This window comes from Aotus nancymaae, unplaced genomic scaffold (genome assembly GCF_030222135.1).
Source record: "Aotus nancymaae isolate 86718 unplaced genomic scaffold, 86718_ANA_hifiasm-v0.15.2.pri h1tg000040l, whole genome shotgun sequence".
Taxonomy (NCBI): Eukaryota; Metazoa; Chordata; class Mammalia; order Primates; family Aotidae; genus Aotus; species Aotus nancymaae.
The window spans coordinates 77,279,819-77,383,364 of NW_026988454.1; the positions used below are offsets into that span (position 1 = coordinate 77,279,819).

The 103,546-nt window shown below is 44.0% G+C and overlaps 1 protein-coding gene across 1 annotated transcript; it reads left to right on the forward strand.

Annotated features, from left to right (window-relative positions):
- Positions 1–5,979: 5,979 nt before the first annotated feature.
- On the forward strand, positions 5,980–66,565 carry GABRR2 (gamma-aminobutyric acid type A receptor subunit rho2). The gene is made up of 9 exons (XM_064360849.1): positions 5,980–6,234; positions 20,616–20,722; positions 46,063–46,130; positions 48,549–48,772; positions 49,970–50,052; positions 50,247–50,387; positions 54,845–54,997; positions 55,947–56,143; positions 63,396–66,565. The coding sequence occupies exons 1-9, from the start codon at positions 6,047–6,049 to the stop codon at positions 63,705–63,707; spliced, it is 1,473 nt and encodes a 490-aa protein (XP_064216919.1). The 5' UTR covers positions 5,980–6,046; the 3' UTR covers positions 63,708–66,565.
- Positions 66,566–103,546: the final 36,981 nt, after the last annotated feature.

The window sequence follows — 103,546 nt, forward strand, 5'->3', positions numbered from 1 at the left end:
TACCCTAATTAGATATTAACTCCTCCAAATTGGTACAATAACCTCCTAACAGGTCTCTAGCCTCGCCCCATTCCTTACATTGCAGCCAGAGTCTTCAATATCCAGACCTGACCCCTTCTCTCCTATTGGCTCTTAGATAGGGCCAGACCCTTAACATAAAGCACAATGCTGTGTGTGACCAGAGTCCTGCCTAGGTTTCTGGCATAATCAGACCTTAGCAAATGCCTCTGGGGCCTTCCCACAGCTCTGACCTTGATCTACTGGGACTATACCCTGCCCTGAGAAAAATGAGCAAATAAAGCAATATTATCCACTACCTCACACCATATAGAAAGTTAATTCAAAATGGATCAAAGCTCTAAATGTAAGAGTTAAAACTCTAAGATTATTGGAAACATAGTAAATGTGATGATGGAATATGCAGTAGTTTCTTAAATATGACATCAAAAGCACAAGCAGGTCTGGCATGGTGGATCACACCTATAATCTCAGCATTTTGGGAGGTGAAGGTGGGAGGATCACTTGAGGCTGGGAGTTGGAAACCAGCTTGGGCAACATAACAAGACCCTGTCTCTACAAAAATTTGTTTTAAAAAATTAGCCTGTAGCCCTAGCCATGCAGGAGATTGAGGTGGGAGGATTGCCTGAACCCAGGAGTTCGAGGTTACAGCAAGCTATGATAGCCCCATTGCACTCCAGCACTCCAGCCTGGGCCACAGAGCAAGACCCTGTCTCTTCAAAACAAAGTAAAACAGAACAACCCACAAGCAACCAAAAGAAAAATTATATTTCATCAAAATAAAAAACTTGCATCTCAACACTATTAAGAAAGTGAAAAGACAACACAGAATGGGAGAAAATATTTGCAGATCACATATCTGATAAGGGACTTGCATCTGAAACATCTAAATCATTGCAATTCAATCATAAAAAGGAAATAACATGATTTTAAAATGGCAAACAATTTGAATAGACATTTCTACAAAGAAGATATACAAATGTCAACTAAGCAGGTGAAAAGCAGCTCAGCATCCTTAGTCACTAGGGAAATGCACATCAAAACCACTACACTCAAAAGGATGGTCAGAACAAAAAAGCCAGATAGAAGTGTTGGTGAGGATATGGAGACACTGGAACTCTCATATATTGCTAGCAGGAAGGTAAAATGGCAGAGCCACTTTGAAAAACAATTTGGCAGTTCCTCAAAAAGTTAAACATAAAGTTACCATATGACTCAGCAATTTCACTGCCACATAAAATGTCCAAAAGAAATGAAAACATATTTATATGCAAACTTGTAAACAAATATAGCAGCATTATTTTATATATATATATATATATATATATATTTATTGTACTTTAGGTTCTAAGGTACATGTGCAGAACATGCAGGATTGTTGCATAGGTACATACATGGCAATGTGGTTTGCTGCCTCCATCCCCCTGTCATCAATATCTGGCATTTCTCCCCATGCTATCCCTCCCCATTCTTCCTACCCAGCTGTCCCTCCCCTGTTTCCCCCCAACAGACCTCAGTGTGTGATGCTCCCCTCCCTGTGTCCATGTGTTCTTATTGTTCAACAACTGCCTATGAGTGAGAACATGCGGTGTTTTTCTGTTCTTGTGTCAGTTTGCTGGGAATGATGGTTTACAGCTTCATCCATGTCCCTATAAAGGACACGAACTCATCATTTTTTTATGGCTGCATAGTATTCCATGGTGCATATGTGCCACATTTTCCTTTTCCAGTCTATCGTCAATGGGCATTTGGGTTGGTTCCAGGTCTTTGCTATTGTAAACAGTGCCGTAATGAACATACATGTGCATGTCTTTATAATAGAACGATTTATAATCCTTTGGATATATACCCAGAAATGGGATTGCTGGGTCAAATGGAATTTCTACTTCTGGTCCTTGAGGAATCACCACACTGTCTTCCACAATGGATGAACTAATTTATGCTCCCACCAACAGTGTAAAAGTGTTCCTATTTCTCCACATCCTCTCCAGCATCTGTTGTCTCCATATTTTTTAATGATCGCCATTCTAACTAGCGTGAGATGGTATCTCAATATGGTTTTGATTTGCATTTCTCTAATGACCAGTGATAATGAACATTTCTTCATGTTTGTTGTTCTCATAACTGTCTTCTTTTGGAAAGTGTCTGTTCATGTCTTTCACCCACTTTTGAATGGGTTTGTTTTTTTCTTGTAAATCTGTTTTGTTCTTTGTAGATTCTGGATATTAGCCCTTTGTCAGATGGGTAGATTGCAAAAATTTTTTTCCATTCTGTTGGTTGCCAGTTCACTCTAATGATTGTTTCTTTTGCTGTACAGAAACTCTTCAGTTAAATTAGATCCCATTTGTCTTTTATCTTTATATATTTAGAGGGTACAAGTACAGATTTCTTACATGCCTATATATTGCATAGTGGTGATATCTGAGCCTTCAGTGTACTCATCACCCGATTAGTGAGCACTGTACCCAATAGGTAATTTTTGTTTTTGCTTTTTGTTTTTGAGACAGTCTTGCTCTTGTCACCCAGGCTGAAGTCAATGGCATGATCTTGGCTCACTGCAGCCTTCACCTCCCCGGCTCAAGGCATTCTCCTGTCAGCCTCCCGAGTAGCTGGGGTTATAGGCACCTGCCACATTGCCTGGCTAAGTTTTTGTATTTTTAATAGAGATTGGGTTTCACCATGTTGGCCAGGGTGGTCTCAAACTCCTGACCTCAGGTGATCCACCCTCCTCGGCCTCCCAAAGTGCTGGAATTACAGGTGTGAACCACCACACCTGGCCTCCAATAGGTAATTTTTCAACCCTCATCCCCCTTCCACCCTTCTACCTTTTGAAGTCTTCAATTTCTATTATTCTACTGGGTATGTCAATGTATACCCATTGCTTAGCTCCCACTTACACAACATGCAACATTTGACTTTCTAAGTTATTTCACTTAGGATCATGGCCTCTAGTTCCATCCATGTTGCTGCAAAAGATGTGATTCATTCTTTTTCATGGCTAAGTAGCATCCCATGGCATAAATATATACCACGTTTTCTTTATCCAATCCTTTGTTGATGGACACTTAGGCTGATTCTATATCTTTGCTATGGAAGTTGCCTCCTTAGTGCAGGAGGCAGTGCATCAGTTTCATATCTTTGCTCTTGTAAACAGTGTTGTGATAAACATATTGTAAGAGTTAAAGAAAAAGGAAAGAAACATGAAAAGTGGCTCAACAGTCAAAAACAGGTTTATTTTGAAGAATAAATCTGAGAAGGGCTTCTGGCTGATTTTGGTCAGGAGCGTTCTTTCTTATAGACTAAGGATATTTAGGAATTTAAGAAGGGAGCTTATCATAGGTTCGGAATGTTTCTATGTAAAAGAAAGGTTATTGTGGGGTTGGAATGTCTCTGGTTAGAGGGGAGGCTATCTCTGAGTTGGCATGTTTCTGGTCAGAGTGGAGTTTAGCTTAGGCTTGGAATGTTTCTGGTTATTCTGACATTAGCCATTAGGCTGATGTTTTGGGGCTGGATTTAGGCAGGTTTTTTTTTTTTAAATCAAGTGAAACTTAAAATGGTGGTGTTTGAAGCTCCTGCTCTGTGGTTACATATGAGTGCAGGTATCTTTTTGATACAATGCTTTTTTTTCTTTTGGTTATATACCCAGTAGTGGGATTGCTGAATTGAATAGTTGTTCTATTTTTAGTTCTTTGAGAGCTATCCATTGTTTTCCATAGAGGTTGTACTAATTCACATTCCCACTAACAGCGTATAAGTATTCCCTTTTCTCTGCATTCTTGTGAACATCTTTTGTTTTAGACTTTATAATAATAGCCATTCTGACTAGTGCAAAATGTACCTCACTGTGGTTTTAATTTGCATTTCTCTGATGGTTATATCGAGCATTTTATTTTATATGCTTGTTGGCTGCTGGTGTGTCTTCATTTGAAAAACGTTCTTGTCCTTTGCCCACTTTTTAATGGAGTTACTTGTTTTTGTCGTTGTTGTTGTCGTTTGAGTTCTTGGTAGATTCTGGATATTAGCCCTTTGATGCATAGTTTGCAAAGATTTTTCCTTACTCTGTGGGTTGTCTGTTTACTCTGTTGATTGTTTCTTTTGCTATGCAGGAAGCTGTACCTCAAAAGAATTGTCTACATCCTCCATCTCTTCCTTATGAAAAAGGGCATATAAACATCTATTTCATGCTGGGTAATTGGATAATCATGATGTGATTTTCCCCCATGTTAATAAATTTGTATGCCTTTTCTCCTATTACTTTTCTTTTTTGTCAGTTGATTTTTCAGTGATCCTTTATGGGGCAAAGGGAAAACCTTTGCTTGGTCTCTACAGCTCCATATCTACCATATCTATTTCTCTAGTCTAGACCTTTCTCCTGAGCCCCAGGCTCATGCTCTAACTTTTTTTTTTTTTAATGGAGATGGAGTCTTGCTCTGTCGCCCAGGCTGGAATGATCTTGGCTCACTGTAACCTCTCCCTCCCAGGTTCATTCTCCTGCCTCAGCCTCCTGAGTAGCTGGGATTATAGGCACATGCCACCACACCCGACTAATTTTTGTATTTTTAGTAGAGATGGGGTTTCATCATGTTGGCCAGGCTGGTCTTGAACTCCTGACCTCAGGTAATCCACCTGCCTTGGTCTCCCAAAGTGCTGGGATCAGGTGTGAGGCACTGCGCCCGGCCCATACTCTAGCTTCTTATTGGGCCTCAGAGGTCCCTCAGACTCAAATACCACAAGTCAAAATTGATCTTATCTCTCCATCAAACTTGTCCACTTCTAATAAATATCAGTTAATGGTGGTACCATCCACCAAACCCACCTCCACACTAGAATCCTTGATACTAATGACTTCTCTCTTGCTCTCTCTCTCTCTCTCTCACCTCCTACTGTCTGCACAAGCACCAAATGTATGCTACCTCTGAACTAACTTGAGTATCTCACTCTGTCTTCCTTTCTCTTCTCCCCTCTTCCCTTTCCTCAGAGCAGGACCTCATTCTCTTTTGTCATCATAAGTTCTCTGAACCAACTGATCTTAATTAGGAACTCTTTCAAAAATAAAGTGGATCATGCCATCTCACTTTGCTTAAAGGAATCAAAGAGCTTCTTTTGATTCTGTCTTTTATACATAGTAAAATCCCAATTCTGTTTCACTTACAGTTATCCCACCTTCTGATCTCCACCCTCATCTCCCTATGGTTCTACCACGAATTTTTCCATTGCCAGGAGATAGCAAGCAGTGAGTAGTTTTTAAACATATTCTATTTTGTTCAGTAGGTTAGGCATAACCACATGTATCTCTACAATTCTAATATGCTTAATTCCATATAGGAATTAAGGCTAATTTATGATGTTTGATTTGATACATTTTAGGGTTAAAGACCAAAGTTAATTTAATGCTCATTCTAGGAAAAAAAAAACATATAGTTATGAATTCTTTGATTTATGCCATCCTTCAAACTAAAAATGTGTTTTATGCTTTGATGTTTTTGCTGGAAAAAATTGATCTGTATTTGTGAGAAAGGAAGTACTCTTGCTCATAGGTAAAGCATATTCTCTTAGCTCCATAAATAAATCAACCCTAAGGAAACAGGTCATTCTTGTTTACTCAGCATTTCCTGAACACATTTATGTACCCATCTAAATGTCCACCAAGTCCTCTCTGCAAATCTACTTGGAATCCAAGCTGACACCCTAGTAGACGGAACAGACTGGTTTTATGCAGCCAGAAGATGGATCAATAATCTCAGCACAAGGCTGGCATGTTCAAAGGATTTAATTTTTTTATATAACAGCTTTAGCCAAAGCTATTCTAGGATTCAGCGGAAGCAGAATTTCATGAGAGGACAAACTTCTTGACTAATGGCCAATCACTAATCAGCAGGGAGGGCAAAGCCTGGTGTTTGTGTCACGGCCTGGAGTGGAGGGGGTGAGTGGGGCATCAGTATCAAATAGTAAATCGGGACAACCAGCCTGGCCAGTCTTGCCCTCACAGCCCCTCTGAGCAGCCTGTTAGGAGGCAGCAGACGGATCAATGGTCAAGCTGGGGGGGACTTACTCCGCCACAGGCTACTGGAAAGCAGCTTTTTGCCTCACAGACGTCCACAAAATGCCTTATTTTACAAGACTCATTTTATTCTTGTTTTGCCTGATGGTTCTCGTGGAGAGCAGAAAGACCAAGAGGAAGCGATGGACAGGGCAGGTGGAGACGCCCAAGCCAAGGTAAAGCCATGGGTGGGAGAGGAGGGAGGTTACCCTGCATGGTAGCAGCAGCAGTGGCACAGTGGAATGGCTCCCCAGGGGGGCTGCAGGTCCTATCGTGATGTCGCCCTATGAGAACACAACTACTTCGCTGAACTCAGCCTCTCACTGGGCACACAGACTCTACGTGTCACAAGCACTGAGGGCAGAACTGGACTGGGGTGAGACTTTCATTCGAATGCCTGTATTCAGCCAAAGCATTTTGATTTGAGGCAAATATAAACAGTTGGAGACTTAGTGGGTAAAATCATTCTTTGTACAAATCACATTGTGCTGCTTTGTTTCTCAAAGTTCACAACTGGTGACCTGCTAGATAATTACACTCAAGTATTTTGGGGAGAACTGTATATAGAAGCCTAGGCTGAACAATTAAGAAAAAAATGTATATGGGAGCTGTCTTCCTCAAATATTGTCTTCCTTAAATTTGCTAGAGAATAACTTTATAATGATATTGGGTTTCATTTAGCTGTTTTGAATCTTAGAAGAGGTGTTCAGAAATTTGCTTAATTATCAGAAATGTATGTGTGGACAACAGTGAATGCCATTTCACGATGTAATGGAGACATTCCCAAGAAATACTGGACCAGGATCTACATTCAAAATCATTATGTTACTAATCTAAGTTCCTTAGTAAGTTTATTTTGTATTGACATGTGAAGCATGATACTCCAGGCCTGAAGTAGACGTAAGGACTGTTAGACATGGAGATAAGAAAAGAACGAGCAGCTAAGATATAAACACCACGTGTGGCATGTCACACATTTATTTTCCATTCTACTAAGCATCAGATAAACCAGTAGTTTTGAATATAAATTAATATATTGAGGCACATTTTCTAGGTCAGTGATCTCCAAACATTTTTGATCATGCACTGCTGTCAATAATTTTTTGAAAGTGTACCTCTAATACATGCACATTTACTTACAAATTACATACATGTGCTGTTATAAATATGTATGTTAAATTAAAGTTTAATTGACTTCTTATTTTTAGGAAAAAAACTGAATATAATTAAGAGTTACAGCCCCTACTTCCACTATCCCAGTGGTGACTGCTGCTCTGGGAGAGATAATTACTCTCTCTTTTTTTGTTTGTTTTTGAGATGGATTCTCTCTCTGTCACCCAGGCTGGAGTACAGTGGCACAATCTTGGCTCACTGCAACCTTGGCCTCCTGGGTTCAAGCCATTCTCTTGCCTCAGCCTCCTGAGTAGCTGGGATTATAGGCGGGCACCACCATGCCTGGCTAATTTTTATATTTGTAGTAGAGATGGGGTTTCACCATGTTGGCCAGGCTGGTCTCAAACTCCTGACCTCAAGTGATCCACCCACCTTGCCCTCCCAAAGTGCTAGGATTACAGGCATGAGCCACTGTTCCCAGACTATAATTACTCTCTCTGGGGCCTAGTCCCATTCAGCGGAAGGCAAATAGATCAAAACCCTCCAGAAGGATGGGAAAGAGGTCCTGCTCTGGAAAACGCATCCCAGTTGTGTTGCCGGAACAACAGGATGTTAAACTGGAAGGAGGCTTAGAGGTCCTCTGGCCCAGCAAGTTCCCTGAGCTCTAATTTTTGGAAATGTGAATGGCTGTTGAGTGAAATGGGGTTCCAGGGTTACCAAAGCGTGGAAAACCCTGGTTTAGACCATTTCCAACAGATGTCTTTCTAGCAGAACTTCTAGAACCTTTGTTATGCACATAGGCACTGTGAATCTTGAAGAGAGGGATAAATTGTGCAGTGTTTCTCAGAAACAACTAAAAAATCCAGTGTTTTGGACTGTCTTGTGGGATTCCTACTCCACAGAGCACACACTGGGAAACTGCCCAAATCAACTCATTTGACAGATGCTGAAATGGCTCAGAGGCATGAGTAAGTCACATGGCCTGCCAGTGGCTTCCCAAGACTAGCATGTAGGTTCCTGATTTACTTAGACTGGAGGAAAATGTGCTCCAAACTGTCTGTTCCCTAAGAACGGGGGTTCAGCACAAGTCCCTCGGGGGCGCTCAGGGACCCCACTCGGCTAGGGTCTGTTGCAGCACCTCCGTCACTTTTCCTCAGAAGACCACAGTCTCATTCCCAGCCCCCTGCATGAGCCTGGGCACAGCTGGGCTCTGACTTTTAGTGGGAAGAAGATTTTGTTGAAATCCAGCCCATGAGGTGTTAAAGTGGGAAAAGATGAACACATACATTACAAGGAAGTAAAATATTTCTTGAGCTGAGGCTGGGGAAAAGGACAGGGAACGTGGTTCTGGGTCTTTCTCATCCACGAGGACACACATGGTCAGACGGTCAGTGGGGCGACACCTCCCTATGAACATTTCAGCCAAGGCTCTGACTTATTTTTCCAAATTACTTTCATTATTGACACGCAAGTGTCAAGCTATACGAACAAGAAAGAATAAAATGTCGTAACCCTTTCTGATTACAGTCTTAGGGTGCTTTTTCTCTTTAGGATAGCTCCTTTTCTTAGAAGTCCTGTTTACCCACAAACTCTCATACACGGTCACACTCACACATACCACACACCGCATGTGTGGCTTCACGGGCACACACAGTGCACAGGGTCACCCTCACGCACGCACACTGTGAAGACCTCTTCGAACCTGGAAGCCTTCCCTGCCTCACCCCGCCAAGGCATGCACACAGAACAATGATTCTGCCCAGCAGCTGCTTTTACAAAGACTGGTCCCTGTTTTCTGCTGCTTTTTGTCTCTATGTACTGAACGTCTGTGGAGCAAGTCTGTTTCCTCTTGGCTGTTGTTGGTTTCGTTCTGTTTTCCCAGCTCTCAGCCTCCCAACTTTATTCCTACTCCTCCTGGCCTGCTGCCTACGTCGGCCTCCTGACCACACGATTGCCATTCTTTCTTGCCAAGAGAGGCCCTTCTCCCTTGAGAGCTGAAGAGTAAACCAGACTCTGGGCTGTGGGAGTCTGAGCTGTGCCCTGGACAGCACCGTCAGGCCCCTGCGGGTCTCAATCTGGAGCCCCCTCTGTAGCTTCCTTCCCCATCTACTGCCTCCTCGGTACCCCTGCCTTGGCCCTCCCTCCTGGGTCTGCATCGCGGTTCTGTTTCACTGGATGCGGTAGCAGCTTTGCTTTCCAGCCATGCAGTGACCCTTATCCACTGCTCAGGGTCTTGGCAAAGGAAAAGGAGTTGGGAATTCAGGAAAATCAGATTCAGACCTGGTTCTGCCACCATCTATCAATGTTTCCTGGTCTCTCTGAACCTCAGTTTCTCCAGCTGAAGAGGGGGATGATGTGAGGATGGGGTGAGGTCTGCCTAACATCCACAGTTCGGGGCCTGCACAGGGAGGAGGGGCATCCACAAAGGCCTGGTTATCCTGGTTGCTGCTATTGCCAAAAAACCGTAATACGATGACACTAGCCCTGCTTGCAAAGGCAGAGTGGATCCATTTTTCTTCTTCCCTCACCCCTCACCCAAAGGCTGGGTTTGAGGTTCCATGAAGGTCCTGGCTGCCCTGCATGGGTGGGCGGGGGCTCAGGAGTCTAGGGTCTGAGGCCAAGGCTGTCCAGGCGGGGTGGTCATCTCCTGTGAAAGGATGAATGGAGAACATACGGCTCATGCAAATAACCCGAGGCTCAGGGTCTTAGTGGCTTGATCCCTTAAAAAAACTCTGGGCCCTCAATGGCAGCGGGATTTAAATCTCTCTCTTGTTGGGATGGTGGCATTCTGGGATTTCCATGCCTCTAAGCCTTTCCCTAAATGGATGTGGAAACTGTGCTGACCAGGAGGGATTTGCTCCCTGTGAGTCAGAGGGGCAGTGAGCCGGCTGCACTTATGGTTTAATGTCCATGATCTGCTAAGCCCTCGAGCTGAGTTCTTCATCTGCCTTCCTGGAGCATCTTTCCTGGGGTGTCTGGACACGGCCCCTCATACAGTCACTGCCCAGAGACCCGGGCCTGGCCCTACTTGACTCCCGGAGGCAAGGCTTGAGGAAGAGATCAGTGAGTGTGAAAGCTTCTTGGCAGCACCAACCATGACTACACATGCCTCAAGGGGGCTGGACGGAGGTCCTGTATTTCAGCCATAGGGGAGGAAGTTAAATTGGACTTTCCTGTGAAGCTACAGTGGGCTTGTCTAAAAGTGAATCTTATCATAACTTCCTCTTCCATCTGCCTGACACCCTTCATTGTCTTCCCATTGCCTTTGGATAAAGACAGAATTCTTAACATGACTGTCAGGGCTCTGCCTGGCCTGGCCTCTGCTTGTCCCTGCAGCTTCATTCTCTTCATTCATTCCCACCACACATTCCACCCCATCCCGCTTCTCATCTAATGCCCACTCATCCTTCATCCTATGCCACTACAAACTGAGAGTGGCCCAAAGCAAGCTATGCATGCATTGAGTTCAGATGCCTATAGGATACTCAATTAGGCAGTCAGATATAAAGGTTGAGAGGAGAGGGTAGGGATTTAAGAATATCAGTATGTTGATGGCAATTTAAACCACCAGCTTAGGTGAGTCTGCCAAGGAGAGGGTAGAGAGAGAAGATGGCTGGGACAGGGTCCTGGGGACACTGGCATTTCAGGGATGGTTCTGGGGATACCGGCATTTAAGGGAAGAGGAGGGGGAGGCTACCATGGAGAAGGGCCTGTCAGAGAGGTAGGAGGAAAACCAGAGTAGCTTGTCCTGAAAGACATGGTTTTTGGCAGAAGCATGGACCTTCCTGTCTGGAGCTGCAAAGAAGCCAGACCTCAGCAAGGGCACCTGTAGGACCTGGGGTTGGGCATAAGTAGGCAAAAGGGCTTGGAGTGAGACAGCGCCAGCAGCCCGTGGAACATGGCTATTTGGAAGAGTTAATTATTTACTTAGCGGGGGGAAGAAATTTTTTTTTAGGTGGAACGGTAAGGATTTTTAGGGCAATGAAACGATTCCATATGCCACCATAATGTTGTATATACATCATTGTACATTTGTCCAAACCCAGAGAATATCAACACTAGGCTGAAAGTGGTGGCTTATGCCTGTAATCCCAGCAGTTTGGGAGGCTGAGGCAAGAAGATCTCTTGAGGCCAAGAGTAACATAGTGAGACCCTGTCTATACAAAAAAAAAAAAAAAGAAGAAGAAGAAAAATTAGCCAGGCATGGTGGTGTGTGCCTGTTAATCCCAGCTGCTCAGGAGGCTGAGGTGGGAGGATCACATGAGCTCAGGAGTTTGAGGCTGCAGTGAGCTACAATTGCACCTCTGCATTCCAGCCTGGATGACAGAGCAAGACCCTGTCTCTAAAATAATGATAATAAACTGGGTGCTAATGCTAATGCTGTGTCAATGCAGGATTATCAGCTGTAACAAGTGCATCATCCTGGTGGGGGATGCTGGTGGCGGGGAGACCATGCATGTTTAGGTGCAAGGGGCGTATGGAAACTCTGTACCTTCTGCTCAATTATGCTGCAAACCTAAAATTGCTCTAAAAAATGAAAGTCTTCAACATTTTTAAAAAAGGAAATGTTTAAAGAATATAACCAACACATTTAAATTGCCATCACATTCAATGCATTTTGCATGAATTAAGAGCTAGAGGAGAAGGTGGGGTTTAGATGGGTTTTCTGCTTAGTTTTAATTCCAGGCAGGAGAGCCTTGAATCCAGTTTGAACACTGATGGGAAGGAGTCATGAAAGGGGCAGAAGCTGAGGAAGCTGTGGTGAGGGGGCATGAGGGCAGGGTTCAAGGGCTCTGTGAGAAGGGGCATCAGGCACTTCTGCTGAGCCTCAGTTACCTCACAACTGACATGTCTGGACGATATGCAAATAGGGCAGGGCAACGGGGAAGGCAACACAGGGTGGAAAGACTAGAGGGTGGGCAAGTTTGGAAAGCAGATGTGAGAGTGGCTGGGTAAGATGGCTGCCAGATGGGAGGCTGTCCTCACACAAGTCAGGCTCTCCTCAGGACGTCTGCTCTGCTGCTCTCTCTCAGAATCACTTCCTTCAGGTCCTCTCATGACTCTCTCCTCCCAGGACTCAGAGGAATCACCAATCACCTCACCTAAACAGCCCTCCACTCCAACCCATAACTCCCTATTCCTTACCCTGCTTTGTCACGTGATTTATCTGTCACCTGGTTTATCATCCACCTCCCCGTCTAGATCGGAAGCCCTGTGAGGACCGTGAACATATGCCCTCCCTGTGGCTCGAGCAGTGTCTGCACAGAGTAGGTGCTCTATGGAAACATGTCTGCACAGAGTAGGTGCTCTATGGAAACGTGTGTCTGCACAGAGTAGGTGCTCTATGGAAACGTGTGTCTGCACAGAGTAGGTGCTCTATGGAAACGTGTGTCTGCATAGAGTAGGTGCTCTATGGAAACATGTCTGCACAGAGTAGGTGCTCTATGGAAACATGTGTCTGCACAGAGTAGGTGCTCTATGGAAACGTGTGTCTGCACAGAGTAGGTGCTCTATGGAAACATGTCTGCACAGAGTAGGTGCTCTATGGAAACGTGTGTCTGCACAGAGTAGGTGCTCTATGAAAACGTGTGTCTGCACAGAGTAGGTGCTCTATGGAAACGTGTTGCGCAAATCAATCTGAATCTAGGAACTGGGAAACTGTGCAGCCCGGGTATGGGACGACTGTCTGTATGGATGTTGACATCTTCAAGGTTGATGGGAGGAACTAAATGGAGAGAAGGAGACGTGGGTAGTTCCTGAGCCCTCACAGGAGCGGGGAAATGACTGGGAGGTCTGCAACAATGAGAAGCTGGGCAAGGCAGTTTTAGAAGTAGGGCTATAAACTGGAAAACCCTGGGTTATAGGGGAATCTGTTTGGAGCAGGCAGGCCAACTTTTATACTAGTATGGAACAGTAAAACTTTTGGTGATTATGGAAATGTTATTTATTTTTTTATGATCACACTACACTGAGGTAATGAAACGGTTAATAGCTGTACTGTCCAGTACAGTAGCCACCAGCTGCATGGCTGTTGAACACATATGTGTGGCTAGTGTAACTGAAAAACCAAATATTCGTTTATTTCATCTTTGGCCTGTGAATCTACAATGGGCTTGTCTAAAAGCGAATCTTAGAACTTCCTCTTCCATCTGCCTGACACCATTCATTGTCTTCCCATTGCCTTTGGATAAAGACAGAATTCTTAACATGACTGTCAAGGCTCTGCCTGGCCTGGCCTCTGCTTGTCCCTGCAGCTTCATTCTCTTCATTCATTCCCACCACACATCCCACCCCATCCCGCTTCTCATCTAATGCCCACTCATCCTTCATCCTATGCCACTACAAACTGAGAGTGGCCCAAAGCAAGCTATGCATGCGTTGAGTTCAGATGCCTATAGGATACTCAATTAGGCAGTCAGATATCAAAGTTGAGAGTAGAGGGTAGGAATTTAAGAACATCAGCATGTCGATGGCAATTTAGGCCACCAGCTTAGTTTATTTAGCTTTCATTAATTGAAACAGCCATATGTGTCTAGTGGCCACTTTATTGATCAGTGTAGCTTTAGACTTCCCATTGAATTATGCCATCTGGGCAGAGCCCAGATGAAACTTAAGAAGGATTTCATAGGAGGAATGTCTCCAAGATCAGAACCTCAAGAGAGGAAACCATCACTTCCCTCTCACAGAGTTTAAACAGGAAACACACTTGTTGCTCTCAAAAGTGAATGAAGGCTCATGCCTGTAACTCCAGCACTTTGGGAGGCTGAGGTGGGTGGATCACCAGAGGTCAGGAGTTTGAGACCAGCCTGGCCAACATGGTGAAACCCTGTCTCTACTAAAATACAAAAATTAGCTGGGCATGGTGGCACGTGCCTGTAGTCCCAGCTACTCAGGAGGCTGAGGCAGGAGAATCACTTGAACCCAGGAGGCGGAGGTTGCGGTGAGCTGAGATCGCACCATTGAACTCCAGCCTGGCAACAGAGCAAGACTCCATCTCAAAAAAAAAAGAAAAAAAAGTGAATGAAGTGTGATAAGAATGGGGAGGAAAAAAAATAGAGGTATATGTAAATAAACAACAAACACACAAAACCAAATTTCCATTGATCTGAAAACCTTCAATATGCTGCACAAAATAAAGTCACAGGCCCGGAGGGCCCTAGTTTCTTCAGCGGGTGAGTTAGCAGTTCCTTACTTGCTGCTACTAAATGGTCAGCACCAACATGTGCCCTGGGTAGCTCTCAGGATGCCACCAGAGGCATTGGATTAAGGCTTATCCTAGTGGTTCTCAAATGTTGCTGTACCTTAGAATCACCCAGGAGCTTTAATAAATTTCTAGTGCTGAGACCTCCCTCCCAACCAGTCAAATTCAAATCTCTAGGAGTGTGATTTAGGCACCAGTGATTTTAAAATCTCCCCAGTTGATTACAATATGTAGCTAAGTTTGAGAATCATAGGTCTAGCCAACAAAACACAAAGCCAGATAGAGTTATTATTAAGGTATTGCAAGATCAAAAAACTCTAAGTTTAGAGTGACTGTGATTCTCAGCCTTGATTGCATGGGAATAGCTGGGGAATTTACCCCAGAGAGGTGAATTTGATTGGTCTGGGGTGCAGCTTGGGCATCAGGATTTTTAAAAGCCCCTCAAGATGATCCTAAAGTGCAGTTAAGGCTGAGAAGCATCTGGGTCACAGATGATGTTGAGCAAATGGACTAGAATGGAATTGGTTTAAATTTCTCTTAGTTGTTTGTGTGGTCATGCTGCCACCTTTTATTGGATGCCTGCTACATGCCAGGCATTGCACTAACTGCAATGGGCACAGAGATAAACCCTGGCCTAACGCTCTTAGAAGGCTAAGTGAGACATGCACACAAAGTAACTCAAGTGCCAGGCACAAACCAACAGCCTCGTAAAAGGAACGGGTAAGGTGCTGTGGATTAGCCTGGCTATGTGAAGTTTCCTTCCCTTCCTCCTTTTTCCTTCTTTTCTCTTTTCTTCTTTCCTTTTCTTTCTTTCTATGTTTGTTTAGTAATAACTGTCAGCAGACAATTGCTTTAGAACATTGTGGATCTGACTGCTTTAGTGTGCAGTTGTGGCAAAGAAAATGATCTGGATAGAGTGAGTGTGAAAGAGAAGAGAGAATCACTCCTTCACTGTCACCTGGTTTAGAGGAAGGACTGACGAGGGCTGTGTCCTGGGCTCCAGCTCTGGGTGCACCACCCAGCTGGGCGGTCAGAGCAACTCCCTCCACTGGCTGTGAATTTGTCTTTCTCAGCGTGGAGGGTTTGCCCCAGGAGGGGTTCTGCATACCTGGACTGAAGTAAGGAGCATCTGATTTGGCAAAGATAAAATCAGCATTTGAAATTTTTGACTATATTTGTCTTAGAAGTATATTTATCACAAAACCATTCTTATAACACCACGATAAGTTTTTTTTTTTTTGGAGAGGGCCTCACTCTCTTACTCAGGCTGGAATGCAATGGCACAATCATGGCTTACTGCAACCTCAACCTCCCAGGCTCAGGTAATCCTCCTATCTCAGCCTCTCAATGTGCTGGGACCAGAGGCATGTGCCACCATGCTCGGCTAATCACTTTTTTTTTTTTTTTTAAAGAGTTGGGGTCTTGCTGTGTTGCCCAGGCTGGTCTCAAACTCCTAAGCTCAAGCCATTCTCCTGCCTGGGCCTTCTGAAGTACTAGGATTACAGATGTGAGCCACTGTAGTTGGCCAAGAATGTTTTTAAAAATCATGATCTTCTACTACTAAACACAATCATTTTTTTTCTCATCACAAATGTATTTATTTATTTACTTATTCTGGGTGAGATTCTCATTTATTTTTAAAACTTCTATTTTGGGTTCAGGGGTATATACACAGACTCGTTATAGAAGTAAACTCATGTCACAGGGGTTTGTTGTACAGATTATTTTGACACCCAGGTACTAAGCCCAGTACTCAATAGTTATTTTTTCTGACCCTCTCCCTCCTCCCTCCCTCCACGTGCAAGTAGGCCCCAGTGTCTGTTGTTCCCCTCTTTGTGTTCATGTGTTCTCATCACTTAGCTCCCACTCAGAGGTGAGAATATATGTGGTATTTGATTTTCTGTTCCTGTGTTAGTTTGCTTAGAATAATGGTCTCCATCCAGTTCCATTCATGTTCTGGCTAAATGACATGATTTCATGTTTTTTTTCTGTGAGACAGGGTCTCATTTTGTTACCTAGGCTAGAGAACAGTAGCGTGATCATGGCTCACTACAGCCCTGACTTCCTGGGCTCAAGCCATTCATCCACCTCAGCCTCACAAGTGGGTAGATGTGGTGCCATGTTGCTCAGGCTGGTCTTGAACTCCTGGGCTCAAATGATCTGCCTGCCTTGGCCTCTCAAAGGGCTGGGATTACAGGTGTGAGCCACTGCCCCCAGCTGATGGAATTCTTTTTTATGGCTGCATAGTATTTCCTGGTGTATGTGTATTACATTTTCTTTCTTTTTTCTAATATATTTTTTTGGAGACAGAGTCTCACACTGTCACCCAGGCTGGAGTGTAATGGCACAATTTCAGCACACTGCAACCTCCATCTCTAGGATTCAAGCCTCAGCCTCCTGTGTAGCTGGGATTATAGACGCACACCACCATGTCCAACTAATTTCTGTATTTTTAGTAGAGATGGGGTTTTGCCATGTTGGCCAGAGAACTCCTGGTCTCATGTGATCCACCTGCGTTGGCCTCCCAAAGTGCTGGGATTACAGGCGTGAGCCACCACACCTGGCCATACCACACTGTCTTTATTCAATCTGTCGCTGATGAGCATTTAGGTTGATTCCATGTCTTTGCTATTGCGAATGGTTCTGTTTTCTACAATGGTTGAACTAATGGTAGTTCTGTTTTCCACAATGGTTGAACTAATTTATATTCCCACCAACAGTGTATAATTGTTTTGTTTTCTCTGCAACCTCACCAGAATCTGTTATTATTTGACTTTTTAATAATAGCTATTCTGACTGATGCGAGATGGTATCTCATTGTGGTTTTGATTTGCATTTCTCTAATGATCAGTGTTATTGAGCTTTTTTTCATATTTTTGTTGACCGAGTGTATGTCTTCTTTCGAAAAGCATCCGTTCATGTCCTTTGCCCACTTTTTTTTCTTCTCTTTTTTTTTTTGAGACACAGTCTCACTCTGTTACCCAGGCTGAAATGTAGTGGCGCAATCTTGGCTCACTGCAACCTCTGCCCCCTGGGTTCAAGTAATTCTCATGCCTCAGCTTTCCAAATAGCTGGAATTACAGGCACACACCACCACACCCAGCTAAGTTTTATTTAGTGTAGATGGGTTTCACCATGTTGGCCAGGCTGGTCTCGAACTCCTGACCTCAAGTGATCCACCTGCCTTGGTCTCTCAAAGTGCTGGGATTATAGGCAGGAGCCATTGTGCCCATTTATTGCCCACTTTTTAATGGGGTTTGTTTTTTCTTGTAAATTTGTTTAAATTTCTTATAGATGCTGGATGTTAGATCTTTGTCAGATGCATAGCTTGCAAATAGTTTCTCCCATTCTGTAGGGTGTCTATTTACTATGTTGATACTTTGTTTTGCTGTGAAGAAGCACTTAAGTTTAATAAGATCCCATTTGTCAATTTTTGCTTTTGCTGCAATTGCTTTTGGCGTTTTCATCATGAAATATTTCCCAGTTTCTATGTCCAGAATGGTATTATCTAGGTTGTCTTCCAGGGTTTTTATAGTTTTGAGTTTTATACTTCAGTATTTAATCCATCTTGTGTTGATTTTTGCACATGGTGCAAAAAAATGGGTCCAGGTTCAATCCTCTGCATATGGCTAGCCAGTTCACATAGCACCATGTATTGAATGAGGAGTCCTTGCCTTATTGCTTGTTTTTGTCAGTTTTGCATAAGATCAGATGGTTGTGGGTGTGCAGCCTTATTTCTGGGCTCTCTATTCTGTTTCATTGGTCTATGTACCTGTTTTTGTACCAGCACCATGCTGTTTTGGTTACCATAGCCTTGTAATATAGTTTGAAGTCAGGTAATGTGATGCCTCCACCTTCGTTTTGTTTTTGTTTTTTGCTTAAGATTGCTTTGGCTATTTGGGCTCTTTGGTTCCATATGAATTAAAAACTTTTTTTTTCTAGTTCTGTGAAGAATATCATTGGTAGTTTGATAGAAATAGCATTGAATCTATAAATTAATTATTTTGGGGAGTATGGCTGTTTCAATATTGATTCTTCCTATCCATGAGCATGAAATGTTTTTTCATTTCTTTATGTCATCTCAGATTTCTTTGAGTGGTGTTTTGTAATTCCCATTGCAGAGATCTTTCACCTCCCTGGTTAGCTGTATTTCTAGGTATTTTATTCTTTTTGTGGCAATCATGAATAAGATTTCATTCCTGATTTGGCTCTAGGCTTGACCGTTCTTGGTGTATAAGAATGCTAGCGATTTTTGCACATTGATTTTATATTCCAAAACTTTGCTGAAGTTGTTTATCAGCTGAAGGAGGTTTTGGGCCAAGACTATGGCATTTTCTAGATATAGAATCACATCATCTGCAAACAAGGATAGTTTGACTTCCTCTCTTCCTATTTGGATGCCCTTCATTTTGTTCTCTTTCCTGATTGCCCTGGCCAGGACTTACAATACTATGTTGAATAGGAGTGGTGAGAGAGGGCTTGTCTTGTGCTGTTTTTCAAGGGGAATGTTTCCAGCATTTGTCCATTTAGTATGATGTTGGCTATGGGTTTGTCATAGATGTCTTTTACTATTTTGAGGCATGTTCCTTCAATACCTAATATATTGAGAGTTTTTAATACGAAGGAGTGTTGATTTTTATCAAAAGCCTTTTGTGCATCCATTGAGATAATAATGTGGCTTTTGTCTTTAGTCTTGTTTATGTGATTAATCACATTTATTAATTTGCATATGTTAAACCAACCTTGCATCCTGGGGTTGAAGCCTACTTGATTGTGGTGGATTCACTTTTTGACGGGCTGCTGGATTCAGTTTGCAAACATTTTGTTGAGGACTACTTGCCTCAATGTTCATCATCAAGGATATTGGCCTGAAGTTTTCTTTTTGTGTTGTGTCTCTGCCAGGTTTTGGTATCAGGATGATGCCGGCCTCATAGAATGAACTGGGAGAGGAGTTCCACCTCCTAAATTTTTGGAATAGTTTCAGTAGGAATGATACCTTCTTTGTTTCAGTAGGAATGGTATAGCTCTTCTTTGTACATCTGGTAGAATTTGGCTGTGAATCCATCAGGTCCTGGGCATTTTTTTGGTTGGTAGGCTATTTATTATTGATTCAACTTCGGAGCTCATTACTGGTCTATTCAGGGAATCAATTTCTTCCTGGTTTAGTATTTGGTGGGGGGTATATATGTGTCCAGGAATTTATCCATCTCTCCTAGGTTTTTTCTTTTCTTTTTCTTTTTATTGAGATGGAGTTTCGCTCTGTCACCAGGCTGGAGTGCAGTGGCATGATCTCAGCTCACTGCAACCTCCGCCTCCTGGGTTCAAGTGATTCTCCTGCCTCAGCTTCCCAAGTAGCTGGGACTACAGGCGTGTGCCACCATGCCCAGTTAATTTTTGTATTTTTAGTAGAGATGGGGTTTCACCACGTTGGTCAGGATGGTCTCGATCTCTTGACCTTGTGATCTGCCTGCCATAGCCTCCCAAAGTGCTGGGATTACAGGTGTGAGCCACCACACCCAACCTCTCCTAGGTTTTCTAGTTTGCATACATAGAGTTGTTCATAGTAGTTTCTGATGATTATTTGTATTTCTGTGGGGTCAGTGGTAACATCCCCTTGGTCATTTTTTTGTGTGTGTCACAGAGTCTCTATCTACCAGGTGGCACAATCTCCACTCACTGCAATCTCTGCCTTCTTTGTTCAAGTGATTCTTGTGCCCTAGCCTCCTGAGTAGCTGGGACTACAGGTGCGTGCCATCATGCCCAGCTAATTTTTCTATTTTTAGTAGAGACAGGGTTTTATCATGTTGGCCAGGCTTGTCTCAAACTCTTGATCTCAAGCAGTCCACCCAGCTCAGCTTCCCAAATGCTGGATTACAGGTGTGGGCCACTGCTAATTGTGTTTATTTGGATCTTCTCTCTTTTCTTTATTAGTCTAGCTAGCAGCCAACTCAACCATTTTAATTCAATTATAGCCTTTGCCAAGGTAGAATGCTGTCCTGCCCAGGAGGACATCCACTTTCAGAAGTCTCTGGAAGAATCTGGTCCTCAGGTCAGTCTACCTGTAAGGATCTGGGGTGTGTGTGGAGGGTCCTCCAGCCCTCCCCCTCCCCTGGGCCAAGAAGGAGATGGCAGAATGGAGAAAAGGTACCTAACAGGTAGATCTTGCAGGGAGTAATCTCCCAAATCATCTCACTCAGTGCATTGATGAGCCCATGGAAAATGGTTTCTTGCTTGTCTTCGCAGCCACTTATATAAGAAGAATCTTGATGTGACCAAGATCTGGAAGGGAAAGCCTCAGCAGCTTCTCAGAGTGGACGAGCACGACTTCAGCATGAGGCCTGCCTTCGGAGGTACAATTGTCCTTCCCTGGTGCCAGGTGGGATGTTGGCCCCACGGATGCGAGGTGCTGCTCTCTCTGGCTTCCTCCGGCAAACCCTTCCTCAGGTGGTGCGATTTTCCCACTCAGTCAGAGAAACCCAGCTCCACTTCTGAGTCCTTAATTTTCCCAAGGAGAAAAGAGCAGGAAGGAAGTGGGAAAGAGGGCTGTTGACTGAAGAGGGCCCGCCAGTGACTAAGCCGTTTACATTCATAAAGGAGATGGGCCCAGTGGCTGCAAACTTTTTGTCCTACAAAAATACGAGCAGGCAAGGAGAATCAGGACAGAAAATAGCTCCCCTGTGATTTTTATAGAGGAAGAGGCCCACAAAGGCAGAAGTGACCAGAGTCCTCAAAAGTCCTCGTGTGGTCCTGCCTCTGCACTATTTTGGCACATGTGTGTGTGTGTCTGGCTGTGGGTGGAATTCTGAACAAGGCATTGTAACTTTGTTCCCATGGCTAGCTGGAGTTGACTGTGTTGAGGGAGTCACCCGCTTTCCGATGCAGCAACAACAACTTAACTCGTTACGAAGACTCCTTGCACGCCTGCCCCCAAAGGTGCTCTGCTACTTTCGGTTCAGGGAGGGGAGGCATGGCCAGCGGCTGTCCTTCCCAGGAACTAGAGAAATGCCATGGAGAAGGGGGCAAAGGCTTAGTCAGTTTCGGCTGTCATACAAAACACCATAGGCTGGGCGGCTTATAGACAATGGAAATGGATTTCTCATGGTTCCGGAGGCCGGAAGTAAGATCAAGGTGCTGGCAGGTTCCATGTGTGGTGAGGGCCCACTTTCTATTCATAGACAGTGCCTTCTCACTGTACCCTCACATAGTGGGTGGGGCAAGGCAGCTCTCTGGGGCGTCTTTTATAAGAGCACTAATCCCACTCATGAGACCCTAAGGATCTCATCGCCTTCCAAAGGCCTCACTTCCTAGTACCATCCCATTGCGGGTTAGGATTGCAACATATGCATTTGGCAGGGACGTAAACACTCAGGCCACAGCAGCTGGGAAAGGAGTCAGTCATCTGCTCTGACCAGGCAGGGAGCTGGGTAAGAAGACCAGAATGAATGAGATCCCTGGCCCAACTCTTTCTTCTCCTCTTGGGGTAACTGAGGCCCCAAGGATTTCAGCTGATTAACCTTGGCCAAGACAGACCAGGCAGGTTGGCTTCACTTCCTCCTTCATCTCTGCCCTTGATCCTCGTGGGTCCCATCATTCTGGGGTAGCAGAAAGGAGTAGAGATGACCTGCCTGGAGGTCACCAATCCTTTGAGCCTCCATTTGTTTGTTTATAAAATGGGGATAGTAATCCCCACCTAGGGGGTTGTTGTCCAGATTAAACGAGATAATGTATGTAAAGCCCCTGACATACATTTGTTCCTGTCCTCTCTGAAAAACCCAGCTGTCAGACCTTCCTCTTTTGTGACTGTTACGGGATTAAGAAATTAATTTATCCCGGAGGCCTTTGCATTTTAAAAGGCCCCAAAGCCTCCCACTAAATTCCCTGAGCTCTGACACCTGCTAAGCAGGAGAAAAGCAGAGGGCAGATTACAGGCCTGTGACTCATCTCCCTCCCACTCGAAACAGGACTGACGCCCACAGAAGGTCAAGAAGAGGCCACCATATTTCTGGCAGCTTGAGTTTCCTCCGGGGTTCGTTGTGAGCAATTCTGCCAAGGAATTTTATGAAAATAAAGTTATGCTGAATAAGCAGCTTTAAAATAGCTGCATCTGCTCCAGGAAGTCTAAGCAAGTCATCCCCAAAAGCGGGGACCTCCACTTTTCTTGCACAGCAACAGTTAAGAGTACAGAGGAGTATAGTGGCTAGGAATCGCAATAACCAACAATAACATGCACAACAACTACCATTTTGTTTTTTTTGAGATGAAGTTTCACTTTGTCACCTGGGCTGGAGTGCAGTGGCGCAATCTTGGCTCACTGCAATCTCTGCCTCTTGGGTTCAAGTGATTCTCCTGCCTCAGCCTCCCGAGTAGCTGGGATAACAGGTGTGTGCCACCTCACTTGGCTAATTTTTAGTAGAGACGGGGTTTTACTACGTTGGCCAGGCTGGTCTTGAACTCCTGACCTCAAGTAATCTGCCTGCCCCGGCCTCACCAAGTGCTGGGATTATAGCGTGTGTCACCACGCCCGGCCACAACTATCACTTTCATAGTGATTTTTTCTGGGCCAGGCACCAATCTAATCAAGGTATATATATATATGATCTTATTTTAATCCTCTCATCAATTCTATGAGGTAGATACTATTATTGCCCTCAGATGAGGAAACTGAGGCACAGAGAGGTGAAGTAAATGGCCCAAGTCAGCTGTGGTTTGACCCCCTCCCCTTCCCGTCTCCTAATTGCATGTCTCGACGCAGAGCTGGCATATCCATTAGGCGGCATAGGCACACTGCCTAGGGCCCACAACAAAATGTTTTGCTTTATCTTAAGAAAAACAAATTTGTAAGCAGAAGTTGTTTTGACATATACTATTAATATGTTCATCATTAAACCAACACAGTCATCAAATACACTTTTTAAAATTTTTATAGAGGAAGAGGCCCATGAAGTGTAAGTGCCCAGGGTCCTCAAAAGTCATAATGTGGCCCTGCCTCAGTGCAGTCTTTTGCAGGTGTGCATTGGGTGTGTGTGCTGTTCTGAACAACGTGTTGTACCTTTTTACCTAAGGCTGGTGTTGCTGTCAGGAACCTGGGCCATCACCTGGTCAGTACCTTCAGTATATACAAGAAGAGCCTGGGGTCCCAGGACTTAGGTGATGGCCACAACAGCCAGAGGCAGAACTTAGGTTTCTTTTGTGAAATCAGCTGCAAAACAGAAAGCCTTATGAAAATGTTCCCACCAGGAGCTAGCTCTCAGGAATGGCAGGTGAAATCCTGCCATGTTCCCAGAAAGCCTGACTCCAAGCAGAATGCTGCGATGCGCCACAGTCCCCAGTCAGGCTGCTCCTTCCTCAAGTCAGTTCCAGGAGCAAAGTGGACTTCTTGTGCTGTGACCATTGCATCTGCTGGACCCTTCTGCAGGGCCCTCCAGAGCACGGAGGGTCAGGACTGCTCCCTGCCCCTGTCTGGGTAAGCTTCTGACCCTGGGGAAGGCCCTGTCTTTGGAAGCGACTAAGGAAAGAGGCATCACCTGCCATAGATGTCAAGATCTCAGCCATCACAGCATAGGTGGGGGCTACTCCTCCTTCCTTCCAGCCTCTTCTCCATGGCAGCTGGTCCCCTGGGTACCCCTGATCTCCTGCAGGGCTTTCCTGGATGCCCAGATGTCACTTGGATGAAACGGGGGAGGAGAGCAATAGCGAGGTACCAGGGCTCCCTGCCTCCATGAGCCCATAAATAAGACCCAGAGTTCCAGTCAGCCAGGCAAGACGGGATGATCACAGGAGGGGGATTCCCACTGCTTGTGGCATCAATGATCTTTATCACCTGTACCCTCCAGGAGCATCTGAAGATGGCTTAGAGCCAAGAAGCCTTCCCTGCAGGTGCTCCTGGGTGTCCCCATTTCACCCAGCGCCTCTTGGGCAGGTCTCTGTGAGAAAGGAGGCTGTGTGACTCTGTGCAGGTAATGGAAGATACCTCATTCCCTGGAAGCAGCCCCTGACAGGCTTTTAGTTAGAAGTAGAGCCTGGGCCCAACTCACCCAAAGTGCAGGCCCAGCCTAACACCCCTTTCCAGTAGCGCCTACCACATGAAGCAGGTCATCTGAGCAAAGATGTCTCTCAATAGCCTCAATATTATGTGGACTATGGCCTTTATTCCCATCTTATTTCTCTAAGAGGGATTCCTGTGGAATGGTGTTTAAAAGTAGTTGAAAGAGGCTGGGCGCTGAGGTGGGTGGATCTCTTGAGGCTAGGAGTTTGAGACCAACCTGGCCAACATGGTGAAACCCCATCTCTATTAAAACTACAAAAATTAGCCTGGTGTGGTGGTGCACGCCTGTAGTTTCAGCTACTTGGGTGGCTGAGGCATGAGAATCACTTGAACTCAGGAGGTGCAAGGAGCTGAGATTGCACCACTGCACTCCAGCTTGGGCGACAGAGTGAGACTCTGATTCAACAACAACAACAAAAAATTATCATGCTCAGACAATACCCCAGACCAATTAAATTAGAATCTCTGGGGTGGGACCAAAACACTGTTTTTTTTTTTTAAACAAAGTATTTTTTAAAAATTAAAAGTAGTTGATAGAGAAGAATCTGCTTAGGACTAGATACCCTTTGGGTGACCTTTTTAGTCTAAAAAGAGAAAAGATTAAAAATCTGTCAGCTTCCTAATAATCCCATGGATCAGTTGAAACAAAAATACCTTGTCTAAGCAACCAGCTGTTTGATTAGGTAGTGTGCCCTGGTTAGAACCTCCAGAGGCACAGGGTTTCTCCTCCTTCTGTTAGGAGAAATGCTGCAATGCTGATTTTATTTTATTTATTTGAGACAGGGTCTTGCTCTGTTGCCCAGTCTGGAGTGCAGTGGCAGGATCAGAGCTCACTGCAGCCTCAACTGTTTGGGCTCAGGTGATCTTTCCACCTCAGCCTGCTGAGTAGCTGGGGCTACAGGTGTGCACCAACATGCCAGGCTAATTTCCTGTATTTTGTGTAGAGACAGATTTTTGCCCTGTTGCCCAGGCTGGTCCCGAACTCCTGGGCTCAAGCAATCTGCCCACCTTAGCCTCCCAAAGTGCTAGGCATGAGCGTAAGCCACTGTGCTCAGCCCTGATTTTCTTTTAAATTTCATCTTTAAAATTGTGGTGAAATATATAATATAAACTTGACCCTTTTGACCAATTTTGAGTGCACAGTTCAGTGGCATTAAGTATATTCACATTGTTAGACAGCTATTGCCACCATCCATCTCCAGAACTTTTTTCATCTTTCCAGACAGAAACTCTGTATTCATTAAACAAGAATTCCCTATTTCTCTCTCCCTGCATCAGCCCCTGGCAACCACCATTCAACTTTCTGTCTCCATAACTGACTAGTCTAACTACTTCATATAGGAATTATACTACTTTCAAGTGGCTTTTACGACGGGCTTATTTCATCGAGCATAATGTCTTCAAGATACATGTTGTAGCATGTGACAGAATTTCCTTTTTTTAAAGGCTGAATATTCCATTGTATGTGTATACCGCATTTTGTGTGTCCATTCATCTGTTGATTGACATTTGTGTTGTTTTTACTTTTTGGCTACTGTGAATAGTGCTGCTGTGAACAAGGATGCACAAATATCTGTTCAAGGCCCTACTTTTGATTCTCTTGGAAATATACCCAGAAGTGGGATCGCTAGATCCTGTAGCAATAGATGAGCATATCTTTTATTTTTTTGAGAATCCACCACGCTGCTTTCCACAGTGGCTGCACCATTTTACACTTCTACCAGCACAATGCTGATTTTTAATTCAAACTGCATAGATGGGAGGGACAGGAGGGATATAGTATCATCATGGAATCTTTTGAAATATATCCAAGGAGTTTGTCAGAATGGCCGGAAAAAAATGGAGACAAAAAAGTAGGTCAGGTTCTCCAACCAAAATGGTTTTGTTCCTAAGACAAATGTGTATTTTTTGAGCTGCTATGTGCTGGGCAGAGTCCTTGGTCCTAGGGACCCAGTGGGGAGCACGACAGACACACTCCTTGGAGTTTATGCTTTAGCTGGAAGCCACTTTAATGAAATCCTCATGTGGAGATGTCAAATTGTGAGGGCCACTGGGAAGGAAAGGCTGGGAAGCTGTTGGGGTGCGCAGCAGGGTCTGATCACGGGCACAAGGGAAGGGCTGCCCTGGGAAAGAGCCGCCCTCACCTGGGAAGCTCATACTGTTGGAGCTCTTTGTACATTAAATTACTTAGAATGAAATGAAATACTGTTCTGAAGAAGCTAATGGTCGACTGAGGCAAACAGATAAATGATTAAGTACAATCAAGTATGACAGAAGCGATGTAGGGTGTCTCTACTGATGGAGTAGGAGAAAGGAGGCAATGGTCAGTTCTGCCCAGAGAGGGGATCACAGAATCCTGCATCCAGGAGGGGACACTTTCAGTGAGTCTAGACGGATACCTGGAGGGTGAGCACCAGCAATGAGGAGAAGGCAGGAAGAAGGATACGCCCCAGAGCAGGAAGTGGTGAAGTGTCAGGGAGCAGGAGCAGCTCCATGTGGCTGGGTTATATCTATAGTGTGTGCATGTGTAGACAGGAGGGAGTGCAGGCCAGGGGCACGCTGAGAGAAGGCTGGAGTGATGGGCAGTGCTGCTCTGGGAGGGTTTTGCTGAGTTCAGACTCTTGGCAGCACAGCCGAAGCCAAAGAGCAACAAGATGCAGCTCGGGCTTTAGGAAGCTCTTTAGGGCCTGTGTAGAGGAGGCTGGAGGAGCTGAGGATGGATGGAAGGCATGGGATGGGCCCTTCAGGGATGCTCCAGACTACAGCTGATGAGAAGCTGAGCTAAGACCACAGAAAGAAGTGGAGGGACCTGAGAGATGCTACGGAGGGAAGAGAGCCAGGTCTTGGTATCCCACAGAATCAGAGGAACCTGGGGCACTTCCTGAGTGTGTGACCTGGGTGAGGCCATTCACTGAGATAGAGCACTGAGGAAAAGCAACAGGGAAAGGATGTGGCAACGGGAAGGAGCTGGCACGCTCCAAGGGGTCATTGAAGAGAGCCTAGTGAAGGTGCGTTTACAGAGGCATGGGCTGGGTCAAGGGAAACTAGCAGCTGTGGTGAAACCCCAGGGGCTGTGAAGAATGTGGAGCCATTGCCAGGCTGGGCTGGGCCAGAGGGTGAGAGGAGGAAGCAGTTACCTGAGCCTGGAAAAGAAGTGTAACTGTCGGAAAAAGCCGCCCGATGGGAGCTGTGGCCTTCAGAAGAGTGATGCAGGAGAAGCCATTCCCCTCACCCTCCTCCTGCCTTCCGCTACCAACTAGCACCTTCACTGGCAGAACCAAGCAGGAGGTGGAGGGCAAGGACCTGTTGTCAGTGGTGGCCTCAGACCCAGGCACAAGGGGCCCTGCTCAGGCCACATACCCGACTCAGGGTGTAAAGTCTGTGGGGCCCAGGGGAGATTGCCCACCTGCTGCTCCTGACCTTTCCAGCCACACTGGGGCACTGGACCCTAGAATCACTGTCGACACAGCCCCGAGCCTGCCTCCAGGGCCTGTGCATGCTTCTTTTCCAGGCAAGCCCCCAAGGGCACTGCCGCATTGCCTGTGCCAGCCCCTGGTCCTGAGAGGTGGCCGGGGGTGGCTGTTTCAACAGGGTGTGAATGACTCAGATGCATAGGCAGGGTGACCACATGCATGCACAGGGGCTCTTCCCTGTGCAGGGACCTGCTGTGGCAGGAAAAGAAGAAAGGCAGGTCATGCAATGGGCCCAGTGTCCCTGTGCTGCCACACATCAGCCTGGAACTCCATTTGAGGAGTCCGAGAATTCTGAAGCTGGACTGGGCCATTCTGGGCTGATAGGAAGGTGTATTTGTCAAAACAGCAGGATGGGGATATATGTCATTTTACAGTTTGTTTTTAGAGACACGGTCTCGAAAATGCTGATGGGCCTAATGGGAGGTGTTTGGGTCATGGAGCTCCACTTGGTACTGTTTGTTCTCTTGGTAGTGAGTGAGTTCTCACTCTCGAGACTGGCTGAGTTCTCCGAGGAATGAAAGAGTTCCCGTAAGAGCAGGTTGTTATAAAGCAAGGCTGTGCCTTGGTCCCTGCACACACCCACTTCCCCTTCTGCTTCTCTGCTATGTTGTGATGCAGCACGAGGCCCTCACCAGAAGCCAAGCAGATGTGGGTGCCATGCTCTTGGACTTTCTGGCCACCAGAATCATGAGTTAAATGTACTTCTTTTCTTTATAAATTACCCAGCCTCAGGCATTCTGTTATAGCAACACGAAATGAACTAAGACAAAGCCCTTGTTGATTTTACCCTCCTCCTCACCCTTCCCTTTCCAGATCAATCAACTTACATCAATCCATCCCTCAGACTGTAATTCAGATCTGTCCCTTATTCCCCTGCTCTGGCGTGGCCCCCATCCCTTACACACAATGTTCTCCATGTGACCTTGGAGGGTGAAGGAATCCTAGCTGTGCCTTCTCTAACAAAATCTTATTCCTTAGTATTTAATTTAAATCATAATTAATTAAAATTAAAATTAAATTATCTCTTTAGGGAGCGATGAAGTTGAAAATATTGCCATCCACCAACACCATGGTTTTACTCCTCCAGCATCACCTCCAGCTCTCCCGTATCTCCTAGGCAGGTTCACTTTCCAAACGGCCCTTCCTCAGCACTGCTCGCTCTGAAGCTTCAGGGCTTCCCCTATTCTACAAGATGCAATGCAGCTAAATCCCAATACCTCTCTGCAACCTGGCCCACTGCCTCCTCTGCTGACTTCCCCTCTCCTCCCAGACAAGGATTCTTCTCTCCCAGAATGCTCTCTGGCCCTGCACATCTGTGCTTCTTTCTGCCTGGGAGCATTTGTTCACGGCACCCCACTGCATGGTCTTGCTCCTTCTGATGGATTTTCTATGCCTAGAGCCCAGCTTAATCTCTTTCCTCTTACGTGAAGCATCTCTTGGCTGTTTTGAACTCAGCATATGAACTTTACTTCCTTTGACATCATTGCCTCATTCTTTCATTCACTTATTGGTCAATTAATTTGTTCACAGCATAGTGATTAAGAACATTAGCTGGGCATGGTGTCCCACGTCTATAATCCCAACACTTTGGAAGACTGCATGGGAGGATTGCTTGAAGCTGGAATTTGAAACTAGACTGGGCAACACAGTGAGACCTGGTCTTGACAAAAAATAATTTTTAAAAATTAGCTGAGCTTGGTGGTGCACACCTGTAGTCCTAGCCACTTGGGAGGTTAAGGTGGGAGGATCACTTGAGCCCAGGAGTTCAAGACCTGCAGTGAGCTATCTGTACTCCAGCCTGGGCAACAGAGTAAGGTGCTGTCTCTAAAAATAATAATAAAACATGGACACTGGGTTTCTGGTTATCTACTCCTGCATAACAAGCCACCTTAAGACAGTGATTTAAAATAATAATTGGCACTTATTTATTTGCTCACAAATTGGATTGACTGGGCTCAGCTGTGCAGTTCTCACTGGGGCTCTCATGCAGTTGTAGTCAGATGGTAACAGCTGATGGGGTCCTCTTGAAGGTGTTTTCATGCTTGCGTCTGGTGCCTGGGCTGGGAAGACCCCAAAGCTGGGGCTCCTCAGGCATCCTGGCATCATCCCCCCACTCTCTCTCACTGGTTTCCTCCTTTTCCTGTCTCTGGCTCCCCTCTCTCTGGTTCCCCTCTCACCCTCCCTGTTTTGTCTCTGCCTGCCCCCACCCCCAGTGCTTTTCCCCATTGGTTCTCCCCTCTCTGGTTTCTCTGCGATCTCCAAGGCAGCTGAAGAAAAACCAGCAGATGGAAGTTTGCAGCTGTCATCATTCCTGCTGAATTCTGTTCATTGAATTGATTACAAAGTCCCATCTAGGCTCAAGGGGAGGAGACTAAACCTCATTGCTTGATAGGAAGAGTGTTAAAGAACTTGCAGAGATGTTTGAAAACCACCACACTGAGGCAATATTGCCCTGGCAGGTCCGAACCTCAGCTCTGTCTCTTACTGTGTGGCCTCAGTCATGTTCTTGAGCCTCTGTTCCTTAACTGCCTCATATTTAAAGTGGTGATAACAGTACCTCGTTCAGAGAGGAGTTCTAAGAATTAAGTGAGTAATATGTGTGACGTCTCTAGTATAGTGCATGGCATATAGGAAGTGCTCAGTAAACGGTATTTTTATTTATTAAGAATGTTCCACTTTGGGAGGCTGAGGTGGGCAGATCACTAGGTCAGGAGTTCGAGACTAGCCTGACCAACATGGTGAAACCCTGTCTCTACTAAAAATACAAAAATTTCCCAGCTACTCGGGAAGCTGAGGCAGAAGAATCGCTTGAACCCAGGAGGCAAAGGTTGCAGTGACCCGAGATTGTGCCATTGCACTCCAGCCTGGGTGACACAGCAAGATTCTGTCTCAAAAAAAGAAAACAAAAACAAAAAAAGAATGTTCTATACAACCCAGGGCAGTGACTAAGTATAGGGCTCTGGAGGTGGACCACGGGGGACTAGCTCGTGCCTGTGCCTCCCTCCAGATGGAGACTCAGTCATCTTCTAATCCTCAAGTCCTTACCTGTGGAATGAGGGTGATATTAGCACCGCCTTAGCCGGCTGTAGTGAGGATGGACTCAGATGTCCCACTGGAAGCACTTAGCACGGCCTGGCCAGCACAGCCAGTGTGTGTGAGGTGGCGACAGGCGGGGGGGGTGCCCACAGCATGGCAAAGGCTCCAGATGCAACCATGACAAAGACACGGACCCTGCCCCTGAAGAGCCGGCGGCCTGTGCCTTCTTGACACAGCTCATGGCTCCCTGAGCACCTCTCTCAGGGCAAAGACTTTACTGCTTCTTAGATTTCCCCCTGGTTGCTTCCCCAGCCGGACTGTCTCCAATGTGATGCCTTCTGAAAGAACTTTCTAGGCTCATTCTATCACATGACTTTCACCTTGCTGGCTACGTTAGCACCCAAGAGTGCTGTATTTGGGGTGCCCAGACTGAGTAGAGACCCTTGTGCTCTCCTGGTGCTTTATTCTTTGTGTGGCCTCCTCCCTAGAGGGGCTTTGACCCCTGGACTTCCAAGTCACAGGAGCCTGGTCAGCAGGGCCCTGGTTGCTGCTCCTCTGGCCCCACTGAGGCCCACGGAGCCAACTCAGGCAAGGGCACTGATTCGCTTCGGGGCAGCAGCTTCCTCTTCTGAGATGCTTCTTGGACTCCTCGGCTCTGCCTCCCCGCCTTCCCCTCACTGGGTGAGGTTAGTGCTTCACTGCTACATTTTAGGGGAAGTGGGATGGGGTACAGGAACTGGAGAGAAGCTGGCCTTTTGGGGCTCCCTTGGGCTTCTTCCCAGGGGCTTCTACCCTTGAAGGTGGGGAAGCCTCTGACCCATCCCAGCTTCCCTCTGGAACATAAGCTCTAACCTGACACCATGATACACTCCTACTTGCTCCTTGCCCTAAAATGAAACTTCCCTCCCTGCCCTGTGTCTCACATAGCCCCTCCTCTGCAGCCACCCGCCCTCATGGCAGTCTCTCTTTCTTTGCCTGGTACTTAATGACCCCATCCGAGTGAAGGTGACCATCGAGGTCACCATGCTCCTGAAGGACAGGGCTGCTGGGCAGTAGGGCAGGGCTGGGTCCTGCTAGACAGGTCTGGCATGGTTTATTTTTTATTTTGTTTTCTGCTTTGAGGTATAATTGACAAGTAAACACTATATACATACATATATATATATATATATATAAAAAATACAACTTGATGTCTTGATATACACATCATAAAATCATCACCACAATCAAGCTAAAAATGTATCGCGTCACATAGTTACCATTGTCTTTCCTGACGAGAACGCTTAAGGTCTACCCTCTTAGCAAATCCCAACTATGCAATCCAGTGTTGTCAATTATAGTCACATTGCTGTACAGTCAATCACCAGAACTCACTCACTTTGCAGAACTGAAACTTGTACACTTTAACCAATCGCTCCTCATTTTCTCCATCCTCCAGCCCCTGGCAACCACTGTTCTACCTCTGCTTCTGTGAATTTGACTACTGCAGATTCCACGTATAAGTGTGATCATGCAATATTTAGATAGGTCAAATTTAGGAAATTGGTCAGCTATTCCCTGGAGAGCTCTGGTAGGCATTGAAAAACAATTAGGCAATAGGAATTGGGTCAAAGATAGGCCCAGGAGGGAGATCAGTATTGGCTTTAGGGTGAGAGTTGGTTGTTGGGGGGCGGGCAGGGAGCTGAGTATCTGCAGAGAAGAGAAAGGGCCCAAGGCCCTCAGGAGGGAGAGGAGGAGTCGCAAGAGAGCTGAGTCAGAGACCCCATAGGGAGGAAATTTCAAGGAGGGTGCCTCACCGAGAGAGGTCAAAGAGGCTGAGGCCTAGAAAAAGTCTCTGCCACTCAGCAAGTGCAGTGGGGAAGGAGGGGTGTGCCAGTGGGGGATGCCCATGGCTGGTTCAGATGGGACGGTAGAAGTCTGATCGCTAAAGGGAAGCAGCCACCAGGACGTGGCAGGTTGTAGTCTCCCTCCTGGATGCCTCCTTCAAGGTCAGTAATCCAGGGATCCTCAACTTGAATGTGGATCAGCATCAGCCACCGGCTACCTTAAACCTAGACCCCTGAGCACACCCCCAGTGTCTGATTCATCAGGTCTGGAGGATGGCCGAAGAGCTTGCATCTCTAATTGTCTGGGTGCTGGGGCTGCTGCTCTGGAAGGGGGAGCCACGGATGGAGCCCAGCCTCGCCTACCCCCACCCCCAATCACACGTGGTGCTCACCATCTGTTTTGGAGTCAGCCCTCACCATGAGAAAAGTCAGGCCTATTTTTAGACCGAAATGTTTGATTACTCCCACCAAGGGAAAAAGAGTCATTGCCAACATTTCAAATTAACTCACTTTGTAAGAAGCCCTCGAGGAAATGAACATGAAGGAAACGCAAAGTCAAGCCATATAACCCCAGTAACGAGAATTCCCCTGCTCCAGCAATTTCAGGGCAGCTGGGCCCAGTCTGGCCACTACTGCCCCTGGGGACTAGACGGTTTCCAGCTTCGCAGAGACAGGGCAAAAGGCACCTCCTTCCTCCAGAGTCTCTCTCCCTCTCTCAGGGATGAAGAATGTCTGAAATATTTCTCCACGCAATTAAGCTTAAGAGTCAGCAGAAAAGAGCAAGGCCGCTCTCAGGCAAACTCGTTTTCACAGAGGAGAGTGATGCGGGGCTGTGCGCCTGGGGAGTGAGCTGTGGACAGGGAACTTTGAATGTTGTGCTTTGGTATTCCGTCAACACATTCTTTATAGTTTCTACTGGGGTAAACTGTTCCGGCCCTGTTCCAGCAGACTCTCTAGAACACCTCAGACACTCTGTCTCTTAAAAAATTTTTGAACGGTAAAACATTGTATTACTTTCCTATAAGTTTCATAAGAAATTATCACAAACTTGGAGACAACAAACAACACGGATTTGTTATCTTACAGTTCTGTGGTTCAGAAGTCCGAAATGGGTCTCGCTGGGTTAGAAGCAAGGCGTCAGCAGGGCCGCGTTCCTTTCTGGAGGTTCCAGGCATCATCCATTCTCTTGCCCTTCCTGGGTTCCAGAGGCCGTCCACATTCTGCGGCTCCTGGCTCCCTTTCTCTGTGGTCAAAGCCAGCAACCGTGGGTTGAGTTGTTTAAACACTGCATCAGCTGACCTTCTCTTCTGCCTCTCTCGTCCACATTTAAGGATGCTTGTGATTACATTGGGCCCACCTGGGTAATTCACGCTACTCTTAAGTTCAGCTGACTATCGACCTTAATTAGGTCGCACCTGCTACCTTAGTTCCCCTTTGCCATGCAACCGCACAAATTCCCAGATTCTGCAGGTGCGGATGTACAAATCTCTGGGGCATTATTCTGCCTACTACCAACATATATATGTAAAGCACACAAGTCTTAAGTGTATAGCTTGAATTTTTGTATATGTAAACAGTTACCCTTGAAAACACTATGCAGATTGAGATATAGAACTTTCCAGCTCCCAGAGGCTCCCTCACACCCCCTCCCAATTGGTGCTTCCCAAGGGTAACCATTTTTGTGACCTCCGTCTCCATGGATTAGTTTTGTTTATTCTTGAACTTCATGTAATGAAATCGTACAGCATGTGACCCCTCTCTCTTAAAACAACCCCATCTATCTTTGGAGTGTGGGACCATCGGAGAGTTTGCATCATTGTGAGGGCCAGTCTATCTCTCTGAGGCTCCTACATAGACGATCTTGAGAGACATAATTATGGTGCTGTTCAGAAAAAGTCTTTCCTCCACATGACAATCCTTCAAATAGTTGAAGACTGTTTTCCGAATTAATTTTTATGAGCTCAATAGCCCATGCGCTTCAATAGATTCTAATAGAGTGTGATCATGAACATGCCTGCCCTGCACAGTTCTCCCTGGTCTGTACTATTCACAGAGAGCTCTCAGTTACAAACGCTGTCCCTTCTGGATGTACTTGGCTCATGCGGAGCCAGGGGAATCATCCCTTCTGTTTTTCTAGATGCCTATATAAATCTTTTTCATGTCCTTCCAAAGTTATTTTATGCATCGAAATATGCATTTACATCCTCTCTACCCCACTTTCTAGATTATCGTGTTATACCGACTCTTGTATAGCTATACATACTCTTGTTGTGATTGTACTATACATACTCTTTTGTACGTTGTTTTTACTTTGCACTATATCTTGGGAATCTTTATCAGTTCATAAATGGCATCTTCATATTTTTAATGGTTGCTTATTATTCCATTGTCTGGATCTATCACACTTTATTTGCCAAGTGTCTTATTGAAGGACATTTAAATTGTTTCCACTATTTTGCTAGCACAAGTCATATGTATATATGTCATTTTTATGATTTCATACATCTCTAATTTTGAAAATCATAGGAATCTCTAAACAGATATGGAAAAAGCTCTTGATAAAAAACACCTATTGATGACAAGAATCCTTGGCAAACTAAGATCTTACAACAAGCAAAAAAAGTTAAAATCCAGTAGAAAAATGTGCAGTCAGAGAGGGGCACGACAGCCTTCTGCAGTCCATGAGCGCTCAGTGTGCAGTAAGCAGATGCAGGTGCTGAGATGAACAGCAGAGCAACATAGGCTTCGGTCTGGACCCAGAGACCCTGGTGTGAGAGGATTCCCTGCTGGAGGCCAGAGGACCATGGATTTGCCAAAGACAGCTGAGATCCATTGTACCCCAGCATACACCAGTCCAGACAAGCGCTTAGTGGCAGAGACCAGCTAGCCAGCAAGGCTTCAAGGGCCCCCTTTTTCCTCTGTGCCACATGTCACCTAGGGTGGGAGGAAATCTGAAACACTTTGAAACCTGGCTAGACTGAGCTACGGTTCATTACAACTTTGCCACACTTAACAGACATAAGGGCTTGTGAGAAGGATCGAAGAAACTATCTTTAAAAAGTGTGCACATCTGGCCGGGCGCGGTGGCTCACTCCTGTAATCCCAGCACTTTGGGAGGCCAAGGCGGGTGGATCACGAGGTCAACAGATCGAAATCATCCTGGTCAACATGGTGAAAGCCCATCTCTACTAAAAATACAAAAAATTGGCTGGCCATGGTGGTGCGTGCCTGTAATCCCAGCTACTCAGGAAGCTGAGGCAGGAGAATTGCCTGAACCCAGGAGGCGGAGGTTGCGGTGAGCCGAGATCGCGCCATTGCACTCCAGCCTGGGTAACAAGAGCGAAACTCCATCTCAAAAAAAAAAAAAAAAAAAAGTGTGCACATCTGAGAAGTGTGGGTGGATGATCTACTTGCTACACTATACTTATGCTCATTACATAACCATAAGTGCTCTTCCTCCTCCCATTACAGTTAGAGTAACTAGTGGTTTGGCCAGGTGCAGTGGCTCATGCCTGTAATCCCAGCACTTTGGGAAGCCAAGGCAGGTGGATCACCTGAGGTCGGGAGTTCAAGACCAGCCAGACCAATATGTCGAAACCTTGTCTCTACTAAAAATACACAAATTAGCTGGGCATGGTGGCAGTCACCTGTATTCCCAGCTACTCGGGAGGCTGAAACAGGAGAATTGCTTGAACCCAGGAGGCAGAGGTTGTAGTGAGCTGAGATTGTACCACTGCACACTGACCTGGGCGACAGAATGAGACTCCATCTAAAAACAAAAGAAGTAACTAGTGCTTCAAAGTTGAGCCCAAATGCAGCCCACTGGTGATTCTTTCTCCAGTGCCTGTGGCCTAAATTCAGCAAAACCTGTATGTGAAATGTTCTCCAATGCCTTTTGTTGGACTTCATTGATCCCTCCTCTGGCCTCCTATTGCATATCATGAATGCTTCCCTTTCACTTCTGTGATGTGTCCTGAAACCGAGCCAGTTGCCCCTCTTCATGGATTTTAAGCTCCTGGAGGAAGGAACTGTGGCCTATGCATCTCCATGTTCTGAATTGCATCTGCTCAGGGCTTGGTCTGCTGGACACAGTCAGTACAGGTGTGACCCACTCAGTCAGCGCAGGCACGTGGCCCCTAGGAAGCACTGACATGTGGAAGGTCTTATTACATTCATCTCTGATGCGGATCTATTTCTTTAAATATCATGACGCATAAAATATCAAATTAAGAGAAATAGTGAAAAATTATTATTAGATATTTAATTTTGGTTTAATTCATTTTACAAGTTTGACAAAATTTCATCCTGAGACGAAGTCTTGTGGGAGAGCCTGAAGAATTCATTGACCACAGCATTTCCTTGAGCAAATCTTTTCTGTGTTCTTGTTTCACTATAATATGGCAAGTTCTCCTTAGCTGATAATCCAGAACATTAGAAATAGTTTTTTTTAAAAATCTCCATAATAACTGGGAGCACGCATTGCTCACAATGGCCAACCTTTCTTCAAGTGTGGCTCACAGATTTTGCTGCTGCTGGGTGTCCACCTTTTATTCCATGGCACAGGTTGGAATGCTCTATTTCTGCCCACTCTGCTGGAGCTGAGCAAAACTGCATTCACCCCTGACAGCAGCCTTGGAGCCCAGGACCAGGAGACAGTTCAGGACCCTTATCAGGGCCCATGGAGTCCAGGGGCAGTGGGCAGTATGCTGGCATGGTAGGCAGCCCATCCTGGGTGCCTGCGATCTCCTCAGGAAATCAGATTTTCAGATGTGGCCCTCAGTGACATAGACACCAGTGCTAAGAGGTTGTCAGTCATCCCTTCCTCCAGTGCGTATTCAGCCCCCTTCAGAGCAGACTGTCTGCTCTGTGAGTGCTGAGAGAAGTATAATGAAGAGTAAGAGCCTCAGGCTCTGTCCTCTAGGTGAGTTAGGCCATAATAATAATGACAATGATGATGCAACTGTTTGTGTGTGTGTGTGTGTATATTTATTATTTTTTAAATTATTTAGACTGAGTCTCTATCTGTCATTCAGGCTGGAGTGCAGTGGCGTAATCTCGGCTCACTGCAACCTCTGCTTCCCCTGTTCAAGCGATTCTCCTACCTTAGTCTCCAAGTAGTTGAGATTACAGGTGTGCACCCCTACACCTGGCTAATTCTTGTGTTTGTAGTAGAGATGGGATTTTGCCATGTTGGCCAGGCTGGTCTCGAACTCTTGGCTTCAGGCGATCCACCTGCCTTGGTCTCCCAAAGTACTGGGATTACAGGTGTGAGCCACCATGCCCAGCTGATGGAACTATTTATGGTGAACATCTTATATGTCAAACCTTTCCATGGGCTTTACATGGATGAGCACATTTAATCCTAATAATAGCGCGATAACCACATGAAGTTGGTACAATTTTTATACCTATTTTAGAGACGAAGAAACTGAGGGAAAGAGAAATTATATATGTACAAAGTCACACTACTAAGACATGATGGCAAAAAAATTCAGATACAGGGAGTCTATCAGTGGGGTTTTTTTTTTTTTTTTTTACACCTTTTTTGTAGCAGGCATAGTGGCTCACACAGTAATCCCAGGGTTTTGGGAGCCTGAGAAGGGAGAATCCCTTAAGCCGAGGAGTTCGAGGTTATAGTGAGCTATGATCTTGCTACTGCACTCCCACCTGGGTGACAGAGCAAGACCCTGTCTCTAAAAATAAACCAAAAAAAAAGTTTTTTGAATCACAGAGTCCTTTGAGAGTCTGTTTCCCAGAACAGTAATTAACAATCTCTGCTTCTCTCTGTCTTTGTCACACACACACACCAGGGTGAGCACACCCCCGCGTGCACGTACGTACACACACACACACACACACACATACACACTTTTATATGCAGTTTCAGGGTATTCACAGAATCCCTGAGCCAGTCTCCACGGGCTCCATGGACACAGGGATCCCCCCTGCCTGCCTCACACAGATGAGCTCAATGCATGGATGACATGGACAACAGAGCACAAATGCAAGCAAGCCATCAGGAGCAGCTGTGGGTGGCATGAAGGACACCCAGAGAGGGAAGAGGCGGGGATGCAGGGCTAAGCTGGGGATCCGAGGGACAGAGAGACGGCCCCACTCTGCTCTAGAGCCGGCTTCATCTTCCAGTGCATGCACAGAGCATGGTGGTTGCTTGGGCTTATCCTCCACTTCTTGGTATTGGTCATTCTTACAGCAAACAGAAGCCCCTTAGCCCACTGGAGAGCTGGTTGGAGAAGCCAGGTTTAGGGAATTCAGGGGCCCACTTCCTGAGTCCAGGTTGGTGAATGACTCACTTGTGGGACCACAAAGCCATCAACACCTCCCTCCACTTCCTCCCACACCTCAGAGGAACTTCGTGCCATTGGCCTTAGACCTTGGTCTCTATCAATGTGCCAACCTCCCGCAACCACACTAGTGTGGGTGGGTGAGAGTGGGGGGTTCTAGTGTTTTCTTGAGTGCAGATTTTGGAGGCTGACAAAGCAGAAAGACAGCTGCTCTCCCTGAAAGTTGATGGAGGAAGCAGATGAGTGTTATGCTAGGAAAAAAATGGGACACTGTGGGGACAACCTTACCCAGGGGCCCAGGAAAAGCCCCTTAGAAAAAAGGTGGAGTTTAAGCTGAGACCCTGGTCAGTTAGCCTAGATTTGGGACTCAAGCTCCTCGCCTCATCTTCTCAGATGAGCTTTTAGGCCGCTGTTTCTAAATAGTGGTTTCTCAAAATATTAATAGGTGTTATTTTTCTTTATTTTTTAAACTTTGAGCTATAATACACATCAAGAAAAGGATGCTTAACAAGTGTACAGTGAAATGGCTTAAAATAAACACCCAGGTGACCATCATTCAGAACAAGAAAAATAATATTTCTGTTCCCCAGAAACCCATCACCTCTCCACATGCCCTTCCAGTCAGTTACCTTATGGTCATTGCTTCCTTGACTTTTTATGCTTTCATCTCCAACACACATAATCTTCAACCCATACTTTAGCTTTGTATGTTTTGAAATTTTATATAAATGAAAACGTATAGTACATATTCATCCATGAGATGAAAATCTCTTATGTTATTGCATGTAACTATGAAATTCCATTGTATGAATACACCACAATGTATCCTATACTAGAGATGGACATTTGGGAGACTTCCAGCTTTCAGCTATTACAAAGAATGCTTTGTGAATATTTTTGTTTATGTCTCCTGGTGTACATTCACATACATTTCTAGAAGTGGAGTACCTGGGTCATGGGGTGTACATAGCTTCCATTTTGCTGGGTAATACCTTCCAAGGTAGTGGTACCAATTTGCACACCCTCACACCACCATTTACAATGTATGAGAGTTCCTGTTGCCCCATATCCTTGCCAACGCTTGGGGTAGTCAACCTTTCATTTGAGCCACTTCTGTTAGTATATAGTAATAATATCTCATTGTGGTTTTAATGGAATTATTAATGAGGTTGAGCACCTTTCAGATGTTTATCATTTTGTTGCTGTGGTAATAGTAATTCTTTTCTTTTCTTTTTTTTTTTTAGATTTTAGATTCGGGGGTATGTGTGTGTTTGTTAAATACATGTGTAAAGATGGGCATTGGGCTTCTAGTATAACCATCACCCAAATACATTTATTGTTAATTTCCTGTTGTGAAATGCCTATTCAAATCTCTTGCTTGTTTTTGTACTGGGTTGACTTGTTCTTAATGGGACTCTTAGGAGTTATTTATATGTTCTGTGTATTAGCTCTTTGTCAGTTATGTGTATTACATAGTATATTAGTCCATTCTCACACTGCTATAAAGAACTGCCTGAGACAGGGTAATTTATAAAGGAAAGAGGTTTTGATTCACAGTTCAGCATAGCTGGGGAAGCCTCAGGAAACTTACAGTCAGGGCAGAAGATGAAGAAGAAAGGCACCTTCTTCACAAGGTGGCAGGAAGGAGAAGTGCTGAGCAAAGTGGGGAAGAGCCCCTTATAAAACCACCAGATCTTGTGAGAACTCACTCACTATCATGAGAACAGCATGGGGGAAAACACCTCCATGATTCAGTTACCTCCACCTGGTCTGACAAGTTGGTATGACGAGGATAATGAGGGTTACAATTAAAGATGAGATCTGGGTGGGGACAGAAAGCCTAATCATGTCAAATAGTGAATATTCCAATACATGAAAATTATATATTTCTCCATTTAATTAGGTCTGCTTTAATTTCTCTCAGTAATGTTTCATAGTTTTCTATGTAGAGGACTTCAGAGAGTTTCATAGACTTATTTCAATGTACTTATTTCTAGGTACTTTTGATGCTTTCATAAATGATACTTTTGAAAAAACTTCATTTTTAAAAAACTGCTGGTAAAGAGAAATGTAATTGATTTTTGTATGCTGACTCTATAACAATCTTGCTAAACTATTTTATCAGTCTAAGAGTTTATGTGCTGATTTTTAAATTTTATGTACTCAATCGTACGACATGCAAATAATGTCATAACTTTCCAATTGTCATAACTTTTTTCTTTTTCGTTCCCTATTGCACTGGCTAAAATCTTCAGCATGACAGCAGTGGCATCAATGGCATTCTTGTCTTGTTTCCAATTTCAAAGGAACTCTTACAACATTTTACTGTTAAAGATGATATTTAGTGTAGATTTTTCGGTAGCTCTCCATCAGACTGAGAAAATTCCTTTTTTTAAAAAAAAATCATAAATAGATACTGATTTTAACAAATGCCTTTTCTGCAATTACTGAGGTAATTAAAGTTTTCTTTTGTAGTCTGTTAATGTGGAAATTTATATTGATTCTCTGTTTTATAGTTTTCCAGCTTTATGCAGTCACTCTCAATCTTAATGTTTAAAAATCTCTTTGCACATAGTAAACTTATATATTTTAAAGTCTATCTTATTTGAGTATCCAAAGACTCCTATGGATCTGTTTATATTCTTTATTTTCCTGCTGGTTATTGTGTATGCCTTATTTTCTGATGTGCCTGCCTATTTTTGCTTATGAACAATGTATTTATAATATTTTAAACAGAAAAAATTAGAGACCAAGGATGATGTTATCTTCCTCCAGGGAGGATTTTTGTTTATTTCTGCCAGATGCCTGGTGGCATTAACACCTAAGGTTGCTTTAGGGCACTATCACTCCAGAGAGCTTTAATCTGTGTTCAGTGACTGACATAATTTAAGCTGCAAACCCTGCAAGGGTTTATCTATTCTGGTCCACCTTCATTTCTAGAGTGCAGTCTTTGGGATGCACAATGTACAAAGTACGAAGCTCCGCTAAGTGAGCACTTGGACCTTAATCTTGTCCCACAGCCCGCTGAAGTCATCAAAAGCATCTCTCTGCCTCTCAATTCCCCTCCTGAGTTGGCAAATGCCCCTAGGAGAAGTAGATCCAAATACTGGGCCATCTCCTTGGGACTCTGCTGCCCCCAGACCCCCAATGCTGGCCTGTTTTGTTAACTCTGATGCTTTCGAAAGTAAGTTTTTCTTGTGGCACATTGGCTCACGCCTGGAATCCTAGCACTTCTGGAGGCTGAGGCGGGTGGATCACTTGAGGCCAGAAGTTCAAGACCAGACTGGTCAACATGGTGAAACTACATCTGTACTAAAAATACAAGAATTAGCTGGGTGCAGTGGCACGTACCTGTAATCCCAGCTACTTGGGAGGCTGAGGCACGAGAATCACTTGAGCCTGGGAGGTGGAGGCTGCAGTGAGCGGTGATCATGCCACTGCACTCCAGCCGGGTGACAAGAGCGAGACTTTGTATTAAAAAAGAAAAAAAAGTAAGTTTTTCTATTTTTGTTCAATTTTTAAGTTTTCAATAGAAATGTTAGTGTGAATTACTTAGCTTGCTATTACTGGAACTCCTTGATTGATTTTCTAGTGTTAAAATCAGTTTTGCTTTCCTGGAGTCAACCTGATTTGGACATAATTTATTATCTTTTTAAATGTTTTGCTGGTTGTGATAAATCCCTAAAATGTGCTTTCCAGGACCATGTGAAGAAAAATTAAGGCAGAAAGCTAGGAACCAAGAAGAGCCCTTGGCTAAGCATGTATTTCCCTTATGTTTCTTGGAATTTGTCACCTAACTGGCTACGCTGCCTGAAATCTCACCAGAGAAGAGAAATCCCAAAGAGAAGTCTCTGCATCACCAGACCGCTCGTTATTTTTTTAAAATCATTTATTTACAGATAGGGTCTCATTCTGTTGCCCAGGTTAGAGTGCAGTGATATGCTCACAGCTTGCTGAAGCCTGGACCTCCCGGGCTCAAGCAATCCTCCCACCTCAGTCTCCTGAGTAGCTGGGACTACAGGCACATGCCACCACGCCCAGCTAATTTTTGTATTTTCTGAAGAGATGGGGTTTTGCCATATTGTTGAGGCTGGTCTTGAACTCCCAAAGTGTTGGGGTTAGAGATACGAGCCACTGCACCCAGCCCAGACCCCTCTGCTAAAGCAGAACACCCCACAGCAGTGTTAAGGGGCCAAGCCTCCTTAGTTTAATGAGACTATTTTCCTTCTAAATAGGATTCGTTAGGACTCAGCCCCACTCAAAACATAAAATTGTTCATAGAAGGAGGAGAAAAAACAGTAATTTTAGAATTTCTCCCAAACCCAGGTTGAGAAGGTCCATGAAGAGCCAGGCAGTGGGGCAGGTCAAAGGCAGCGCTCAGACCAAGCAGGGCAGGGCCTTTGGTCTCTGTTCAAATTTGAGGTGTGAGTTTCCCTGAATGTGGTTTTGGGGCCTCCTGAATAGACAGATTGTTTTCCTCCAACAGCCGGGGGAACCTGAGACCTTGACCTGCACTCCTCGTGGGCAAAGCCTCCAGAACACTGATGCCTCCCTTGCAGTCTTTATCAAATTTCTCCTTAAAATTTTATTAAATTTCTCCTTAAAAGGGCACTGGAGCTCTGAAAAGCAAGTCAGGCCCTGAGAACAGACAGACACAGTAACTGACACCAAGCCAGCTGACATATTTCATCTGGAAAATGCCTGAGCCAAAACTAGCTCGTGGTCAAACACTGCACATTATCTGAAAACCAGGCCACTAGAACATGAATCCAAAGAGGGCCATCGCTATATTGTTTCTTTTCCTGCGGTTCTTGGGACTGCTGTATCCAGCAGGTCACCTGGCACTTTAGAGAAAGCAGGGCACAGGAGAGACACGGAAAGTACAGCACATGTTCCACAGGAGGCCATGCTGCCCTGGAATTTAAAGTGCCACTCTGGGCCATTTGAATATCTTAAACTAATGAAGGATCCGCAGGCTAGGGGAATGAATGGTGTTGGGAGCCCCTAGCAGGGAGTGGGATCTAGGTACTAGGAGAGAGTTTCCACCAGGCTGCCCACAGACTCTCCCTCAGGTTGCAAGTCCCTCAGGGAAGAAACAGAGGCTAATTGGTAAGCCCTGAGGAGGGGCCTCCTCCCACAGAGGCCATCCGTTTTCTGGCACCCTCAAAGCACTTCTGGAGCCTGGAATAAAAAGAGAATGCCAGCTGAGCCACCTGTAATCCCAGCACTTTGGGAGGCCGAGGTGGGTGGATCACCTGAAGTCAGGAGTTCAAGACCAACCTGGCCAACCTGGTGAAACTCCAGTTTCTACTAAAGATACAAAAAAGTAGCCAGGTGTGGTGGTAGGTGCCTATAATCCCAGCTACTCAGGAGGCTGAGGCAGGGGAATTGCTTGAACCCAGGAGGCAGAGGTTGCAGTGAGCTGAGATGGTGCCACTGCACTGCAGCCTGGGCAACAGAGTGAGACTCTGTCTAAAAAAAAAAAAGAGAGAGAGAGAGAGAGAGAATACGAATGACTATCAGAACAAAGATTTCTCATGGGCCCTGATCTTAGCTATCATCTGAGGAACAGAGAAAAATAGTTATCTAAGAGGGAAAAATAAAAATAAAAACTAAAGCATTGTACTTATTTTCTTTCACATTTAATAACACAAAAAATAGTCACCTAACCTCACCAGCAATGAATAAAATACTTCCATTCTATCAGGCTCAGCCAAAAAAAGGAAATCTTTAATGGTGGGATTTCAAGTGTTTGCAAGCCTACGGGGAGCCATTGGGGAGTCAGCGAGGCCATCCCCTGCCCTGGACTACTTCCCAGAGGACCTCTACCCTGCATTTAGGCTGGAGCTGAGGACTGGGGTTTCTAGTTCCTATGCACGCCGTGTTAGAATTTCTGATCCTCTTTCCCTACCCATGGCCAAAGTCTCAGGCCCTTCCAGTTCTGCTCATTCCTCAGGACTCAGACTCACCATGTCCCCCTAAGGTTGTCCCCGCTCAGACCACAGTAGGTCAGAACATCCTGGTCCCATGCTCCCTGGTCAGGGCTCAGAGGACCCAGGTGCAGCTGGGCTGGCCTCAGGACAATGCCCTTTCCCCTGAGGCCCAGCCCGGCTGCACCTGACTTTGAGTGTAATGGCATATATTCATTAATATGCCTGACAGATGGTTGGTTTTTCCCTAAGTTTAAAAAATATATTAACATCTAAAAACATTTTACTAAAGCACAACATACACGCAGAGAAGTGCACTCATTATAAGTGTACTGCTCACTAAATTCTCCTAAAGTGAACTTATCTGTGTAACCATCACCCAGCTCAAGGAAAAGGACAGGACCCCATAGACAAACTCGGTTTTAGAAGTGTTGCTGTAGGCCAGATGAAGTTCAGTGCTTGTTTCTGTGCTGGGTTTTCTCATACTTCTAATCTGACATGGCCTGACAAGGTTTCATTGTCCTTTGCTGTGATGTGACATTGTACAGAAAAGACCTTGTCTCACACTGGGTTGAAGGCCTCTAGAGGGCTGGACCCCAGCTGTATGTTAGGGTCACTGTAGACAGAGCCTGAATGACCAAATGAATCCAGACCAGGGCATGCAGGTTCCCAGCCCAGAGTCGGAGGCTCTTAGGCCTCATTCTCTTTTTCAGACGTCACAGGAGGCCAAATGACCAGGGTCTCCAGTCAGGCACTAGAGCAACATTATTACCTCTACCCTATAGAGACAGCTCTGGGATGTAGAAAGTAGTGATCAGAGCTTCGATTCATCCAATAAGCATGGATTACACATCCACCTGGCCCAGGGACGGCACGTAAGGCAAGCACAGTCCCTGATCTAGTGGAGAGAGCTCGGGCACCCAACAGGTCAGGAACTAGCAAGAAACGCTTATAGAATTCTAAACCTCTGCCCTACCCTGCTCCAGTCCTGGCTCCCCAGGGGGAAGCTAACTGGGGCTGTCCCCAGCCCAGAGGTAGAGAGGAAGGTGCTTAACCAGCTGTCTCTGCTCTTCTGCAGGCCCTGCCATCCCGGTAGGCGTGGACGTGCAGGTGGAGAGCCTGGACAGCATCTCTGAGGTGGACATGGTATGCAGCACCCTCGGCTGGGCGGTCTCCAGTGAGAAAGCCTGAGAGCTGTGGCGTGGTGGGGCTCGGTGGGGCAGGTAGTGCCCATGTGGGCGGAGCGGGAGCTGGAGGTGATAAAATGGGCACTTGGAAGTCGGCCCGGGAGCAGTAATATCTAGAGGGGCATTCTCAAGCTGCATGGGCAAAAATAACCTGTGGAGTTGGCTACATGTAGGTTCCTGGGCCCCATTTCACACTTTCCGATTCAGAATCTCTCATTTTCGAGACAGTCCACAAATAATGTGAGTGGTCAGATGAACCACACCTGGAGGGTACTGGAGTGGGCAGTTTCAGGTGGATGTTGTGCAGCTCTCTGACGTTCAATTCCTGCTGCAAGCGCAGTTCCCCTACTCGCTCTGTGGCAGTGTCCCCCATTCCATGTCTACCCCAATTCTACCACCACAGGCCTGGGTGTCCTGCAGGGCTCGCAGTGGAGGGGGGCACCCCCCACCCCAAGGCTCCAGCCTCCTCTCTTCCTTCTTCTGTGTGCCTCTCTTTCAGTTTGCAAACTTCCTTTTTCTTCTGCCTCAGGGACCTTGAACATGGTCTGGCTTTGGCCCTCCCCACAGCTGTCTCCCTCTTATCCTTCAGGCCCCCCTCTAAAACGAGGCTTTGTCGAAGAGTCTTCCCTGACCTCCTGATCTAAAGAATTTCTGTTTTTTCTTCATAGCCTACTTCATCATTTCTAATTGTGCTATATGTTTATTTGGGGGGCTTTCTTGTATATTGGTTGTCTTCCATGCTTGACTATAAGCTCCAGGAATGCAGTGACTCGTGTTTTTCTTTACCCCAATATCTCCAAGTCTAGTCCAGTATGGCCCCCCAGGAGCCCTCAAAATGTGTGGAATAAATAAAAGTTGGGGGGAGCCTCCACCTTCCAGCACTGCATCCCATGGCAACACTGTCGTGTGCCCTTGAAGGATGGGAGCTCCCCTGACTCCTAATCAACCCAGCACAGAAGAGCTGATATGACTGACGCGGAGGCTGTGCACTCCCCATAGCTCCAGCACCCGGTAAAATATGGGGCCCAGGTGTTACAGGTGCAGGTATGACAGTTTCCAAGATGCTAGATTGTACACTGCCAGCCCCTTTGGCTATCAGCCCCTGATATCCAACAGCTGAGCCCACTTTCAGAACCAGCTGTGTCTAGAACAGCCTGGCTGCCCTAAACTGAGTCAACCCAGATGTCTGCGCTGAGTGAGCAGACTTTTGTCCCATGTGGCTCAGGATCCTAGGGAGAGGTATCACGACCTGCCTTTCACAAAGCAACCACCAACACGTGGGAAGGCAGGTGGACGGTGGCAGTAGGTAGGTAACATCCAAGGTAGCCATGCACCACTGGTGTTTGTGAATCTGCACTTCCCCTGGGCAATGGCCCTCAGCTCTGTGACCTAGAAGGGAAATAGCCAGGAAGGGCATTTGGCTGGTGTCTTCTTACTCATGTATTGGCTGCTCTCCCTGCGTGTGGAAGGGGAGTTCCTGGCAGCTGCTGAGGCTCTAGGGGCCAGGATCAGTCTAGGGACAGATTCTCATTCATGCACTATTGCAGTTCTCCCTCATTCTTTCCTCTCTTCCTGGGGCTCCCTCTGGGCCCGCCACAACCATGCACTCTTTCCACCCTTCCTCCACCCAGAAGAGGATCTTCTGGGCAGTTATTTTTCTATTTGCACCTGTGTCAGCTCTGGCTATGGAGAAGGACCAAACTCTTCATTTAAGGCATCAACCATGCAGGCAAAGAGACACTTTCAAACAAGATCAGATTTCAGGCAGAAATTATAGTAGGTATGCAACTTCTCACCCCCTCATCCATTTATCTCCCCAAACTTTCAACCAGCAAATATTTACTGAGCATCTACTATGTCCTTTGCCAGGTACTAAATTCTGTGGTGAATGGGGATTCAATGGTGGGCAAGACACAATTTTTCCTTCAAGGATCTTACAAGCCTAAGGGCAAGAATCCTCCTAAGAGGGATGTTCGACTATCCAGGTTTCTGGAAGTGACCACTAAGCTGTAATGGAATGGTTAGCCAGTGGGTAAGGAACCATGTGTGCAGAGGTCTAAGTGAGAGAGAGCGGAGCTTTGGAGAAATCCTTCCCCACTGGCGCCGGGCCAGGCTGCCAGTGTCACAGCCGCAGTTTTCATTGGCAAAGCCTGAGGGACTGGTTGCTCAGTCTCCTGGGCTCCAGCCGCATGATACATAAAAGTGAGCCATTCTCTTTCCAATGGCACGGTGCCATCATGCCACAGGGCTGCAGAACTGTCACCTCTGAATCTGGAGGCTGAGCCTGAGAAGTCCATTACAGTAGTGGATGATGGGTCGATTGTAAGGAAGGAAGCTTTCTAAGCCATTTCTGTCTGGTCTCCCCTGGCTCCCACAGGACTTCACTATGACTCTGTACCTGCGGCATTACTGGAAGGATGAGAGGCTTGCTTTCTCCAGCGCCAGCAACAAGAGCATGACCTTTGATGGCCGGCTGGTGAAGAAGATCTGGGTCCCCGACGTCTTCTTTGTTCACTCCAAAAGGTCATTCACACATGACACCACTACTGACAACATCATGCTGAGGGTGTTCCCCGATGGACACGTGCTGTACAGCATGAGGTAGCTGTCCAGGCCATGGTTCCTTTGTCCAGTGCTGTTCCAGTATGTGCGGTCAGGCCCTTTGGCCCTGAAGACTGTCACTACGGTTGGGTCTGTGGGTTCCTGGATGGGATGAGCCTTCTGATGCCAGTCAGAGCTGTCTAAAGATGATGTGGCCATCCCAGCAGGGTGGTGACTTCCCCATCACTGGGGGTCTTAAGCTTGGGTGAGACTACTTTGGCCTAAATGAGTCGATGGAGGCAATGAGCTTCCACATACTGTGCCTTCCGTTCCCTGAGAGTATATGATTCTAGTTGATTGGTAATAAAGATTTTTTAAAAACACTCCAAAAAGAAAAAGCTGGGCACGGTGGTTCACGCCTGTAATCCCAGCACTTTGGGAGGCTGATGCGGGAGGATCACCTGAGATCAGGAGTTCGAGGCCAGCCTGAGCAACATGGAGAAACCCCGTTTCTACTAAAAATACAAAATTAGCTGGGTGTGGTGGCGCATGCCTGTAATCCCAGCTACTCACTTGGGAGGCTGAGGCAGGAGAATCACTTGAACCCAGGAGACAGAGGTTGCAGTGAGCTGAGATTGTGCCATTGCACTCCAGCCTGGGCAACAAGAGTGAAACTCCATCTCAAAAAAAAAAAAAAAAAAAAAAAAAGCTACTGTGTATTGAGTGCTATTGCAGAGTGGCTTCTGGAGCATGGGGAGTTATGTAAGCAGACATATTTCACATTTTTAAAAACGAATTTTTTTTCTTACTTGTCACTGACAAAGCTCATTGTCCCACATCCCCCAGTCTGCTCATACAGTCCACCAGAATGCAGTGCTGATATTCGACACTTCTGGTCTTGGGTAGGAGTTGGGAGAGGGTCATCCCAGGCACCTCTGGAGGAGTTGGCCCTGCTGGCTGAGGGCAAAGGACAGAAAGAGGCACAGGAGAGAGCCATTAGCAGCCAGTACCACCAGTGGCTGGGGGAGGGGGGCACCAGCCCAGTAACGGGGATCTGGCAGAGCACTAACACTCCACTATAGAAGACAAAACTCTAGAAGTTAAGGTTCTATAACTCAGATAACTATGTTTCCAAACGTCTGCAGCAGATGTGAGGAGGCAGCTTCTCTCAGTTGTGTGTCGTGCCTTCTTGCTCTGGGCAGATGTAGGAGCCAATAACTCCCTGCGCAAGCCAATATGTGACTCTGGGTTCTCTAGGATTACGGTCACTGCCATGTGCAACATGGACTTCAGCCACTTTCCCCTGGACTCCCAGACCTGTTCTTTGGAGCTGGAGAGCTGTAAGTATCAGCATTCCTAATTCCCTCGCCTTCTTTCCTCTCTGATCTTTGTGCCATTTTAGTAATCATGAGACTGAGCACTGCCTGCCAGCGTTAAGACCTATTTACTTCTGGATTGGCATAGGATTTCCCTGTTGCTTCGCCCTGCATGAGGAGCAAAGGAGTCAAACTAACTTGTTTTCCTCTTCCCAAAGATGCATATACAGATGAAGATCTGATGCTGTACTGGAAGAATGGGGATGAATCCCTAAAAACAGATGAGAAGATCTCCTTGTCTCAGTTTCTGATTCAGAAATTTCATACGACTTCCAGACTGGCCTTCTACAGCAGCACTGGTAGCTATCTTTCACCACAATCTGATTCAAATGCACAAGAAAGCACATTTGAGTTCTTCTTCAGCCTTAACCCCAAGGAAAATAATGTTTTGTGTGTGTTTTGTTTTTTGTTTTGAGACAAAGTCTCACTCTGTCTCCCAAGCTGGAGTGCAGTGGCGAGATCACGGCTCACTGCAGCCTCAACCTCCCAGGTTCAGGTGATCCTCCCACTTCAGCTTCTTGAGTAGCTGGGACTACAGGCATATGCCACCATGCCCAGCTAACTTTTTAATTTTTTTGTAGAGATGAGGTCTTACAATGTTGCCCAAGCTGGTCTCAAACTCCTGGACTCAAGCAATTCTCCTCCCTCGGCCTCCCAAAGTGCTGGACTGCAGGAGTAAGCCATCATGCTCAGCCTAAATTTTGATTATTAAAATAATGTAGCCTGGGTGCCATGGCTTGTGCCTATAATCCCAACAATTTGGGAGGCTGAGGTGAGGATTTCTTGAGCCCAGGAGTTAGAGGCTGCAGTGAGCTGTTATTGTGCCACTGCACTCTGGCCTGGGTGACAGAGCAAAACCCTGTGTCTACAAAAAATAGACTTTTGAGTTGTCTACTTTTAGGCTGTATACTTTTGGGTTATTAATTAAAAGTGATTGCAAAAACTGCAATTACTTTTGCATCAACCTAATGATAAAATAAAATAATGCATAGTCTCACAAAATATAAATAGCACTTAAAAGCAGAATGCAAAGAGGAAAGAAGTTGTTATCCTCTGAAATGCCATCACCAGAGGTAATCACTCCTAACAATTTAGAAAACACTCAGCAAGAAATCTTGCTTCAATTGTGTAATTTTACAAGGGAGTCAGATTTTATGTGCTATTCTGTAACTTGATTTGTTCTGTTTAACATATGGATGGATAGCTTTCTGAGGAAACGTATTTATTGCCTATATTGAGATCTGCAGAGTTGTTTTTAATGCTTAGTGTAACCTTGTCTCAGACCCTGGGCCCTGTCTGAAGTTTTAAGAGGAATGATTTGCCAGCTTTTCTCTAATCTCACTATTAACTCTTGCGTAAGCTTCCTAGGGCTACAGTAACAAAGTACTACATACTGGGTGCTTCACACAACAGAAATGTATTCTCTCATAGCTCTGGAGGCCTGAAGTCCAAGAGCCATGCTCCTCACGAGGGCTCTAGGGAAGGATCCTTCCTGCCTCTTTCTAGCTTCTGGTGGTTGCCAGTAGTTTTTGGTGTTCCAAAACTGCAGCTGCCTCACTCTGTCCACCATCACGTGGCCTCCCTGTGTCTCTGTGTTCTTCACATGGTATTCTTTTTTTTTTTTTTTTTTGAGATGGAGTCTTGCCCAGGCTGGAGTGCAGTGGCAGGATCTCGGCTCACTGCAACCTTTGCCTCCCAGGTTCAAGCAATTCTCCCACCTCAGCCTCCTGAGTAGCTGGGATTACAGATGTGCACCACCATACCTGGCAATTTTTTTTTATTTTTTTGTATTTTTAGTAGAAACAGGGTTTTACCATGTTGGCCAGGCTGGTCTTGAACCAGGTGATCCGCCCACCTTGGCCTCCCAAAGTGCTGGGATTACAGTTGTGAGCCACCGCGCCCGGCCCTTTACATGATATTCTCCTCTCTGTGTGCCTAGGTCCATATTTCTCTCTTCTACCAGGATACCAATCATTGGATCAGGGTCCACCCTAATCCAGCGTGAATTCTTTTACTTTGATTACAACTGCAAAGACCCTATTTCCAAATAAGGTCACATTCACAGGTGCTGGGAGTTAGGACTTCTCACACAACGTCCCTTTAATTCAGCAGGTGATCACTGAGGATCTCCTTGAGTGAGGGCTGCGCTAGGGCCTGAGGGGAACAGAGAGAAGCCCAGATCTTGGTTCTTGGCCTCAAAGATTTTCAAGGCATTGAGTGGAAGTCCCACAGAAAGGAAATGCTCAAGATATCCAGGAGTGTAGATCTAAGTGCTAAAATGTTTGTGTAAACAGAGAACGATTTAGGTTTTGGAAAGAGAGAGACCTGAATCACGAATGGCTAGAAAGACTAAGAAAGGCCCTGTGGAGGGACTGAGTGTGAACTGGACTGCTGGGTCAGCCAAAAGAGGTGCGGGGATGGGAGTGAGCAGGTGGGCTGAGGCCCAGGACTCTTGGCTGAGCTGCACAAACGGAGCCTTGGGAGCCTTACAGAAGGTAATGAGTCAGTCAGGCTGGGCTGGGGACCTAGGCATGGGCACATTTTAAAAGTTCCCCAGGCGCATAGCAGCACTATTCAAAAAAGCCAAAAGGTGGAAACAACCCAAGGGTCCATCAACAGATGAATGGATACATGAAATGTGGCATAGACATGAAGGGAAAAAATTATGATTCAGGCCAGGTGTGGTGACCCACACCTGTAATCTCAGCACTTTGGGAGGCTGAGGCGGATCACTTGAAGTGAAGAGTTCAAGAACAGCCTGGCTAACAGGGTGAAACCCCATCTCTACTAAAAATACAAAAAAAATTAGCCGAGGGTGGTGGTGCATACCTGTAATCCCAGCTACTCAGGAGACTGAGGCAGGAGAATCACTTGAACCCTGGAGGTGGAGGACGGGGTCAGCTGAGATTGCATCACTACACTCCAGCCTGGGCAACAGAGCAAGACTCTGTCTCAAAAAGAAAGAAAGAAATTATGATTCAGGCCACAATATGGATAAATTTTGAAAACATTACTAGGTGTGAAATCAACTGCAAGAGAATACGTATTGTATGATTCCACTTACATGAGTTACCTAGAATAGGCAAATTCACAGAGATAAAAGTAGAGGCCAGGCTAGGTAGCTTATGTTTGTAATCCTAGTATTCTGGGAGGCCAAGGCTGGAGGATCACTTAAGGCCAGGAGGTCAACACCAACAGAGGAAGACCCGTCTCTATTTTTAAAATAAGATTAAAATTAGCCAGGGGCCAGGCATGGTAGCACATGGCTGTAATCCCAGCACTTTGGGAGGCTGAGGCGGCAGCTCACCTCAAGTCAGGAGTTCAAGACCAGTCTGGCCAACATGGCGAAACCCTGTCTCTACTAAAAATACAAAAATTAGCCAGGCATGGTGGCACACTCCTGTAATCCCAGCTACTCAGGAGACTGAGACAGGAGAATTGCTTGAACTCAGGAGGCGGAGGTTGCAGTGAGCCGAGATTCCGCCACTGCACTCCAGCCTAGGTGACAGAGTGAGACTTTGTCTCAAAAAAAAAGAAAAAAATTGGCCAGGCATGGTGACACATGCATGTGGTCTTAGCTACTCAGGAGGCTGAGGAGGGAGGAATGCTTGAGCCCAGGAGTTTGAGGCTGCAGTGAGCTATGATTGTGCCCTTGCACTCCAGCCTGGGCAATAGAGCAAGATTTGTCTCTATTCAAAAGAGAGAGAGAGAAAGAAATAGAATAAAGTTTCCCAGGAACTCATGGGAGGGGGAATGGAGAGTTATTGTTCAATGGGTGCAGAGTTTCTGTGTGGGATGATGAACAAGTTCTGGCAATGAATGGTGTTGATGGTTGTACCATATTGCGAATAACATGCTTAGTGCCAGTGACCTGTACACTAGGCTGGCACTGGAGGCCTGGGTTGAACCAAGTGCTGCTGACTCTATCTGAGGTTTTGAAGAAGGCTCTAAGAGTTTCATTTTCTCATGTCCCAAATGTCAGACTTTAGAATCATGTGAACAGCCTATTTCTTTTTGTGACGGATGTGGAGATTGGGTGATAAAGGGTTAGGATCTCACAATAAAGGTGACAATTTCACAATAAAGATGACAGTGACCAGAGCCTAGCTCTCCCAGCTCCTACCTCAGTGGTACTGGCCTCAACAAAATAGAACTACTCTAACCTCTTATGCTCTCGAGCAGCAAGTCACTCAAGAAATATGGTTGTAATTTGCAAACAACAAATACAGAACAAGCAACTATAGCCTGGGCAACATGGCGAAACCCCTGTCTCTACCAAAAAATACAAAAAGAAAAAAAAAAAAAATTAGCAGGGCATGGTGGCATGCACCTGAAGTCCCAGCTACTCAGAAAGCTGAGGTGGGAGGATTGCTTGAGCCCAGGAAGTTGAGGCTGTAGTGAGTTGTGAACGTGCCACTGCACTCCAGCCTGGGCTGCAGAGTGAGACTCTGTCTCAAAAACAACCAACCAAAAACCCAAACAACTCAAACTTCCCTTCTGTTTAGTTCTGCCCTTCCCCAAATGTTGTGAAGAGAAGTTAGGTAATACCGACTGAGATCGTAAATGTACTAGATATTAGCAAGATACTTAGGTATAGGACGTATTTTGGAAAAGAAAGGTATTATATTAAGCCAATCATTAATTTCAACTTTCTGTTGCTGATGAGAGCCATGCCAGTGAAAGATGGGCTCCCAGGGACAGAGTTTGCTTTTACTTCTTAGATGGAACCTCACTGGCTTCTTCCTGTGTCCCCCAGGCTGGTACAACCGTCTGTACATTAATTTCACGTTGCGTCGCCACATCTTCTTCTTCTTGCTCCAAACTTATTTCCCTGCCACCCTGATGGTCATGCTGTCCTGGGTGTCCTTCTGGATCGACCGCAGAGCTGTGCCTGCCAGAGTTTCACTGGGTAAAAGCATTTCATAAAGTGTGCTAGGGTGGTTATTTTTTTCAACTTATCACTATATTTAAAAAAAGTAAAAATCATTATTTCAAGTTCTTAAGTGATGAGCTGTCATAGTCAGAAGGAGCAACTTCTCCTGTTTCTTGCCTTCACCATCTAGATGCTGGTCTCAGTTTCCCCTACATTACGAGAGCCAAAGGGAGCTAAAACAACATCAACTGTGATTATATCACTTGAGAAAGATTTGGGGTTAGATTTCGACAAGTGTCAGTATCAGAGCTCCGTACTTAGATAAATAAGATGATTCTGCAAATGCCAACAATTCCTTCTGTAAATACAAAAACTTCATTTGCTGGCCTTTTAGACAGACTGAGGGCTTGGAGGCAGGCTTGAGATTTCTGGGAAAAGGAGGGCCACGTTCCCTGGAGCTGTGGTTTAGACTTTCACAGACCCTGAATTCCATAGTAAAAGTTTACAACATGTCATTGTATACTTAGACAAGATCAGGTTAGGCTTTGAGAAATATGATGGTTTAAGCAGCAAGACAGAGTGAAGAAGAATCCCGCATGACAGGCCTCTGGGAATTTCCACAGCCTTTAAGTTAGTAAGCGTGGCTTAGTTGAGGGAGAATGTGTCTATTCCTTGAAGTTTGGGAGAATTCCTTCAGAGGTGCCCTTTAGACGCTGTCTTTAATTCCACATGAGAACAGGTCCTCTCCTTGTCAGCCACATCACAGAAACACAGTCTTTAAGGTGCTTGAAGTAAAAGGTGACAAGCAGCGAGTTGGCTCCGGGGAGAGGAGGCCTGGCTGCTGGAGGGGCAGATCCTCGCCCCTCTCCGAGGTGGAAACATATCTGGGAATTTCTCATGTGGTGTAACAGACAGAGAGTGTGAAATCGTGGCTTAGTGAGATGCGGGTGCCGTTCAGCAGCCCAACGAACGCCGGGTGTTGCAGGTATCACGACGGTGCTGACCATGATCACCATCATCACGGGCGTGAACGCCTCCATGCCACGCGTCTCCTACGTCAAGGCCGTGGACATCTACCTCTGGGTCAGCTTTGTGTTCGTGTTCCTCTCGGTGCTGGAGTACGCGGCTGTCAACTACCTGACCACCGTGCAGGAGCGGAAGGAACGGAAGCTGCGGGAGAAGGTGAGAGGGCTCCTTCGGCCCTTGCCTAAGTCCATGCCACTCGGTGAAAATGAAGGTCGGCTGGGCGCGGCGCAGAGGCAGGGGGTGCATGTAGAAAAAGATGTTTGTGCAAAAGGAGGAGGATCTTGTTATAGAATAGGTTCTGGCTTCTAACCCAAAGGATTCCAGAAAGCAGAAGGTCTTTGGACAAAGACTAGGAACAGGAAGACTTGGGTCTTAGACTCAATTTTGCCACCTATGCTGAGCCTCAGTTTCCTCATCTCTAAAAGAGATTGCAGAACACTCACCTCTACCATGAGTCACGTTAGATAATGTATGTGAAAGTTGTTTCGATCTTACACATACATCAGGATCTAGACAAATAAACTCTCCCTATTATTACTGAACGTGTCTAGGGACAATGCCTGCCTGTCTTATGACCAGAGAAGGGAGAGTTCTAGAACAAAAAATGCCTTTATTTATCAGTGCTCAGTGAAAATTCAGTCACAGTAAGGACTAAAGCTAAATATTTTATATATTTTTCTTTAAAAAAAACTTTTTGGGGGAAATAGGGGAGGAACAGCAGGGGGTGGGGAGCTGGGGAGGGATAACATGGGGAGAAATGCCAGATATAGGTGATGGGGAGGAAGGCAGCAAACCACACTGCCATGTGTGTACCTATGCAACAATCTTACATGTTCTTCAAGTGTACCCCAAAACCTAAAATGCAATTAAAAAAAAAAAGAAAAAACAACTTTTATGTGTGGATGTAGCAGAAAATTGGAAGTAATATACTATCGGCTGGGCATGGTGGCTCACGCCTGTAATTCCAGCACTTTGGGAGGCTAAGGTGGGCAGATCACCTGAGGTCAGGAGTTCAATACCAGCCTGGCCAACATGGTGAAATCCCATCTCTACTAAAAATACAAAAAATTAGCTGGGCATGGTGGCATGCACCTGTAATCCCAGCTACTCAGGAGGCTGAGGCAGGAGAATTGCCTGAACCCAGGAGGCGGAGCTTGCAGTGAGCCGAGATCGCGCCATTGCACTCCAGCCTGGGTAACAAGAGCGAAACTCCATCTCAAATAATAATAATAATAATAATAATAATAATAATGAAAAAAGAAATACTATACCATCTATGCTGTACTGTACTATATTATACTACAGTTGATCCTTGAACAAGGCAGGGGTTGGGGTGCTGACCCCTTGTGCAGTAGAAAATCCAAGTATAATTTTTGATTCCTCCAGAGCTTAACTACTAATGGCCTCATATTGACTGGAAGCCTTAGTGATAAGATAAACAGTCGATTAACACATATTTTATATGTTATATGTATTATAAAATGTATTCTTACAATAAAGTAAGCTAGAGAGAAAATGTTAAGAAAATCATAAGGAAGAGAAAATATCTTTACAATTCATGAAGTGGAAGTGGATGGTCATAAAGGACTTCATCCTCGCCATCTTCACTCTGAGTAGGCTGACGAGAAGGACAAAAAAAGAGCCTTTGGTCTTACTGTCTTCGGGGTGGCAGAGGTGGAAGAAAATCTAAGTATAAGTGGATCTGTGTAGTTCAAACCTGTGTTGTTCAAGGGTCCACTGCATACTATGAGATAGAATGCAATTGGGAGATTTTACAAAGCCATACTCACGAGCCTTTGGCACAGGGAGGCAGTCTTTTTCATTCATAGTCAGACTCTTTTTTTTTTTTTTGAGATGGAGTTTTGCTTTTATTGCCCAGGCTGGAGTGCAGTGGCATGATCTTGGCTCACTGCAACTGCTGTCTCCCAGGTTCAAGCGATTCTCCTGCCTCAGCCTCCTGAGTAGCTGGGATTACAGGCATGCACCACCATGCTCGGCTAATTTTGTATTTTTAGTAGAAATGGGGTTTCGCCATGTTGGACAGGCTGGTTTCGAACTCCTGACCTCAAGTAATCCACCCACCTCGGCCTCCCAAAGTGCTGAGATTACAGGTGTGAACCACCATGCCCCATAGTCAGACTCTTATTCATTTTAGTGTTAGGTCAGTGCAAAAGTAATGGCATAAACTGCAATTACTTTTGTACCAACCTAATAGTAAATAAATAATGCTGACTTGCTACCTAATCATTGCCAATCACTGCACTAATCAAAGTGGGTGTTCGTCTAAAAGCTGTGGAGATAAATGGACATGAAAATCTCACATTTATGCACAACTGGGTGGCCATTAGCCTTTTAGCATAAAGGAGCTTTTAAAGTTAAAATAATTTATTTTGCCATGTAATGACATTTTGGTCAATGGGACATTTATGTTTTAAGAAAAGAGAATATGTTGCCTTTTTGAAAACTGTCTTTCAACACCTGCATTATACCTGTCAAGTATTTCTGCAAAGTCTCTGTTAACTTAAAAAAAAATCAGAAATTCATAAATTTGAAAAAGGAGACTTTATTTCTTATAAAGTATTACAGTGTGCAAGGTAGCCATCCCACAGGCTGGGAAGTGCCACCTCCGGTAGAGACCTGGAAACAGGTACTTTGAAGGAGGAGGTGTTGGAGTAGGAGCTTTATGCTGAATATGGCTAAATATACATATTCAATAGGTTATGAATATTTATGACTGTTTCATAAATATTTCAACAGATTTGTGAATATTTATGATCTTAGTCCTGACACATGCCTGTTGAACAAATGTGCATGTAACATATAACCCATGTTCACCTTGGGGTGGAGACTTAACATTTCAATGCATTACAATTAGACCCTATATACAAAAGAGACACAAAGGCACTCAAGTGAACAGCCTCTGTAAACTGACCGGAACTGGTCCATGGTTGATGGTCTTATCAAACAAAGGTTACTAAAATCACTCTCTTGTCCAATCAAAGCTATAGTTATGGCTGGTGAAACAGGGGCCACGGGGTTTGTCAGTCAGTGTTGATGGTTTGTCAGTCAGATGGCTGGAGAGATGCAAATTTTTTTTAATTTTTTTATACAGGCTCTGGCCCTGTCACCCAGGCTGGAGTGCAGTGGTGTGATCTTGGCTAACTGCAGCCTCCATCTCCCGGGCTCAAGCTGTCCTCCCTCCTCAGCCTCCTGATAGCTGGGACCACAGGCGTGCACCACCACACCAAGTCTAGTTTTTGTATTTTTAGAAGAGATGGGATTTTGCCACGTTGCCTAGACTGGTCCCAAACTTCTGAAGTCAAAGCCATCTGCCCGCCTTGGCCTCCCAAAATGTTGGGATTACAGGTGTGAGCCACCGCGTCAGCCCCAAATTTTTTTAACATTGCTTATCTCGAGGCCAGTGCTTGTTTAGCTGCTAGAGAAAAAGAAAAACCTTGTAGCAGTGAGAACACGGTGTCTTCTTTAAGTGCAGGGGTATGTGACTTAACCCAGGCCTCTAATGGCCTTAGGTAATGTTTGTAATTTGGTATCTTATGTTCATAAATTATCAGGGCCATAGATGAAGCTGGAAACCATCATTCTCAACAAACTAACACAAGAACAGAAAACCAAACACCACATGTTCTCACTCATAAGCAGGAGTTGAACAATGAGAACATATGGACACAGGGAGGGGAACATCACACGCTGGGGCTTGTTGGGGGTGGGGAGCTAGGGGAGGGATAGCATTAGGAGAAATACCTAATGCAGATGATGGATTGATGGGTGCAGCAAACCACCATAGCATGTGTATACCTATGTAGCAAACCTGCACATTCTGCACATGTGTATCCCAAAACTTAAAGTATAATACAAAAAGATTAAAAAAAGAAAAATCTAGAAAAGGTTAAAAAAAAAAATCTGTTCTGTCTTATGATCTGTATTTCAGCATTAATGCTGGTCAGTTGTGTCTAGACCCCAAAAGGAGGAAGGAAAACAAGGTGTGTTCGACCTCTTGTCCCATCATGACTGGGAGCTCAGTTTTTAAGGTTTCTCTGGGGTCCCCTTGACCAAGAGGGGGGTCCATTCAGTCAGTTTAGGAGGTTAGAATTTTATGTTTTGTTTACATCTCCAAATATATTATACTAGATTGCTTATTTTTAAAGCTCTTTTTTACTTCAGAAAATTTACTTGTTTAAACTTTCATTACCTAATGTAGGTACACTGATCATTGTCACAGGCCTTTGGACTATATTTAAACACTTTTGATTTACAAATCATTAGACTTTCCTGTATAGAGCAGTTGAAAAAATAGCAAAGCCTTCATCTAACAAATAGGGGCTCACTAAGGTTCACCAGCACAACTTGCCTGTTTCCATAGCAGGTCCTGATCTTTGCCAGCAATTGTATGACCTTGTTTAAAGAGGCAAGGAAGTCATGTATGGAAAGTCATGTATGGTGAGAGCTTGTACTCTGCTGTTGTCAAATGTAGGATTTAAGGCCAAGAAGCATAGTTGCTGGAACGCAGACAGTGGTGAGAAGACACACACTCTCTCTTCTGCTGCCTCACAGAGAAACCAATATTCATGGTCATCGAAATGGTTCCCAAGAGAGCTGAGGTTCCTAAGTGGAAGCCACGGAGTACCTGCCCTGGAATCACCTCCTAAGTCTGTTAAAAATAGATTCCCCGGCCACACCCTAGTTCTACTGATTCAGAATCTCTGAGGATGGCACCCTGGAATCAACGTTTTAAGCAAGCTCCCAGGTGATTCTGATGCTCACTGAAGTGTGACTTCCACTCTGTAAAGGGAAAAGCTGCCTGGGACTTGATAGGTCCACCCCTGGTTTGAATGGCAGACAAGTGCAGGTATGACCACGCAGGAGCACGTGGGAGCCCAGGAACTGCCTCCCCTCAGCTGCTTCAGTACTTTGGCTGATTAGCCAGACCTTGCCTGACATGCCAGGAGCCACTTCCTCTTTCTTAGAAACAAGCTGATCTGTGTGGCATTTCCTGATTCAAACTCAAAATCTTAGGAGAAAAGTCTGTTTTCATTTTAGCAGAAAAATTTTCAGTTTAGAGCAAGGAGAAGAAGTAAAGACCTGTTCCTTAAATAAATAAATAAACCCTTCATTATAATATCACACAATTTTATCAGTTTGGGTGTGATTATATCTAAATGCAAAGAATTGAATAGGGCTGGGGATGGTGGTACACGCCTGTAATCCCAGCACTTTGGGAGGCCAAGGCAGATGGATCCCTTGAACCTGGGAGTTCAAGACCAACTGGTCAACTTGGCGAAACCCCATCTGTACAAAAAACACAAAAATGAGCTGGATGTGGTGGCATGTGCCTGTAGTCCCAGCTACTGGGGAGGTCAAGGTGGGAGGATCCCTTGAGCCCAGGAGGTGGAGGCTGCAGGGAGCCGAGCTGGTGCCACTGCACTCCAGCCTGGGCAATAATAAAGCAGGACCCTGTCTAAAAAACAAAGAGAGAAAGAGAGAGAAAGAAAGAGAGAGAGAGAAAGAGAGAGAGAGAAAGAGAGAGAGAGGACCTCTTACTGACATTTTATCCCTAGCTCCCTTATATCTATGAGTCTATGTTAATTATTCAAGAATTGTTGGCCAGGCGCGGTGGCTCACGCATGTAATTCCAGCACTTTGGGAGGCCGAGGCAGGTAGATCACTTGAGGTCAGGAGTTTGAGACTAGCCTTGCCAACATGATGAAACCTCGTCTCTACTAAAGATACAAAAAATTAGCTGGGTGGGGTGCTACACGCCTGTAATCCCAGCTACCCAGGAGGCTGAGGCAAGAGAATCACTTGAACCCAGGAGGAGGGGATTGCAGTGAGCTGAGATGGTGCCACACTGTACTCCAGCCTGGGAGATAGAGTGAGACTTTCATCTCAAAAAAAAAAAAAAAGAATTGTTACTGATGGAACAAGATACAAAAAATAATAATGAAACAATCATGCCTGATGAAAAAAAAGCCCCCTAAACCACAAACAATTTCTTCAAGGATAAGAATACTTCAAGCCATTATAATTCTGCATAAAATCATTCATCTATTTTTGCATTCTAAAGCTTTATGATATTCATCTGAGAGTTTCAGGATCCATAACAAGAGGCAGGTTCTGAAACTTCATGGTTTTGCTTTCCCAGATGGGAAAATAGAGGCACTGAAGGGCTGAGAGCCAGGTCAGAAACAGATTAAAATCAACGCCAGTTGGCTGTGTCAGGTGGGCCTCCTGCTCTGTCAACACCAAGCTTCCAGGCACCAGTGGAAGCCCACTCTCCACTGACTCAACTATGGGGAGAAGTCAAGCGAAACCATTTCCTTCCTTTCCGCTTAGAATGTCTTATAAATATTTCCATACTTGCAGAAACTATTAAAAGAATAGGGTAATGTACATTCAGGTACCCAGCACCTAGATCCAACATTGCTAACATTTTGCCATTTTTGTGTAGCAAAAACTGCACCAACAGATACATGTTTATATGGAGAAAATGTGTTATGCATTCATTTTCTGAATGAATGTAAATTTTCTCCATATAAACATGTATCTGTTGGTGCAGTTAAAGTGTCTAAAAATACATTGCAGATACCATGACCCTTGACTCTTAAATGTGACTTTTTAAGATAAGGACACCCTTCTACCTCATCATCTTTTTCTTTTTTTAAAAAAGAGACAGGGTTTTGCTCTGTCACCCAGGCTGGAATGCAGTGGTGTGATCACTGCTCACTGCAGCCTCAACCTCTTGAGCTCAAGTGATCCTCCTGCCTCAGCCTCCTGAGAAGCTAGGACTACAGGTGCATGCCACTAGGCCCGGCCAATTAGATTTTTTTTTTTTTTAGTAGAGAAGGAGTCTCACTATGTTTCCCAGGCTGGTCTTGAAATCCTCATGTGATCCTCCTGCCTTGACCTCTCAAAGTGCTGAGATTATAGGCATAAGCCACTGTGCCTGGCTCCTGATCATCTTTTGATTCATGCACAGAAAGGTAGAGTCCTGCAGCTGGAATCAGAGTATATGGACTTAAAGTCCTGCTCTGACACCAGCTGTGTGGTCTCAGAATCATATAGTTTCCTGGGACCTAGTTTTTGCCCCTGCAATTGAGGGCATTTGGACTAGATCAGTGGTTCTCAATTCTGGCTACACAGTAGAATAACCTGGGAATTTTAAATTAATTGCTCTAATGTGCAGCCTGGGCATGGCCAGTTTAAAGAGCTGCACAGATGATTCTAATATGTAGCCAGGGTAGAGTATCGTTGGACTAAGTAGCCTCTGGAGATCTTCTGGTTCTGTCTTTCTGTGGTTCTGAGTAGCAGTGTGGCTTTGCTCTTGGACCAGGCCCCTTGCTCTGCCCACCTCACAAGGCTTAATGATGTTCTCTGTGCTTGCTGCCCATAGTTCCCATGCATGTGTGGAATGCTTCATTCAAAAACCATGATGCTGGATGGAAGCTATAGTGAGTCTGAGGCCAACAGCCTGGCTGGGTACCCCAGAAGCCATATCCTGACGGAAGAAGAAAGGCAAGACAAAATAGTGGTCCACCTGGGCCTGAGTGGTGACGCCAACGCTGCCAGAAAGAAGGGGCTCCTGAAGGGCCATATGGGTTTTCGTATCTTCCAGAACACCCACGCCATTGACAAATACTCCAGGTTGATATTCCCTGCCTCCTACATATTTTTCAACTTAATTTATTGGTCAGTGTTTTCCTAGGGGCTCCAAGGCTGTTCCTAGAAGAGAGCATAGACATGGAGGGGCCTGGCCAGTCATGGACAGATGGACTTGTTGACCACACACCCCTCACCAGACAGAGCAGCAGCTGCTGGACCACTCAGAGCAGCACCCATCTCTCAGAGGAGCCCAGGAGCCCTCCAGCTGCCTGACCCCGGACCTCGTGGGGTTGCTCTTTGTTCATGCTGTGTCTTGCATCACACTTCACGTCTCTCTGGGACTGCCATTTTCTGTTCTTGTGTGTGAACTAGTTCACAAGAACTCCCCTCCTATAAACAGGACTCAAATGCCTCCCGGACATTCTTAGATCCTCAGGATGCCTAGGATTCAGTTATGGAGGGTAAAGAAAAAACTGAAGGGCAAGTGTAGGGGCATTCTGGATAGGAGACAGGAAATTAGGAGCAAACTCCCCTGTAAACCCATACAACTGGATCAAGTGCCTACCTAGAAGGAAAAAGAGCTCAGATCCCAGACAGGAAATGATTTGGCCTATGGGAGTATAGCAACCCACAGGATTTTGCAATATTAGAGAAGATTATTCATTTAACCATCCATTCAACCATTTATTAAATATTGAGGTCCCACTCTGCACCAGGTACTGTGGAAATGAAAAAAAGAGTCTCTTTCCTTAGAGATCTTCTTTAAGCTGTGCTCATTCTACATGTGGCGTGATGTGCTCCTGCTCTCTCCCCTCCCTCAACCCCCCTTTCCCCATAGACCATTCTGTTTGCTGCTGCTTTTACTCTTAGGCATATAAGGCAGGGTCCAGGAGAGACAAGGTGCAGAACCTTCAACTGTCCTCCTTCAGTGGTACGCAGATAGCGCTGATTTTGCCCAGCAATGATGCCTGGCGATGTGCATGGAGTATTGCCAGCCAGGGAAACTCACCCAAGCTTACCAAAATGTACAGTTTTTTTTAATTGGCATCGGCCATGGATTTATGGCTGATTGCCCACATGGCTGACTTGAGTCTTTAGCCCCTCCAGAAGTTGAGCTGGTACCTTGAGGTCCAGGGCACCCATCATAAATCACACTGTTGGCATAGACTATCTGGTGTGGTCCAAGGCCCCAGTACACAAAGACCCTCTGTCACGCAGGACATCCCAAGGGCATAGAGGTTCCCTTCCAGGGGTTGGGGCCAAGGTTCAAACAACCTTTATTTGGGCAAGGTTAGTCCTTTACTACACAGCAACTCTTGTCAATTCCTTATCATTAATATTAATTGTAGTGTTACTATTATATATTCAGGCAATAAACATTTTAAAATATCTCTGCACTAAGTATAGTGGGGTCCAAATGAAGAATAAGAATAGTCAAAGCTCTCAGAGAAGGAACTAGTAGAGGAAATGCCACACAGATATCTGTAATGTAAGGTTAAGAGTGTTTAGTGCCTCAGTAATGGTTCAATGTGAGGTGAGAATTCCAAGGAAGGAAAAACAGTCCCACTGTGGAGATGGGCCTCATGGAAAAAGCAGCCCTGAGATGCCCCTTGAAGGTCAGGATTTTGTGAAGAAATTTTAAAGATTCTAGGCAGAATACATCCTAGATCCAGGCTGTCTAATATGGTAGCCACTAGCCACATGCCTATTCAAATTTAAATTAGTTAAAATGAAAATATTAGCCGGGCATGGTGGTGTGTGCCTGGGGTTCTAGCTACTCAAGAGGCTGAGGTGGGAGGATTGCTTGAGCCCAGGAGTTCCAGGCTGCTGTGAGCTGTGATCAAGCTACTGCAGTCCCGCCCAAGCGACAGAGCGAGGCCCTATCTCTACAATACTAACAATTATGATTTAGATTAGTTGAAGTTGAATAAAATTGAAAACTCAGTTCCTTGGTTACACCACCCACACTCGAGTGTGTTCAGTAAGCACAGCTGCCAGTAGCTGCTGAACTGGGCTGTGCAGACCTCAAGACCAGAAAGCTCTACCAGCCAAGTGACAGCCTGAGCGGACGCATGGGGAGAACAGGAAGGTTTGCCATTGCAGAGGATAGGGTTTATGGGCATGTCATTCGTTTTGACAGGATCCCAGGCTGTGGGAAAAGGAGGTGAGAGAACAACTTTTTCCACAACACTAGGGGTCAAGGCAGGTCCCCACCACGCCGGTGCTTATGAGGACAGCTTCCCCTCTATGGAATTGTTGGACCCAAGACCACTAGATTTCACAGCCTCATAGACCAATGAAGAACAAAAGTGCATAAACAAGGGTGATTGGGTGGTACAGGGCAGGTGGACTTGTTTAGAAACCTTTTATCTCTTGAAACTCTCCCAGGCCACAGTGCTGCTCAAAGAATGATAATTTTATTGTCATTAAATACATCGTTTTGCTTTGGTTGTAAGTCTTACTTAATTCCAACACTACTCCGCTTCTGACTGCATTGTTCTCATAAATTGTGGTTCTTATAATGTGGTTGCCTGTTCACAAATTAAAACCAATAAAGATGTATTTTTGGTAGCTTCTATGTTAAACTGGAGTTAATTCTATAGCAGACATGTTTTGGATCATAAACTGTGTTTTATCATGCGGGGCCATGATACAATAACACCATTGTATTTTGCATTGCCTTATGACAATATAATAGTCTGACACTACTCGAGAAAAGTAGAAAATTTAAAGAGGTAAAGTGGAGACAACATCGGTCGGAGTAGAAAACAGGAACTTAAGGAAATAGTGAGAACCTGGGATGATTCACCCTGGAGGCAGGAAGACAGAGGAGCAAACACGATTGTTATTTGTTATCAGGGATGCATGAATGATACTTTACTTCACCGAATCTAAGACATTGTGAAATGTAAGATGCACCCATATTTTATGTACTGAGAAAAATACTAATAAATTCTGGAATGCCAATGATTATAATATGAATTCTGATTTCACCAATATGAAACTGTGAAAAAATATTAATGTTACAATGAAAGAAATGGGTTTCATACCAAAACTGGTGATTGGACATACTTCATTGACACCAAGAAGCCAATATTTATTTAGCACTTGTCCTCAAGGTCTTGTGCCAAGGTGAGGGTTGGTGGTGACAGGTAAAGAAATGAATGGGAAACACTCTTCAGTTATTAAGAAATTTATACTCTAATAGATGTGGTTCAAAGGAGGGAAAGATCACAGAATTTGAGGAGTGTTTTCTGGCAAATTTTGAGCAATGAATAAGCACAGCTTTGACTACTAGAAAAGGGAAGGAAGGGGTGATAACTTGGCAGAAGGAAAGCTCAGGTGTGTTCAGGGTCAGTGATCAGACACCCTGTGGAATGTACAAAAGACGTAAGATGGGAAAAGTAAGTTGGACAAAAAGAGCTTTGAGCAGGGAAGTAATAATCTTTCGGAAAATCAATTTGCCATCAGAACATAAACAGGTGTATTTTTTTAGCCATTTTAGTTGCCAGTGACAGAAATTCAGCTAAAAATGGTACAAATGAAAATGAGATATATTGGAAGGATACGCTGAGAGCTCATAGAATGAAAGAGGATTTGAAGGAAGCACAGAAGCTCTGGGGACTTAAGGGTCTGGAGTTGGGTTTCTTCAGGGTCATGTCTCCATCCAACACTCTGTCTTCATTCTCACCCACTGCAGACAACTTTCCTCCACCTGGTGTGGGTGGGTAGGGGGTGGGTGTGGGGAGCGGCCTTGACAGTCTTAGGCCCACAGCTTTCTAGCTCAATTACCCATTGTCAGGGTCTTTCTATGCTCATCCCACTTAGAATAAACCTGGGGAATGAATTTGATTGGACTGGGCTGGGCCATATAAGTTGAAGATGATCAGAGCTCTGTGCTGTGTTTAGGTTGAGAAAGCTAGAACTCTTCAAAAACACTTTTATTTGGTTCCATCTTTTTGCAAACATCTGTTGAAGGGAGGCCATGATTTGAAAAATGAAAGACTGCTTAGTTTGAGGAAATCAGTGAAGAAGGAAAATAACATTAACAATAGTGGAGAAAGTTCACAGTAAGTTCAGTAATGTGCAAGGGCCACAGCCTGTGCATTGATATTCACAGAGACTGGAAGCCAGGAGAAAGAGCTGACATGCGTGGAGGAGGAGGAATTTGTTCGACAAGGAACTAGAAATGTCAAATAAAAAGCAGTAAATATTGGTATGAGACTGAGAGGGAGATAAAGACTTGGAACCATATCCTAGATAGGCTGAACGAAGCTATGAAATGGACCAGACTCCTGAAGAAGAAGAAACAGTTGACAGCTGGTCACACAGACCAGCTTTATCCAATCAAGAGCTCAGGAGTATATATTTAGGTGGGAGGAGGATTGTGGTAGAAGCTGGGAGGAGGGTGGGGCTGGGAGCAAATAAAACCATAAACATGAGAAGGGTAAAGACTGAACAGATGAGGCAAGGTGTAGGCAGGAGGCTCGGTGGCCACACACACCAGGCAGACAGCCATCCTTGGATGCCTCAACCACAGTGATTTAGGAAGGTAAAAGGAAAAACGTTCAGAGAATGATGTTACTTGTTATGGAAAGACAATTACAGGTTCTTATATTTTTGAGGGCTTAAAACATAACATGGAAGCATACCCAGTCTGAATAAGGGCTGTGTTCTCAACGGTTGGTTCTCCAAACTATTCCACTGGAAATTGGGGTAGTGGCACAAGAACGTTTATAACTGGCTCATCAGATCCAGTCGTCACAGAAGAGAAGAGAACAGCCATTAAAGTGACCATATTAGGTAAACGGCCGAGTATAGAGGGCATTCTCTGCTCAGCACCATGCTGAACGCCAGATGTGTGGTTCCTAATTCAGTTCTCACATCAACCCTGCTGTGGCAGGAAGGACTTTCCCCTACTCCATACCTGCTAAGCTGTGGGGCCTTCCACAACTGTATTCAACATGTCTAGGTAGGTGGACCTTGCATGAAACAATCCATTTCTCATAGTATTTTCAAGAAAAAGGTGATTCATTCCCTTACATATATGGACAGAGAAGTGGTTAGAAAGAGCAGACAGAAAATCTGGGTGATGCTGAAACACATATACCTGGTTATCTCTACATGCAGGTGAGAACTTGGAGTTAAGCTAGGACATCCAGTTAGCTCCCTGAGGCAGGAAGCTGGCTCTGAGAGACGCACACATACATATTCAGGGCAGCCAGGGCAGAGGCATCATGGGTTTCCAGCACCGACTCTGTTAAAAGGTACTATTCATTTAATCAGTGCTCAAGGAGAATCCACAGTCCCTGCCACCACCACCATTTGAAACGTCTTGTCTTTTTCATTCCATTGCAAAAGAATAGACAACTGGGGCCTGGGGGTTAGTGCCGGTTTGGAAGCAGCTGACTCCCCACTCCCACCAATCACTAGGAAATGGTACCGGTAAGGAAGGCTGTGTGCCTTACATGTGTTTGAGGATAAGTGCGCCGGACTGTTCTCATCTAGAGTTAAGTCCTGTGCTGGGAGGGTCTCATGGCCCAGCCTGCCCAGCCTGCCCAGCCTCCAGAGCCATCCGGAGCCTGCCCACATCTGTAGCACAGGAACGTTCCCCATTAGCAGGCTGGATAAAGCACTCAGTCCTGACCCTTGGACCTTCAGATGCCATTAAAAAAATGACATTTGGGCCAGCCATCGATAACATTAGGTTTCGGATTTATTTTAAAAGCTAAATTGAAAAATAAACCTTTGCTGTAGTACACTGCTGTTTAAACTGGCCAGGTTCATGGTGTTGAATGTGTTTCTCCACCTTGTCCATTCAGCCCAACGTGTCTCAAATTTTAATGTACATATGAATAACTTGGATACCTTCATAAAATGCAGATTCTGATCCAGTAGGTTTGGGAGGGGACCCTAGATTATGCATTTCTAACAAGCAGGGGATGTCTGTGCTGCTGGTCTGCAGACGGGACTTTAAGTAACAAGGCCCTGGAGCCCCTGCTCATCATTTGAAGTGAAACTCAGATGTGTCACCTCCTGTCTGTGGCAACCTGACGAGATATCTCACATTCCCTTCCCAAGGCAGAATTTATTATTATCTCTTTGGCGTTCCCAAAGCATTTTGTGCACTGAGGCACTTCCTTTAGGTTGTGATTATTCTACTTCAACAGTGGTTCCCTGTCTGGCTGCGTGTAAGTCACCTGGGGAACTTCTGAAAAGTACCAGTGCCTAAGTTCAGCCCCATTCTGATTTCATTGTGGTCTCAACTCTCTCTCTCTCTTTGTAAATGACACTCTTTTTAAAAGGCTATTGGGGTGATCACTTGAGCCCTGGAGTTTGAGGCCAGCCTGGGCAACACAACAAGACTCATACTCTGCAAAAAATTTAAAATTTATTTGGGTGTGGTGGCATGCACCCACCATCGTAGCTGCTCAGGAGGCTGAGGTGGGTGGGAGGATTGCTTGGGCCCAGAAGGTTGAGGCTGCTGTGAGCTATGACTGTGCCACTGCGCTCCAGCCTGAATGACAGAGTGAGACCCTACGTCTGAAAAAAATAAAGGCTGGTCCTAAAGTCTGAAATAAATTTCTCTGGGAGCATATTGTCTGGACATGGTTTCTCAACTGTGTTCCCTGGGGAGAAGGGGTTCTCTGGAGGAGCTTTGGGGTCTACTCTGGAGGAATGGGTGGGAAACAGAAGAACAAGAAGGAACACAGTGTGTGGGGACAAGGGATGGAGCCAGCCAACCAGCCCAACAGAGAACACAGAGCCAACTCTGAGCAGGTGCTCTTACAGGAACCTAGTGCTTTAATTCTTCCAGGAGCCCAGTGAAGGAGGGGTTAGAGAGGAGAGAAGAGGTAAAGGCAGTGAGCTCCAGGGCCAGGATCGGAACTGGGGCTTCTGTCCCCAAGTCCTGTTCACTTTTCCCAGATTCCTATAAGAAAGCTATGGAGCTCCAGAAAAAAAAAAAATGGCCCAAGGGAGGTTTTAGTCTTTTGTCTTCTACCAACATTCTTGTTTTTTTTTTTTTTTTTTTTTTTTTTTTAATGGAGTTTTTTTGCTTTTGTCGCCCGGGCTGGAGTGCAATGGTGCGTTCTCAGCTCACTGCAACCTCCGCCTCCCAGCTTCAAGCAATTCTCCTGCCTCAGCCTCCCAAGAAACTGGGATTACAGGCATGTGCCACCATGCCCAGCTAATTTTTTGTATTTTTAGTAGAGACAGGGTTTTACCATGTTGCTCAGGCTGGTGTTGAACTCCTGGACTCCAGTGATCCACCTGCCTTAGCCTCCCAAAATGCTGGGATTACAGGTGTGAGCCACTATGCCTGGCCCAACATTCTTTCAAATAATTCTAGAAGGCACCTGACCTCCTGGCCGCAGGAATGGGAATCAGGGGGTGGAAGGATCAGACAAGCACCCACGGAGCTTGGATTTGCCTGAGCTGCTTGGAAGAAGCTTCTAGCCCTGGATGCTCTGCCTCTGGTTTCCAGTCCTCTTCTGGCCTCAGCCTTCACCTGCCTCTTCTCTTCCTTTCCCTAAGAGAGTACCACTGTTCCACTCTGCCAGGAAGCCAGCAGCTGCTGGCTCCACATCTCCAACTATTTCCTGGTGTCTGCTCTGCTATGGCATTGAAGAGGCTGTAGAGAGGAGCCTGGCCACAGACCTTTCTCATCCTCCGGTGAGCAGAAAGGGTGCAGGAGGGGAAGCTGCCCTAGAGAATGTAACCATGGATGTAATAAGAAGCCCTAGAAGGTAAGCTCCCCGAGACCAAGGATTTTTGTCCATTTCCTTAATTGCCGTAATTTAGGGTCTACAGCAGTGTTTGGCACATGATAGATTCTCAGGAAATATTTATGGAAGAAATGAGTGAACAATTCTTGCCCACGAGGCACTGGACACTGTGCTGGATGCTTACTTGTACTATGTCATTTATTGTTGGCTACTGAGGTATCTCATTCATGTTCAGTGTGGAGGCAGGAGCCTGGAGATTCAGAGGATGCCCTTTGCTAGCTCTGTGGCCATGAGCCATTTACTTACTCTCTCTGAGGTTTAGTTTCTCTAGGTGAAAAAAAAAAAAATGTGTGCGTGTGTGTATGTATGTAAATCTGGCCTCTCAGAGAGGATGTGAGAAGTGATTGAGCCAATGTGTCTACTCAGCCCAGGTTGGGTGTGGTGGCTCATGCCTGTAATCCCAACATTTTGGGAGGCCAAGGAGGGAGCATCACTTGAGCCCAAGCAACACGGTGAAACCCTATCTTTACAAAAAATATTTTTAAATTAGCTGGGCATGGTGTCATGCACCTGCAGTCCCAGCTATCTGGGAGGCTGAGGCAGGGGGATTGCTTAAGCCCAAAAATTGGAGGCTGCAGTGAGCTGTGATTATACCATTGCACCCCAGCTTGGGTGACACAGAGAGATTCTTCTATCTCTAAAAAACAAAACTAAACTAAAACTAAAATACTCAGTCCAGTGTCTGGCCCCTGAAGAAAAATGAAGTAGAAGAAAGAGAGAAGGAGAGGGGAGGAAAGTGAGGAAGGAGGAGGAGAGTGTGGCCATGTTCCCAAGAGAGGAGGAGCATTGCTGAGTTTTAACTTTACCAAATTAAAAGGTTTAAAACCACCCACAACCCAAAATATTGCTTCCACCTATTATCACTGTGATTTTTTTGAGAAGGAAACTCATTCTGTCGCCCAGGCTGGAGTGCAGTGATGCGATCTCAGCTCACTGCAGCCTCTCCTTCCCAGGTTCAAGCGATTCTCCCACCTCAGCCTCCTGAGTAGTTGGGATTACAGGCTCGGCTTATTTTTGTGTTTTTATAGAGATGGGGTTTCGCCATGTTGGCCAGGCTGGTCTTGAACTCCCGACCTCAGGTGATTGCCTGCCTCGGCCTCCCAAAGTGCTGGGATTACAGACATGAGCCACCGGCCCACTGTCATTTCTAAAACAAAAATTTTAACACTGAAACTGTGGGAAGGTCTGATTTCAGAATATATGCAATTCTTCCCAAGAAAACTCAGTTTGCACTTTATCCTTGACGTTTTCACCAAAAGAACAGATGAGGGCCAGGCACGGTTGCTCACACCTGTAATCCCAGCACTTTGGGAGCCTGAGGCGGGTGGATCACCTGAGGTCAGGAGTTCGAGACCAGTCTGGCCAAATAGCAAAACTCTGTCTCTACTAAAAATAAAAAAAATTAGCTGGTTGTGGTGGCACACACCTGTAATCCTGGCTACTCGGGAGGCTGAGACCAGAGAATTGCTTGAACCTGGGAGGCAGAGGGTACAGTCAGCCAAAATCATACCATTGCACTCCAACCTGTACCACAGAGCAAGTCTATGTCACACACACACACACACACACTCACACACACAATCCAGAGTGAGATAAATAGCTAGTTTAATTTTCTGCATGTTCCTTCTTAATAACAAAATAATAAAAGAAATAAGACAGCATTTAAAAACAACATTGTGAATAATAATGTGTGACTAAATGAGTCAGTAATCTGGGCCATTGGTACACCTGGGATTCAAGTTGCTGCTTATCTTAAGGCCACAGTGTGCAAGAATGATGACATCTTTCATTTTCCACGATACTATTCTGCCCCTGACTACTGCACGTCACGTGCACATGCCACATGAATATGGCCATCTAAAGACCGGGAATGTGTAGTCATATCTGTGTTCTGGGAAAGCCACCTTTTCATAAACTATTACTAGATAACTGTATAACCACCTACAGCTGACAACTTTTATCGAGGTATGATTCGCATGCACTAAAATGTGCAGATCTTAAGTGTATATTTCCGTTAGTTTTGACAAATGTATGTACCCATTAGCCCACAATCCACAGAGATAGAACATTGCTGGCACCTCATAAAGTTCTTCTATGCCACAGATTAATCGTTATAATCACCTTCCCTTACTTCACAACTACTGTTCTGAGATCCATCACTATTAGATTGGTTTGATCATTTCTAAAACTTCATATAAATGGAATCATGAAGTAGGTACTCTTCTATGTCTGGCTTTTATTCACTCCATGTAGCATCTTTTAGCTTAATTCACATTGTTGCATGTATCAGTAGCTCATTCCGATCTGCTGCTGAGCAGTATTCCTTTGTATGAATAACTGGAATTTCTTTATCCATTCTTCTGTTGATGGACACTTGGGTTGTTTCCAGTTTGGAGAAATAAATCTTCTTACAATAAATTATTAAAAATGATTTTAAAATAATAAATTTATTTATAAATAAACTTCTACAAACATTTGTGTACAAGAGTTTGTGTAAACTTATGCTGTTATTTCTCCCGGTATGTACCTAGGAACAGAATTATTAGGTATTAACTAGGCCAGTGAATTTTTTTTAAAGAAACCATTTTATTGACATATAATTCACATACCATACGATTTGTTTACTTAAAGTGTACAATTCAATGGCTTTTAACATATTCAAAGAGTCATGTAACCATTACTGCAATCAATTTTAGGATATTTTCATCACCTCAAAAAGAAACCCCCTGTCCTTTCACCATCACCCCAATTTCCACATTCCTCCCCTCCCCTAGGCTTAAGTAACCACTAATTTACTTTCCGTTTCTATAAATTTGCCTATTTTGTACACCTCATATACATGGACTCATGCAATATGGTCTTTTGTGACTGATTTATTTTACGTTGTGTAAGTTTTCAAGGTTCATCCATGTTGTAGCATGTATCAATACTTCATTCCTCTTTAATTGCCAAATAATATTCCACTGTAGGAATATACTCTATGTTATTTATGACATTTGGTTTGCTTTCATTCTTGGCTATTAGGAATCATGCTGCTTTGTAGATATACTGTGTACATGCTTCTGTGTAGATATGTTTTTTCATTTCTCCTGGGAATAAATCTAAGAGTGGAATTGCTGGGTCATATGGTGATTCTCTATTTAACTTTTTGAGGAATAACAAACTGCTTGCTAAAGTGTAAACACCATGTTACATTCTTACAAGCGATTGATGAGGCTTCCAATTTCTCGGAATCTTTGTCAACACTTCCTACTGTCTGTCTTTTATTTTAGCCACCCTAATGGATGTGAAGTGGTATCACATTGTGGTTTCAATTTGCATTTTCCTCATTGTTAGTGATGCCGAACATCTTATAAGCTTATTGGCTGTTTGCATATTTTCTTTGGAGAAATACCTATTCAGATTGCCCATTTTTAAGCTTGGTTGTCTTTAATTATTGGGTCGTAGAGATTCTTTATGTATTCTAAATACAATTGTCAGATATTTATCAGAAATATGCTTTGTTAATATTTTCTCCCAGTTGATTGTCTTTTCACTTTCTTGATGGTGTCTGTTGAAGCAGCAAAATTTTAAATTTCAATGAAGTCCAGCTTATCTGTCGTTTCTTTGGTTAATTGTGCTTTTGGTGTCATACCTCTGCCAGGCATACATTTAATCTTACAAAGTACTGATAGGTGTTATGTGAGTTGTGCGTGTCCTAGCACAGGAACATGCTCATCAAAGGTAGTTACAAATGAAGCTCGGAAGTGGTGAATATACAACTATAGCCTTCATGAGGTTCAAGTGAAGACTTTGTGGAAGAAGTTGCCAAGATGAAGCAAAAAAAATACAAGTTTATGCAGTTTTTAAAAGTTATCTGCCAATTGCAATCAAATGGAGAAAATAGGCGTGGTGTGAAAATTCATGTTTACAGTTTGGAGACAAGTTGCTCCTGGAGGCCTGTTGATGTCTCCATTTTACAGTGGAGAAAATTCCTGGACTCTGTTTCCTTATGTATAAAATGGAGGTACTAACTCCTTCCTTGCCTAACTCATAGGGTTGTTGTGAGAAGCAAATGAGTGAATGCATGGGAATGCGTCTGTCAGCTTAAAGTCCTGTCTAAGTGCAAAGTGGTGGTGTTGTCTATAATAAATTCACACAGTTTTCCCTTGAGCAACTGTTGTAGAACTTTATCTTAGTCTGTTCAGGTTGCTATAACAGAATACCATCCACTGGGTAGTGTAAACAATGAACATTTGTTTCTCATAGTCCTGGAGGCTGGGGAGTCCAAGATCAAGGCCCTGGATGATTCAGTGTGTGGTGAAGGCTCTCGTCTTGGTTAGCAGTATCTTCACTTGGAGGAAAGCAGAGCGAGATCATCTCTCTCATGTCTCTTCTTATAAGGGCATTAATCTCATCTGTGAGGACTTCATCCTTACGACTTAATCACCTCCCAAAGGGCCATGCCTCCAAATACCATTACATTGGGAATTTAGGTTTCAGCCTAGAATTTGTTTGGGGGCAGACACCAACGTTCAGCCCATTGCAAAAATGTTACCCATGTAATGCATGATTCTAAGCATTTTAAATTAACTTATTTGCCTCCTTAAGAAGTAAGTATTATTGCTATCATTCTAGTTTTACAATGAAGTACTTGAGGTGTGGACAGGTTTCCCTCCCAGAGTCCATGCAGGTATAAATGGCCAAGCTGGGATTTGAACAGAGATAGAGCTGGCTAGAGTCTGAGCTGCTATGATTGCACTGTCTGTCTTTCTAAGAAGATGTTGTCATACCTGAGTAGGATCCCTACTTTATAGTAATCCTCTCCATCCGCAGCCTTTGCTTACTTGTGGGAGGGTTGCTATCTTCAAATTCTTTGGAGTGTTACCCACTAGACATAACAGAAGATGCTGAAAGTTTGCCTAAAATTTAAATGCTTTTCCATTTTTGTCTTCTAGATGTTTGTAGTGAGATGGCTGGGTAAGCCATGTGCTTCGCGCACACTATAGCAGTCTTTGTATTTACGGGACAATCAGAATTACCAAACTGATAGAGCAGATCCCATGATCTCCTGTATGAGGCTGTCTTTCCCAGGATGGGCAGCATGGTGTCCAACTGAGGTGGGAAATGTCCTTTGGCTTTGACTGCTAAGAAATAAGCATTCCTATATCCAAGGTCAATTACTCTGCTCTCTCTGTCCTCACTGCCTGGACAGTTTGGCCTCGCTCCTTATCGATTTCTCTGGTGCCTCAGACTTTGCCTCCTGTTGCCTGAGAGGCTATGGTAATGCAGCTGGACAGGTACCTTGCGTGACTGGGTGGGGACACGTGGGGATGGAGAGAGCAGTATTTCTTTCTTTTCTATTTTAAAACAACTAGGGGCCACTAGTTAACACTTGTAAATAGACCAGAAAGCAAAACATTTTTTAAGCAAAATGATTCTCTTTTTCTAAAAATTGCATGGCCCTATTACTGAGGTTTCAGAGCATGATCTGTAGAAATCCTAAATTAGGTGAAATTTCATTCGGCAACTCCAGAAACTACTGAATATTCAACTCAAGAAGAACCAACTGAGAAAACCACCTGTGTTGCCAACTTTAGCATTTTCTATAGAACAATTAAAAGCAGAAGTCACAGCCCCGAAGACCACATCACTAGAGATCGGCTGGCTCCATCTCCAGCATTGACTGAAAGGGACAGGAAATTACTAGTTGTACCTGAATGGTACTAATAAAAAACAAGAAGCTCCTACAACTTTATAGCCACATGGAGAAACCAAACAAAACTGAATAACTCATCTGAATGAGTTTTCTGTTAGTAAAAGAGGTAGATTAACTTAGGGGAGCCCCAACATCTATCCTTCCTGAAATAGTCGCGATTCTGAAAGATGCCTAAGGTAGGTTCACGCCACCAATGATCAGCTGCAGCCCCCGCAAACCCGTGATTTATATTCACATCCAAGCTGCCCTGGATGTTCTCCTGGGCCCAGGGTATGGAGCAAGGCTCATGGTGACTTCAGAAGCCCCTAGGGAAGCCTCACAGGGCAGAAATCCACAAAAATTAGTTCCACTGGCACATAAAGAACCCTGTGTTTTCTCTTTCTCTTAAAGCAAGGAACCAAATAATTTGAAGGAAAAAAAATGAAGATGAATGAAAACACTCTGCAGCTTATTATTTTGTTTTTATTTTTCAATAGATTAAAACAGGGTAGAATTTATATTAACTTATTCTAAGAAATTATATGCAATCAAAGTTACTCTGTGAGTCAAGACAGTCACATGCTGAAAAAAGTTAAACAGTAATACATTAAATTGCACGACTTACGTTGCGCTGTGTTGTTCTTCCCTATTGTATCTTTACCCATGAGTTCAATTTAAGTGTGTTGCGTATTTTATCATAAAATTAAATCACACTCTTTTTTTTCTTCAAGAGTTGACAGTTCCTAATATGGCTTCTCATTCAAAGAATTTATTCTTGTCATTCCCCCAAACCTCTATTCCATTCCAATGAATCAGCTCCTCTAATTAGCAGGGAAGAATCTGGAATTAATTAACTATAAGATCTGAGTTGTCATCAAAATGTCTTGTTGGGCAACATGGTAAATAAGAAGAATGTGTCACAGATAAAATCATTTTACAGATCAGCCATTTCAGGAAGGGGCCCGGGGAAGACAGAGCTTATGACCCAGGCCTCGGGATCAAAAGCACAAGTTTTCCTGTCCATTAATCACGTGTCCTGGGGCAAATGACTTTATGTTTCAGGGCCTTGGGTATTTCCTTACGGAAGTGGAGGTAGTAACGGGCTGTGTCTGCTTCAAGGGCTTGTTCTCAGGGCCAAGTGAAATCACACATGTGGAAATGTTTTGTAAATGCCCAAGCACCATTCAACTGCAAACTATCATTATTCCCCTGCGGTTGGATTTGCTTGGGGAGACAACCAAAGAAGTCCCTGAATTTTGTATTCAGTCCTCGGACAACAAGCTGAGGGCACCCCATGTCCACAGCCTCTTCCATCCTAGCAGCCTCCATGAAGGGCTGCTCACTGCCACCCTGGATTTAAGCCCAGATGAATCTCACGGCATTTCCTCTTTTCACCACAACATCTCTCCTTAGTGACTTCCCTGAAGCCCGATGAGCATATCAAACTTGATCAAAAAGAAGCCTGGGGACTTCTTGTGAGTCTGTATTTGAGCCTAGAAGCCTATGGGTTTCAATCAAAGGCAGACTTGGAAATGAAGAAAAGGTTGCCTTAAACAATTTTACTATGATTCCAGCAGAGGGAGACAGGACTGCAATTTGCCACAGGATATGCATTTTCATTTAGAGGTTTACAATATGAAGAGCCTTCCCTCCCTCCCTTCCTTTCTTCCCTTCCTCCTTCCCTCCCTCCCTCTCTTCCTTCTTTCCTCCCTTCCTTCCTTCCTTCCCTTCCTCCCTCCCTCCTTCTTTCCTTCTGAGGTGGGCAGATCACGAGGTCAGGAGGTCAAGACCATCCTGGCCAACATGGTGAAACCCCGTCTCTACTAAAATACAAAAAGCCAGGCATGGTGGCGCGTGCCTGTAGTCCCAGCTACTGAGGAGACTGAGGCAGGGGAATCACTTGAACCCAGGAGGTGGAGGTTGCAGTGAGCCGAGATGGCACCACTGCACTCCAGCCTGGCAACAGAGCAAGACTCTCCCTCCCTCCCTCCCTTTCCCCCTCTCCCTCCCTCCCTCCCTTCCTCCCTCCCTCCCTTCCTCCCTCCCTCCCTTCCTTCCTTCCTTCCTTCCTCCCTCCATCAAATCACAGTAGTCATGATTTGAATGTCCCTTGGTGGAGAAAATACATGGCTGAAGGCCGTTACAAATTCGGCTATGCTTCCAAAATGAGTTTGTGTCTATTGATCACAAGAGCTACTAGGGCATTTGGAAATAGTAGCCAAGGCATGTTATATATTCTTACTGACTCTTCATCGATAGTTCATATTTATAACCTCTAATTTAAACTAGAGATTACATTTTAAAAACCACTCATGGCTCCTGGTGGAAAGAGCTAGCAAAAGTAAGAAGTAGGGCTTGCCTCACTGGAAAGAGACTAAAGTGTCCAACTTCCTAAGAAGGATTTTGGTCAGGTATTTAGTGGATTGCTTAGAGAATTGCCAGATAATTGGTCTGAGTAGCTGTAAGCCATTTATTATTTGTGGGTTTTTTTTGAGCCAGGCCTTTAAGCGGGAGACATTTGTTATTTAATCATCAATGAGAAATAGGCCGCGTGCGGTGGCTCACACCTGTAATCCCAGCACTTTGGAGGCCGAGGTGGGTGGATCACCTGAGGTCAGGAGTTTGAGACCAGCTTGGCCAACATGGCGAAACCCCGTCTCTATTAAAAATACAACAAAATTAGCTGGGTGCGGTGGCAGGCACCTGTAAACCCAGCTACTTGGGAGACTGAGGCAGGAGAATCGCTTAAACCCAGGAGACGGAGATTGCAGTGAGTTGAGATTGTGCCATTGCACTCCAGCCTGGGCAACAAGAGCAAAACTTCATCTCAAAAACAGAAAGCAGTGAGAAATAAGAACTCAAAAAGAAATGTAATTTTTCATCCAACAGTGTACAAAGTATTATACTGGGTGCTTAGTGTAATAAAATGATGAATAAGATACAGTGATGCCATTTAGATCGTCCTTTGAGAAAGAGTACTAACACAGCATATGTGAAACAGTAGCCAAACATTTTAGGCAGCAGATAATTAAACCCTAAAGTCATGTGGTATAGAATAAATGCCACTGTGACATAGACAAAGAGAGCTCCCAGTGAGCTACTGTGGTCAGGAGAGGTTATTTTATGGAGGAGATGAGCTTCACATAATGGTTTAAGTTTAGATAGATTTTTCAAGGTGAGGAAAATTGGGGCAATTATGGTATTGCATTTTTAAAAATTAAATCGATGCTAATCAGAAACTTTTTATTTCAACCCTTGTTGAAATTTTTCTGAAAATGTATGAATATATGGACATCTGAAATTGTTTCCTATATTTTTAAAATACTTCAGAATTAACCTAAGAAAAATTGAATGTATTTATACATTTCCTTTTTAGGAAATAAAAGCTTTAGGTGTTTGATGGGTTAATTTATTCATTTGTTAAATATTTATTGAATACCTACTGTAAGCCAGGTAAGGTTCTAAGTGGTGAGCAAAATAAGCATGTCTCATTGATTATTAAAATCTTGGGGAGATCAACAATAAACAGGTAGTTAGACATGCTTCACAGGAAAAGAACAAGTTGAAGGGACAGCAAATAACAGTTGTAAAATCTGCTTAGGTAGAACAGTCAGGGAGAGCTGTGGCTGAGATTTAAAGAATGAGCAGAGCCAGGCCTGAAAAGTGGGGAGCAGAGCTCCAGGCAGCCCCCCAGGGCTAGTTTGAGGTGCCCAAGTATAGCACCATATGTAGGTTGTATGTATATGTATATAAAATCATATATTTTGCCAGGCGCCGTGGCTCACGCCTGTAATCCCAGCACTTTGGGAGGCCAAGGCTGGTGAATCATGAGGTCTGGAGATCAAGACCAGCCTGGCTAACATGGTGAAACCCCGTCTCTACTAAAAATACAAAAAAATAGCTGGGCGTGGTGGTGGGCACCTGTAATCCCAGCTACTCTGGAGGCTGAGGCAGGAGAATCGCTTAAACCCGGGATGTGGAGGTTGCAGTGAGCCGAGATGGCACCACTGCACTCCAGCCTGGGTGACAGAACAAGACTCCATCTCAAAAAAAAAAAAAAAAAATCATATATTTTATATATACTGTATATACTATTTTATTTGCTTATGTGTTTTGTGGAATTGCTTATGTGATTGTAAGGGCTGGCAAGTTTGAAATTTGGAGGCCAGGCCAGTAGGCTGCAACACTTGGGCTACTGCTATAGTCTTAAGGCAGAATTTCCTCTTACAGGAAACCTCAGTTTTGTTGTATTTAAGGCTTTCCAGCTGATTGGCTAAGGCCCACACATGTAATCGAGGGTAATCTCCTTCTACGTAAAGTCAACTGATTGTAGATGCTAACCACATCCTCACAATACACCTTCACAGCTAGATCTAGATTAGTGTTTGATTAAATAACAGAGGACTATGACCTAGCCAAGTTGACACACTAAACCAACCATCCCAGCAGGGAACCATCACATCTAGCACAGCGTCTAGAGTTCGGTGAGACACGACAAGAAAGTCAGATAAATTTGGGAAGCTGGGTAGAGGTCTTGAGGCTAAGATAGAGTTTACCTTTTATTCCAAGTGCATTGGGAAACCACAGAAATGTAACAGCAGGGAATGGAGATTCATGCATCTTAGAGCCTATTTTTCACTCTCTTGTTTGGTGGGACCCAAATTTAAAAATAAGCCACTCTGGCTACTGTCTGGGGAATAAAATAAAGAGTGTATTTTAGGGAGAATAAATAGGGAGCCTAGTCAAGATCTAGTGGAGAGGCAGAAACCCCATCGGTGACTCGAACGGGGAACGTTTGATAGACGTTGTTAACTATGCACAAGGTGGATAACTTTTAAAAGGTGTAGAAGAGGTAGCAACTGCTGAGAACACCCTAGGCTGAGGGAAGAACAAGGAAGGAACTTGGAAATCTAGAGGCAGTCCTGTAAGGTCTGTGATCAACGCTCTGATGAGAAGGTGAGACTCCTGCAGGAACACACAATTCACCGCTGGGGGGAAGAAGAAACCTGCAGGGGCTGCTTGCTGGAAACACGAGGCCTCAGCTGCTTTGAAGAACACCACAGGAAGTAGCTGCACACTGTGCCCCTTCCTGCCACTCAAAAAAAAAAAAAAAATAAAAGAGAAGAGGATTCTCTTCTCCCTCTTCCAGCCTTGTAGACTTTGTCCTGCACCCTCTACTGGCAGAGCCTAGCATTGTGTTGACTGGCAAAGCAGAAATGTGGTTTAGAGTCAGCTCAAGTATCATACAGTAGAGCAAAGAAAGGTGGGCTTGAGGATAAGAACAAATTAAGTGGGTAACTGGCACTGGGATCAAGGGTGGACTTGGTGGCCAGGTGCGGTGGCTCGTGTCTGTAATCCTAGCACTTTGAGAGGCCAAAATAGGAGGACTGCTTGAGACTAGGAGTTCAAGACCCATCTGGGCAGCATAATGAGACCCTATCTCTACAAAAAATATAACAAATTAGCTCTGCTCCCCACTTTTCAGGCCTGGCTCTGCTCATTCTTTAAATCTCAAGCAGAGCTCTCCCTGATTGTTCTACCTAAGTAGATTTTACAACTGTTATTTGCTGTCACTTCAACTTGTTCTTTTCCTGTGAAGCATGTCTAACTACCTGTTTATTGTTGATCTCCCCAAGATTTTAATAATCAATGAGACATGCCTATTTTGCTCACCACTTAGAACCTTACCTAGCTTACAGTAGTAAACATGCTTGTAGTCCCAGCTACTCAGGAGGCTGAAATGGGAGAATTGCTTAAGCCCAAGAGATTGAGGCTGCAGTGAGCAGTCATCGCACCACTGCATTCCAGTCTGGACCCTGTCTCAAAAAATAGTTTATTTATTATTTTTATAATAAATAAATTAAAAAGGGTGGACTTGGAGTTGGAGCTTTTAGGAAGCTATTGCCGTGGTCAAGGAGAGAGTTGACGGGGGCTGGATGAGAGTGGTAGCAACACAGTTGGAGAAGTAGACAGTGTAGTCTTGATGAAAGAGTAGACAATAGATCAACAGAACAGAGTAGAGAACTTAGAGATAGATAGACAAATATAATCAACTGATCTTTGATAAGTGATCAAAGGCAACTCAATGAAGAAAAGACAGTTTTCTTTAACAAATGGTGCTGGAATAAGTGGACTGCCACATGCAGGCACCCACTGCCTGGTCCTCCCGTATACTACCACAGCTGATGCTCTATGGAAAGTGCCACTTCCTGGCAGGAGGCCAACCAGCACAAAACTATTACATTAAACAACTACAACTAAGGATCCTCACAGAGTCCATTTCACTCTCTGCCACCTCCACTGGAGCAGGCGCTGGTATCCACGGCTGAGAGACCTGAAGACAGTTCCATCACAGGACTCTGTACAGACTCCCCCCCAGTACCAGCCCGGAGCCTGGTAGCCCTGCTGGGTGGTTAGATTTGGAAGAGAATAACAATCACTACAGTTCTGCTCTTAGGAAGCCATATCCCTAGGAAAAGGGGGACAGTGCTACATCAAAGGAGCACGCTGTGGGACAAAAGAATCTGAGCAGCAGCCTTGAGTCTCAAATCTTCCCTCTGACAGAGCCTACCCAAATGAGAGGGAACCAGGAAAACAATTCTGGCAATATGACACAACAAGTTTCTTTAACACCCCCCCAAAAAATTACACTAGCCCACCAGCAATGGATCCTAACCAAGAAGAAGTCCCTTAATTGCCAGAAAAAGAATTCAGTAGATTGATTATTAAGCTAATCAAGGAGGCACCAGAGAAAGGTGAAGTCCAACTTAAAAAAAATGATACAAGATATGAGAGGAGAAATCGTCAGTGAAATAGATAGTATAAATTTTAAAAAAATCACAACTTCAGGAAATAAAGGACACACTTAGAGAAATACAAAATGTACCACAGAGCCTCAGCAGTAGAATCGAACAAGCAGAAGAAAGAACTTCAGAGTTCAAAGACAAGGTTTTCGAAATAACCCAATCCAATGAAGACAAAGAAAAAAGAATTTTTAAAAAATGAACAAAAGCCTCCAGGAAGCTTGGGATTATGTTAAATGACCAAATCTGAGAATAATTGGCATTCTTAAGGAAGAAGAGAAATCTAAATTTTTGGAAAATATATTTGGGGGAATAATTGAGGAAAATGTCCCTGGCCTTGCTAGATATCTAGACATCCAAATATAAGAAGCCCAAGGAATACCCAGGAAAGTCATCACAAAAAGATCACTGCAGAGGCACATAGTCATCAGGTTATCTAAAGTCAAGATGAGGGAAAGAATCTTAAGAGCTGTGAGGCAAAAGCACCAGGTAACCTATAAAGGAAAACATATCAGATTAACAGCAGATTTCTCAGCAGACTCTACAAGCTAGAATAGATTGGGGCCCTATCTTCATTCTGCTTAAACAAAACAATTATCAGCCAAGAATTTTGCATCCAGTGAAACTAAGCTTCATAAATGAAGGAAAGATACAGTCTCTTTCAGACAAACGAATGCTGAGAGAATTTGCCAAAACCAAGCCAGCACTACAAGAACTGCTAAAAGCAGCTCTAAATATTGAAAGAAATCCTGGAAACACATCAAAACAGAACCTCTTTAAAGCATGAATCTCACAGGACCTATAAAACAAAAATACAATAAATAAATAAGTCAAGGTATTCAGGCAACAAATAGCATGATGAATGAAATAGTACCTCACATCTCAATTATAACATTGAATATAAATGGCCAAAAGGCTCCTTTTAAAAGATACAGAATTGTAGAATGGATAAGAATTCACCAACCAAGTATTTGCTCCCTTCAAGAGCCTCACTTAATACATAAAGACTCACATAAACTTAAGGTAAAGGGGTGGAAAAAGACATTTCATGCAAACTGACACCAAAAGCAAACAGGAGTAGCTATTTTTATATCAGACAAAATAAACTTTAAAGCAATAGCAGTTAAAAAAGACAAAGAGGGACATTACATAATGATAAAAGGCCTTGTCCAAAAAGAAAATGTCACAATTCTAAATATATATGCCCCTAACACTGCAGCTCCCAAATTTACAGAACAATTATGAGATAGACAGCAACACAATAATAGTGGAGAACTTCAATACTCCACTGACAGCACTTGGCAGGTCGTTATGACAGAAAGTCAACAAAGAAACAATGGATTTAAACTATACCCTAGAACAAATGGGGTTAACAGCTATTTACAGAACATTCTATCTAAACTGAAGAATATACATTCTATTCATCAGCACATGGAACATTCTTCAGGATAGATCTAATGATAGACCACAAAACAACTCTCAACAAATTTAAGAAAATTGAAATTATATCAAGCACTCTCTCAGACCACAGTGGAATAAAACTGGAAATCAATTCCGAAAGGAACCTTCAAAATGATGCAAATACATGGAAATTAAATAACCTGCTCCTGATTGATCATTGGATCAACAAGAAACCAAAATAGAAATTCAAAAATTCTTTGAACTGAATGATAATAGTGACACAACCTATTAAAACCTCTGAGATACATCAAAGGTGGTGCTAAGAGGAAACTTTGTAGCCTTAAATGCCTACATCAAAAAGTCTGAAAGAGCACAAACAGACAATTTAAGGTCAAACCTCAAGGAACTAGAGAAACAAGAACAAACCAAACCCAAACCCAGCAGAAGAAAGGAAATAACCAAGATCAGAGCAGAACTGAATGAAATAGAAACAAACAAACAAAAATACAAAAGATAAATGAAACAAAAAGCTGGTTCTTCGAAAAGATAAATAAAATTGATAGACCATTAACAAGATTAACCAAGAAAAGAAGAGAGAAGATCCAAATAAGCTCAATTGGAAACAAAATGGGAGATATTGCAACCAACACCACAAACATACAAAAGATCATTCGAGACTACTATGAACAACTTTACATGCATAAACTACAAAATCTAGAGGAGATGTATAAATTCCTGGAAATAATACAACCCTCCTAGCTTAAATCAGGAAGAATTAGAAACCCCAAACAGACCAATAACAAGCAGTGAGATTGAAATGCTAATTAAAAAAATTACAAACAAAAAAAAGTCTAGGACCAGATGGATTCACAGCTGAATTCTGCCAGCCATTCAAAGAACAATTGGTACCAATCCTATTGACACTTCCAAAAGATAGAGAAAAAGGGAATCCTCCCTAAATCAATCTATGAAGCTAGTATCACCCTAATACCAAAATGGGAAAGGACATAACAAAAAAAAGAAAAAGAAAAAGAAAGAAAACTACACACCAATATCCCTGACAAACATAAATGCAAAAATCCTTAACCAAATACTAGCTAACCAAATCCAACAGTATATCAAAAATACAATCCACCATAAGCAAGTGGGTAGCATACCAGGGATGCAGGGATGCTTTAACATACACAAGTCAATAAATGTGATACACCACATAAACAGAATTAAAAACAAAAATCACATGATAATCTCATTAGATGCAGAAAAAGCATTTGACAAAATCTAGCATCCTTTATAATTAAGACCCTCAGAAAAATCAGCATACAAGGGCCATACCTCAATGTAATAAAAGCCATCTGTGACAAACCCATAGCCAACATAATATTGAATGGGGGAAAAATTGAAAGCATTCCCTCTGAGAACTGGAAGAAGACAAGGATACCCATTCTCACCACTTCTATTCAATATAGCACTAGAAGTCCTAGCCAGAGCAGTAACAAAAAAAGAAAGTAATAAAGGGCATCCAAATTGGTAAAGAGGAAGTTAAACTGTCACTGTTTCCTGATGATATGATCATATACCTAGAAAATGCTAAAGACTCCTCCAAAAGGCTCCTAAAACTGATGAGTGAATTAAGCAAAATATCAGGATACAAAATTAATGGGCACATATCAGTAGTTCTGCTATATACCAACAGTGACCAAGCTGAGAATCAAATCATGATTCAACCCCTTTTACAATAGCTGCAACACACACACACACACACACACACACACACACACACACACACACACACACAAACTTAGGAATATACCTAACCAAGGAGGTGAAAGACCTCTACAAAGAAAACTACAAAACACTACTGAAAGAAATCATAGACAATACAACTCATGCTCATGGATGGGAGAATCAATATTGTGAAAATGACCATAGTGCTAAAAGCAATCCATAAGTTCAGTGCAAATTCCATCAAAATATCACCATCATTCTTCACATAACTAGAAAAACCGATCCTAAAATTCATGTGGAACCAAAACAGAATCCACATAGACAAAGCAAGACTAAGCAAAAAACAAATCTGGAGGCATCACATTACCTGACTTAAAACTATACTCTAAGGCCATAGTCACCAAAACAGCATGGTACTGGTATAAAAATAGGCACATAGACCAATGAAAACAGAACAGATAACCCAGATATAAACTCAAATACAGCCAACTGATCTTTGACAAAGCAAACAAAAACACAAAGTGGGAGTAGAGGAAGTGGGCAAGATGGCCGAATAGGAACAGCTCCAGTTCACAGCTCCCAGCAAGAGCAATGCAGAAGGCATGTGATCTCCACATTTCCAACTGAGGTACTTGGCTCATCTCATCGGACTGGTTAGACAGTGAGTGTAGCCCAAGGAGGGTGAGCCAAAGCAGGGTGTGATGTCACCTCATTTGGGAAGTGCAAGGGGCCAGAGAACTCCCTCTCCTAGTCAAGGGAAGACATTAGGAACTTTTCCCTGCTCTCTGGCACTCTGGCTCAGATACTGTGCTTTTCCCACAGTCTTCACAACCCACAGACCAGGAGATTCCCTCCAGTGCCTACAACACTAGTACCCCGGATTTCTAGCACAAAACTGGGTAGCCCTTTGGGAAGACACCAAGCTAGCTGCAGCAGTTTTTTTTTTTTTTTTCATACCCCAGTGGAGCCTGGAACACCAGCAAGACAGAACCGCCCGGGAGGCGTGAACTTGAAGGAGGAGCATTCACCATTGCTGAGGTTCGGGTAGGTGGTTTTAACCTTGCCTGTGTAAACAAAGTCACTGGGAAGTTTACACAGTGACTGGGTAGAGCCTACAGCAGCTCAGCAAGGCCACTGCAGGCAGACTGTGTCACTAGGCTCCCTCTGCGCTGGGCAGGGCATCTCTGAAAAAAGGCAGCAGGGACTTACAAATAAAGCCCTCACCTTCCTGGGACAGAGCACCTGGGAAAAGGGGTGGTTGTGCGTACAGCTTCAGCAGACTTAAATGTCCCTGCCTGCAGCTCTGAAGGGAGCAACAAATCTCTGATACAGGACAGACTGCCTCCTCCAGTGGCTCCTTGACCCCTGTGTATCCTGAGGGGGAGACACCTCCCAACAGGGTCTGACAGACACCTCATACAGGAGAGCTCTGGCTGGCATCTGGCAGGTACCCTTCTGTGACAAAGCTAACAGAGGAAGGAACAGGCAGCAATCTTTGCTGTTTTGCAGCCCCCACTGGAGATTCCCAGGCAAGCAGGGTCTGGAGTGGACCTCCAGCAAACTCCAGCAGACCTGCAGCAGAGGGGCACTGGCACAAGACTAGGATGCCCTCTCTCACCACTCCTATTCAACATAGTATTGGAAGTTCTGGCCAGGGCAATCATGCAAGAAAAAGAAATAAAGGGTATTCAAATAGGAAAAGAGGAAGTCAAGTTGTCTCTATTTGCATACGACATGATTGAATACTTAGAAGACCCAATTGTCTCAGTCCAAAATTTCCTTAAGCTGGTAAGCAACTTCAGCGAAGTCTCAGGATACAAAATCAATACACAAAAATCACAAACATTCCTATACACCAATAACAGACACACAGAGAGCCAAATCATGAGTGAACTCCCATTCACAATTGCTACAAAGAAAATAAAATACCTAGAAATACAACTAACAAGGGATGTGAAGGACCTCTTCAAGGAGAACTACAAATCACGGCTCAAGGAAATAAGTGAGGACACAAACAGATGGAGAAACATTCCATGCTCATGGTTAGGAGGAATCAATATTGTGAAAATTGCCATACTGCTCAAAGTAATTTATAGATTTAATGCTATCCCTATCAAGCTACCATTGACTTTCTTCACAGAACCGGAAAAAAACCACCTTTACTTTCTTATGGAAACAAAAAAGAGCCTGCATAGTCAAGACAATCCTAAGCAAAAAAAAAAAAAAAAAAAAAGCTGGAGGCATCAAGCTACCTGACTTCAAACTATACTACAAGGCTACAGTAATCAAAACAGCATGGTACTGGTACCAAAACAGAGATATAGACCAATGGAACAGAACAGAGGCCTCAGAAATAATGCCACACAACTACAACCATCTGATCGTTGATAAACCCAACAAAAATGAGCAATGGGGAAAGGATTTCCTATTGAATAAATAGTGTTGGGAAAACTGGCTAGTCATATGCAGCAAGCTGAAACTGGATGCCTTCCTTACACCTTATACAAAAATTAACTCCAGATGGATTAAAGATTTAAACATAGGACCTAACACCATAAAAACCCTAGAAGAAAACCTAGGCAATACCATTCAGGACATAGGCATGTCATGAAGTCAGGAAAAAGACTTCATGACTAAAACACCAAAAGCAATAGCAACAAAAGCCAAAATAGACAAATGGGATCTAACTTAACTAAAGAGCTTCTGCACAGCAAAAGAAACAATCATTATAGTGAACCAGCAACCAACAGAATGAGAAAAAATTTTTGCAATCTACTCATCTGACAAAGGGCTAATATCAAGAGTCTACAAAGAACTTAAACAAATTTGCAAGAAAAAAACAACCCTTCAAAAAGTGGGCAAAGGATGTGAACAGATCCTTCTCAAAAGAAGACATTTATACAGCTAACAAATATATGAAAAAAAGCTCATCATCACTGGTCATTAGAGAAATGCAAATCAAAACCACATTGAGATACCATCTCACACCAGTTAGAATGGCTATCATTAAAAAATCAGGAGACAACAGATGCTGGAGAAGATTTGGAGAAATAGGAACACTTTTACTCTGTTGGTGGGAGTGTAAATTAGTTCAACCATTGTGGAAGACAGTGTGACAATTCCTCAAGTATCCAGAACTAGAAATACCATTTAACCCAGCAATCCCATTACTAGGTATATATCAAAAGGATTATAAATAAGACACATGCACATGTATGTTTATTGTGGCACTGTTCACAATAGCAAAGACTTGGAACCAACCCAAATTCCCATCAATGATAGACTAGAAAAAGAAAACGTAGCACATATACACCATGGAATATTATGCAGCCATAAAAAAGGATGAGTTCAGTAGAGGTATCCAAGATGGCCGATTAGGAGCAGCTCAGGATTGCAGCTCCCAGTGAAAGTATGGAGGGTGACTGGATGCCGCATTTCCATATGGATTTTTATTGCCCACAGACCAGGAGATTCCCAGGTGGAGGAGCCCCACGGGTCACCAGCGCGGCTGGTTTGGCCGGCGTGGCTGTTTTGCTGGTGCAGTTGTTTTTGCTGGAGTGGCTGTTTTCACCAGCGCCGCTGTTTTGCCAGCGCCCCGGCATGGCGGTTCTCCATACAAAATACACGGGTCTGGGTGCCATTTTAGTTGGTGATTGGAGCTCTGGGAAGGCAGAGTCACCCATTCATCTGATTAAAAAGGGGACTGAAACAGGGAGCCAGGCCAGGAGATTCCTGGGCAAAAAAGTGCCACGAATCTCAGCACCGCTGTTTCAACTGGTGCAGTGGGTCACCGCACAGGAAATCACACAGATACTGGCATCTTTTCAACAGGCAACTGGAACACCTGGGAGACAGTTGACTGTTCAACTAAAAAAGAAAAAAAAAAAGGCTCTGAGGCAGTGAGCCAGGTGATCAGGCTTGGCTGGTCCCACTCCCACAAAAAAGCAGCAATTGGAAATGCTCTGGATTGAGAGTTTCACAGCAAGCACAGCTGAACCTGGGATGGTCCAGCTCTGTGGGGGAGGAGTGTCTGCCATTACCGAGGCAGTCCACCACTATGGAGGTAGTTTGCCATTGCTGAGGCAGCCCACCATTACAGAGAGAGTCTGCCATTATAGAGGTGGGCCACCATTGCCGAGGCAGTTCTAACTACACCCTTATAAACAGGACTGCAGGGAAGTTCACATGGCAGCTGGGCGGAGCCCACAGCAGCTCAGCAAAGCCTCTGCAGGCAGACAGTGACTAGGCTGCCTCCTCGCTGGGCAGGGCAGCCCTGAAAAAGGGCAGCAGCACAACAGAAACTCATAAATAAAGCCCTAAATCCCCAGGACAGAGCACTTGGGGAAAAAAGGGGGGGGTTTATGAGTTCTGCTGCAGCAGACTTAAATGTACCTGCCCAGCAGCTCTGAATAAACAACAGAGCTCACAGCTCAGCACTTGAGCTCCTATAAAGGACAGACTGTCTCTTCAAGCAGCTCCCTGACCCCTGTATATCCAAAGAGTCACCTCATAAAGGAGAGCTCAGACTGACATCTGGCGGGTATCCTTCTGGGACAAAGATAGCAGAAGAAGAAACTGGCAGCAACCCTTACTGTTCTGCAGCCGCTGAAGGTGATCCCCAGGCAAGCAGGGCCTGGAGCAGACCTCAGCAGTCCTACAGCAGAGGGACCAGACTGTTAGAAAGAAAACTAAGAAACAGAAAGAAATAACTTTATCATCAACAAACTGGACGTCCACTCAGAGACCCAATCTGAAAGTCAACAACTACAAAGACAACAGGTGGATAAATCCACAAAGACGGGAAGAAACCAGCACAAAAAGGATGAAAACACCTGAAACCAGAACGCCTCTCCTCCTACAAGGGATCACAACTCCTCACCAGCAAGGGAACAAGGCTGGATGGAGAATGAGTGTGATGAATTGACAGAATTAGGCTTCAGAAGGTGGGTAATAAGAAACTTCTGTGAGCTAAAAGAACATGTTCTAACCCAATGCAAAGAAACCAAGAACCTTGAAAAAAGATTTGATGAAATGCTAATGAGAATAAACAACTTAGAGAGGAATATAAGTGAATTGATGGAGCTGAAAAACACAACACGAGAACTTCGTGAAGCATACACAAGTTTCAACAGCTGAATTGACCAAGCAGAAGAAAGGATATCAGAGTTTGAAGATCAACTCAATGAAATAAAACGAGAAGGCAACATTAGAGAAAAAAGGGTAAAAAGGAATGAACAAAGTCTCCAAGAAATATGGGACTATGTGAAAAGACCTAATCTACGTTTGATAGGTGTACCCGAATGTGACGGAGAGAATCAATCCAAGCTGGAAAATACTCTTCAGGATATTATCCAGGAAAAATGCCCCAACCTAGCAAGGCAGGCCAATATTCAACTCCAGGAAATACAGAGAACACCACAAAGATATTCCTCCAGAAGAGCAACCCCAAGGCACATAATCATCAGATTCACCAGGGTTGAAATGAAGGAGAAAATGCTAAGGGCAGCCAGAGCGAAAGGTCGGGCTACCCACAAAGGGAAGCCCATCAGACTCACAGCTGATCTCTCAGCAGAACACCTACAAGCCAGAAGAGAGTGGGGGTCAATATTCAACATCCTTAAAGAAAAGAAATTTCAACCCAGAATTTCATATCCAGCGAAACTAAGCTTCATAAGTGAAGGAAAAATAAAATCCTTTGCGAACAAGCAAGTACTCGGAGATTTCATCACCACCAGGCCTGCTTTACAAGAGCTCCTGCAAGAGGCACTAAACATAGAAAGGAACAACCAGTACCAGCCACTCCAAAAACATCCAAATGGTAAAGAGCATCAACACAATGAAGAAACTGCATCAACTAATGGGCAAAACAGCTGGCTAGTATCAAAATGTCAGGATCAAATTCACACATAACAATATTAACCCTAAATGTAAATGGGCTAAATGCCCCAATCAAAAGACACAGACTGGCAAATTGGATAGAAAGCCAAAACCCCTCTGTGTGCTGTATCCAGGAAACCCATCTCACATGCAAGAATACACAAAGGCTCAAGATAAAGGGATGGAGGAAGATTTACCAAGCAAATGGAGAGCAAAAAAAAGCAGGAGTTGCAATTCTCGTCTCTGATAAAATAGACTTTAAACCAACAAAGATCAAAAGAGACAAAGACGGACATTACATAATGGTAAAAGGATCAATGCAACAAGAAGAGCTAACGATCCTAAATATATACACACCCAGTACAGGAGCACCCAGATACATAAGGCAAGTTCTTAATGACTTACAAAGATACTTAGACTCCCACACAATAATAGTGGGAGACTTTAACACTCCATTGTCAATATTAGACAGATCAACCAGACAGAAAATTAGCAAGGATATCCAGGACTTGAACTCAAACCTGGACCAAGCAAACCTAATAGACATTTACAGAACTCTCCACTCCAAATCCACAGAATATACATTCTTCTCAGCACCACATCGCACCTACTCTAAAATTGACCACATAATTGGGAATAATAAAATTGACCACATAATTGGAAGTAAATCACTCCTCGGCAAATTCAAAAGAACGGAAATCATAACAAACAGTCTCTCAGACCACAGTGCAATCAAGTTAGAACTCAGAATTCAGAAACTAACTCAGAACCATACAACTTCATGGAAACTGAACAACTGGCTCTTGAATGTTGACTGGATAAATGATGAAATGAAGCAGAAATAAAGATGTTCTTTGAAACCAATGAGAACGAAGACACAACATACCAGAATCTCTGGGACACATTTAAAGCAGTCTCTAGAGGAAAATATATAGCAATAAATGCCCACATTAGAAGCAAGGAGAGATCTAAAATCAACACCCTATCATCAAAATTGAAAGAGCTAGAGGAGCAAGATCAAAAAAACTCAAAACCTAGCAGAAGACAAGAAGTAACTAAGATCAGAGCAGAACTGAAGGAGATAGAAACACAAAAAACCCTTCAAAAAATCAATAAATCCAGGAGCTGGTTTTTCAAAAAGATCAACAAAATAGACAGACCACTAGCCAGATTAATAAAAAAGAAAAGAGAGAATAATCAAATAAATGCAATAAAAAATGATAAAGGGGATATCACCACAGATTCCACAGAAATACAAACCATCATCAGAGATTATTACAAACAACTCCATGCACATAAACTAGTAAACCTGGAAGAAATGGATAAATTCCTGGACACTTGCCTCCTCCGAAGTCTAAACCAGGAAGAAGTCGAAACCCTGAATAGACCAATAACAAGGGCTGAAGTTGAGGCAGCAATTAAGAGCCTACCACCCAAAAAAAGCCCAGGTCCAGATGGGTTCACAGCCAAATTCTACCAGACATACAAAGAGGAGCTGGTACCATTCCTTCTGAAACTATTCCAAACAATCCAAAAAGAGGGAATCCTTCCCAAATCATTTTATGAGACCAACATCATCCTGATACCAAAACCTGGCAGAGACTCAGCAAGAAAAGAAAACTTCAGGCCAATATCCATGATGAACATAGATGCAAAAATCTTCAATAAAATACTGGCAAACTAATTGCAACAGCACATCAAAAAACTTATCCACCACGATCAAGTAGGATTCATCCTGGGGATGCAAGGCTGGTTCAACATACGCAAGTCTATAAACATAGTTCACCACATAAACAGACCAAAGACAAAAACCACATGATTATCTCAATTGATGCAGAGAAGGCCTTTGACAAAATTCAACAGCCCTTTATGCTAAAAACCCTCAATAAACTAGGTATTGATGGAACATATCTCAAAATAATAAAAACTATTTATGACAAACCAACAGCCAATATCATACTGAATGGGCAAAAACTGGAAGCATTCCCTTGGAAATCTGGCACTAGACAAGGATGCCCTCTCTCACCACTTCTATTCAATATAGTACTGGAAGTTCTAGCCAGAGCAATCAGGCAAGAAAAAGAAATAAAGGGTATTCAAATAGGAAAGGAGGAAGTCAAATTGTCTCTATTTGCAGACGACATAATTGTATATCTAGAAGACCCCATCGTCTCAGCCCAAAATCTCCTGAAACTGATAAGCAATTTCAGCAAAGTCTCAGGATACAAAATCAATGTTCAAAAATCACAAGCATTCCTATACACCAATAACAGACTTAAAGAGAGCCAAATCAAGAATGAACTGCCATTCACAATTGCTACAAGAGAATAAAATACCTGGGGATACAACCAATAAGGAACGTAAAGGACCTATTCAAGGAGAACTATAAACCACTGCTCAACAAAATAAGAAAGGACACAAACAGATGGAGAAACATTCCATGTTCATAGTTAGGAAGAATCAATATCATGAAAATGGCCATACTGCTCAAAGTAATTTACAGATTCAATGCTATCCCCATCAAGCTACCAATGACCTTCTTCACAGAACTGGAAAAAGCCACCTTAAACTTCATATAGAACCAAAAGAGAGCCCGCACAGCCAAGTAAATTCTAAGCAAAAAGAACAAAGCGGGAGGCATCACACTACTGGACTTCAAACTATACTACAAGGCTACAGTAATCAAAACAGCATGGTACTGTTACCAAAACAGAGATATAGACCAATGGAACAGAACAGAGGCCTCGGAGGCAACACAACACATCTACAACCATCCGATCTTTGACAAACCTGACAAAAACAAGCAATGGGGAAAGGATTCCTTGTTTAATAAATGGTGTTGGGAAAACTGGCTAGCCATGTGCAGAAAGCAGAAACTGGACCCCTTCCTGACACCTTACACTAAAATTAACTCCAGATGCATTAAAGACTTAAACATAAGACCTAACACCATAAAAACCCTAGAAGAAAATCTAGGCAAAACCATTCAGGACGTAGGCATAGGCAAGGACTTCATGACCAAAACACCAAAAGCATTGGCAACAAAAGCCAAAATAGACAAATGGGACCTAATTAAACTCCACAGCTTCTGCACACAAAAGAAACAGTCATTAGAGTGAATTGGCAACCAACAGAATGGGAAAAAATTTTTTCAGTCTACCTATTTGACAAAGGGCTGATATCCAGAATCTACAAAGAACTAAAACAGATTTACAAGAAAAAAAACAAGCCCATTCAAAAGTGAGAGAAGGATATGAACAGACACTTTTCAAAAGAAGACATACATGAGGCCAACAAACATATGAAAAAATGCTCATCATCACTGGTCATTAGAGAAATGCAAATCAAAACTACATTGAGATACCATCTCACGCCAGTTAGAACGCGATCATTAAAAAATCTGGAGACAACAGATGCTGCAGAGGATGTGGAGAAATAGGAACACTTTTACACCATTGGTGGGAGTATAAATTAGTTCAACCATTGTGGAAGACAGTGCAGCGATTCCTCAAGGACCTAGAAATAGAAATTCCATTTGACCCAGCAATCCCATAACTGGGTATATATCCAAAGGATTATAAATCATTCTACTATAAGGACACATGCACACAAATGTTCATTGCAGCACAGTTTACAATAGCAAAGACTTGGAACCAACCCAAATGCCCATCGATGATAGACTGGATAGGGAAAATGTGGTACATATACACCATGCAATATTATGCAGCCATCAAAAACGATGAGTTCATGTCCTTTGTAGGGACATGGATGAACCTGGAAACCATCATTCTCAGCAAACTGACACAATAACAGAAAATCAAACACCACATGTTCTCACTCATAGGTGGGTGTTGAACAATGAGAACACATGGACACAGGGAGGGGAGCATCACACACTGGGGTCTGTCGGGGGGAAATAGGGGAGGGACAGTGGGGTGTGGGGAGTTGGGGAGAGATAGCATGGGGAGACATGCCAGATATAGGTGATGGGGAGGAAGGCAGTAAATCACACTGCCATATGTGTACCTATGCAACAATCTTGTATGTTCTTCACATGTACCCCAAAACCTAAAATGCAATAAAAAAAATAAATGTAGACAAGCAGTAAAGATGTGTAATACAAAAAAAAAAAATGATGAGTTCATGTCCTTTGCAGGGACATGGATAAAACTGGAAACCATCATTCCCAGCAAACTGACAGAAGAACAGAAAACCAAACACCACATGTTCTTACTCATAAGTGGGTGTTGAATAATGAGAACACATGGACACAGGGAGGGGAGCATCACACACTGGGGTCTGTTGGGGGGTGGCAGACTATGGGAGGGTTAGCAGGGGATGGGGGAATCGGGGAGGGATAGCATTAAAAGAAATACCTAATGTAAATTACGGGGTGATGTATGCAGCAAACCACCATGGCACATGTATACCTGCACATTCTGCACATGTACCCCACATTCTGCACATGTACCCCAGAACTTAAAGTATGTTTAAAAAACATGAAGTGGGGAAAGGACACCCCATTCAACAAATGGCGCTGTGCTAATTGGCAAGCCAAATGCAAGAGAATGAAACTGGATCCTCATCTCTCACCTTATACAAAAATCAACCAAGATTTATCAAGGACTTAAAGCTAAGGCCTGAAACTATAAAAATTCTAGAATATAACATCCGAAAAACTCTTCTACATATTGGCTTAGGCAAAGACTTCATGACCAAGAACCCAAAAGCAAATGTGACAAAAACAAACATAATTGTTTTTGTCAGGTGGGACTTAATTAAACCAAAGAGCTTCTGCACAAAAGGAACACTCAGCAGAGTAAACAGACAACCCACAGAGTGGGAGAAAATCTTCACAATCTATACATCAGACAAAGGACTAATATCCAGAATCTACAACAAATTCAAACAAATTACAAGAAAAAAATTCCATCAAAAAGTAGGCTAAGGACATGAATAAATGATTCTCAAAAGAAGGTATATAAATGGCCAAGAAACATATGAAAAACTGCTCAATATCACTAATGATCAGAGAAATGCAAATCAAAACCACAATGCGGGCTGGGCACAGTGACTCACACCTGTAATCCCAGCATTTTGGGAGGCTGAGGCGGGCAGATCACCTGAAATCAGGAGTTCAAGACCAGCCTGGTCACCATGGTGAAACTCCATCTCCACTAAAAATACAAAAATTAGCCAAGCATGGTAACACACACTTGTAATCCCAGCTACTACTCAGGAGGCTGAGGTGGGAGAATCGCTTGAACTCAGGAGGCAGAGGTTGCAGTGATTCGAGATTGTGCCACTGTACTCCAGCCTTGGCGACAGAGCAAGACTCCATCTCAACAAACAAACAAACAACCGCACAATGCAATACCACCTTACTCCTGCAAGAATTGTCATAATTATTTTTAAAAATTAGTTTTAACATCTCTTTCTTGAAAAAAAAAATCAGTTATTCACGTGAATGCAGTGAAAAGGGAACACTTCTACACTGCTGGTGGGAAGGTAAACTAGCACAGCCACTATGGAAAACAGTGTGGAGATTCCTTAGAGAACTAAAAGTAGAACTAACATTTGATCCAGCAGTCCTGCTACTGAGTATCTACTCAGAGGAAAAGAAGTCATTATTGGAAAAAGACATTTGCACACACATGTTTATAGCAGCACAATTTGCAATTGCAAAAATATGAAACCAGCCCAAATGCCCAACAAACAACAGGTGAAAAAAGAAACTGTGATATATATATATATATATATATATATATATATATATATGTATATACACATATATACACATATATGTGTGTATACATATGTGTACAAACATATGTGTATATATACATATATACATATATATGTACATACACACATATATATATACACACACACACAATGGAATACCACTCAGCCATAAAAAGGAATGAATTAATGGCATTCACAGCAACCTGAATGGAGCTGGAGAGTATTATTCTAAGTGAAGTAATATTCTCCATGAAGTAACTCAGTAATGGAAAACCAAAAAACATTGTGTGTTCTCACCTTCTCACCTGTAAGTAGGAGCTAAGCTATGAGGATGCAAAGGCATAAGAATTTCATAGTGGACTTTCAGGACTCAGGGGAAAGGATGGGAGGGAGGTGAGAGATAAGACTACAAATTGGGTTCGGTGTATACTGTTTGGGTGATGGGTGCACCAAAATCTCACATATCACCACTAGAGAACTTACTAATGTAACCAAATACCACCTGTTCCTCAAAAACCTATGAAATTAAAAAAAAAAATCTAGACATGGACATTGATTTCTACCATGTGTCAGACATCAAGTTTGTGGTAATGCATGTGATGGGTAAAATTAAGCCTCTGCTATCAAAAGGTCATAGTTTAAGGTGATAGTCTAATGGTCTGTTGATCCTTGGCACCACAGTTGTGGCTGGAGTGGTTGTGGAACACTGGGGTGCATGTGTTCAGAATGCAAAACTTAGACTGTAAAAAATTAGCTCAAGCTAATTGAGCTTATTGTCCATCTAGATTTCTTATCACTTATGAAAATTTCAGTATAGATGGTGGGCAGTCTGGAAAAAGCCTATTGTCATCATCATATTAAATAAGTAAAGCGCTTTCAGACATCAAGTGTCACCAACACCAGCTGGTTTATGGCACTGGTAACTCAGCAGGGAAGGAGAGACAGGGAAATGACAAAAAGAGCACACTACAGATGGGCATTAAAAACCTAGAGATCAAGGAATCTGACCTGAATTAAACCAGCAGATGCAGAACGGGGGTGGTTCCTTTGGAAGCACACTATAAATACCACAGCCTTCCCGACAGGACTGATACTGACAATCTGACCGATGTTTTGTCCCCTCTTTGTTTTATTTGGATGTTCTGACTAATCTGAGTGTTTGGCTCCAGATATGCAGTGGGCCAAGGAGAAAAGGAGCCCCTTTACAGGAATTGAATTCGGGATCCAAGTCATGGCTACCTGACTCGGGATGAGAAGAAAAACTGCAGAGTTCAGCACATTGATGATCGTTTCCCCAAATTTATTCTTTGTTTTCATCGCGATAGAATTTTAGGTAGGTGTAAGATGACTCATCGAGAGACTGCATTTCTACGTTTGGACTCCTCACAGTTAGGAGAGACTAGGAGGCCAAGTGCTTGCCAATGAAACGTGAATTGAAGTGATGGGTGCAGTGCCTACGTCACTTGCTTAAAAAGAAACTGCTTGCCTTTCATGTTTTTGCTTTGCCTATTGGCAGTCAGACTTTAACTGGGTACACAAAGACCACACCCTGAGAAAGGGCAGCGAGTCGAAAGGCACTTTGTCCTGGAGCAGATTCCCCATCAGCCTGGACCACTCACCTCTAAGCTGTTCCATGGCAAAGAAACACTATTCTATCATGCTTATTACTTTCCATGGCCTGATTACAGCAGCAGTTTAAATTGTGGGCTGGGCAACATAGTGAGTAAAGCAGCAGCTGCGTCAGGACCTGAAAAGTGGCTCTTTGGGTCGTTGTTTCATCAAACTCCTTTCCTTTGCCTTTTTATTTGTCCTTCATCCCCTATCTGGAAAGGACCAGCCCAATGCTGGGAGATTATGTTTAGGCACTGAGCTCAGAGCCAGAAGCAAAATCGGTGCACTTGTATGGTCATCCCTTGGTAACAAGGGGATTGTTTCCAGGACCCTGAGGATTCCAGAATCCACTATGCTTAAGTCCCTTTGTAAAATGGGGTAGTATTTGCATATACCTATACGCATTCTCCTGTATACTTTAAATTGTCTCTAGATTACTTCTAATATCTCATACAATGTAAATACTAGCAAATAGTTGTCATATTGTGTTAGTTTTTTGAATGTATGTTCTTTACTTGCTTTTCTATCGTCAGATATTTTTGATCTGCACTTGGTTGAATCCACAGATGTGAAACTCATGGATGCAGAGGACTGACCGTGGCTAGAAAAGGTGCTGCAGGGAGCACTTGGAAACAGCTGATGAACCTGCAGCCACTGTCTGGGAGCAGCTGGGGTATGCTGCCTCAGTTCACCCATCAGTCAGTGAGTGCCTCGTGTGTGGTGTTGGCTGGCTCTGAGGGCTTGGGGGAGGGGGGCGTTTGATGGCCGCGAGAAAGTAAGCTGGAGTCAAGTACTGCTTGGTCCTTCCTCTGCTGATGAGATTATTGCCCTGGAGACCCTGCATTGGTGCAAGGAAGGCCATGATAGCTGAGGAATAAAAAGAGGCGTGAGAAGAGAGAGAAGGCTGGTATACTGAATAAAGGAAAAGAAGAATTTTGTCAAAAAATCGTGTCTTTTAAAATTGGTCTGGAAGTGTTATGCTTCAGTAAGTCAGTCTGGATCCTTGATGAGCTCTGATGCTGGCCCTAACTGGTTCTTTCAGGCTGCACCTCTGCTTTCCAGCTTCCTCCTACATCCTTGTCCTATAAAGAAGGCACAGAAACTCTCCGCAGTAGAGCCACATGGTGTTAGTGAGAAATAAAGTTGATTAAGAACATTTACAAGCAGCAAAGTAGTAAAATGCCATGGCTTTCTGAGCTCTCATGATGGCAGTAAGAGGGATGCATGGTTGGCTCAAGCCCAAATCAGATTGGGCTCTAAGACAGGGCCCCTCCCTTCAAGGTGCTGCCATAGGAGCTTCCAGATGGAGGAAGTGGCCTTGTCTCAAAGGCTTAGCAGCTGGACCGTCTGTGCTGCCATCGAGCTGACTCGGGACCTGCTGAGCCAGCTCTCTGCTCAGCTAAGAGAGGGTAGGAAATGCGTATTCGAGGCCTTCTGGTTTGCTCTCTTTGGTTATGCCCAGGCTCCTGGCTCCTGGAGCTAGTCCAGGATCCTCTAAACAAGAAAGAAAGGCATTTTCCAATCTGGGCATTAGGAGCCATTTAATGCCCTTTCTACCTCCCCAATGTAATGCCTTATCGTCCTGTTCATTTTGATGTACTCAGCCCCAGAGTATCTCCCTTTTGCCAATTTGGTTCTTTAAATCAGCAAGTCACTACTAATTAAGTATGTAACCATGCCTAATTACTTTGACCTCTGGAGACATCCATATTCTGCTTTTATTTCTATAGGTTGAATGTTTTTGACGTCTATTAATAGAAAGTACGTTAAAGGATAATTTACACAAGAGGATATAATCATGACTCTCACATAACTATAAAATGAATGACATTGAAGATTTTATTTAACTCATTATTTAGTTACAGGACGAGTGAGATGTTACAACTGCTTCAAATAAGGACTTGATTTATAGAGATTTATACTCTCCACAGCACAAAAGGAATAATTTGCATAGCTATGGACAGGAAAGATATGTGTTACTATCAGTTTTCTATGCGTTAACATCTACTTTTACAAAATTGTAAAATAACCTAAAGACAATCAAAGGTAAAGGTATACATCCCTGTAGGATCAGATAATCCCTGGAGGACCCGCGGGACAAGGCTCAGCACTCTATTGAAAGAACACCCAGTAATCTATTTTGCTCATTTCAAAATCGGACAATTTTTCCTGACCATCTTCCTTCTCCTTGTTATTATATATAACTCTAAAGATTATTCTTGATCACAAAAAAAGGCTGGGCTCCTTAGGTTTTGCTGATGACTTCTACAGTGCATCAAGAGAGTTATGCATCATAGGGGCCTCCTTTGACGTTTGCTTTGTAAAATTTAGAGCCATGCAGGGTTGAATGATTCCAAATTAGCTTCTGCCTAGAAGTTATCATAAGGAATCTCAGATTGGACTCGTAAAAGTGTCCATTATTTTCTATCTTGCTAAGATTAGGAGACCAAGCCCTAGAAACTCCACCAAATTTTCCCTGCAGATTTGAGTGAATTCCTTTCTTCTAGAGGTTTCAGAAAAATACCCCAAGGACGTGCCTGGAAGTGGCTTTCCTTACTAACTGTAAGACTGGACACTATAAACTGGACCTACGCCAGGTTTCCTGGGAGGACTTTGTAGGCGTTGGTTCTGTAAGTACGGCCAACCTTTATTCCTTAAAATGGCTTGTCTGTTTCAGGAGACTCCTTCAAAAAAAAAAAAGAAAAGAAAAAAAATGGCTTATCACACCTCATTAAGTGAATATTATTCTCAAATAGGGCATTCAAGGCAAGGCTTTCATTGCATAATTGATGCTTCCAGTTGTATTTTGGCAAAAAGGAGGACAGATTCTTACTAAACCTATGCAAACAACTATATTGCCAAGAGATGTAAAAAGACTGGGTAAGAGTTTCTGAATTCAAAGGAGAATTGTGTGAGTGAGAATCGTATATCATTTACAAATGCTTCATTTAAGTTTATAAAAGCAGAATTTACAAACTTATTGTGAATTACAGATGGCATAAGAAGAGAAAAAAAAAGGCTTCTTACAATCCAGGAACAGAACCTTATAACAACTACATTTCAAGTAATCTTAACAAAGTTTCCCTCATCAATTCGTTCAGCCCTGTGTAATTAATTCTCATTCTGTTGGATCTTGGGTTAGCAGTTTTGTGAAACTGCATTTCAACTATAGAGTTCTGGGAATCCTGACTTAGTTTACGAGAACAGTCTGAAAGTTACCAAAGCCGTGTCAGCTCAGCTTTGAAGAGTCAATATTTTGGAGTACCTAGTGCAGTCTCTTCCACAAGGCTCTGAGACTGTCTTTTGATGAAGACAC

Coding starts and splice junctions, on each gene's coding strand:
- GABRR2 (XM_064360849.1), top strand. CDS start 6,047: ATGGTCAAGCTGGGGGGGACTTACTCCGCCACAGGCTACTGGAAAGCA. Junction 20,723..46,062: donor CATGAGGCCTGCCTTCGGAG/GTACAATTGTCC, acceptor GCTCTTCTGCAG/GCCCTGCCATCCCGGTAGGC. Junction 48,773..49,969: donor CACGTGCTGTACAGCATGAG/GTAGCTGTCCAG, acceptor TGGGTTCTCTAG/GATTACGGTCACTGCCATGT.